Source organism: Electrona antarctica, assembly GCF_951216825.1.
Source record: "Electrona antarctica genome assembly, chromosome: 19".
Lineage (NCBI taxonomy): Eukaryota > Metazoa > Chordata > Actinopteri > Myctophiformes > Myctophidae > Electrona > Electrona antarctica.
The window spans coordinates 12,372,928-12,517,106 of NC_136800.1; the positions used below are offsets into that span (position 1 = coordinate 12,372,928).

Consider the following 144,179-nt stretch of genomic DNA (forward strand, 5'->3'; position numbering starts at 1 on the left):
AGCCAGCCAACAATTTCTGTATAAACGAGCTTGTGTACATTGGCCGTTTTCAAAAACAATTACATTTTGGGGGAAATGCACAAAGAAAATGCACTTTGTAATTTGTCATTTTGAATACTTGAGTATTGACCTTTTCCATCACTAACCAACCAACCAACCAAGCTGACAGACAGTGAGAACCCCCTACAGTTTGAACTACTGCTCTGGCCATATTGACACAAACACAAGACCATGCTGTTAATAATGACTGTGTATGGGAGGGACGTGTGTGTGTGTGTGTGTGTGTGTGTGTGTGTGTGTGTGTGTGTGTGTGTGTGTGTGTGTGTGTGTGTGTGTGTGCGCGCGCGCGCCCTGCTGTGTGCTCCCTGCTGTGTGCCACAGTCCTTATTCATGGGCCGACCAACAATAACATTAATGGATAACTTCAGACAGGCCAGTCTATGCAGCTCCATGCATTGGCAAAGGTTTTCTATAACAATAATGTCACAGAAATGTTTGACTGTAGTCTACTGGAGAAGGTTCGGAATTTTTCTTTTTTTACAGACATATTAAAACATTATGGCAAGAAGATGATACAAGTTCACAATTAAACACCTATAACTGTCAGCATCTGCTAAATCTTTCTATTCTAAATTACCTGCTAAATTGTAATGGATGGCAATAGTACTTGATCCTGATTGTAATTTGACATGTGTTTGTTTTAATGGTGTGTGTGTGTGTGTGTGTGTGTGTGTGTGTGTGTGTGTGTGTGTGTGTGTGTGTGTGTGTGTGTGTGTGTGTGTGTGTGTGTGTGTGTGTGTGTGTGTGTGTGTGTGTGTGTGTGTGTGTGTGGTGCATTCTAGGTTTGTCTTTGTCTGGGTCTGGGACATGTCCATCAAGCAATGGACACAAAGGGAGTCCCTGAAGACTTGGGGAGGGGGAAGGGCCACTGCCTTGTGCGTGCGTGTTGGTGTGTGTGTGTGTGTGTGTGGGGTGGGTATAGTCAATGGGTAGCCCATGCCTGTCTGTGACACACGCGTTGACAAATCACAGGGGCAGGTGTCCCGCATACTAATGAGTTTCCTCATTTGCCTAACAAAAAAAAGCAGCAAATCCAGCGTCACAAGCTCACAGACACACAAGAAGATGTGATCATTACATGCTTATTGCGTCTTATTATTCAGCAAGCTGCCCAACTGCTGATCAATATCTGTACAACACCATCTATCCTTTCACGGCTGCTTTTCTATAATGTCTCATATCGTTGCTGTCGGGTGGAAACCTTGTATGTCGAAAATGGTTACTTTTCAGGAAATGGAAAAAAATAACCTGTGTTCAAATGGATCCAATGTAGAAGTATTATTATGATTATTTATTATTGTGTCAGAAGCTCTTAATACTTTTCATTGGTTAAATATTGATAAAACCTACAATTGATAACAAAACAATTGCACAGATAGAATTTTCACTAGATCGGCTATTTTTATTACTTTTGCGTGACACAGTAGTATGATATGTATGATATGGCATTCATTTATAAAAAAGGAAAAAAAGTTAAACATGGAGATACCAGGTTTCTGCCCGGCCGCAACAAAATATATTCCCTTTTGATCTTTCTAGGACCACAGGGGGAGCTCATGGCAAGAAGGCAGGTTTGAGAACAATTAGATTATATGACTATGTTGGAAAAATCCAATCGCTTACAAGTCTGAGCCGATAAGAAGCCTTTAACAATGTCCAGGTTCAAGGCTTCTTATTGTCACACACAGACAGAGAATAAGTAGAATCATTGCAAGCAGTGCAATTATTGTACCTCCAGCCGCTTCTTCAACAGTGTGTGTGACTATGACAATAAAAACAAGATAAGATCAAATAATAATTTAAGATCAAATAGTAACATACATACAGCGAGAGGCCAATGTGTTTCTGCCGGTACAGTATATAAACACCCCCCACACTACTCCACTGGCTGGAAATGTATTTTTGTTGTTATGTAAACACAGAGCAAATAGCAGAATGGCAAGACAAATAGTCTTACATTTACTGTTTTCAATTTGTTTGTTTTCATTTTGTGAAACTCAGTTTTGAAAATCAACGGGTTCCGACACGTCAGGAAGGCGATATTGATGGCAAGCGACGGGAGCTTGTCGGCAGGAGTCTCCTGCCGACAAGCTCCCCACGCTTTCAAACTGGCCGACTGTGCTGTCTGGAGCTGCCTTTAAAAATGGGTAAGCATAATAAGCTTTGGCTTCAGCCTACACCTTTTCTGTGTTTAGCCATGTAAGTAGTTAGCCATGTAATTGTAAAGCACCAAAATAAATAATTCATTCATTCATTCATTCATTCATTCATTCACCCAAATATCAATTCAAAAACAAAAGGATAATGCTGTTCTGAATGTTACTTGCCAAGTGTTGGACACGTTTTTGAAATGGAACTGCATGATTTTCGCCAGTAGCCTTATTTTCGGAGTGGACCAGATCAGCTTTTATTATTGGAGAGTTCAACATGCACCCTGCTATAAGACAGGGTCTTATAGCAGCATGGCTCCGTGTGGATCTCAGCAGTGCTGGGAAGTTCTTCCATTTCCACCACTGGATCTCAGACTTCATGTCTATGGCGTCAGTCGTCTACGACGTATCTATGATCTATGCCTCCAATTTTAGGCAGAGTTTCAGCCCCCCGTCGACTTCCATTATGAAGTTGAAGTTAAATATTTAATAAGAATATAAATCATGTGAGGGAGAGGGTGGCATGACAAATCTGGTGCTGATCGGTTCAGCCGTTTGCGAGATTAGCCTGGCACACACAAAACGCATGCTCACGCACGCGCACACGTACACGCACACGCACACGCACACGTACACGTACACATCGTACACGCACATGCAAATCCTCCTCTACAGATGTTTGTATTGTGGTTCTGGGAGAGAATCCCCTAGATAAAAACATTCCCCTCCAAAAAACCGCATGCTTCCACACACCCTGTTCTCTACTTTATTTATTAAGGATCTTAATCAGGAGGACATAAAGAACACACGCATTGAGCTGACCTAAAAGATATATTACTATATAATACAGTCACTTATGCCAGATATGATTTCCCTGACATAAAAACACATTTTGAGTAGAAAGTAGTTACTTTCTCTGTACTCACCACTCGTCATGACAACAATCAGGGGAAAGGGGAAAGTTAAATATTTAGGCCTGTATAGACTATACAGAATATCAATCAACTTAGCTCTTCCACCCAAACTCTCGGTCTCTACACTCCTTTCTTTTGCACATAATTGACCATGCTGAAAGGTCAGCTTTACAAGTGTAATCGATTTACGTAAAACTCACCTTCTAACCACTTAAGCCTTATATATACTTTATCGTACGATGATGTTGCGCATTGGAAATAGCCAATCTAAAAGATCACAACAAATCACATTATGATCTCGTAGATCTGATATTTTTTAACCAAAAAGTTGAAAATGTTGGAAATGTTTTGGCATGCTCAAAATAAGTACACCAGATTGAAAAAATAATATTATTTGTATGATGGGGGGGTGGGAGACGAAGACAAAGAGAGAGAGATTCTGCAGCCATGCATGAACGTGTCCTGTGACTGTGAGGTGAGGTTGAATATCTATTCATGTCTCCAGGGGTCAGGCCAGAGGCAGTGTGGGAGGTCATAGTTCAAAGTCTTGATTGCTATTTCGCTGGTTGACGCGTCAAGACAAAACGAGCTCAAATGATGCTCCTCTATAGGATTAAAATGTGTTATTGGTGCTGAAGGTGTGCTTTATGTATTTCATAAAGATTATTTGACAGTCAAGTGGCCAGTGGTCAAATGACCAGCGGTTACAGGATGAACCACATTATCTTATACCATGTTAAATCAGCTGCATTACATGCACTTATTAACCCATTAAGACCTGAGGCGGACAGGTCTACACGTCTTCTAAAACCGTTTTCTGAAACACGTACATGTATGTTGCTATATCAGTGGTTCTCAAATGTATTTGCTGGGCACCCCCCCCACCCCCCCATGCCCATCCCATCTCAAAATATGTTGTTCTAGGGACCCCCCAGAAGCAGTTAAAAATGTTCACTTTAAAAATATAATGTATATATTCAACGATTTGCACACTGTTTCACGACTGTTCATAGGGTGACACGCTATGAGCGTGTAGATCTGCTTTTTTGAATAGCCAAAGTATGCTAAATGCTAAAGTGTGCTATATCTATATCTAGATTCTAAAATGTAATGGGTTTGTAATATGGACTAATATGTACACTGGTGTTGTTTGTCTGTCTGTCTGTCTGTCTCTGTGTTACACTGAGTTTAATGAACACAGAGGGTATCACCATGAGGACCTAATTACTGCATGTGAACATGTTTCCAGATAGAGTCAATAGCTAGGGGGCAGTTAGCGTAGCCATTAGGTGGCATGACAGTAGGCAAAATCCTCAGTGTTAATATAGTTAGATCTTGTGGATTTAATGGTGTCGACCAGTGGTTCCCAAACTGTGGTGCGTGCACCCCTTGTGGTGCGCGAGTGCCTTCTAGGGGGTGCGCGACATGAAAAGTCTAATGTGGTGGTGGTGCTATGGTTTTATTTTAAATAAATTAACATATAAATTAACATTACTTGCCATATATATGGCAAGTAATGCAGCCTATGCTGCACATATTATGCCATATTCAGGTTCATATATGTGCATATAATCCATATATGTGGATAAAAAGGAAATATATGTCTCTATATAGCTTATGCAATTTATATTTCCATGTGGGGGGGTGCATCAGCTAGGTCGGTAGGTAACAAGGGGTGCATGGCCAAAAAGGTTTGGGAACCGCTGGTGTAGACTATAGAGTGTAGACTATATGGTGCAGTGTTTGATGTAAAAGTGTGACATCTCCAATGATTTCTTTCACGACTCATACAGGTACAGTGACATGCAAATGTGATAAGGTCTGTGATACTGTGCAACATAAACATAACGTTAAAGGAGCATTCAGTGATTTGGGTGATTTGGAAAAAAACCCGGTCCACCCCGGTAACAAGATGTGCACATGCACACGCTCTACAGTGGGGGAAGTACAACAGACCAACATCACGTGCACCAAGGCCCGCCCCACTCGATCATGATTGGAGGAAGGCCCCTCTCATCCTGATTGGATGAAGGCTTTGCCACCCAAAGCCCAAACCGAAACTAGGGTTTTTTGACCCCAGGGGCTCACTGGGGACAGGGAGGAACTCCTTATATGGTCAGCACACTTTATAGTAGGGAGGATTATCCAAAAAATAAGAAACAATAAGTGATATTTGAATTAAGTGAAATCACTGAATATACCTTTAACAATAATAAAGCTAATGTAATAACAAGACATATGCCCAATAATTGCTATAGCAGCAATAGCAATATCAACACGATAAAAAGGCGGTAACCATGCATAACGATATCTTGTGTACCTCAGCTGTCTGGCAGAAACCACAATATATACTTTTCAGGAAATTAAAAAACATTTTTAAAACAACACAATACTGCCTCTTCAAAGTTTGTCATGGTCAGATACTTGAATGTGTCCTTATAATATCACTTTCGTGGCCAAGTTAGGAGGTTTTTAATGTGGAGATACTTGTCTTGTCCATCATTGATTAGAATGAATCAGTCAGATGGGGAAAGTTAGGTGGAAAGTTAGGTGGTTTGAGGTGGTGTTCCAAAATATTTCCACGGCCAAATACATCATTATTTTGGGTGGTATTTCGCAAGAAAAAGTTTGAGAATGAGAACCACTGGTGTGGTGTAGACAGCATGCTCATCTCAGGAAACAATCCCTGCTGGCTAGAAAGTAGAAATTATATCTTTCTGCCTGATCCACCAACTGTCTGCTTCCTGTCTCCTCAACTACTAGGTGGTAATACAGGAATGCTCAAAACAACAACAAAAACAGAGGTTTGATGTCATACAAAGCCTTTAGTATTGATGCCAGTGAGTGTGATTGTCAGATAGGTTGAAACATTGGAATTAAGTGATTAAACAGATGTTTACGCTGACATGCACACAGACAAGAAAATGTTCCAGTGTGAACTCAGTCGAAAGTTTGAAAGAGGTATTTATGCTCAGTGAATGTTCAAGTGAAGTGAACTGGTTTGGCTTTGGAAGATAGATATCGTCACATCTAGTATTAAATATTTGATTGAAGGAGAGCAGGAGTAAACACTCTTGAGTTTGTGGAGATGGCTGTGCTTATGTAGGGAAATATGAAACATGGATAATTATGTATGTTTCATTCATGTCTTTCACAAGGAAAGAGTAAGCAGATTACTTCCCACTCCAACAGCTTCATGATCAATAAAGAATGTGGCTTTGAAGAAAAACAAACAAACAAAAACAGCCAGCAGTTTCTTGAAGTAAACTAATGATTGCGACCATAGGTAGCAGATTACTATGAAAACCTGCAAAACCTGTCTGTCTGTCCGTTCGTCCGTCCATCAGCATATATGGCCGTCAGCCCGTTACGCCTTGTGACACGTCACGCCACCATATACAGTATGGTCGACGCTCCATATATGGCCGTCTCCATATATGAAGATCACGACACTGACCTCATCAAACCCTGGATAGCCATACATGGAGAAGACTGGATCATCACCTAGATCTGCAAATTTGGATGCGGCCAGTAACTCTACATCTGACCTCAAACCTTAGATCTCCATATATGGAGCTGACCTGTTCTGACATTCCATATGTTGATCCTTCCCCAACCGTCCTTCCTCTTCGATGTCTACCTTTTGACTGATACCTGTCCATTCAACAGGCCCGAAAATTAAGGCCCAGACCTATCTGGGGCTGGGCCATCAAACTCTGTACACTCAAGACACTGCCCCCACTGCCACCCTTAGATCTCCATATATGGAGCTGACCTGTTCTGACATTCCATATGTTGATCTGACCTCATCAAACCATGTACACTGAAGACACGCTCCATATATGGCCAGACTTCATCAAACCCTGTACACTCAAGACACTGCCGCTGCTGCCACCCTTAGATTTCCATATATGGAGCTGACCTGTTCTGACATTCCATATGTTGATCTGACCTCATCAAACCCTGTACACTCAAGACACGCTCCATACTGTATATGGCCAGTACAGAATTCATTCCATATGTTGATTTGACCCCCATGTCAATGTGCCAGCCCAGCAGTCTGCCGTCACCCAGGCGGATGCGTGCACGTGACCTAGGTCGCTTCTCGCCCTCAGGGCGTCTTACTAGTAATAATACTACCACTACTACTACTAATAATAATAATAATAACGTAATTTCTCATTTGGCTGCAAAGTACAAAGCGAGTAGAGTGCTAGTCTCCACCAGGAGACATGCCCTAATAATAACATTAATAATGGCAATGTTTTCAGTATTATATACAACCAGCATAATAGTGACTTCCTCCCTCACACTCTCATACACATTGTCTACCTCTCTCCATCTTTCTCTGCCCCTGGGGCATGTGATTACAATGTTTTGGGGCGGTGTGCAAGAATGAAAAGGCACAGGGCAAAGGGACAATGGGAGATAATAAATTCATCAATTATGATTCTGCTTACATCATCACCGTATACGAAACGTTGGACAAAAGTAGTGGGGCTTGTTGTCAACGCTATAGGACAAACAAACACACTCTAGCCTAGTGCATTGCTTAATGTATTCGTGAGTCGTGACCCTTCAATTTCAGTAAGACTGCACAATTCTGAACAGAATTCTATCATTCAAATTTCTATGTAATCTGGAATGGAAACAGGCTTTCTTGGGTTTAAATCCTCTTAGTAGACCTTGTATTGAACTGTATACTTTCTGGGCCTTTTTTCAAACTGTTAATAAAAAAGTCAATCAATCAATCAATCAATCAATCAATCAATCAGCCAAATCTGATTGTTAATTCCTTGTGTCAATTATGTTCATAAATCACCTGTCAATCAAAGGTTTTTATACTGCCCATGCTAACTGTGTCTCGTTTGATTCACATGGCATCGGCAGCTTATTTTCCCTGATGAGTTTCACTGGGAGGGCGTAACGTGTGCAGAGCAATATGCTATCCCGCCTAGTTCCACTCCCCACTGTCTATCCTGTATAAAGTCTGCTGCAGTGAGAGAGATCACCCTCCCCTGCCGACCTCCAACCTGCAAACATCGGCTCCACTGCATGTGATGGGCAGGAACTTCACCCCAATGACCCCATGCACCATCCGGATGCAACTCATTTGTTTTCAAAGCTGGATTCTGAAACAGACAGGATTCACTGCTATATGCACTGGCTTTTGCCACTATCTAAAATATAGCCAGGAGCCAGGCAGTGCCTTGAACTCTATCAAAACATACAGGCAGCTAAATAGGGGTAATGTGATCCTGTCTTAGTTCTACCTCCTAAGCATCTCCTTCATGTGTCTTAAGAGAACTAAGAGATGATCTGTCCGGAGAACTTTCACATCGGGCCGGGCAGTCATGTAGTGAGGCCAACAACCAGTAGCCTCTACTGGTGTGGTCAGCATAAAAGTGAAACGCCATGTCAGCGTCTGTGGAAGTGGAAGATCACCTACTTAAGAGAAAGGTCCTGAAATTGAGCCTTGTGGCACCCTATATATGCCCTACTTGACCCGACAGCAGACTGATCTGAGGGGAGATATCCTAAACCTTTTATTTATCAGTCACAAAGTAAACCAATTAAGAGCAGCCCCACTGTCCCAGATGCCAAGAATGCCTCAATTTATCAATCAGCATGTTGTGATCAATGGTACAAAGTGCTAACATTTCATTTGTTAGCGTACATGTACAGTATACATGTCATTTGGGACCATGCAAAGTGCTATATGTTGCGAATGGAAACCAGTTTGAACTCTTCCTTGTAGCCTGGCTGGTATATATACTGTATAGGCTACACTGCCGCTACAGTACACATTCATCATAACCTTTATTTCAACTCGGAGTGCAGTTCAGGGGCAGGCCCTTATTTTCAATGTAGTCGAGATACAATACAATACAATGATAATCAACAGAAATGACGTTCACATACTGTATACATAACAGCAAACCTAATCCACAAATAGGCAATCACATAAATAATTCACTGGCTTCATTTTCCATGTGGAGTAGACCTATGCACAAAAAGGAATGAATGTCATTTGTCATCTGTTCTCCGTTTGTTTGTTTTCATTTGCTATATGGTTTGTAGGGTATAGCTGCATGTTGTTATCCAACAACACCAATGGTACACCACAGTAAGCGAGCTATCAAATTCTGTGACTCCACATCAAGAAGGCTGAGAGGATAACTTCAGTCTTCACCTGAGAAAATGTGGTTGGTGTTTGTTTTTCCCACATTGTCTCGTCACTTTTATTCGAATAGAATTTGTTGAAGAATAGTGATGTTTTCCATGTGTGGATCAGAGTAAAAATTAAAGATTGAAAAAGGAATTTGCATTGCCTAAAGCAGGCTGCAATTCTATTCTGTTATTCAGAACCTATAGCATTTAACAACTTCATCAGTTTACAATACATGCATCATGCATGCATGTATTTAAAATGTCATTAATGGAACAAATGCATAATGCATTTTACATAGAATTAACAGAATGCAAAACAAGAGGTTGAGGTATAGGGACGTCTGCAGGAATTGCACCAATTTCTGTGTAACACACTAGTAATTTTGTTATGATCCATTAGCGCAGCCACTACCGGTCAATATGATATCCCGCTGACGCACAGAAAGCCTGATCTGCGTTGGCCACGCACCAACATAACGCACCCAAGCAAGCGACCCAGTACAGTATGCAGGAATGCACCCCTATAGAGTGTGTGTGTGTGTGTGTGTGTGTGTGTGTGTGTGTGTGTGTGTGTGTGTGTGTGTGTGTGTGTGTGTGTGTGTGTGTAGCCTACTTACGGGATGCTGAGGAGGATGCTACGCCAGGGATGCTCCATGCCAGGAGAACCCAGACCCACGCCGCTCCGAGTCGCTGCATCTTCATCTGGTACATCTCAAAACACAAACACAACAAGCCCATGCAGCCCGCGTTGATATAAAATGCCCAATATGGTCCCCGTTAACAAAAATGCGTCATTGCCGCCCGGCCGGTGCGCCTTGTTATATTCTTCCAATCCGGTAAAAGACAATCCAGCGAGCCGAGCAGCAGACACACACACACACACACACGCTGCTTTGGTTTATGATGAGCAACACAAAGTGCCTCTACCTCCACTTCCCCCAAAGGAAGCAATGGCTCGCCTCTCAGCCTGCCTCTTTGTGGCTGACAGACGGCACTGTTACCTTCCCTTCCGGCACACCATCAGCACTAAGGCGTCTAGAGATCCACGGAAATGTAAAGATCCCCTAAATAAAACATGGCTATTCCCCGCGTTGGATTGGACCTGCAGCACATGCATCCGCATCGGTAGATGCACCCGAGTCTGATTATTATCTGGAGGAGGGAGGAGGAGGACAGTGGAGCCGAGATCGGCTTTCCTCAAGGGGAGGAGAGAGAGAGAGAGAGAGAGAGAGAGAGAGAGAGAGAGAGAGAGAGAGAGAGAGAGAGAGAGAGAGAGAGAGAGAGAGAGAGAGCTGTCCAGGTGCTGAATCGCTGCTTGCTCGGTCTAGCCTAGCCGCACCCCTTTGTTTTGGTACGGTCCGCGTCGGTGAGAAGAATGCACGCGCGCTTGCACTGTGTGTGCGTGTGCGTGTGTGTGTGTGTGTGTGTGTGTGTGTGTGTGTGTGTGTGTGTGTGTGTGTGTGTGTGTGAGAGTGTGAGTGAGAGAAAGAGGGAACAATATCGCATTGAAGATTCTGACTTTCAAATGTACATATGTTTTGTTTTGATTGTATTGCTGTATTGTTGTATTGAATTGTGTCCCCTCTCAATAATATACCAGAGTTTAAGATAATTAAATATACATACAAGTAAAAAGTTTCAATACACAGAATACACGAAACACGAAAATTGTATTTATTTCTTTATTTAATTTTCAGGATGGGATGAAAGACTGAATACACATTTTCTGGTGGTGGCCAGTCTATACTGCCTATACCAGAAGGTGGATTTTAAACCCATTTAAAAGGACTTTATTGTTGCAGTTTTCTTTTTACATATGAGGCGGGCCTATACAAAGACTATCTTTGTCATAACCAGCTTCACAAAACATAATCATATATGATATAAATGTTCATGGTTTTTATGTTTTGGTATAATCTATAGCCTAACAAACAAAAGTTATTATACAAACTTAAAAAAGTTTGTGAATAATAAGTACAACTTTGCATGTGGTTGACGGTTGTACTAGTCTACATTATTCAGTTTTAGAATAAAAATGAGTATTCAGTAGATTGCTTAATTCGAAAAACAGTTTTTGGTTATTTTATCGTATTAAAGTAATCTCCACACATGATAGAGTGCTGTCCCGGTGCTGAATCGCTGTTGTTCAACACACACACACACACACACACACACACACACACACACACACACACACACACACACACACACACACACACACACACACACACACACACACACACACACACACACACACACACACACCTCTCAATTATAGAAACTATAGATTACATGGGTCGCTTCCATCAATCACAAGCGTGGGCCCATGCATGCTCCGCTAATAGAGTTGGTAGCTAGGGCTTCTTGCAATAGGTCAACACCTATGTTGCTGAAACTGGGACAGCTATTTCTTTCTGGGCATGCTGGGTTCTTTTTTTATTTATATTTTTTGCCTGCATCAGCACATATTCCACTTCCAATTAGATGTTGCACATTTATTCATACATGAACCTGGAGAATTTGCAGGCTTCCGTAGCCCTGAGGTGCCGGGGGTTTTGGAAATCAAAGAGAACCAGCATTTTGTTTTTAATTGTATCTTATTTTTAAAGTTATTTTTTTTGCAGAGAGGAGGGAGGAAGACATGGTGGGAGTCAGATTTGAACTCTGGTCCTCCACTCACAAAGAGCATAATGGTCTCATCACTAGGCTGAGCCCCCAGGCACTCTGATTTGACTTTTAATTTCCACTCTTTGGAAAAGTAGTACGCTTAGCAAAATACTCACTAATTAATTTGAGGGTTGAGGAGATCCAAGGTTAATTTAATTGTAAGTGTAAAAATGGTCATGGAAAATGAACACAGAGGATGTTTCTGTGAGTACAACTCGCAGACAATGCATCTATCTAACCCAGGCCTGTCGAACTCAACTTGGGGTGAGGGCCCCATTGGTCAAAAGGTCACTTGATGTGGGCCACAACCAGTTGCGGACGCACGCTCACGCTGTCTCAGTCACTGCTATATGTACTTTGTTTTGTTCTGTTTTGTTTTGTGTGTATATATGGACGTACTGTTGTTATACCGTATGTATTGTATGTACTGTTCATTTGTGTTGAGGACCCCCTCGAAAATGAGATGTGACATCTCAAGGGGTTTATCCTTTCAATAAAGGTATATAATAAATTATACTATATGCTACATATATGTATGTATAGTCCGGCAGCTGACAGGCTTCTTTTGTTTTAAAAAAAACTTTTGTTCAAGAAATTTGGTGTATAGTATTTTTTATTGGCCTAAAATATTGTCTATATAGTATACATACATTCATGAATCCACTTGCTGACCGGCTGTCACCATTGGGCAATTTCTTTTATATGGGTTTTTGTGGCCCTACCATTAACATCCTATGGCAGGCAAAACATGTAAAAAATGTCAAACTTCCCTTATGCTTTAAGTAGCATGTGACATGTCAAACTAGGGGGTTCTCATGATTCTGAATCCATTCCAAGCATTCGTTTTGCACAAAATACACTCCTTGGGCTAAAAACGGCCATAGACGTCATGACAAATTTGATGAGGCCAGCACAAAATGTGATGAGGTCAGCACAAGTGGCTATGGCTGTTTTTAGCCCAAGGAGTGTATTTTGTGCAAAACTAATGCTTGGAATGGATTCAGAATCATGAAAACCCCCTAGTTTCAGTAGTTTGACATGTCACATGTTAATGGTAGGGTCACAAGAAACCCCTATAAAAAAATTGCACAATACTAACAGCCGGTCAGCAAGTGGATTCATGCATATATGTATATAGACAATATTTTAGGCCAATAAAAAAGACTACATACCAAATTTCCCACCCGTCCACCGGACTAGTGTGTGTGTGTATATGTCAATTACAATTTAGTACCAAAAGACAAGACCACCAAAGCCAATGCCCCAGTTCTCATAACTATGAATTATTTAAGTCAATTTCCTCACTACATGTAGGGTTGTGAGTTCAAATTGCAATGTGAACAACCAAATTATGCCCCCTTCTTATTTGTCATATTCTTATAAATAATAGATATATTTTATTTTTCATTGCCACCTTCTTGCTATATTTAGTGTTAATGATTAGTTTTCTGTAATGCAGTCAAAAACAAAGATGTAAAAACAAATGAGTTTTTTCAGAATAGGGGCTCATTCTAAAATAATATTTCTACCCCACCACCTACTCAGGAAGACACCATAGCTGCTCCTGCAAGCTGGCCCTGTTGGATTTATATAAAAACACTGCCCCCTAGTGGAAAACATAAAACATCGCCACCAAACATCTGCAGTTACATTCATTCATTTGCTACCTTCTCAGTGCTCACACATTCCAAGTCACTCTGGATATATTGTTTTTAAATACCTACATTATGATGTGCTGAATTATGACTTCAGAAATAAATACTTTAACACAAGATAATCAAGATTTCATTATAGATCCTGTGTTTATTCCAGCATAGATATGAGCACCCTCTCAACAGTCAGTAACAGTTACTCCAGCATTATTCCATATAGGTTCCCACTGTTAAAATATATGTAGTTTTATAATCTGTATACTCATAAACCAGGAACAAGATTCAGACAAATACAAATAAAATGTAGTACAGACAGAAACAGAAATATTAAATCAGAAAGAAAAGAAAAACAAAGATATGTGACAAAAAAAGATGGACCATGTATGAGAATATTTCATATATACATATAAAACAAGCCACGTGTAAACACATCAATCCAGTTAATTGACATCAGGTGATTCATTGATAATGAAATGTATCATTGCATTAAAAGAAATATACAGAATGAACTGCAGGGAAAGCCACATATTAAGACAAAGCTATTGTTATTGTACCTCTTAAGATAAGACAATTTAGTAATCCATTCAAAATGTAGTGCTACAATGTAAACCTAAATTAATATTATGCCCAAACAGACATGTAGTACCATGATGGGTAGATCTGTAGGCCTATGTACCAATGTTACATGTTAAAATAAAATAAGGAAATCTGTGAATCCAATTGAAATGCATTTGCATTGAAATTAGCAAGAGAATGTATGTATCTTTTCAGTAAAGATCATGTGAAATGCATTTTATATTTAGGGTACACACTAAAATCAATTCAGTTAAAATGCTTTTGCTTTGAAATAAGCAAATTACAATTCCTTTGAATAAATCTCTTCAGTAATAACTAAATCTACCCGTATAGTGTATTTCAATGAACATCATTGAACAGTGTTATTTGTTATCAAGAGCTGCACTTATCCACAATTCGCTATAGAATATTCAAGTCTACCAGAACGTTAAGTCCCTTTAGGATTTCTTAAACTCATTTCATAGATAAACAGCATTTGTTCAACAGCAATTAAGATTAACAGTATTATTAAACAATTGTTCTTATACAGTCAGTGACCAAGATGTGTCCACAGTATTACGACTCACATATTCCACCATGTCGTATGTCTCCACTCTCCAGAGAAAATGATGCATTCACATCACATCACTCACGTCTTGAACACTACTTAGGGACCACAGTGTTTCAATGTACCTGACATTGTCATTGGACAAAAGCACATTAAATGTACTAATAACGGCATGGCTTCCCTATAGATCTCTGACATCAATGCCTTACTCAAATAGGGATCCACAACATAACACAACATAACACAAAAAAGAAAATCCTGAAACATACTGGCCTGTTATAAGATCGATCAAGTGGTATGTGCGATTATCTGTGGGGACACAAACGTGTTACTTTCATCTTGGTGTTCAGATAGATTCAATGGCCCTCATTTATGAAACCCTAAGCTTCAAGCACTAGCTTTCAGCTGTTCACAGCTGAAAGAATTTGTGCAATTGTTATTATTTATTGTATGATTAATGAGACTTAATAATGAGAGTGATAATGAGGATGATGCAACTGTAAGGCTTCATCAGGTTACACCAGGCTACATCAGGTTGTTGAAATGTGTGTACATTGTCTCTGAAATGTCGGTGTTATGATCATCATTTACGATAATGTTAATTACATCATATTTGATCTTACACAAGTTCTTCCAGTTGTTGCTCTAAGCAAACAAGCTGTATCTGCCATCATTCCCACGTGACAATACCAAATGCAGTATATGATCCAAGTAGCCAGAGGGGTTGAAGTGTCAAGCCCTGAAACTCCAACTCCTCTGGAAGGTTTGTAAGGGTTTCTTGAGAGTAAGGAACATGAGTTGTGGTTTGAGTCGTGGAGGTTTGTCAGGCAGGACAGCGGCTTCACTCTCAGCAGTAGGAAATCGCTTCTGGTAGATGTCTGGATAGGACCTCTGGAACTACAGAAAATGGTCCTATTAAGGCTTCACAGTTCAATTATATACCAATATCACAATATTAAATAATGCATAGAGAAAAAAGGGGAACTAACCAGGTGCTCAATGGAGATAGCAAAATGTGATAATGATAAAAAGGTGCTCACACGGATCAAAATAGATCAAGACATAGATAAAAAGAGAAGGATCCGGGCACACAAAGTTAAAAAATGAGGAACGCCTGCCCTTTATTAAATTAAAAAGGCAACTGCCAACATTTCAGTTTCGACCTAACAGGTCTTCATCAGGGCAAGAATGAAGGACAACACCAAACATACCGGTACTCATTATATAGCAACAGGAAACACAGCTTTGCAATGAGATAATTAGCAGTGTCAGACACTGGAGCAGTGGAGGCAACACATGCACTTGAACATGGTTTGTTAAGCCAGGTCTGCTACCTTCCACCTGTTAAAAAGCAGACCTGGCTTAACAAACCATTAGGTATGTTCAAGTGCATTTGTTGCCCCCACTGCCCCAGTGTCTCACAGACTAAATCCTTTATAGATTTCAAAACACAGAAAACCTATAAGATTAACGATTTTATCAATTGCAATACTACTCATATCATATATCGTTTGACATGTACCTGTCCTAACATCTTTTATATTGGCAGGACAAAGTGCCGCCTCAGGGATAGATTGGCTGAACACAAATATGCTATTCTAATATAAATGATCCTATTGCTAGACACTTCAGCCAATGCCATAACAGCAATGACACACTCTTGAGAATTACAGGTATAGAACACATCAAACCTTTTCCAAGAGGTGGCGATCGCCTAAGGAAATTGAATCAACGGGAAACCTTTTGGATTCATTCCTTAGACGCTCTCACCCCTCCTGGCCTTAATGAGGATATTGATTTTATGTGTTTTCTTTAGTTTTTTCGTTTTCTACTTTGTTTACTAGACAGTCCAGACAGTGGACTTGTGGTTAGAGTGTCCGCCCTGTAACTGGGAGGTCGGGGGTTCGATCCCCGGCCGGGTCATACCAAAGACTGTAAAAATGGGACCCAATGCCTCCCTGCTTGGCACTCAGCATCAAGGGTTGGATTGGGGGGGTCAAATCTACTAATCAAATGATTCCCGAGCGCGGCACGGCTGCAGCTCACCACTCCTTGGCTGCGGCTCACCGCTCCAAGATATGGGTCAAATGCGGAGAACAAATTTCACTGCGGTAACGTGTGTGACAAATCGTACGACTTTGACTTTTGACTTGACTACTATAATACAAAGTGTTCTTTTCCTTCTGTTGAATATTTGGTGCTTAGCTTTTGCTTGTGTAATCCTCTGGCTGTCACACACGTGTGGCGTCAGCTGTTGATTGACTGCATAATGGCATGTCCATGTTATTACGGCTGTATTAGTATCACTCACGTGCCTCTGACACTGCTAATTATCTCATTGCAAAGCTGTGTTTCCTGTTGCTTTATAATGAGTATGTTTGGTGTTGTCCTTCATTCTTGCCCTGATGTTGGCAGTTGCCTTTTTAATTTAATAAAGGCGTTCCTCATTTTTTAACTTTGTGTGCCCGGATCCTTCTCTTTTCTCTCTCTTTTTTATTAAATAATGCATTTTCCACTTCCAACGAGATCGTAATGTTGCCTAAATGCTGTTCTTAAACAGATTCTGTCTTTCCCCGTCCCTCTTAGCTGACTCTGCAACCTCCACCTTTCTCTCTATCAACTCGTGGTTTAAATCTTCTCTATCCTTTGTCGTCCAGGCTTTCTGAACCCCTGTGAGCTGAAGGAACAAAGCAGCTAAAAGGAAGTGTCACAAAATAGTCTCAACCAATGCACTCTCACTTTCAGATAACAGTTGTACAGTAACTTGAGAAAAACTAACACATCTGTTTGAGCCTCTTCCTCGTCCTTGGCAGAGAGCTCTTTTTGACATACCTGTTTGAGCCTCTTCCTCTTGTCCTTGGCAGAGAGCTCTTTGTCAGCAATCAGACCCTCCAGAAGCTCCTGCAGAGGCCCCTGCGTGGCCAGGCCCCTCTGCTTCTCAAACTCTGCCCTGCTGATCTGCTCACAGAAGGCTGGAGACGGCGTGGATGGGTCTGCATCTGCACCGGAACCTGAGTACTTTATCTGATGGAGACATATTGTTCGATGCTTTAAAGCTCAAGAGCAGAACTTTCAATTGCTCTACTGACTCCACTAGTTGTGTCAAAATAAGCCAGATTTCCTCTTTCGCCCTGAATACCCTCACCTGCGACTACTGCAGCCAAAGCTAGACAACCCTAACACACAGTTACTACTGGTCATCTTGTGGTGGATAATCCTCTATAGTGGGAACAATGGGTATGCATTTCACAAGGTCTGTGGTTGGCTTTGGAATTAAAAGGTACTACCAGACTTCTGCACATAGTTGGGGAACGACAAACAACCGATAGGTGTGTGCTGACCTGTACCCGTCGGAGATGGGAGAGGTGATCCTCTACGTGGCGGTGGAGGTTGGACGGCACCTGGAGAATGATCTGGTGTTGTTCCAACATGAAGCTCACCAGCTGGGTGGCCAGGAGGTCATCTAGGTCCACCTCCTCAGCAGAGCCCAGGATGCAACGAGAGAATGTCTGCACCATCTGCAAAGAGACGGGCCATAAAGAACACTACCTGACTATCTATTCAAGGTCAAGATACCGTACATTTGATGGACAACAATGGACATATGATGTAGCCGGTGGAAGAAAAGTGTATGTACCAGTGTACGGGTAGCAATAGTGTCGTTAAGTGGAGGCAGAGCCGGGTTCTCGCACACGCGGGCCATGAGACGCAGTAGAAGCTGTAAGCGTCTTCTGTTAGCTGGTGGCAGTAGGAGGCAGCTGACCTGGAGAGCTTCAACTGCTACCTCCTGCTGTGGGAGCAGGCCTGGGGAGAAGAGAGATGATGATTGAAGTATACATACTGTACTAGGGCCGCTTGCTGTCTAGAGCAGTGGTTTTCAACCTTTTTCATATCAAGGCCCATTATTAATTCAGCATTTGAGCCACGGACCACCATTTGATGACATTTAGCCCTGCAGACCAGTCAGTTGGCTAATGCAGATGTTTAACAATAATTTAACTCTTGAGAGCGTAAAATTAAACCAAATGGACCCGTAAGCTCTATAAGGGTTTTCTTGTGTACCCTGTTCTTGGTTTTTGTTATTGTTTTACCTTTCTGTTGTGTTCCTGTGTTTTTGAAGTATTGTATTTTCCTTGTTTCTTAGTTGCTGTTTTGCTTTACACTGTGAACGTTTATTTTGTAGTCTTGTTTTGTGCCTTCCTGTCTGCCCCTGTAGTTCTGTTCCTGTCTTGTCTCACTAGTCCTGTGATTGCCAGTGTTTCCACCTGTGTCCCCTTAGTTCCCCAGCCTATCCCAGTGTTGATTGTCAGTGGTGTTCACCTGTGTGTAGTTCTCCCATGTCTATAAGTATGCCCTTGTGTTTTCAGTTTCTTGTTCGTTCGTAAATTGTTGTCAGTGTTATTTTCTTGCTCCTAGTGTTCCCTAGTTTACTCGTGTTCCTGTCTTTGTTCCTGTTTCCCTGTTTTTGAGTTAATAAACTCCCTTGCATTTGAACCATCCTGCTCTGCTTCACTGTCTGCGCTTGGGTCCTACACCTCTCTGCCCCGCACCGTGACAGTACGAACGAACCAAAATGGACCCAGCGGACAATGCAGAGGTGGACGAGTTTGCCAAACTGCTACTCTCCATGAGTTCCATAATGGAAGACTGCCTTCGTCCGTCCACCAGTGAAGAGAAGAAGATCGAGTCTGTGAAACAGGTTCTCCGCGTGGCCTACTCCAGGCCCGACCTAGCAGGCAAGCTGGATGGGGTTATTAAGGGGTTGTGGGCTGCCATAGGCAATGTGCCTGCTAGCCTTCGGGCTGCTAGCCATGTGCCTGCTAGCCTTCGGGCTGCTAGCCTTCGACCTGCTTCACCACCTGCTCTACAGCCTGCTAGCCCTCAATCTGCTTCCCTGTCTGCTCACCATCCCAGCTTGCCCTTTACCTGGAAGAACTTTGGGGTGACCAGGGTGGTGTTTTTTGAAGACGGTGAGTTCCTTGAGCAACTTGCTCAATATTGGAGGAGGGACCCTGAATTCGCCCAGTATTTGGCGTTTTTTCGGTGGGAGAGTCGTGGTGCACCTCATCCTCAGTGGGCACCTCCTGCCTCTTCTGTTCCTGTGCATGCTCCACGCCCCAATCCTGCCCAGCTTCAGGAGCCTCCGCCGCCCGGCATTCATGAGCCTCCGCCGCCCGGCATCCAGGAGCCTCAGCCTGGCATCCAGGAGCCTCCGTCCGGCATCCAGGAGCCTCCGTCCGGCATCCAGGAGCCTACACACTGCATCCAGGAGCCTCCGCCGCCCGGCATCCAGGAGTCCCAGCTCCCCAGCACTTGTCCGCCTGCAGTCCCGCCTGCAGCCCTGTCGCGTCCATCTGCAGTCCCACCTGCAGCCCTGTCACGTCCATCTGCAGTCCCACCTGCAGCCCTGTCACGTCCATCTGCAGTCCCGCCTGCAGCCCTGTCACGTCCATCTGCAGTCCCGCCTGCAGCCCTGTCACGTCCATCTGCAGTCCCGCCTGCAGCCCTGTCACGTCCATCTGCAGTCCCGCCTGCAGCCCCGTCACGTCCATCTGCAGTCCCGCCTGCAGCCCCGCCACGTCCATCTGCAGTCCCGCCTGCAGCCCCGTCACGTCCATCTGCAGTCCCGCCTGCAGCCCCGTCACGTGATTGCCAGTGTTTCCACCTGTGTCCCCTTAGTTCCCCAGCCTATCCCAGTGTTGATTGTCAGTGGTGTTCACCTGTGTCTAGTTCTCCCATGTCTATAAGTATGCCCTTGTGTTTTCAGTTCCTTGTTCGTTCGTAAATTGTTGTCAGTGTTATTTTCTTGCTCCTAGTGTTCCCTAGTTTACTCGTGTTCCTGTCTTTGTTCCTGTTTCCCTGTTTTTGAGTTAATAAACTCCCTTGCATTTGAACCATCCTGCTCTGCTTCACTATCTGCGCTTGGGTCCTACACCTCTCTGCCCCGCACCGTGACAGGTATTTAGCTGGGGCCCACCTGGAACCCCCTCAAGGACCACTGGTGGTCCACAGGTCTAGAGAAAAACAAAGCTAAATTAAATGTATTATTCATTACGCTCTTGAGCTTGTACATAACAAATTGCACCCACTGGTAATGGGCCATTCAATTCAACGCACAATATTTGCTGCTAGAACCTCAAGTGGTTTGGTGTGACCAGCCTTCTCGATTAAGGGACTTTCTTGTCCTGAATTTACGCTCTCAAGCAGCTCTTACTCCCAGCCTCTGTTTATGTTTATTAAAGGATCCCCATTAGAGACACATGAATGAGCCTCTACTCTTCCTGGGGTCCGGTGTAGCACCTCCCCTAATCAAAATGGTTATGGTTATGTTTAGGTTAGGGATTCATTAAGGTGAGGGTTAGGGCCATGGCTGGCATTAGGGTGTGCAATCATACAGAGTGCGTGTCAACAGTTCAATGACAGCATACAGTAGACTTTTGCATTTTATTTTATACGAGATTAAAGGACCATTTAACTAACAAGATTCTTAGATTAAATGCAATCAATTGTTTGTACGGTCTAGGCTGACTTACTGAGAATGTTGACATACACATCATACAGATGGAATGTCAGTAGTGGTTCCTTGAGTCTCTGAAAGTAATCTGCAACCGTCCTCAGGACGTCCCTCTCAAATCCTGGGTACATGGGTTGCTTGCTTTCACTGCCATTAGGCCCTGACAATGAAGATGAATAAATGTTTTACTGCAGTGCTAACATAATGCTGAAGAAAAGACAGATCTTAACCACATGAACCTAGTGTTCCTATTCTGGATATGTCATGAGTGAACTTTCGGCGAAAATAGACGTAACATTTGGTGAAAATAGTGGATCTACAAGCTCACACCGTGTGTAAATCCGTTATTTCCAACAATGAGATTTGGTGTGGAGGGAAAAGGACGGGGCCAAGTACCGGTTAAAGGGCTTAAGTTGTTAAACTGAAATTCCATTCAGTGAATATAGTACTGTACATGCACGCACATAGACAAATACATACTACCTAGTGTGTATATAACTTGATAACATTACAGCTAGTACCTAATCATTTCACTCTAAACAACTTAGTTTTTTCCACAGATACAGCATATTAGAATTTCAAGGTTGATTAGTACAATTAAACAATACTCACAGTTAGCGAGGCATTTCATGGCTGATAACACCCAATAGGGCATGTCCTCTGTGCAGTAAGCAAAAGGGGAGACAGGTGAGGGAAAAACAAAAACATATCATCCTATCCTAACACCGGGGCTCCACCGGGCGCGTCAGCGTCGCGTCTCCGTCACCGTCAGGGAATGTTCCCTTTTTAATCAATGAAGGGTGGCTCCACTGCCTGTGTTTTTTGACGCACGCGACGGAGACGCAACGCGTCCGGTGGAGCCCTGGCGTAATGAGGGCTGAGCAAAAATGGAAATCTATCTGTTCTGTATCTGTTCACTAATGAAAATCATTATTTGTATATTATATTTTTGGATTGACAGGTTCTCAAACGTTTTAATTTCAAAGACCCCAGTGTACAAATTGAACCAAATGGAGTTGGACCCTTATTTTGTCAATTTCCAAAACGACATGAAAACTATAGGTTTTCCAGGATGTGTGAGATAAAGTTTAAATTGGCTCAAGAACATATTATACCTGCTTTGTTCTTTAATATGACAATTCCACTCTTGTTAACACTGAACACATTTTGAACAAGGTGCTGTGCATTCACATATTTTGGGTCCAGTACTCCGTTCATCGTCTTCAGTTCCAGGACTCTCTGTAAACTAACGGGGAAAAAAATACAAATCAGGAATTTAGTTGATGCTCTTGTGCAAGAGCCCCAAGTGTTACCACAAACTAAGCTTCAGTTCTTCTTAGATCAGCAACATTACAATGACATAATAGTAGGAAATTCAATGACTGAAAATACTGTAAGTAAAAACTAAATAAAACAAATCTGGTTACCTTTAAAAAAAATGAAGACAGGGTAGAGGTGCCAGGAAGGTACTTACTGTGCAATCGTCATGGTCTTCCAAATATGGTCCACTTCCTTGGGGGTAATCTCCTTTCTGCGGACAAGCTTGCACTCCTGCACCTCCCCAATAGCTATGCTGTGCCTCTTATTCCATGACTCTGGGTTCTGAAACAGAGTTAAGTGTATAGAGATTCCTTTCTAGTGTCATCAGATATAAATCTGCTTTTGAACCTATGTTTCACCTCTTGTATTTTGGCAAAGCAAGTATGTTCCATCTAGCCAACACTAATTTCCCAAACTTGTAGAAGTCCCTTGTTGTCCAACATACTATCAAAACAAGGTCCAGAGCCGTACTGTTACTTAGGTCAGCATAATTCTTCATTGCAATGAACACGTGCGTCATACTTTTTTCCTGGAACAACATTATGAAGTGACAGGAATTGCTTTTTCAATCTCCATATCTCGAACATTTGAGGACAAATGTGTGCATTGCCATACCAGGGCTACTGTTAACATTGCCATCTCTTACTAGTGCTAGCCTATTACTAAGTATGGTCATCTCACACAGTCAAATAGCAATGAAATGGCTAATAGTAATATCAAATAGTAATAGCTATTACTAGCATGGTCATCTCTCCGTCGTACCAGTGCTAGTGGCCTCATGGGGACAAAGTTCTCCGGCAGTGGCAGCTCCTCGTAGTCATCCCAGCGGATCAGTCTGGGCATGTCCCCTTCTGTCAGTGGGGGTCTCTGGGGAACAGGCTTCAGAGGAGAAGTGGCTGGGAACCTGGATACACAGTAAACAGAGCATGATGACAGCACCCTATGTACCCAATGATTTTAAGCTGACTTTGAAGAATACTGGGTATGCTTTCCCCCCCCACACTTTTGGTTCCATCAAGGTATAAGTTTGTCAAAATGTGATCAAGTAAAGAGCTTACAGCTACCACTTTAACTAGGAGGCCAAAGTGGGTGGAGCACTAGGCAAGACAGCAGGGTTCCCCTTCCCTCCCTCTCTCCTCCCTTTCTTTTACCATTTTACTTTGACCTTTTGTCTTTCTTTCTTTTCTTTTTGAGGGGCGATAGCCCCTCCTATGTCTAGCTTTTAGTGTATGTGCAAACACAAACTTTGTCCTAACAAACATTAAATGCCATTGACAATGAATGGACAATTTTGAGTGTTCGTGTAAACACAAACATTGCGTAACACAAACATTAAAGACGAAGGTGAGGATGCAAAAAAAGGCCCTTTTTAGAAAACAGGAACAGCAGTGGTGTTTTTACTCAATGTGACTCTAATGTTTGAATAAAGCCTGAATTAATGAATCAGACTGCCAGTGAGTTGTAATTGGAAACTCTCAGAACAGTTGGTGACACTCATGTTCAAACCTGTTGATCAATCATTGTAATTACTGTAAGACCTGAATCTAAATTGCTTTTCCTGTGCAGCGCAGGACGGTATTGTTTTCCTGCATAGTGCAGGACAGGTTTTTACTTCTGCTCTGTATTGTTGATGCTTCTTCTTTTTGCCATGTATAGCTGTACTGTACCTGTAACTCTGTAACCTTAACTGCTGTGTGTGTATCCGTCCGTCCGTCCGTCCTATCTATCTATCTATCTATCTATCTATCTATCTATCTATCTATCTATCTATCTATCTATCTATCTATCTATCTATCTATCTATCTATCTATCTATCTATCTATCTATCTATCTATCTATCTATCTATCTATCTATCTATCTATCTATCTATCTATCTATCTATCTATCTATCTATCTATCTATCTATCTATCTATCTATCTATCTATCTATCTATCTATCTATCATTACCTGTACAGCTGACCATTGTCTTCAAAGTCCTCTTTCCCATGGCGTCCCTTGATGTCCTCGATGACGTGGTTCTTCAGGAACTTTCTGAGCAGCTGCAGTGTCTGGTAGCGGGTCACATTGGGTCCAAAGTACTGGTTCTGCCTCAGCAACAGATGGAGACAATCCACTGCCTCGGATCCGGTGAAGCTATGCTCGTAGCTGCGGAAGTGCAACCAGTGTCTTCTGACCGGCATGCTTCCCCGAAACAGTTTGATGGTTTCATTCCACTGTAGAGTGAATAAAGCGGCACGCACATCCAAAGTTAAAAGGCCAGGTGATGGGCAGAGAGAACAACAAAGTCTGCAGTGCACTGCACACTGATTGCTCCAAAGGTATTTTATTACCACCATGGTTTATGTTTCTTCTCAAAACGTCAACCATGTTCTTGATGGTAATACAATAACCTTCTGAGCATGGATCCAGTGTGCATACTTTGTTGTTCTATTCATTCCACTGTAGGACTGAGGGAGATGGAGATGGGAAAAACAGATGTCCTCAAATCAGCACACCAAACCAACTAGTTTTTCCGTGGAATTCTGAATCAATCAGTAATTGATGAGGCAATTACAATAGGAGTTACAAGACAATATATTCTATAGGGTGATGTTTATTAATGCTTTTAATGTACATGATATCATGGGGAGAACCCGGAGAAGTACAACACTCAGGTGGCACCCATCGTGGCAGCGGTGGCCGAACGGATAGCGGCGCGGTCTAGATACCGGAAGGTTCCCAGTTCGAATCAGCCGTCCGACACGTTAAAATTACCACCGCTGAAATGCCCTTGAACAAGGCATCAACCACTACGATGAAATGTGTTCTATGAGCAGGGCCTGGCTGGAAACAAGTTCTTGAGCTTAGCCCAGATACCCTGGGTAAATATAGATTTCATTTCATTTCATTTCAGGTCGGGGGTACAGTAGTTCTGCCAAAGAGCGCAGAGATCAGACAATAGTTTTACTAGCTGCTTCAAGAACAAGCTGAACCATAACAAGACAGGCTGTATACCAAAACAATAGCTAACAGGCCTAGTGGAGACATCTAGGCTCTTGCAAGCTACCAAATATCATAATGTACCGGTATTCTATAAGTAGGCTACTATAAGCGATGGAAAATGGAAAGGTTAGATAAGCAATCATAACAAGAATATAGTAGCCTATTAACTATACTGCACCCCCAAGAATATTTAAAAAGAGGAAAATTAGGTAGGCCTACATTATGGTCGAAGACTCTTTGTTATTCAGGAATAACAGCCTACTTTCTAGTGTATGAGAGAGATAGTTTAAACTGGGTGTAATTACACTGTAATAACGTTGGTTTAGACTAGATTCTCAATACTAATTAACATTTCCCGTTCCTTCCTGCAGATAACTCTTTAGCGAAACATAATTATTTATTTTAGCATAGACTATATATAGCCCGGCTACAAACTTACCCTTTCTTTATATTTCGTAATCATCTTGTAATAACACACTCGGTCGGTCGGACGGACGCACGCACGCACGCACGAGAGACGAGAATCTTACCAGCTTTGTTGCTCTGTATGGTCCCGGTCCAACTTTTCTCCCGTCCATTTTCGTCTAAAGAAGCATGCATGAAATCATAAATGTGAACGAAATGTCTAAACCTGGTCAGGACCGAGAACAACACTGACTTATCCGTTCATGTTGAAGTTGGTCTGCAGTGATCCCCAGGACACACAGCACAGGTTTCCACAGCAACAACACGGACGCCTCGGCTAATTTATAACAATAAACTTTGAATTCCAGCAGTACGAAGGAGGAGCGCCGTGATTGGACAGAGGACGGACTGATCCCCACGCCGGCGACGTGAGCGCAGCGTTGGCGTCACTCATTTACTCAAGCCACCCACTTCTTGCATGTTGCACTGAAATAGGTGACCTATGTTTTTTGGGACGCAATAGCCTAAGCTTTAGTTAGAGTTTAGAGTGACTCTCGTAGATGTGTTTTATCGATTGTCGGACACCAGCGGAGCGAAGACCTTAGGGCTCCGAACATGTAGTACAAATGCGAAATAGAAGGTGCTTACCCTGAGATGTCCTAAATGTTGGAGAGGCCTGAGGCCTACGGGGTACTTGTGCAATTCATTAGTCCGTAGTTGTCAATAAATAAGTGTTTTCATCCAGTCTGGTCGATTCTGTCGGTAGTGAGGGGCGCGTATCCGGTGAAACCCGGAATTACGCTCAACGTAAACGGGAAGTAAACGAGGGGGAAAATGGCGTTCGGCCACAAACGAGATTAAAACACGTCTTTATTGAAAACTACGGTCTAATACATTGCACAAGAAACCCGTGGGCCTCTCGAACATTTGGGGAATCAGGGTAAGCACTAGCTCCGTTTGACACCTCCATATCTACGCTGCTACGCTTTAGCTCCGAGCTAAAGATATTGACGTTCCAAACAGAGCTGGTAAGTAAGCATTGCATTTGTACATGTAATGTTCGGAACCCTAAGGTCTCTGAAAATGTCAAATTCAACAAATTAGCCTACATCTACGAGAGTACTCTAAATCTTAGGCTAGCCTACGCAGCTACGCCTATATACAGTAAATTAACAATGTTTTTTTTGGGGTGGGCTGTTATACTATAGGCCTGATTGATTTTAATTTTTTATTAACAGATTGCAGAATGGGTACAGTCAGGAAGGTACAGGTCAATACAAAAAACGCTAAGAGGATAGAATTGTTTACATCAGAGTCCTCCATTTTCAATTCAGAAGAAAAACATCAAATAAACATATTAAATGTAGTATGCAATGCATTAGTAATACACACTGGACATATGTTTAAGTCCATAAGCATAAGGCTTGGCTACATAATTTATTTTAATATAAAAGTCATTTTATTTTCATTCACATAACATACAGCAGCAGTGTCATTTCACTTAACTGAAATAGTCAGCCAGTTGTACAAGAAAGCAATGCAATGCCATTTCATCACCAGCTCTTTTAGGAACAGGATTTAGAAGAGCCTCAAAATGTAAAAACAAACAATATAAATAAATTCATCTAAAGTAAATAGTTTAACTCTTTGAGTTATTTGAACAAGCTTGAAATCTGAAGCTTGAAGTTCCACTGTCATGCCAGGGCCTCTTTCTAGATCAGCTTTCAAGCCCAAATTTATTTCAGGAGTTATTCACATTTCCTTCATTATACATTTTGTAGTCCACGAGTCCATTCCCCCCCCGCCCCTCTTTAAAAATAAATAATGCAATACATAAAACACCAACGTTAAAACTAAGTGAGATATTCTGTGAAATGTTTGACATCAACCCATTCAGACCTGGTGTTCTGTAACCTATACGTTGTTTTACCTTTCATGCCGGGAGCTACATCTGTGTCTCATACACCTCATATATAGTAACATACATTATTTTGAAGGTCTTCAGAAAACCTTAGGTTAGATTTTAGAAGGCGTTTTTAGAAGTCGGCCTCGGGTCTAAATGGGTTAAGACACTTTAGATACTGTAGTGTAGTACAGGGCTTTCCTGATAATTTTTGATTAGGAATTATCACAGAGGCAAGAACCATTGTGCCAACTGGAGGAGGTCCATTGTACTGTTTCCTTGACAAACACAACCAGAGAACAGAGGTTTAAAAAGTGAATATTCTGAGGGAAAGGATCAACTGGACACGGTAGGACAGAGGTAGTCAGGTGGCACCGGTCCAGTGAAAGATTTTAGGTAAAACCTTAAAGGGATAGTTTAACTTAAGCTGTATGGAATACTTGCCATTAATATAGTGGTTGCAACTGTATTAATTGATTGTTAATACTTGTTGAGTTCTGCTCTGGTTTTGGTCAATATTAAAGTAGTTCCGGTCATTTTGTGGGAGGCAATGGGGCCACGCAGTAAAAGTAAATTAATTCACAAAAGTTAATGTCATTTGTATTATTGACCCATTTCTAATATATTAGCACAACTTTGACCCCTCCATCACATGGAACTATGTTTTGGGTGTAGTGACAAAAAAACAAAAGTTGCACTAATATTTTAGAAATAGGTCAACAATACAAATGGCGTTAGTTTTGTGGATTCATTTACTTTGAATGCATGGCCCCCTGTGACAAAATTACCGGACTACTTAATATTTCACCAAAACCAGAGCAGAACTCCCACCACAGGACTCGGGCAATCAATGAATACTGTTGCAACCACTATATTAATGGCAAGTATTTCATACAACTTAAGTTAAAAAAAAAATGGAACTATCCCTTTAAGATTAAATCATATTGTAGTATAAAGCAGTGGTTCTCAAAGTGGGGTCTAGGGTCCCTCACGGTTATTTGAGGCCAGGGGTTCCAAATGGACCGTTACAGGTCTGTAATGGACCAAATGGACCTGTTACGGGTTCATTAAGTTCCATGCAAACACTGAGTTATTGGGGTCTTTGCAATTAAAAGGTTTGAAAACCACTGTCATAAAGGAATCCTTGTATGGACAATTTTAATCATCCTTATTAAGAATACGTTGGCTGTGGCTCCTCCCGTTGCTGTGAATGCAGTTGTCATTTTGAAGAGCTTTGCCATTCTGGAGATGCATGGGAAGCCTCTTGCCTCTGACGTATGCATGGAACCAGAAGTTGAGGAAGAGGACCGTGAACAACACAGCATAGAGCCCAATGAGGTACAGGATGATGGGGTACTGGTAGGGACAGCCGTTGAAGAAGATCTGGCCAATGTGGATGCCTGCTATCACAAACTGGACCTGCAGGATAAGGAAGAACGTACTTGTTTTAGAAGAATGTTTTGTTTAAATACATGTTCAAGGGATGGTCGTCTGTAAAACATATCGTTGCTGTCGGGAGGAAACCTCATAACTCCATTTGATGCTACCGAATACCCTTTACATCTGTGTGTTGTTATGAACATATTGAACCAATGGAAAGTATCAAAAAGCACTTCTGAAAGAACCTCTCAACTCCATTTGATCCTCAAACTGTCAGTAGAAACACTTAACTCCACTGCTCTGTGGGGACACTGACTGCAGCTCAGCCTCAGAGCCGCGCGGAAGATAAACAAAAAGAACAACAGTTTCTGTGTGTGTGTCTGTCCATGCGTACATGTGAGTGAGCGAGAGAGAGAGAGAGAGAGACAGATACTAAAAGACGGGGGGTGTGTGTGTGTGCGCGCGACTGTGCGTGCGTGTATGTGTGATAATCAAACTTGGAGATCCAGTGTCAGTGGAGTTAAGAGGTTTTCTGTCATTGATAAGAACTATCTTGACAAAGAAAACCACCTAACTCCACTTGAGCTGTATTCAGGTAAAGTGGTGATAATATAATGACACATGCAAGTATCTGATAATATACAAAGTCACAATACCAACTTTGATGAGGCAGTATTGCTTCGTTTAAAAAAATATATAAGGTTTTATTCAATTTCTGAAAAATGTAAAATTTGTTTTACCATTTCCTGAAAAATGAAGATTTTGGAGTTAAGAGGTTCCTCCCGACAGCAGAGATATTGAGGTTCACTTAAAAATAAACATACTAACAGGAGGCAAAAATTAATGACAATAAAAACAATTAAAAGGGCACCGCCACCTACCAGTTGGATAGTGGTCAGGTACTTCTTCCACCACAGGTACTTCTGGTAGGCAGGCCCCAGGGCAGTCATGCCATAGTACGTGTACATGATGACATGAACACCACAGTTAAGAAGGGCATGGAAGGATCCATGGCCACCGGGGGAAAACTTGACCCCAAACCACCAAGTGAATGGCATGACGGAATGGTGAAAAACATGGAGGAACGACACTTGTTTGGTCTTTTTTCGGAGAACAAAGAAGACCTGATGAAGAGAGAGGGAGAAACGCGTGGTTAATGCAGAATCAAATATCTTGCCAAGTATGTGCCTGTTTGAAGGGAGTGCTTTGCACACCTGCATACTTGATGAGTTATTTTGAGCACAAGAGATGACAAGATCTCAACAATATCTCTTAGTTCAATGGTTCGGGACGACAGGACATACTAAACATGCCAGTGAGTAATGCAGTTATACTAGTAGAGACTAGTGTGTCATAGTGTGCTTACCGTGTCTAGCATTTCAATCATCTTTGAGAACCAGTACAGCCAGCAAGTTGCCGCCATCTGTAGAATGGAACAAAACATTTAAAATCAGATAGAAACTGACTAAGAGATGAGTCTACAGCCCTGCTAGCAGCCCCTAGACTACAGGCCATGCTTCACCTTACACCCAAATTGAAATTTGGCTGAAGGGTGGCGCTAGACGGAAAGGCCATTCACATCAAGTTATTTACTTGCATAGCCACGAGTTACTATCCTGGTTATAGCCTGGTAGGCATACCATTTTGGGTTTATGATCCGGTCGGGAGCAGATGATATCTTAAGTCATGTTATGGTCATGAATAAAAATAAAAGTCAGGTTTGTAGTCAGCAGGGCCGGATTTAGCCAGCCCCACTCAGGTGGGCAGACAGAATTGTAAGGGGGGGGCGACTCCGCCGGCGCGGGTGGGGTGTCAAACCCACATTGGGTGGGCAGGACGCACGTTTGGGTGGGCTATGCCCACCCCTGCCCCCCCCTAGAACCGGCCCTGGTAGTCAGACCCCCAAACCGGAATCAGAATTACCCAAAATAATTCCCTGCATCATAATTTTAGGGCCTACCCAATTTTATAGAAAAAGGCAGATGCACACCAACAGGTTGGTGGCAGATGCATAGGACAAAAGTGCATAATATTAAAAAGGCATCTTTGAAAAACAAGGAAAAGGACCATCTTTGAACAACAAAGAAAGGGCCTACCGAATAAAAGCCTTGATATGGCGTATGAATCAGTCAAGTTTCTTCAAGTACTTCTTGGAATAGTTAAGTTTGGTATATCCGTATTTTATTCCAACTCGTAGTGACTGGTGAGACTAAAAACAAACATGGGGGTGACCATAATTGGGGGGGGGGGGGGGGGGGGGGGGGGGCTGGTTAACCAATAACCAAAGGGGGAGTGGTTAACCTGTTTGGCAAATAACTCTTTATTCGAGTTCACCCAATTGTCTGCCTGTCTGTTTGTCTGCCTGCCTGAACCCCTACTAACTAGAGCTCTGCTGCTGAATTACGGAACTAAAAACAATTGGATATTTGTAAATATATGGTTCTAATTTGTTACTTACCCTGAGTGCCATAGGCGAGTTGGAGTAGTCCACAATCTCACAACGGAACGAGTAGCCTTTTGCCCACCCTGACATGAGAAACTAGGAAACACAATGGGGAAGAGAATACGTGAACCCTAGCTTCCCTATTCAGGGCATGCATGTCATTAGACAAACATTCTGTGAAAATAGCACATCTACAAGCTCACGGCACGTGCAGCGAGTTTCTGGATCAGCTATTTTTGGCAAACGAGAAGTGGGGGCCAAGTATAGACTAACCCTAACCATATAGTATAGGGATTAAGTGGTTAATTGTTAATTACAAGGATCCATGTTATGGGGAAACATAAATAATTCCATGTGTGTACACTAATATCAACATTACATCAATGCCTGTTACTATATCACTGAAAAGATGTTAGATAAATTAAAACATAAATTGATAGTGTACATTGTGCACTTGTTTTCCAATAGAAGACAAGTGGCACAAACCAAATACCAGAATATTAAGTAAATGCAGCAGATTGTACAGAAACATTTTACTTTATATAAAAGTATAGACAAAGTTGTGTCCACAGATGCCTACAGGTATAGTCATCATGATGAGAGAACCTACCTCATATATCATGTATGCAGACAAGCCCACAGCGCTGAAGTTGTAGATGACCATGGCGTTCTTGAGTTCAAAGGCCTTATGGTTTTCCATCAAACGTGGCCCCAGTTTTGTGACAAAGTATATGTATGATAGGACAATGCAGGTCTGAGGCCAGACAGAAGACATGAGAAACCAGTCCTGGGTTCTGGGGTCTGTGCCAAGAAAAAGAGAAAAAACAAAAGCACATTTTACGCAACTGTATACTGTTGTATCGAATTCCATGTTCCCGATCATTTATTTACAACAGGCTACCAAATAAGGTAGCCTGTTGCCATTTACTGTACATATTGTATGATGCACACACACGCTAGGCATCATTTGATAGTGATTTGTAAATATGATAATTGCAACTTACCAGCATTCTTATACCAGCCATCATAAAGCGTCGTCGAGTCATTTTTAGACATTTTTTTTACCTAAAATGTGAAAAGATTTGATCACTTTCTGCCCTACTACTCCTGCATGTTATTTCTATTTTCTATTCAAATATGACATGTATTTTTCAAGAGGAAACTCCCATAGAAATGTTGTTCACCATGAGTTCAGTCAAATTAACAGTTTTCTGCCTGACATGCAATTAACCTGACATTAAAATGTTGTTGGTCACATACAAAATGGCAATGCTATCAAACTCCAGTCCAGAGGCATAGTTTAGGGAAAATTAGGTCAACCTACCTGCCTGTTACAAAACAGGGAATTCCTGTGGCTGGCTTTGTAGTCCTGATCCACTCCTCAAAGCTGAAACTGATTATTACCATTGTGATGCTCTGTCTTTATACATTGGTGAACACTCCCACACTAGTCAAATTACCATATGGGGGTGGAACCGGATGAAACCACCAGCCATGACCAAATTAATGCCAGCCAAGCAACACAATCTTTTATGCATACGGGTAATGATGAAATACATATTTTGTTAATATATATTAAGTTAAAAACAATGGGAAATGGTCAGAGAATTCATGATTGTTAATTCATATTGAATCATTTTATTTATTTTTTCTACACATAAACGATGACATCAGATGCTTAATAACTTCCATCCTCATTCTTGTCAGATGACATTCCAGGGATGCCTTTTCTTGTAGTAGTAGTTGAGAACAACCATTATGAAATTACATGAAAAACACAGTAAGAAAAATACATTCAATTCAAAGCTTCAAAATGTGTAGTCAAATGTATAGATTTGGATGTGGGCCACTTTACATGTGATAAATTCCATGGCCAAGACATATGACACAATGGATATCTACACTGTCTCTGTCACACACAAAATGAAAAGAAACCCTGAGAGTTGCGATGACAAACATGGCAGTTATACTAGTGTAGCTTAACAGGTTGGACAAGGTGTGAAATGTGAATACCATAGGTTATTCCAACCGTGTCGCAGTGCATTGTGAGCTTGTACTGTAAATCTGCTATTTGCTAATCTGCAAAATCTTTAAAAAGCAACCCAGAATTTTGCAAATTAAAAACAAAATGATACACAAAAATGCCTCACAGGGTAGAACACAATCAATCATAATGTCTAATTTCAACACTCCCAGTCAATTTCAAGATGGGGTACATGATGTCCCCACAAGCATTCCTCCATTTCTGTGTGTCTCTTACGATTACAATAATGACAAAACCACAGTGAACAGTTCATTCGTACACACTGACTGACAAAACCAGTTCTCCCAGTTGGGCCATTACTCATCCCGATGAACAAATAAGGCAGTGGTGGTATTCAAAAGTACATGCTTTTGAAAATACTTACTTACTTGAATACCTGTAAGTATTCAAGAGTACAAATTACAAGTACATTTTCTGCATTGCTGTATAGAAATGTAGACATTTTCCCAGTAACATCTATCTATCTAAAAATACATTATTCATGGGCAAAGAGGGGTACTTGGGGATTCCAGGGGGTCCCCAGCTGAATGTATTAATACAGCATCACATTAATTTAACCACTTTATCATTATACATTGGCTATTGAGAAATAGCAGATACAGTACAAGCTCACAGCTTGTACTGTATCACACCCCAGTGGGGTGTGATACAGAACTGAGATGGGGTGGGGTGACCCCACCCCATCTCAGTTCACCTCGTTCACATGAATATGGAACTGTAGTCATCAAGAGCCCTGATACTGAAGTGGCAGTGATTGCTTTAATATTGCTTTGACATGAAAAGAGGTAGGGTGTGGTGAGATTAGCCTGGCTGGCACAAAAAGCCCTCTGCCAAATCTAGTTTTGAAAGATTGTATCATGGGCTAATTTCACATTGGGATTTGGGATACGTTACTGCACGGATATAACATGCAAAAAAATAGGATATTTTGCAGATAACTATATATTTTGCAGATAACTTTTAACCCAAAGTCCACATGGGTGTTATGTATAATGTATACAAAAATGTGTCTAAAAAGTAGTGCCCAAATGAAAAATCACTTTCGTGGTTCACCTACACTTGTCATGTGTGGCTACTGCAAATCCGTCTTTCCCCACTAGATGTAGCAGTTTATTTTACTTTATGATGGGTGAAGATGGCACTGGATTGAGTTTTATTTTTATATGTCTGTTTAATACTTGCCCCTGGGCTAATGTTACAAAAACCTGAATAAAAATATTTTGAAAAGAAAAGAAAGTGTACTGGAATTTTAGACAAAATTATTTTAAATAAACACTGTTTATATGGGTGTTGCCACCAGCATTTGATAAGATTTTCTTTTAGCCTACTGCCTATCAGACCCAAAACGTAGAATATTTTGTTGTTGTTGGATAACATTTGTCCATAATGCCATAATGACAAATCACACCTGTGTGAAGTGAGCGGTGCGACTGTACCGTGTGGGGTTCCCCAGGGGGTCCCCCAACATCCAGCCCAGGGGGCCGGGAGCCTTCCTGCGTCCGAAACGGTTGAGAAATGACAGTTACTGTGTTGCAGCTTTCTGTGCTCGGACACAGATACACAGGGACACACATAGCTGCGTAATGGAGTGGAGGCACCGCTCAAAAATATTCTACATTCTCTAATTTTGTAAACTAAGTCTTGTAAACAATAATGTAACTATTGAGAGCATAACATTAAACCAAATGAACCTGTAACCGTAACGTAAGGGTTCATTTGGTTTCATTTTATATACTCAAGAGTTAAAGATCTAATAAGGGTCCATTTTACCAACTCCATCATTTAGCTGCGCCACCTGGAACCGCCACAGGGGCCACTGGTTGTCCCCGGATCACTGGTTGAGAACCACTGGTCTAGTTAGAGCTGGCTGGAAGCTGTGGACACAGTGGACTTATACCCTTGATACTATATGCTAGATATATATGATATATATATATATATATATATATATATATATATATATATATATATATATATATATATATATATATATATATATCTTCATATATATATATGAAGATATATATTGAATTATTGACATATGACCTATCACAAGATAATGACAACTCTCTCAAAATAATGACTTTAATGCTACATAGAAATAATGAGAAACCTTCTGAAAATAATGACTAAATTATGAAGCTTTCTCATTTGACTTTATGGCTTCTCTAAATGAGCAACTTTATCAAGTTGTAATTTTCTTAAGTTTCTCATTTTGTGATAGCCTACTATAGCCATGATTTTTGTTCTTGCTTAATATAAATCGCGCTGGATTAAGAGCGTCTTCTAAATGCCTAAATTGTAATTGTAATTGTATAGCCATATGTCATTATTTTGAGGCAGGCTACTTACTAGGCCTACTAGATCAGGGGTGTCCAAAGTGTGGCACGGGCGGCCTGGGGACAGATTTTATACGGCCCTCTGCTTCATAGCCTACCTGAATTGAAGTTTTTTTATTAACCTAATAACATGGGCATTTCCCAGAGTATAATTTGTCAGGATTCCTTGTTTCTGAAGGGGTAAAAAGGCTATTTATTACATGTTTTACCTTGCACATCTGGCTACATTTGCTAATGTTAGATTAACTAACTAGAATCTAGTTACTACTTACTAGATCATTTTGAGATTTATAGTTTAACAGTGGTTCTCAAGGTGGGGTCCTTGAGGAGGTTCCAGCCCAGGGGGTCCCCGCCTTGATAGGTATAGGCGCTAGTAGACAGAGTTATAGAACCAAATCTAATTCTAACTCTGAGAGTGCACAAAATACAAATAGAACCTTTTATGCTTCCACAATTGTACACTTTGAGTTGTGGCGTGGCCTAATGCTGGGACAAATTGAGGGTTCTTAACAGTAAGTCATTTAAGTCATTGTAATAGTACGTCGTTTTGTTAGCCCGTGCCGTGGTTTCTTCTAATCAAGGAGACTGTAGGCAGGAGTCACTCCGCCCTCTGAGCCTCATCACAGCCACAGGCCACCCACCCACCGGGGCTTCGCCTGCTGGGATCCTTTGCCTTTTGGTTTTATTCAGCTACCGTACTCAAATGTACGATACAGCCACGTTACTGTCAAGTTCGTAACGAAGCAAAACGTTACGATGCGATGGGGAGCAGTGGACAGACAGAGGCACGATGATAATCATTGTTGTATTTAACCGAGGGGGAACTTTAGTAAAGTTCGCGCAGTGACTCCAGTGGGATCCATGGTGGGAGAATCATGGCGACCACAGCGGCTGATGTTAGTGTGAGCAGCGGCAGCAGCGATACCTCCAGCACCGGGGAAGAGGAGAGGATGAGGCGTCTGTTCCAGACCTGCGACGGAGACGGAGACGGCTTCATCAACAGGTAAACACGGTGTGGTCGCTATCATTTGACACTCGATAGAAAGTTGTTCAGGAGGGGAAACCTTTGTTAGCAACGTGTATCCGAGAGGCAGAGCACACTAGGTAGACTTTTATGACCACGCTCTTTTTAGACATTCCAATGTCAGCTGACCCAGGACAACATTTATGAACAACAAAGTTGCCAAATATCTGCATCTGCATGATAAGTATAACAAGACTAGTGTTCCTGACCTGCATTATTAACCCCACTTCGTTTAAGTTACACCTTTGACTTGCAGCACTGCAGCAGGCAAACGTAAACAACAGGCAGCAACCGTGCAGAAAATGTTTGACAACATAGCAGGTTTTATCGTCGTGTATTAGCTGGCCATCGTTGTGCTGGACAGTGGACACACTGGCCTTGTTGTACATTAGTCTACTCCAGAATGACACTGACTGGTCAGGGTCCGGTGGATACGATTTATCCCCTATTCGTTTAGGTAGCCCCCCCCCCCCCCCCCCCCCCCCAGGTATGCATGTATTTTAATAATTCATAATCTCCATCCATCCATCCGTCTTGGTCGTGGGGGCAACAGCTCCACCAGAGTGCTCCAGACTTCCCTCTCCAGAGCAGCATTAGTGACTTCCTCCTGGGGCTCCCGATACATTCCAAGGCCAGTGAGCTGATGTGTTTCCTCCAACTGCGCCTTAATTGGTCTGCCCCGGGGTCTCCTCTCAGTGGGACGTGCCTCGAGGACCTCCCTAGGGAGACGCCCGAGGGGCATCCTAACCAGATGTCCGAACCACCTAAGCTGGCTCATTTCCAGGCGAAGAAGAAGCAGCGACTCTCTACTCCGAGTCTCTCTCGTGTGACTGAACTTCTCACCCTATCTCTAAGGGAGATGCCAGCCACCCGTTGAAGAAAACTCATTTCGGCCGTTTGTAGTTGTATTCTTTTGGTCATGACCCACACTTCATGACCATAGGTGAGAGTATGAACGAAGATTGCTCGGTAGACAGAGAGCTTTGCCTTCTGGCTCAACTCTCTTTTCGTGCGGTACAGCGACTGCAATACCGCCCCTTCTGCTCCGATTCTCATAATTCATATTTCAGAATCTCTCACAATTATAACAGTGTCCTCCTAACTAAATAATAATACCTAAAGGCATAGTAACTGTGCGCTGTGTTTACTGTTTATGGTAATATATTAATTGTTTTTACCAATCAATTCCCTCTATACCAGCCAAGGGTGGATTAGCACCTCTGAGGGCCCCTGGGCACTGAAGCTCGAAGGGCCCCACTGCACATGCATGTGCAAACATGCGTGCACATGCGTAATTGTGTCTGTTTTGTGCAGGTTTTTGGCATTTTGTGGCAGTTTTATGCCTTTATTTTGGCCTATTCCCGGCCGTCTACCTTGCAACCGGAGTGACAGCTAGGCAGTAACAAACTGTGTGTGTGTGTGTGTGTGTGTGTGTGTGTGTGTGTGTGTGTGTGTGTGTGTGTGTGTGTGTGTGTGTGTGTGTGTGTGTGTGTGTGTGTGTGTGTGTGTGTGTGTGTGTGTGTGTGTGTGTGTGTGTGTGTGGCGTGCGTCTTCTTTTCCCCACATCGCGCGCGCGTCTTCTTTTCCCCACATCGTGCGTGCGTGCGCCATCGTCTTCTTTTCCCCACATCTCTGCTATTATTGCAGCACACACTGTCTTAAATGCACACTGATCAGTCAGTTAAGATTAACCTTTTGCCTTTTTTATGAGCATTCTGTTTCTCAATTCCTCTACAAAGATATCTGACATATGGATATGCAGATTAATTAATTTTGCCACCACTCAATGTGAAGTATACTCTCCTCATGCAATGTTGATTTTCCCTGGAGTTGTCGTTGTCATAGGTGGCACCGTGGCACGTATATCATTGCCCCAAGCATAAACGAATACACATGATGTCAATCCAAAGTCAGCCAAAGTCAAAGTTGTTTATGGATGAAAACATGATCCCTTACTGTATGTTATGAACTTGTGGCCAACGTTACGTTTGGGTGTACTCTCACGCCTTTTTGTTCTTCATTTGTCTTGGTATCAGGAATGACCTCCTTATGGTCTGTCGTCAGCTCAACATGGAGGAATCGGTGGCAGATATTATGAGCCAACTAGGCGGCGATGAGCGTGGGAAGATATCCTATGAGGACTTCAGTCGCTGCCGCATGCGGCTGGTGCAGGAGATCCACAAGGAGGAGGGCAAGCTCTACCGACATGCCCAAGATCCGAACAGTAACCAGAAGCTCCTAGAACATATCATCAACAACCTGGGTCAGTATATGGCTGTAAGCAATAGAAATAACGATGAGATTTGTCACACCAGATGTGCAAATGTTTGTGCAGAGCAAGGTAGAGTGCATTATGCCATGGAGAAGAAAGTATATGGAAGAATTGTGAAGTTTATGGACAGTGTATGAGTAGAGGGACAGCAGGAAAGCTGAGCGGGGGACAATGTGCTGTAGGAGGAGACAGCCAGTAAGAAAACTGAGAGGTTTGAGACATACAGGAGGAAAGCTAAGAAGGAGACCGTGTAGTCAAAGTGGAGACAGTATAAAGTAGAAAGCTGAGGAGAGATTAGATAAAATTTGATTAGATGGGAGAGTGCAGAGAGACTGGAAAGTGAGGGTAGAAAGGCAACACAGGTCTCTGGCCGGAGTCGAACCAGGGACATTGAAGTTGAATGTGGTTGACAGACACTGTCAACTACTGTTGCAGTGCTTTTTTCAAATGTGATTTAAGGGGTAATGCCCACTTTGCTGACTTCTTTTGGCTAACTGTACCACTGACAACAATTAGAGCACGTTGTCAAGTCAATGAATGCTTGCTGATGGATAATTGTCACATTAGTGTCACTGTGATCTTGGCAAACGGCATGCCTAACAACCTGGTTCTAAATCTAAATGCATGTACGTATGTATGTAAAGTGTTAACATCTATATGTGACATTAAAATGACAGAACACGGTAAACAGCTTTAGACCTAATGAACATTTTATTACCTGTCAGCTGTGATCCAAAGGGCACAAATACTGTACATTAAGACATGGTCCAAGTCCGACTACAGCTAAAACTACACACTTAGCAGATAACCCCCACACTCTGGACCACTGATACTGTCTAGACCAGGGGTGCCCACACTTTTATGACGTGAGAGCTACTTTCAAAATCAATCGGCTCAACAAGATCTACCCACCATTGCTGAAAATAGTTTAAATATGTACCGGGGCTTTAGAATAGTGGTGCTGGCATTACATATAGGACAGATGCACTTGGAATGGGAAATAGAGGGGGAGAAATCTAATAGTTAGGGGTTTTTTGTATTTAATTTGTAATGCTACAAACGTTTGTGCACAGCAACACTGTTGAAAACAAAATATTGCATTGTGAGTTTGAGCTTACATACAGGCCCCTTTTGTCAATCAATCAAGTCACCTTTAACTCAAGTGGCAGATTCCAAAAATAGTTTTTTATATATTTAAATTAAATATCCTTTAGGGACACGTCCTGTGCTCTACCTGCACAGCCTTTGTGATCTACTGGTAGATCGCGATCTACCTTTTGGGCACCCCTGGTCTAGACTCTAGAGTAGACTACCGTCGGTCTAATGTATGAAATACATTAGACCATAATTAGACCATAACTAGACCATAATTAGACCATAACTCTTCAATACATCTCCAGTAGTTACAGTCCGGAGCTACATGAGTTGAGGGACGTGTTCCAACTGATGCATTCCTTTTCATGTTGATTTGCATCAGTGGACGCCCTGTCAACATGAAAAGACACGAAGATAAGCCATAACTTCTAAAAGTGTAAATAGTTGAGTGACAGGGTCAGATAAAACAAACAAAAAAGCATGGAAATAAATGACCAATGCTGTCAACGCTGTGACTGCAGAAGGACACAGTCAAGTGAAATGGTTTGACTTAAAATCAGAAAGTAATGAATGTATTGCACAGAACCCACACATTTCCTGATCACAGCTTGTTGGTTGTTTACAGCTGTTCCAGTGACGCAAGTGGCTAAGTGAGTGAGGAAAAGTGATTTGGTTAGACGGCAACAGCAGTGAACTGAGCAGTGATGTTTTCGTCCCTCAAATATAATTTTGCTGTCGGGCAGAAACCTTTCATCTCCATATTTTACCCTTTTTAAATTATTTTTTGTAAATTAATGTGCTACTTGATTATACTACAGTCTCACACAAGCGTTCTACAAGTGTTTTGAACTTGATCTTTGCTACTTGTTACCTTTGAATTTGAATCCTCTCCAGTTTGGGAGATATGAGGTTTCTACCCGATAGAGATAATATCATTTAGCTGTGTCTCTAATTGGCCGAGTTGTGGTCGTGTCTCAAATCCAAACCTAAACACATTTGAGAATTGAGATCAGATCCACATGCTACGTTGAGTACAGCAATTATGATCATTCCAACATGGACAAGGAGAGAGAAACTAATGTGGAAATGGCAAATGGCTCACCCTGTTCATATGCTTTCTCCATGCCTTCAGCCATTTCAGTTTCAATAATTCACAGTTCAACTTTGCAATAGACAAAACAACTTCATGCCACGATGTTCATGGAAACTGTAGTAGTACACATTATTATCAAATCTGATTGTACACATGTTTTGTGAATGAGGCCCAATTGCCTTTTCAGTGCTCAGCCCAGTGTAATCATGAATGTGAGAAAAACATTACAAACTTCACCGGCGCAGTACAGCATTTTGTCTTGACGATACAATTCGTCATGACTCATGTTGGATATCATGACCAATATATTTTGGACACCCCTAGAATAGAAATAATACAAGATCTGAAAAGGTGTCCAAATGGACATGGCCGTAGAAGGCAGCCATTAACTCCTGTGTAAAGACCTTCCATATCCAACAGTCTTTTTTCCCCCCCAAAGTTTAGTCTCAAGGTTCTGTGAGAGTTCAGTGAGGACAAAGATCCTATTCAGAAATAATTCTATTCTGCTTGGGACTTTATCACTGTCACGAACATTTTCCATTTATAGAAGCTAACTCAATCATCCTATTCCTAACTCAACTTCATTGTAGAGATTGGTGTCCGTGATCTAAATGCTATTTTAATAAATGAATACTAGTATGTGTACAAGCTATGTTGTTGTCACATAGCATGTAATACCGAAGATCCAATTATCTTATCCTCCTATTAATTATAAATGGTAAATGGTGCATTTATATAGCGCCTTTATCCAAGGCACTTTACAGAGATTGTGCATTTCATTCACCCATTCATACACCGATGGCAGCGGAAACCATGCAAGGCACCAACCAATTATTTTACCACCCTGTGTTTTCAGGCACCTTGTCAGGAGCCAGAGAGAGTTGGGAGTTTGACTCAGGAGCACGAGACCTCAGGAGTCCTGGTGTCCGGATTCATAGCCAGCAGCCTCAGAAGTCGATACTTCTCCGCAAGTTTCTGGATCACCCTGACGCTGTCCTGGAGCAGAAGGCTGCTCTCCACAAACTCCTGGCCCAGACCAGCGCTTGTGTCACGCCCATTGATAAAAACTACATGGAGCTGTCCAACACGGTGAGTAGGTCTCACAACCAACTGTCCAATATGTCTTTCAACTAATGTTGCTGTCATGCCCGGCTTCACAGCTTGTGCTCTAGTTTTTATAATCTCTGGGTGAAATGTACATTTTTCGTAGAACAAGTTGGTTAACGTATGTACACAACTTAGTAAAGTGTACATTTGTTTATTATTATTGTTTATTAAAAGGACACTTCAGGAGAGAGACGCCAATGCCTGAATATCAGCACGTGGTTGCGGGGATTGCAAGTCATTTTATTGAATCCCCCACACATTTACATCGATGTTAGACAGCGCTGTAGACAGACTCTGTCCATCTTCCGTACGCTCTCTCATCCTCTTTCCTTTCTCTGTAAGGCTACAGGCACCAGTCCCCTCCCCCTCCACTGGCTATGCTTATGTTATTTATACTCTGTTGTATGATGGTGTTGTGCACCAAAATAATACGTTAGTTATAAGTTAGACACATTGTCTAAGGCAGAAAGACGGAGACAAACGTCTCTGCCTTTCTCTCTCTTCTCTCCATCTCTGTTTCTTTGACGTATAAATTAACCTTTTCATATTATCATCAGTAGTGCATAGGATGTACAGTAGGAGACATGCGTGGTCGGAACATAAAGTAAATGCCTAGACATCCTACCTACTGAACTCATACATACAATGTACATTTGAATGAATTCAGCTGATCTTAAAAAAATCACACTTGTGTGAAGTGAGGGGCGCTCTTATCATCATACATCATCATAACCAATCACATTTGGCGTCTTCAGTTTGCTGCCCTCACTTTTGATCCTCAATATATGTACTTTGCTCAGCCAATCAAATCATCGCTATGGGGTGATCAACCAATCAAATCATCGCTATGATTCACACAAACACACCCTCATAAATCATAATAAACTGCCTATAATATACAGTTTGTCTATCTCTCGTCCCCTGCTCTCTTGTCTCTCACATGTGCGTGCACGCATGGGTTGCACACACGCATGTGCACCCCTGTGTGCTAAAAAGTCCTATGTTTTCATGAATACTGAATGAGTCCACAGACACAAGCAACAGGAAGCAACTCATTATTTAAGTGAAGTGGAAAGACATGAAGTGGAGGAGACAGACTATAGTCAAGAATAGAGCATGGAGATGAGAGACAAGAAGGAGCCTCAGTCTAGAAGAAAGACACTGAGTAGTAGTAGTAGTAGGACAATGTAAGACCTTTAGTTAACACCCTCCGCGCCATTGCCGACGATTAAAGTCAATTGAAGCCTAATTTTGATACTGACGCTTAACGCCATTGCCAACGGCCTTCGGCAATTGAGCTTTTATAGCGCGTTCGATTGCTCGAGCCAAAATGCTACTCACGTTAGCTGGTTAGCTAGCTGTGTTGTTAGCACAGCACTGGATCGCCCATCTTAGATCGTCGTCGCCATAAGAATCCATTCTATCCATTTCTTTCAATCGCCTGTATCTCCTATTCCTTGTCCCAGATGGCATTTTGGTCAAAACAGGGTTTCTTTGACGGCACAGATCTGACGATGTAGAGCTCTCCAGAGCTCCGGTCTGGATTCAGATTGTAAACAAGGCCTGCCTAGCTCCGTCTAGATTCCAAGGTTATGACTACTGCTCATGGACCGGAAATGGCGGCTTTTCAAAATAAGAGCTCAAATTAAAAAAATGCTGCATGGCGTGAATTAGATCCTAATTTTTCAATAAATGCTAGTGTTAAGGGGGATCCCCCAAATTCAGGCCCTTGATATTTGTGATATTGTCAATTGGCTAAAATGGTTTCTGAGAAATTATTATGATGGTGAAGTATTTTAGTGGAGCCATAGTAGTATTACAGTACATAAAAAATAAAATTAAGAGGCAGTTGGATGCTTACTATACTAATACTATGTTTATGTTGTCTGAAGCTACTGTTTGTTGCATGTGTGTTTTGGTAATCAATGAAGGAGCAGCATGATCTCTGGGGGCTGCTAGCATTTTACACATGGCACTAAATGTTATCATTGCCAATCTTCAAACAACACAGTTTACGTATTCACACACAAGCACCCATGTTGTTTATAATTACCAAATGTACGTGGTTCATCTGTGTGCTGAAGGCTGTTGTTGGTCTTAAAATTATGTGTGGTTTGTTACATTGCTATCTTATGTACAGTGAGGACAGTCAAAAATCATTTGCACTTAGACCAGCCCCGATCTGGTCTATCCTTAGACCAGCCCCGAGCTGGTCTATCCTTAGACCAGCCCCGAGCTGGTCTATCCTTAGACCAACCCCGAGCTGGTCATTCCTTAGACCAGCCCCGAGCTGGTCATTCCTTAGACCAACCCAGAGCTGGTCATTCCTTAGACCAGCCCAGAGCTGGTCATTCCTTAGACTAACCCCGAGCTGGTCATTCCTTAGACCAGCCCCGAGCTGGTCATTCCTTAGACCAACCCAGAGCTGGTCATTCCTTAGACCAGCCCAGAGCTGGTCATTCCTTAGACCAGCCCAGAGCTGGTCATTCCTTAGACCAACCCCGAGCTGGTCATTCCTTAGACCAGCCCCGAGCTGGTCATTCCTTAGACCAGCCCAGAGCTGGTCATTCCTTAGACCAACCCCGAGCTGGTCATTCCTTAGACCAACCCCGAGCTGGTCATTCCTTAGACCAGCCCCGAGCTGGTCATTCCTTAGACCAGCCCCGAGCTGGTCTTTCCAGCGGAGTAACAGCGCAGATTTTTCCTCACTATTTCAGCTGGTTTCACATTGAAACGACTGCTTTGAACAGTGCCTGAGTACAATTGCCCCTCCCCCACCTGTCAGCTTTCACATTAGTAATGTGAGCACTGAGTAGTAGAGTACACTTGAAGAGAAGTGGGGAGAGGGGGAGGGAGGGAGGAAGGGAGAAAGAGAGAGAGTTGTCAAATAGCTGTGAGCTTCTGTATTTTCAGTATGCTTGTTTTTCCACATTAAGTGTACTCCAGACCACCTTTCCAAGTGGATGGTACGATGTTAATCCATCCCTACACACTACACTAGTGTTCACACTAATCAAAAAACATCTGGCAAGAAGACTGGGTCCGGATCTGAGTCCCTTGTTGGTGTGAAATTGTGTGAATCAATAAACCCTTAGATGTGTGCCTGCTTATTAGGGATCGCAAATTCGCAATGCACACACACTCTGCTTCCAATAAAAATCCATCCTTCCTTATTCAACACAACACTCACGATGACATTTTAGAGGGACTCAGCATTGAGGTTCATACATTAATTAATGATCTGGGCCAGATTATTCAATAATAATAAATCACACACTCTTATCATACATCATCATACATCACATTCTGTGCGCAGGCAATCAAATATCACAAAAGTAATTCCAGCCAATCACTTTTGGCGTCTTCACTTTTCGCCCTCACTTTTATCTTCAATTTGTACTTTGCTCAGTCAATCAAATCATCGCTATGGGGTGATCAGCCAATCACAAGCCAATGTTTGTGTAAAAAAAATAGCTCCTCTACAAGCTCATGCATGCGGGCTGCAGATCGGCTATTTTTGGAGAAGAGATTTGTGCTATTTGTGCAAATATAAAATAGCTGTGATACTTATATGTAAGTGGTTATGGTGAAATAAACCATTAACACTAGTTAAAAAAGGGCAGATCGGTTAAATACTTGCCCAGGTAACTCAAAATATGTCCTCGTCTGGATGGCCCCTTAGAGTTAAATTAACTCTGAGGTTACTGAGAGTCTATGGGATTTGTGACGAGCGAGTAGGATGTAATGGCTGTTGTAAATCACAGATGATTTGTTGATTCTCTGCTTTGGAATCTGGCTGAGCTGCGAGCAGGCCGACTTTTTATGACGTAAGGAGTTTATGACTTATGGTTCTCGCCCCGCCCTACTAGTAGGAAAGAAGTAGTAGGGTGCCCGCGGGGTGGGGCATTCTCACGTTCTAATACAGCCCAAAAAACCCATTCTGGCAGCCAGCTTGGTAGCGTGACTCGTTAGTCATTAGACTACCAATCCTCCTGCTATCAAATCCCGCTGCTGTCACTATTTTTCCAACAACCGGCCGATAAAGTATAGTTTTAGACCGCGACGGAGGGGCGCCGTCTGAAGTGAACTTGTGCCACGAGAGACTCCACCAGGTGTGCTACAGCGTGCGAGTTGCAGGGAAATAATGTCAAATGATTAGTTAATGTTTTTATTTTCAAGGCATTCTTTTCACTGGTCCTGCTGTGTGTGTTCTGGTGGCCCTTATGGTTTAAAAAGTACATCCGGACCACCGGGCCATTTATATTGTCGACCCCTGCTATTGGGGTGAACCACCTTATTTCCATGTGATGTTTCGGTGAGCAAAGAGCTTTTGTTTCCCTCACACTTGTTTACTGGGGCATTTTGATGACTTACTGTATATTATACAGTACTATAATACAATCTATTATACATTTGAGAAGGTGTCCCCAAAGCCCGAACCACGAAAAGAAAGTCACCAGCTACTACGTCACTGACACGCTGCAACACGCTGCAACACACACTGCAACAACACACTAACACGTCACACACTTACCCTCCGCGTCGTTCGTTCCCTATCTCCTAATGTCGCGCCGCTCGGCCACACTCCACACCACCCGCGTAAAAACTGTCATCGCACTGCCACTAAAGCCGGCTCCCGTCCACACTCGCAAACAATATCAATATAAATAATAAACACAAACACGCCACAAGCACCGACACCCCCGCCTAATTTGTTGCCACGTCTATGAAAACAAGCCCAGAAAAAATGCCATTCAACACGCTACTTACAACTCGCTTACAATTCGCGGACCTGGCAACACTGCATCCTGTTTTCCCATTGGCTACGGTTGCTACAACACGCATTTGCACTGCATCTTGGGAGCAACACAGCTTAATGTAGGGGTCACCGATTGCTGTGCTACATCCCCCTCATGTTCTCACCACCCCCTTCGGCTACACCACACACACTAACCAACACAATTCTCCACATGCAACACAGGGCCCTTATTGGCTAGCCCCCTCACATGGCGATCCCCACGCAACAAAACACAGGCCAGCCACACACACACACCCACCCACACACACACAACGCCCACGTTCGGAAATATCGCACTGAGCGCACTGTGCAAACCTGCCGTGGTACAAGCGGGACAAACCGACGCGCATATTTGGACACGAACAACAACAACAACAACACTACACGCACACGCGCGCGCTGCAACAACACACAGCTACGTACAGTGTGTGTGTGTGTGTGTGTGCGTGCGTGCGCGGGGGGGGGGAATTGGATCGCCTCGCGATGCAGTGAAAATGCCACTACACTACACAGGGCTCGACAGTGCGACTAGGTACTCGCATTTGCGCCTTACAACATCACCGTGCGAGCTGTAACATTCACTTTGTACCACCGGTGCGACTACACAATCCGAACTTTAAAGCTACACGTTGCGCAGTTTACATCCAAAAGAATGTGTCACTCTCTCGGTTCTGCACCGCTGCTGGACAAGTACAGCACTGTCGCAGGCAGCGCAACTAATCCCCCCCCCCCCCCCCACACACCCCAGAGACGGAGGAGAGAGAAGAGAGCGAGAGAGACAGAGAGCACACACGTGAGTCCTGCAAATTATATTGACCCAATATTAATTTGTACAACCTAGCAAAGCATAAGATATGATGGTTTGGAGAATAGGCTGGTCTCTCTTTTTACAAGACATAAGCCATTGCATACAGGTTCTCAACCTTTTTAATTTCAAGGACCCCCATAACTCTGAGAGTAAAACCAAATGGACCCATAAGAGTCCCATTTGATTCCATTTGTACAGTATCAGAGTTAAACGTTATAAAAGAGTCCATTTGGTTCCATTTGTACACTCTCAGAGTTACAGACCTGTAGGGTCCACTTGGTTCCATTTGTACACTCTCAGAGTTACAGACCTATAATGGGTCCATTTGGAACCCCCTCAAGGAACCATGAGGGTCCCTGGATCACACCTTTGACAGCCACTGCTTTACATCTATACATAACTAATATAGAGCATATTTGATCCATTTATTGTTATGGATAAGAACATCAACACTACGCGCGCGCGCGCGCGCTGCAACACAAAACAGCTGCATAAAACGCGTGTCACTGTGGACTTCTGTATCTGTGGACTTCTGGATCGCAACGCGGGGCAACGCAACTCTGGGATGAGCGGGCCGAAGGCCCGCTAAATTCTAGTATAATACAATTTAAAAGTTTATACATGTATGAATTACCTTTTTCATGGGCTAAAATGTATGGATAATTGTGATGTTTTACCTCCTTTTGAGGATGATTTATGTTGTACCAAGACCATAATTACAATGTATTATGATGCGTTATTAGTGGCTACAGTTGAGTCAGTACTGCTGTACGGGTCCGAGACATGGACACTCAGTCACAGTACAGCAGGAAAAGGTGCAGGATGGAGTCTTTACAAGAATGCTACAAATAGCACTTGATGTCACATGGGCGGACTACATCAGAAACGTGAACCTATACGGAGGCCTCCCCCGGGTCACAGGCAAGGTCAGAGAGAGATGAGGTTGGCAGGGCACTGTGTCAGGCACCTGGAACTGGATGCCAGGAAACTGAACTGACTCTGTGGGAGCTAATCGAAGGTGCAGCTATTAGTGAAACGAGGCACCGAGGTGCATATCATTTTATTTGCCTTTGGATTACATATTCATTCATATTACATTCAGTTGACTTGATTTATTAGTGAAAAGTGTTTTCCACAGCACATTTCAGTGTTGACAGGTTTGTGCAAACAATGCACATATTTTATCTTTTATATATATATATATATATATATATATGTTTATATGTTTTTGGGGGGCTTGTCTGCCTTATTTTGATGGTACAGTGGTGAGACAGGAAACGGGGAGAGAGTCAGGGAATGACATGCAGCAAAGCCGCCGCCGGGCGTGGGAATCAAACCCGGGACACTGCCAGGGCTAGCTGTTACTGTTAGCATAAATCCCAGCTCCAGGTGCCACCATCAGCGTTCACTTTAAGAGAAGGAGTTTGCCCACCCTCCCCTGCGCCACACACACACACTCAACACACACACTTTGCTATCATTAGCGCAAGCGCACACTGTTTACCTCGTCGTCAGAAACGTTTACATGTCGGGAGCGATGCAGTACAAAGTCACAAATGACATCCGAACTTTGGATGAGCAGAAGATCCACCAAGGACAGCTCTCCAACATTCCGATTTATGGAGGTTTGAAAATCTTGCTTTGAATTGAGGTGAAGTTTTAACGTCCCATATTAGTAGGGGAGCCTATCACTTTCCGTGATTTTGGAATGTTAATTTTTGGAGACAGGTATATCTTGATTCTTGGGGTTACCAGAATGCCAAAAAAACATGTCTCCAATTTTTTATGTCAGGTTTAGCATGTTTAATTAGCATAATTAGCTAATAAATTGTCAAAAACGGAAATGGCAATAACTTTGCTTCTAGGTAACTTATAAAGGTGATCTAAGAGTCTGAGTCCATGTTTGTGATGTCCAGAAATGCATCTGTTACCATTGTGAAGTCATACAAGCTTTCCTAATTAGCATAATTCCCATAAATTATGCAAAAACGAGGTGAACATCAGCAAATTGCTGCATGTTTTACTTTTAGTCAACTTTGAAAGCTTCTCACAGACTCCATGTGTATGTTTACAACTCCAGGAATAATTATCATCCTATGAATAAATCATGCAACCTATTGTCTATGTAATAATTATGTAATAATCACACCAAAACCAGAAATAGCTATATTTCGTTGCTTTAAGTTAATTAATAAATGTGATCTTACAGACAGTAAGTCTGTTTGCATGTCTAGAAAATATTCTCTTTCCATAACTAGGATATGCAACCTTTCCATTATTAGCTTTATATATATATATATATCCCTCATAAAATAAAGAACAATATGAGAAATGGTCACAGAATTATCACATGATTTTTATTCTAATATTTACAGAAAGTTTTGAAAACACATTTAATTGAAGGGTCTTCGTCATCGTCAATCCCCAACAGATGTGCCTTGTTTACATTACCACACACCTCTAATCATCGGCCCTACACATCTCAGAGCAGTTCAAATTTTGAGATCGACAAGAACAATGTGATATGCACTGTGATTTCTTGCAGACACATTTTATCAGTTGGGTAATGGTGGCTGGGCCGTGGGTATCCCGTGTTGTGACTGGCACCAGTTGATCTCCCTCAGCCTCCCATCCATTTTTAGTTTCTGGTGGCATCTGTGGGTTAGGTACGTGGTCCTGATCCCATACCATTGCCTGATAATATGCATGGGTAATGGCTTGATTTAATGCTGCTTGTGTAGGTGGCAGCTTCTCGGCTTCTAATTGTTTCTTTGTGAATAACCTCCACCTGAGCTCATCAACATCCACAGGATTTGTACCGGGCTCGTACAGCTGGCAAACAAATGCTTCAATCTTTTTTGACAGTTGTACCCTTCCAGCTAAGAGTGTAACTGTCATAGATGGAATGGCATTGGTACAGGCAATGGGAAAGCCACCATGGATCAAGACATGTTCCCAGTAAGCTGACCACTCCATAGCCACACTGGACAGGAAGACCAAAGAACATAGTGAGATCCATGTAGTATTTGACCGACGCCAGGGTGGAAAGCCCCGGGCCCCTACCACTTATCATGTGGAAGACAACACACCGATAGGGAAGTGTCAGAAAAACAGTTCTTGTCAGGTATCAGCACCAAAGATGAGCTGACTGTCTTATCTTGCTAAGAAAGCCCTCCAACACTTCCAGGTGAAACCCAATGTTTTTATAATCACGTCAAGGCAGGCTGTCCACTCAAACTCTATCGATGTAAAACATCTCCACAGCGTACAGGAAGAGGCTGACACAAGGATAATCCTGCACAGCCTGGATGCTGTCCGAAGAGGGGCAACACAGCTCTACATTGAGTCCCCTGACACTGATGTCTTTGTTCTTACAATACGACGGTACCATCAGCTGTGCAAGGACATCTATTTCATCACCGGTGTGGGGAACAAAAAACGTATCATCGCTGGAGCCAGTAGTGCAGGCACTGGGTAAAACGAGGACTTCAGCCTTACCAGGGTTCCATGCCGTCTCTGGAGCTGATCAGACAGCTCCAGGGAATTTAACCTGTTGGCCAGGTCTAAACAGGTGTCCTGTGGAGGTGGTATCTGCAGTTGCTACTGTATATACTATGAGCTACAAAAAGGCTCAGTTCTGACGCAGCACGTACCTAACCCACAGATGCCACCAGCAACTGAATATGGATGGGAGGCTGAGGGAGCTCAACTGGTGCCAGTCACAACACGGGATACCCACGGGCCAGCCACCATTACCCAACTGATCAAATGTGTCTGCAAGAAATCACAGTGCATATCACATTGTTCTTGTCGATCTAAAGCATTTGAACTGCTCTGAGATGTGCATGTGTGGGGCAGATGATTAGAGGTGTGTGGTAAGCAAGGCACATCTGTTGGGGATTGACGATGACGACGAAGATGGAGACCCTTCAATTTTCAAAACTTTCTGTAAATATTAGAATAAACAATCTGATAATTCTGTGACCATTTCCCATATTGTTCTTTCTTGCGACTGCAGGTCGCCTTTAGGAAATTATGGACGGGCCTGCCCCAAAGTTATTAGTTCTCAACAGGCCCGAAAATTAAATTAGATCTCTATATGGAGCTGACCTGTTCTGACATTCCATATGTTTATCTGACCTCATCAAACCCTGTACACTCAAGACACGCTCCATATATGGCCAGTTCAGAATACATTCCATATGTTGATCTGACCCCCCATGCCAAAGCACCAGCACTCGCCCAGCAGTCTGTCATGACCCAGGCAGATATGTTGATCTGACCCCCCATTCCAAAGCACCAGCACTCGCCCAGCCCTTTAGTGCGAGGTCGCTTCTAATATTTTCTAGACATGCAAACAGACTTACACTGTCTGTAAGATCATGCGTATTAATTAACTTAAAGCAAAGAAATACAGCTATTTCTGGTTTTGGTGTGATTATTACATAATTATTACATAGACAAAAGGTTGCATGATTTATTCATAGGATGATAATTATTCCTGGAGTTGTAAACATACACTTGAAGTCTGTGAGAAGCTAAAGTAAAACATGCAGCAATTTGCTGATGTTCACCTCGTTTTTGCATAATGTATGGCAATTATGCTAATTAGGAAAGGTTGTATGACTTCACAATGGTAACAGATGAATATCTGGACATCACAAACATGGACTCAGACTCTTAGATCACCTTTATAAGTTACCTAGAAGCAAAGTTATTGCCATTTCCGTTTTTGACAATTTATTAGCTAATTATGCTAATTAAACATGCTAAACCTGACATAAAAAATTGGAGACATGTTTTTTTGGCATTCTGGTAACCCCAACAATCAAGATATACCTGTCTCCAAAAATTAACATTCCAAAATCACGGGCATCAAAATTTGATTGATAGGCTCCCCTACTATATCTGGTGGTGACGGAAGCGTTGCATAGCAACCGGACCAATGTTAAAAGCTGCCGTGGGGCTCAACCATTATATACACGTAAGCAAATGACGTCCCCTAGCGGTGGGGTCCGTATATATATATATATATATATGTATATATATATATATATATATATATATATATATATATATGGACCTGGTGCAAAAACAATTAACCACTTGGCTACCAGTGCCCCATGCACTCGTTTTATTAACTCAAACAATTTCATTTGGTTTTCTAAGTTTTGTTTTGTGCAGATATTCTTTTTTTTTACCGTAGTTAGTAGGTGGTACCTCACATTAGACTGTAGATTATTTTTTAAAGTGGAGTAGACTATTGACAGTGAATGACAGCTGACAATGGTTGTCTGTATGAGTGGCACAAGCTGAAGCCTGATTTATGCTTCGATGACAAACTGTCATGCGGCTTGTGGCTCAACTAAAATGTCTTCAATTAAAAAAGTAATACAAATCACACCCGTGTGAAGTGAGGGGCGCTACTATATTAAAGTCTAACTCATGTTGCTATGATTAGGTGATGTAATGATGATGTAAAACAAACGGTGTCAAAACAAACATTAAATTCTCTTTATTGTTAATGGGATTTAAGGTTTGTGTTAGGGACAAAGCAAACATTTATTTATCTTCATTGTCAATGGTGTTTTTCAACATTGAACAAAATAAAACATTAAACCTGTATATAGGAGCGCCCCTCAAACATAAAGAAAGAAAACAAACCAAAAAAACATAACTGCATGTTTGAAAGTGTTTTCCTTATATAAACATCTTCCAAATGTGACTAGCTGTGTGGACCTGTCATGATTATCTCACTTGGTAATTAGATCCACCTCCTTAATTATGTTCTGGAGTAGATGTCATTACCTATGTTAAGCATTCTTCTGTAATCTTTTTCTTTTTTTATGTTTTACTTGCTGGATTCATACGGCAGGTAACTTCTTTTGAGGGGCTATGTCCAGATCTTATGTAAACTTAAGCAATAAGCCACGAGAGGTCTCAGGTTACCGGGTATTTTACAATGGCTGGGGGCGTAGGCAGACCCGACGCGGAGCGGAGGGTCTTCTACCCCCCAGCCATTGTAAAATACCCGGTAAGCTGGGGCCTCGAGTGGCTTATTGCTTTTCTAAAACGGTTACAAACATATAGCAATATTAACCTAATACAACTATTAAATTCACAAAAGTAGCTACGCTTTGCGCCACCAGAGCGAGCCACATCACTTCCTTGTTTTGCTCGGCAAGTAGGCTATGTGACGGGAGAATAGCGCTTGATGTCTTTACGGGGCTGCCTGGAGCCACACATTCACAGTCATATTAGCCGGGCGGTGGTTAGACGCCCGCACGGCATGGGTTTGTAAGGTAATCAAGCGCTCTCCTTCCCCAGTACAGCTACAGAGATGAGGAATCAGGTGGGAATGATATAAAGTGATTGAAGGTGTGGGTTATCGGTGAAATTTACACCAGTCACGTGACGGTAACCAGCCAATCAGAATCAAGTATTGGGACTAACCGTTTTAGAAACAAACTTTGTACTACATTAAATTCCATTGACAATGAATGGAAAGTTTTGTGTGAACACAAACATTGAAGATGAAGGTGAGGACGCAAATTCTCATTGGCCAGGAATGACATGATGTATTATGATGTATGACGATAAGAGCGCCCCTCACTTTCACATGGGTGTGATTTTTTTAATTTTTTTTAAGAGAATGTATAAAGCGTGTTGTTGCATCTCCACTCAACCGTCACTCTCATTAATGCGTGTCTATTTATTATTCATCAGTGGGCATCTCCCAACTTCATTGTAGATGTCATACTCACCCATATCAGGTTTCATGGGTACATACTCTATAGATTTATATAAATCATTAAGTGGTTTTGCTGTTGTGCTGCTCTGTCATGACAGAGTTCCTCTGTAGATCAGTGCACGCCCCTGGGAGTAGAGAGGTTAAGTGCTATTGGGTGTGAGTAACAGAGAGTGGTGCCAGTAGGGATAAGCTCTATTTCTCCTGACACTGACCATTAACATTACAGTATGTTTCAGTGAAATATGTACGCAGTGCGACACACACATACACGCACGCACGCTTGCGCACATGCGCGCACCACCACATTCGACACCATACACAATTAAGAGCGGCTTCCCCTCAGCTGCTACTTCAGATTTCAGCATCCAGGCTTTGGTTACAGCCTCCTGATAGAACATGTGCTAACAGCCTCTGGAGATTGTGAGCAGCTGCAACAGGATTCCATTTGCATCCATCTTCCACTATACTGTTGGGTCTAAGTTTCTTTGTTTGCAAATAGTGTATAGTGGTGGATGTTGCATGCCTGGCTCCTTGCCAGCCTCCCATTGCTAGTTGAGTTAATAGATACGTGTAATTCATCCAGCTTGTAATATGATGTGTTTTGTCCGTCTGTCACCAGGATAATTTAATGTACAGTCAAACAGTGTAAGGTCATATCACATGTTGCACATTGTTCTCAATATTAGACCTGTGGCTTTTAGAAAAGTGTTTGTTTGCTATGTTTATTACTTCCTGACACTGACAGAGCGACATTGGCGTTTGCAATTTAGAAAACATTTAAGTCCTACAGTATGTTTATGATTTGAAGACCCCTTTCACTGTTTTTATCAGTAGTACTACATATATATATGTACACACAAGGGAATGAAAGCATTCACGGTGCATCGTTTTTCAGAGCATGTTATTGTTAGTAATTGATTGTGTTCCGGCTTGGATCGATAGAACTAACATACTATAATCCTTAACTATTGAGTGTCACAATGAAAACGAACTTCTTTCAAATCTAATTTTTTTTTTTTGCAATTATTTGAGGGTCACTTGAAATGTCCTCAGATTCCAGTGGGCCTCGGCTCATAGGTTGAGATCCAGTGTCATAATGTAGCCTACAGTAAGGCCATGCGTGTTGTTCTCGTACATGGAGGTCACATCTGCTGAGCTGTGCACTGAGCCAAAGAGAGCATGAGGCTCATGCTCCAGCCAGCCTTTACTTTCACCTGTATTTCCCCTTTTCTAAGAACAGTTTGAGAATTGAGAAATTCATTGGCCTTGTTTGAGCTTGGCTACTATATAAGTAGAAGTATTCTAATTTGTTTAACTATATTGATAATTATGAATACAGATTTAATTTAATCAATGGTAGTGGCTAGTTATTGGCTGTTGTGCAGAATGCAGCCAGAGGGAGGCAGTCTTGACTCTGTTCAACTGCCTACAGTACTTTTAATTATGTGAAATTGAAAGCTGCACCATTTTAATGCTTATTGATTGATTGCCATTTATGCATCTAGTGAGGGACATGATGGCACTTGATTTAACGCCACTCTACTAGATGTACTGGTAGTTTCCTATTTACGGTTTTCATTCATTTTTTTTTTTTTTTTTACATTCATTCCATTTTATTCCAAGGGAAGAGATTTATATTAAGTGCAGTCATTGAATCAACGTCAGTCCCTACTAGTTCACCAAATTGAATAATATAACTCGTTTAAAGGGTCAGAGCCATAGCAAAAACACAATATTCCAATGTTCCTTTGATGTTTCAAAGATTGCAATAATGGAAGCGTATTAAATGTACAGTTAAGAATGAGTTTAAGTTAAGAACAAGGTTAAGTAGTTTGTCTAAAGCCCTATTAAGATGGTAGAATAATATAATCGAGCATAATACAGAAAAGTGGCTCAAAATACAAGTCAGGGATTATTCTATAAACAAGTTCCTTGTTTACCCAGGGATAAAGGGACCACGTTAAATCAAATATGGGTCAAATAGAAGTGATCAAAGTGTAAATTCTTTAGAGAGCCAGCATGAACTAATCTGAATATCATATCGCTGTCCTTCATTTGCATTTCCATGGAAAATGGTGTCCAAACTCGTACAAAGCAAAACCTGGCTGGGAATCTTGACAGCATATTGCCTGCCTGGATAACAATTGCTTCTGACATGATGCCTTTGCGTTCTCATTGATTTATATTATGCAAAACACATTCTCTCAGAAGTTTTGGTGTTGGAAAAAAGAATCACCCTAGTCTCTTGTGAAAGTGAATACACACAGATTCTCTGTTTCAGTGCTGCTGTCTTCTCCTGAAGACAGCACCTGAGAGAAATATTGTTGAAACTCAACATCTGCATTCAAGAGAGAGAGAGGAGGTCGGGGGGGGGGGGGGGAGGAGGAGAAGGGACAGAGGAGAGAGAGGCTGTGGCAGGCTGGAATCTGACAGGCAAAGGCAGCAGAACGGCCGAGACACGGATACACAAGGGACCACCTCTCTCTCCTACACGCACACAAACACACACAAACACACACACACACGCACACAAACACACACACACACTTTTTGAGCCTTGTCCAAACACTCCAGCATGACAAGGGGAACGGCAGGCAGGCGGCGGAGCCAGCAGGGAGAGCAGCAAAGCCTCAGACCGACTCGGGGAATGCGTTGCCTGAGGGGCAGCAGGCAGGATCGCTGATGCCTTTCCACACACCGTGGAGGAGCCCGCACCAGCATGCGTGTCCGCTTCAGGGAGACAGAACTGTGTGAACATGTGTGTGGTGTGTTCTCACCGTACGTAGCACTATAAGGGGGGATTTCTCTGAATGGAAATGGCTGGCCAGCGCAGTTGGAGGACACTGGAGGCGTCAGGCAGCTGAAGAGGAGGGAGTTCTTTTTTTTGTTACTTCGTTTCACCTTGTCCTTTTCCATTCCTCCTTTGTCGACTTGTCTTCCGCTCCGCTGCCCGGTGAGGGCTCTGGAATCTTAATCTATTTTGAGAGTTTGAGGAATTATGAACTCTTCTGGGGCGCCTGTGAAATTGGGGAATGACGCACAGAATGGGGCGGGTGAGGTAAGATGGCAACATATTCTACACATACTGTACGACCACAGAAGTGTCATTCACCTTTTGAAGGATTCTGGAAAGGCTGTTAGTTCTTGTTTTCTGAGTGTTGCCTTCTGAATTCAGTGTGTTTGAAATGCGTGAATCTTGCATCTTGCTTGGAAAGCCATTTGCTTAAGGCTGTTAAATAACTGCTGTTGCCATTTCTGCTTGCAACAGTCAGGTAAATTGTCCAAATGGATTGTCTTTTGTTGTCATTTTTGTCCCTAGTAGACACCACTGCGGTCTGTGTGTGTGTGTGTGCATGTCAAAGCTCATGTAACACCAAGTTTGAAGGCAGCCTGTTGTCAGAATATCTTAGTCATCTGGGCAAGTTGTCTCTCCAGTCCCCCGCCACCCCCCCTTCCATTCCCCCGGCCTGCTGCATATTAAAACCAGGTGGAGGGGAAGTTAGGTTGAAGCCAGATATCTCCCACTCAACACAGAGGGAAGGGGGAGGTGAGGTTAGGTAAAATGCTTGGGGGTGTAGTCCTGCTGCATGCTGCACACAGAGAGGCAAAAAAGAAAAAAAAGATTGCTGTCGATTAACAAAGAAGGAACTTTTCTTCCTAACCCTCGTGACCAGCAGCATGTCAAACTACTCAGTTGGACAGACACTTCTTTATTCTGACAGAGAATGCAAATGCCAGTGCATATCATTTTTCAGACATTTATGCTTTATGATTTAAATTCAGTACGACATAGTTCTGTAGACTGGCCAGTATGCACTGATGTATTCCAATAATCATATTATAGATACTTACTGGAATAATACTAACCTCAGTCAAAACCAGGTGAATCCTGTGAGATTTGTCTAGTTTGCTATGCTAGAATCAGTGGAATGATACTGTTTGTCATTGGTATTTGTTGCATGGTATTCAGTTTTTTAACTTAACCTCTGTCAGATCTGAGAAACACATACAATAGATAGTTTGTCTTTTTGTAAATGAATGCCCTACTTTCATCATACGAGAGAATAGACGATCTAAAACCTCACAACGCATCACAAGGCGAGGTGTTTTGAGCTCGTAGATCAGCTATTTTCACTGTTTTAAATCAAAATAAAAACGTTTAAAATGAAAAAGGAACGGTTTTGTACCCCCGACAGCGACGATACAGTGTGCCTATGCATTACAGATGAAGTTTGACTCGCGTTAGCCTTTTCTGATTTAAAGGGGTAAAGAGAGATGTAAAAAGCAGCTGGTACCACCCTTGATTTCCACTGACAAACTGAGTGGACCGTCCTGTTACTGGAAAGTCACAGCTTTCATCCCTTGCCAACAGCCAATTTATTCAGTTCAAATAACCTTGAGTAAGACACTGAACCCCACCTAATCAGTCATTGGAGTTTGCTCCAGTAACATTGAAATGACACTTAGCTGTGCTCTGCAGCTGAAATCCCCAGCAGAGATGGATCAGGACAGGGAAGAAGAGAATTTTATGAAACTGTACTGATACCTGAGGGGAAAATGGGACATTTCAGCACCCTGGCATACAGTATAGATCAGGGGTTCTCAACCCGTGGGTCGTGACCCCTCTGGGGGTCGCCAAATTATTTTAGGGGGTCCCCAAATTATTAAAAAAAAACTTTTTATTTATTTTTTTCACGATTTTTCAAAAATAGGAGACCTACAAGCTCGTAGCGCGCCACTCGGTGGCGCGCTATGAGCTTGTAGATCTGCTATTTTTCAATAGCTAAATTATAACATAATGCTTAAAACACCAAAAGGGGTTCCCGCCCAAAATGGGTTAAGGTTATTGTAGCAGTCAATTTATATTGGGGGTCGGGAGGGGGCGGGGCGGGGGTCCCGAGACATTGCCAAAGCATTTCCGGGGGTCCCCGGCCAAAAACGTTGAGAACCCCTGGTATAGATAATGCTACAACTCAAGGGAAGAAAGATTTGGCTACAGGAGGCAGGAGCTAGAACTACAACCCACCAGGAGAATACAACATCTGAGCAGATATTTCAGATCTGTCCAGTGGAATCAGCATTTATATAATTCACGTAAATTGAATGAATCACAATTTGAAATAATGAATTAAAGAAATAAACCTGGGTGTGCAAACCCTACATGCATCAACATGCATCTCTCGATTAGGACCTTGAACTTTGAACCTTTTGACCCAAAATTCAATCATCTCTTTAGGGCTACTGACCATTAACTGATCATCCCTATTTTGGAAAATAAATTAAAATATGTTGAATGTTTTACAACTTTTTCAATTTTTAAAAAACATTTCCAAAAATAGAAAGAGCAGCCAATCTTCAAGCTCAACACATCACATTGCAATGCGTTATTTTCACTAGATCTTCTATTCCCACTATTTGTTTTAGATCAAATATATTGGAAGTGGTTGAGAGATAAAACAAAATAACAACACTATCAGCATAAATAAAACAATAAAGTGTGCATGCTGCTATTTGATCCCACTGTTTAGTATTACAAGATGGATCAACATTTCGATCACCCTTGGATTCGATGTACCCTGATGATGATCCGGACGTGATTAAAATTGATGATCCATTTCTTGCAATAGACGGTGGGGAGGAAATGGCAGTGTAAGAGCAGCACATTTTATTGTCGTCTTAATCTACTGTTCATTCCTTCCAGGTTTCATGAACATCTGTTAAGTATCTTTCTAACAATCAAACAAGCAAGCAAGCAAACAAACAAACAGGAAGATTGCAATACCCTGCCAGGCACATCTGGCAGAAGGTAATGCATCTACAGATGTGCCGTTTGAGAACTTCACATTGGCAACTCAGTAGATTGTCACTGTCGGTGCATTGTCAGAACATCGTCAGTGAGAAAGGGGGGCGGGGCATTTGCAAAGGTGTTCTATGTTAATTATATTCAGATTCCCTGAATAGATAGAGTTCCTTTGCTGGACACTTCTTTTCGGTAGAAAAGCAGTACAATTAGCAAGGCTAATCAGTGAATATAACCTGCAGGAAAACCTGCATTTTCAGAAAACCTTCAGGAAAAGGTCAAGAAAGCGTGTAAGCATGCAAGAAGAAAAAGGGGGTGTTGGTTAACCTACTACAAAATCAACCTTCTGTGTCGGTTCCAAATGTCTCCTCAGTGGGTTGTCCAATCGATCTGAATTTGCACATGTGCATTGACCGTTGGCAGGAAGTCAAGAATCTGAAGCTGAACACTTTCCCAATGTTAAGCCGTTTTTTTGGGGGGGGGGGGTACAGGCTTTAGTTTAGACATACTATTGGTCCGACCGTAATTAGACTGACGACCTACCTCAAACCCTAACCTAACCTTAACCGCAAGCACAGGAGCAATGCATGTTCGACCGCATGACCAACCTTTGTTTCCGCATGTCTGTCCATTGGTGTGTCTAATCTGCGTGTGCATCCCGTTTATTTTTTTTAGCATTTCTGCTATGGTTCTATGGCTCTATGGGTCCACGCCAGAAAGGCTGGCCAACGTTGAAGCCGCAAGACTTAGTGGTCAGGGCTGGAACTACAGCCTGTACATTTAGCGCGAGGAAACCCCAGAGCGCTCGTTTGCACTGAAGTAGAGCGTTCTTCCGGGTGCTTCAAAACGCCACTGAGCAACTTCCACTGAAAAAAGGGGGCGGGGCTGTCCGCACTCTGTCCTTTATAAGTCTATGGTCCACGCAGGCTATGGGATCTGTAGTCGCGGTCGCAGTCCCATAGTCCGTTCGGATGGTGGATGGAAATGCCGGTATGGACTAAAGTGTATGTTAAAGCACTTAAGGGGAGACTTGCGAGTAAAGAGGAAAACCATGCATAAGAGTGTTGACACGTTTATGCTTTGTATCGTTAGCCTGCAGCTCTGTTTAAGCAATGTGCCTCACACTAGGTGCTTAGCAGCTTCCTCCCACAACCCCCAAACACCTCAAACACAACTCTTGGCATCTTTATACAGCAGAGATTCTCAACCTTTTCAAGGACCCCCTGTTTGAAATATATTAGTCCATGGACTAATATATTTTGACAAGATGTTTTATTTATTTCTGAGGGCCCAAAGTACAGTAAACGCCTCTGTAGTGAAGTCATTTAATTGTGTTAATTCAACTCCATCTAAGCTGCATAACAGTAAGGGTCCATTTGTTTCCTAACTATCAATCATTTAGCTGCGGACCCCCTGGAAGTCCCTCTGGGGGTCCCTGAGTCCCACAGGGTTCTAGACCAGTGTTCCTCGGAGTGTCGGGACTGGGAGCCCCAAAAGTGTTTCCTGTGACGTTCTGATTGGTTTTTACAGAGCCATATTGTTTACAGGGTTTAACCCTTTAAAAATGGGAAAGCATGTATTGTTTACCACTAACCATTATTTTATACATTGGCTATTCAAAAATGGTAGATCTACAAACTCAATTTCGGGGGTCCTTTTGACATTGTTCATGTAAAACTAATTCTAACAATCTTTTCAAAAATAATTTCATGAATACAAATCAAAAAACTAATTTCACTTTTTAAGAAGTAGTGAAAATTGCAGATCTACAACTTGTAGATCTGCTATTTTCACTATAGTCTGGGTCCCAGTGAAACCAAACAAAGACAAATTTCTCCTTTCGGTCTCGAGCTAAAATGTTTGGGAACCACTGGGTTAAACAGCAAATGTCAATGAAAATGTCAGTTTAGAACCACTGGTCTAAGAGGTGGTCTCAAGCAAACTATATTCCTGTTTGCTTTAGTGCTCCGTTTAAGACTCCTACACCAAAAGGAGTCTGCTTCTTTATCAAACAGAGCAAATATAGAGACCAGACTCTCCATCTTCTAATAATGTTTTCTTGGTAATGTTTTTATGTCTGAGACAATGTCCTGGTGGCTTTTACCTCAGATTTATGTAGAGGGAAAGTAGGTTAGGCCATAGAGACGGTTTTAAATGTGTGGGCCATAGAACGAGGTATCGCTCACTCATCATTTATGCCGGTGATATACAGCCCCCTAGCTCCTAGAGATGTAAAGGACATTGGCTGCTGTTCAATCAATGCTACACACACACACACACACACACACACACACACACACACACACACACACACACACACACACAGTGATCTGGGACTGCTGCAATACTCAAACTTACATGCGTCAGCAATCAGGATTCATGACCACCAAAGAGGCTGTGTAATTCATTCAACTGTAAATGACAAAGACATGCTTGACCTATTCTGGTCGTGCACCACACAAATCTATTGTTTCTGACACACACACACACACACACACACATGCACACACGCGTAATAACAAAAGGATTTGTCACAAACATTTAAATTTCCTCCCTTCCTGTTGCTGTTTTTCCTCTCGTGTGTTCTCTTGACAATGATTGTGGGAGAAGGCGTGCAGGTACAGAGTGTAAGCAATGGATGTTTAGTGTTTAGCCTTTCAGGATGAGGTTGGATAGAGAGGAGGACATAATTAATCTTTCACAGTCCATTACGCTGGAGAAGTGAGAGTTCAGCTTTCATTTAACCTTTGCCTCTTGACAATCCCCTTCATTCTCCTCCCCAAAACTGCTATAGGCCTTAATTTATTTATACCACCGTTTTATAAAAGCCACTGGATCCCAACCAGATTTTCCACCTTGGACTTGTATTTTGCTTTGAACATACAGTAAAGCCAGGACACACATTCTTCTATTAGAGTTCTTTATTCATCATGACCCATCTAGTTCCTCACCCTCCTGAACACCAAACACCATATTATTAACCACTTAAACCCATACTAATTAGTGACCAGTGTCCGCCAGGGCAGGGATGCTAAGGTTTCATGTGGTGGACAAGTCTAGCCTGTACTGTATATACAGACATATACAGACATTGTATCTGTGCAGAGTTCTGACTCTTTCACATCCGCCTGTCATGTAAGCATTGGTAAACTGAGAGTGAAGTAGAACACCAGAAAGTAGTATACAGAAATGTTTTACTCTGGTCGCGGTTTATCCTTTTAGAGTAGGTAGAAGATAATATTGTTTGCGCTATGCAGTTGTACATGTACTGCACAGAACTACAGTTAAGCATGTCCCTTGGTGCAGCATCAGTATGTATGGGAGCGTACCAGCGTTCCTATGTTCCCCTAGTTCTATGTTCCCCACCATGCAAAAAAGGTTCTTTGTTCCCCACTTAGAATAAACCTAAACCTAAACCAGAAACCTAACCTAGTAATTCTAGTAAGACTAAAAGTATTTTAGCAACTTAGCCTTAGTGTTACTTTTAGTAGCAAATTCTGATTTAAGCTCAGTCTTTGAACAATCCATTGAACTTTAGGCCTGCCTAGGCTACTTAAACTATCTAGTCTTAGCCAACTAAAAATGAACACTGGCATAAAATAAACTAAAACATTATTGCTCAGACTCTTCAACAACGATGGCAAAAACAAACATTCTTTGTTCTGTACTTATACATACAATTGTATAGTACAAAACACTGAAGTCCTTAAACCTATAACGCTAACCCTAAGGTAAGTGGGGAACATAGAACCTGGGGAACATAAGGATGACCCCGTATGTACTGTATGGAATATGTCATAATGTGTACTCTAGGCTCCCGTGTTGCCCTGTGAGTGAAACAAGCGTCCACCTATGGAAACGAGCCCAAAACAAGCGACCAGTTTTACCACTTGAGCCCCTATTACATCTAAATACCTATAGCAACTAACTACACTTCAGAAACAAGTCCAAACTAGAAAAAGTGCCCTTCTGGGCACAGGTCTCCACCAGGAGGATAGGACTGTGTGAGATGTTTGGCAAAATGTTTAGGAGTAATATAAACATGTTTGCCTTTGATGGCAATTGGATGACTTGAGGCATTTTGTTCCAAAAATGTGTTTTGCAAAAATCAACCTGTTGGTGGCGCTATAACAGGCCAATGTGAAAAGGGTGGGATATATTCCTCAGCCTAGTAAGAAAATGTGTGAAAGATTTCACGTAAATTGCCTGCTGCGTTCATGATTTGAGGCTTTTGTTCAAAACGGGGCAATCTTGCAAACTGTGAAAGCCAATTATAGGCAATTAGGATGGAATATGAAATATCGGACAGATCCGACTTGAGCACATGACCATAGAGATACTGTGTAACGATGTGTGAGATTTTTGGACAGAATCTGGAGGAGTAATATCAAAAAATGTGTTTTACAAAAGTCGGCCTCCTGGTGGCGCTATAAAAGGCAGATGCGGAAAATGCAGGTCAAAGGTTTGTCCTTGGCCTCTAGGGAGTGTGCATGCAACGTTTCACGCAGATCGGTGCAGTTTTAGGTAAAAAATGTGAAAAGCTGCCTCATGGTGGCGCTATAACAGGCCGTTCTGGAAAATGCGGGGCAGAGGTTCATCGTTGGCATCCAGGGAGTGTGTGTGCAAAGTTTGGCATCGACCAGGTTAACCGTGCCGGAGATTAGCTGGTAACGGACGGACGGAAGGACGGACAGACGGACACACACACGGACGGACACACACACACACGGACGGAGTGCAAAACATACTCTCTCCCCATGCCTTCGGCCTGGTGGAGACAACTAAAGGAACCTTAGCTTTACCGGTAATAAGCACTAAGCAGACCTGGCAACACCGGCAGGCCCCTGTGGAGAGAATGTGCAGTCGGCCGACAGTTTGCAGAGTATTGGACTCGAGACTCGATGACTCGACTCGAGTCCGACTCGAGTCATTGATTTGACGACTTGCAACTCGACTTGGACTTGAGGGTAAAAACTTGAGACTCGACTTGACTTGGAAGACAATGACTCCAGACTCGACTCGACTTGAGACAAGCTGACTCGGACAACTTAAGTAACCGGCCTGTCCGGCAGAGTATTGGACTCGAGACTCGATGACTCGACTCGAGTCCGACTCGAGTCATTGATTTGACGACTTGCAACTCGACTTGGACTTGAGGGTAAAAACTTGAGACTCGACTTCACTTGACTTGCCCACAACAGAAAAACTTGAGACTTGCTTGAGACTTGGACCAAATGACTTGCTACTCGACTCGGACTCGGATCGGAGAGACTCGTGCAATTGTCTGACAGTTTGTGTAGAACTTTTTTACTTCAGACTACAACAGACTGCTAGGCAGGGAGGCATTAGTCCCATTTTATGGTCCCAGTCTGAGGGCCGACACTCTAACCACAAGGTGTATGATGTACTGAACTCCAATGGAGCTTCAGTGGGCACTAGGCAGCCATGACCATCAATGTAGAGTAGATGATGCCCTAGAATTTAGTTTGTAAATAATAAATACTGATATGTATTAATGATAATTATCAATGAATATAATCTTTGATGTTTTCAAGACAGTGCATAGACAGAACACAGGTTAGAATGCTCTTTCAGCAGAGGAGATTCTGCGTTTTGGTAAGTTTGGTATCGCAACCTTTGCCTCTCACTTCGCTGCTAATGCATTTACCATACAGTACACACAGATGTCAGATCTACAAGCTCACCAACACCTTGCGCTGAGAGGTGTGGTGAGCTTGTAGATCGGCTGTTTTTTTTGCCACTGTTTGACCAGTTTTTATAGTATAGTTTGTGGATTACTTTTGATGCGGTAATTGTCTTTTCTATTTATTTATTTTAATTAAATTGTCACTTCAATGTCATCTTGGGAGCCCCACCCCCCCAAAAAAAATCATGTGGGTTTGAAGGTTGGTCTTCAATATGGTGTGACGGTGGGGAGCAGAGTGAAGGTTGGTCTTCAATATGGTGTGACGGTGGGGAGCAGAGTGAAGGTTGGTCTTCAATATGGTGTGACGGTGGGGAGCAGAGTAAAGGTTGGTCTTCAATATGGTGTGACGGTGGGGAGCAGAGTCAATATGGTGTGACGGTGGGGAGCAGAGTGAAGGTTGGTCTTCAATATGGTGTGACGGTGGGGAGCAGAGTCAATATGGTGTGACGGTGGGGAGCAGAGTGAAGGTTGGTCTTCAATATGGTGTGACGGTGGGGAGCAGAGTGAAGTCGTTGGGGTTTGAAGGTTGTCTTCAATATGGTGTGACGGTGGGGAGCAGAGTGTGACGGTGGGGAGCAGAGTGTGACGGTGGGGAGCAGAGTGTGACGGTGGGGAGCAGAGTGTGACGGTGGGGAGCAGAGTGTGACGGTGGGGAGCAGAGTGTGACGGTGGGGAGCAGAGTGTGACGGTGGGGAGCAGAGTGTGACGGTGGGGAGCAGAGTGTGACGGTGGGGAGCAGAGTGTGACGGTGGGGAGCAGAGTGTGACGGTGGGGAGCAGAGTGTGACGGTGGGGAGCAGAGTGTGACGGTGCGGAGCAGAGTTTGTCGTTGGGGTTTTACTCGTGTCCCTGATGTTGTCAGACATCACCTGGAGAAGTTGGTGAGAGTCTCGGGGACCAGTTGCCAAATTCCTGTCATGCCTGTCCTGATCTCGGTGTCCATATGGTGTGAGTAACCAAGTTAGGTCCTCTATGATGTGTGGACACAGAGGAACCTGATACTGCTGACCCGCTCATATGGATTTTACATTTACATTACCTGCTAAATGGATTGCTATCAATCACCCACTTAAATGCTAACACAGTTTGTTGCTGGCTTCTATTTTTTGCAGCGAGGCTGAAGGCCAATCCATCTAGAGCAGGGTTTGTCTGTATGTATTTAGGGTATGTACTATGCGCATCTACAAAGAATCGGAATATAGTGTCACATTATCACATATTTCAGATTCAGTCTTGTCTTAATGAGTTGAACTATATATAATAGTGTATACCTGGCGGACTAAGTATAGGGTTTAAGTGGTTAAGGATCCAGTTGATCATCTGTCTATTCAGTCCACATCCATGGCTTCCTTGTCCTAAAAATCATCCACAATCAGCCATCCAGTCGCATCAAACAACAAATGACAGATTAAACAAACAACATTTTGTGTCCTCTGAGAGAGAGAGGGCCAGCCAGCAGTGAGCACCTACCTATTTGTGACGCATTTTTGTCCCTCCCAAGAGCTGAGTAAAAAGGGGTCACCTTCCCACAGTCCTGGTGGAAAAACCGAGTGCTGTCATCGCCTTCCAAGTGTTTACTTCCTGTGCAAAGGCTTCCGATAGGGCTGGCAGCAGGATCTTATCACACAGTATGCATAAAAGCAGTCCCATGACCACTCACTCTTCATCCTGATCTAGGGCTGGGCAATTAACCCCAAATAATTTATATCAAGACCCATATTTAGAACCAACCAATATATAACAGGAGCAATCAGGTGCTCACAGGAGATAAAAAGTGTAAAAAACAACTTAATCTTGCTCATGTAGGTTAATCAAATAATCAAGCATGAAGCATTTCTTCCCTTATATAATATATATCGGTGACGCACAAAAAATATTATATGAATATTAATGTTTTAATGTAATCAACTACATTGATCTGTATTATACTTTATACATTGTACGTACAATGGTGGTGTAGATATAAAAGTGAAAATAGCAAATGTACAAATTCTTGTAGATCCATGTTTCACTCTTGTTTTTTTTTTTTACAACCGTGCATTAATTGTAATCAAAACAAAAGTTGAAATGATCGAAATAAACGTGATATATTGATTTGAAGTCTTGTTATCGCCCAGCCCTCCCTTATGCATGCACGCACACACGCACGCACGCACGCACACACGCACGCACACACGCAGGTTACGCATGTATGCATGCACTCAGTACATTAGAGCTTTGAAATTCAAGTCTACTGTTCAGTGCAAAACAAATCTCTTATCTCTTAATCATTCACCATCTCAACCACATTATCATATAGGGGCAATTAGGCATAAAGACACAGTGAAACAGCAAGGACGATATAAGTTCTAAATAAAATGGGGTTCCTTAAAGTTACCTCTTTGAAGTTTATTCATCAGTTTATTCATCTCCCAGTAGTGCCAGGTGCTTTCAGAACAGCCTCCGAGGGGGGTGTGGGGATGCGGGGGACAATTGTCAGAACTCTTCGTCTCTGACCCGGGGGGTTATTTCCAAGAGGGGCCAGTGCCGAGGGAGGGGGCCTGGGCCCTGTAATTGTCAACGAAATAAATATAAAACAAAGTTCAATTCAATAAAAAATAATAATAACGGCAGCAACCAGGTGCTCACAGGAGATAAAAAGTGTAACAAATATAAAAGGTGCTCACTGCTCACACGGATCAAACAGGATCAAGGCATAGAAAAAAACAACAGACGACCCGGGCACTCAAAGGTAAACACAGGAATGGCCTTTATTTAATTAAAAGGCAACTTAAAGTTTAGCCCTATTTATTTTGTGCATGTCATTATTGTCAGTTGTTTTCAAAGGTTTTCAAACATTTCCAGAAAATTTCAGAAATCGAGGGGCCACAGCTAGAGGCTATAGGGCCATTAGGGGGTCCTTGTCATGGAAAAAACATTTGGGAACCCCCGTCCCTGGGCTAGCAGACGGTTGGTGTCAAGGGCCATCCTTTCACCTTGAACTGCTTAACCTGGACCGCTGCACTAATTTATCTCTGCTGCTACAATAGACAGGCGCACACACACACACACACACACACACACACACACACACACACACACACACACACACACACACACACGCCGTCGCCCCCCACCACCACCACTTCCAGTTCCACATTCCAGACCCCGGCACTGGACGTGTCAAGTTTCAGTGTGAGTTGTCTTTTCCTCAGTGGGGGAGAAACAAACAGGCTTTTCCTTTCTTACACAATTCGTGCTTATTTTATTAGTTTAGTTTATTTTAACCATGATAGTATGCACAAAGGTCTCAAAGTGACTTGAAGATAACAAATGACCCAATAATGTGACAAAACATACCCCGAAGAAGGCCGTGCTGGCTGCTACGAGTGCGTTATCCCACTGTTTTATTATGGATTAATCACATAAATAAAGGCTTTTTAACGTTTTCCCCAGAAGAGGTGCCTTGGTTTCTTTTTCCTTAGTTGCAAGTTTTCAGTCCTTCGCTACATTTTTTTGAGTCGGTCGGACCCACGGTTGTCCGGGTTGCCCAGGCTCTGGACAGGGCCCAAATTAGCCAATTGATCATACCTGAACCTGATCACCCCTAGATCTCCATATATGGGGCTGGTCTGTTCTGACATCACAATGTTGTTCTGGCATCTGCATAGACTCCATATTTGAACTTCATATAGCACTTCATATAACACTTCATATAGAAATGCACTCTGTCGAGCTGCCAACTTGCGCTTTGCACACAAGTAGGCCTACATGTGTGTGATCAGAGCGCACAACTTTTCTCTCACCACTACAATGGGTTCTGAATATTTTAACTTTCCTATATATGTTTGAAACTCAAATTGGTTACGTCATCCACATGTGTGTCCCTCGGAACCACCATTTTTACATAAACATACGAGCGACACCACCAAAAATACACAATCCCTGCTTGGATTGGCCGGGCGACGCCACCAACAATACACAATTCACAATCCCTGATTGGCCGAAGGGACCACCAAAAATTCACAATCCCTGATTGGCTGAGGTAGTCACCGTCACCGACATATGCAGCCAAACAGTACAGTACAAGTAATAACTGGGTGGCACTGGGCATGCATTTCCAACTTGCATCGTTCCAAGTAGGCAAGCGCCCAATGGGCACCGCACTAGTTTCACTTAAAACAAAAGCAGAGAGAAACATAATCACTGAGTCTGTGAGTGGATAGATCGTACATGTTTTATGCCAAGTCTTATCAAGGTAATCTTTGAAAGGAGTGAAAGGCATATCAATATGCAACTGTAGCCTACTTTTGTTCGTCCTAACCAAATGTCTTTGCCAAAAATATCTGATCTATAAGCTCACAACGTGCGAGATTGTAGATCTGCTATTTTTGGCAAAGGTTCCCCCCCCCAGAATAGATTAGGCATGGTGCAGTTCAACTGGTATAATTATAGTAACCCTTAACTCACTGAACAATAAGTACATCATTGATTATTATTAGTCCCAAACATGGGGACCGTTATCTCACTCTGACCAGGCCAAGCCCACATAGCTGAGCCGGAGCCCTGACACAAACAGGGAAACAACCCCCACTGTTGCGACAGGAAGGAAAAGGGCGATGCTCCCAACAAAAGAAAAGGCAACACAGACCCACACTCACAGTCACGCCATCACAACTCAACAAGGATATGGGCTAAAGTCTACAAACAAAAGAGTTTTACAATGTAGCTGTATTTATTATTAAGTATAAGAGTTGTGTCCTTTTTGTGGAGTGGAGAAGGCATTTGGCTCCGTTTGTACAAACATAATGGCCAGCTGGTTGGAGTATGTGAGGCTTGAATGAAGACAAGTGGAGACTGAGAGGACACAGGTAGCCCTGACCTGACAGGACTGAGGGAGCCAAGGTAAGAAGGCAGGTTAGGTCAGCTACAAGAGGGGGAGAATGAGGATTTACTGCTGAAACAGGATAGGAATAATAGAGACAATGTTAGGTATCAGAAAAAGTGAGGGAGTGAACAAATGTGCCAGAGTAAGCGTTGCAGAGGCCAGGATAGGGGATAGAAGACGAGAGAGAACTAATTTTGAAAACATGAGAGTGCTGATAAAAGGGGAGTTTGTTCATGCTGGCAGCTACACATGAGGGTAATCATGGGTAAGGAGTCTGCAGACATATGACCATCATTGTGAGTTGCTTTGCAGATAGTGATACGCCATTGAAGTCCAATCCAAGTCTAATCCAAATATCAATTATATGTGCTTTAAACGAGCTTTCTTTTTTTATTGGAATGTGCAAACATTAAGTAACTATAGGAACATGGACGCAGATTTTTAACCTAGGTAGACAGCAATAAAAAATGTTTTATCATTGTTTAAATGGAGAGTTTGTTTGCCTGTAAACATTTAGGGGAAGTTAGTGGAAGTTCAGTTGCATGCATATCCTAACCTTAAAAAAGGGGAAAAAAAGATCAAAATAAGTACTGTAGCCTGACTCTTGATTTAATGCAAAAGACAGGACTGTCGGCCTTGACTTTGACATTCTATTTTTGTGTGCTTTCTAAGATGACATTTACCTGAATTCCCAAGCACTTCCACTAAAATCAGAAAGATTAATGTTTCTTTTCAATTAAGACTAAGATGGAGAACAGCAACACTGTCTGAACTAGAAAGGTCGCAATTTTAAAAAATTGCAAAGTGTGGTTGCCGCAGTGGCTTACATATGCCCCTCCCACTGATATTGCCAGCCAATTACAATGTCGCTTCACCCCTGCGATCATGCGCAAGTAATTCGTAGGGTATTTATCCCCAAAAAAATCATGTTTTTGCGAGAAATGGTTAAAGTTTTCGCATTTGCGGCGCCCCCTATAGATGAAAATGGAATTGCTTTTGGCTTTTGGTTGATTAAACCACCCCAGACATGTGATTCAAATTTGGGATGGATTGGACATTCCGTTCGTGATTTATGGCATTTTTTGTGATATAGGCCCCTCCTACTAACTTTGGACGACGATTACGGCCGAACGATACGCACTACCAAAATTCTGCCGATGGTGTTTTAATCGGAAAGGTCCAGAGATCATGTGTACCAATTTTTGTGAGATTTGGACAAAATCTGTAGGAGGAGGAGCCAAAAGTGTGTTTTGGAGAAAATTCAAAATGGCGGAAAATCTATCATGACGCAAATGGGCGGGGCCTATATGGGGAGATGCGTCATGACCCAATGAAGTCAGGGAAAAAAATATTTTGATTTTACGACCTACGGTTCAAGAGTTATAAGCCAAAACGTAAAGTGGGCTGTTATAGCGCCACCATGAGGCTGACCGATAACATTATAAGTTGATTAATTTTAGTAATTATTATGAACCTACCCTCCAAGTTTTGTAACTATAGTGCTTACAGTCTCTGAGGAAAAAATACTTGAATGTGACAAAATGCGAAAAATCGCATTTTCCCATTCATGTCAATGGGGAAATTCTATTCACTAATAAATTCATATCAATTAAACTATACAACATTTCTCTTAAAAAAATACAAGCACAACCTTCCCGATGAAGCCGGTCAATTTGAGATATGGCTCAAGTGCGTACAGTCAAAACTGTGGGAGGAGTAGCACATTAAAAAAAAGACTAATCCAGGTAAATAAAGAATAAAGTGTTACAATTACAATAGTCTGGTTGCCCTTTAGGGCAACCACACTAATTAGTAAATTGTGCATTTCTATTGCACCTTTATCTAAAAGCAAGCATTTCCAGTGTACATTACATTTACCCATTCAAACACATCGACACGGTAGCAGAGGGAACCCAACTTGCTCATTGGGGTTTTTAGGACAGTGTCTTGCTCAAGACACTTCGACACTAGGCCTGGGTGGAGCCCGGTGTAGTGCACCGGCACCCACTTGGAAAAAAAATACTTTCTGACAATACAGTGAGATCTCACGTAAAGCACTGCAATGTTGGCGCAGCAGCACTCAGTGGCACCCTGGCTCCATTGCATCAATTATGAAACAAGCTCCATGCTATTGGTACCAAGAGCTGAGCTACTGGCAGCTCGGAAGGGAAGGTACTAAAAAAAGGAACACCATATCCAGTTTTGATCGCACCAAAGCAATTATTTGCACTCACACAAATGCTCCCAATTATATTTTGAGGTTACACATATACATTTTCAGGTGCATGTGTGACCAAAACGCTCATAATTCCGTGCCCTGCACTGTGGCAAATTAGTCTACTTGCCAACCCATAGAGCCCAATTGTGAACCCGGACATTGTTGAGTACACCAAGGCCATAGCCATCATCACAAATGTGATGAACATGGACGCAGATTTTTAACCTAGGTAGACAGCAATAAAAAATGTTTTATCATTGTTTAAATGGAGAGTTTGTTTGCCTGTAAACATTTAGGGGAAGTTAATGGAAGTTCAGTTGCATGCATATCCTAACCTTAAAAAAAGAAGAAAAAGATCTAAATAAGTACTGTAGCCTGACTCTTGATTTAATGCAAAAGACAGAACTGTCGGCCTTGACTTTGACATTCTATTTTTGTGTGCTTTCTAAGATGACATTTACCTGAATTCCCAAGCACTTCCACTAAAATCAGAAAGATTCATGTTTCTTTTCAATTAAGACTAAGATGGAGAACAGCAACACTGTCTGAATTAGTAAATTGTGCATTTCTATTGCACCTTTATCTAAAAGCAAGCATTTCCAGTGTACATTACATTTACCCATTCAAACACATCGACACGGTAGCAGAGGGAACCCAACTTGCTCATTGGGGTTTTTAGGACAGTGTCTTGCTCAAGACACTTCGACACTAGGCCTGGGTGGAGCCCGGTGTAGTGCACCGGCACCCACTTGGAAAATGCTACATTTTGCTACATTTGCTACAAATGCTAAATTTGTGTTTGAATTCTTTGCCTTCTATAGGTTGTTAATGGTATGGTCACATATTATGCCAATTATGACACGTCACATGCTACATTTTGTGACGTGTTTGAATTCTTTGCCTTCTATAGGTTGTTAATGGTATGGTCACATATTATGCCAATTATGAAAATTGCTCAACATAAGTTAGCATCCGGCAGTTTCTACATGCTGGGGACCCATACTCAACATTTATAACATACCTTGGTGTACTCAACATGCCTGGGTGGTTCACATTCTGGCAAGTGGAGTAATTGCCAGTTGGTAGTGGAAAACACCACCTTCCAACACCCACTGACATTTTCAGCCTCATTACACCCATGGGTACAACCAGTACCAAAGGTCCATTCCCTCACCATACCCTTGACTGCACTTCACACTGTTGCACCTCGTTCCCCCAAATAGGTCCCTAAAGAGTTCCCAGGTTGAAGTGCAGTGCGTTTCTGAAGTGCCCTTGAGCAAGGACTGACTCCCTGGCTCCATGGGACTGAATTGTAGAAATGTCTGTCACCCTGCGCAGTAAAACCATTAGTGTTAATTTACCCATTTGCAACTTGGAGTGTACAAATGTAACAAAAATCGGTTACATACATATTATACTGTGTGCTTGGACAACACTGGGACCAGTGTCAAAAAAGAAGAAAAAACTAAACAAAGGAATGGTCGGCACTCAGCAGTGGTACGTCACTGAAGGAGAGTCCCATGTTTTTACAGGATGTGTCAGGAATGTCTGTTGAGACATTGTGTGTGCCATGCCCCCCCCCCCAGCCCAGTGCACTTTCCTAAAATAGATAATTGTAGACATGCTGCCTCATGCGCGCGTCATATCAGCTTTCCTTTTGAGATAAATCTGGGTTGGGGAGTGTAAGTAAAAAGTGAATGATGTCATTTTTCAAGTCATGATGAAGACCGTTTGTTGGCTCATTCATTTAGACTTTTCAGTGAAATTACCAATGTGTCTTTTTGGCCATTGTGTATATAACTCCAGAATTCCAGTGGTAGCCTCACCTTGTTTTTGTCTGAGCATCTTCTCATGAGGACTAATTACAGTTAGGTAATTCTACAGGAATTTATTATTTCCTCTTATCAAGAGCACCAGATGTAGTCATTCTTTGTTAGGCTTAGGTTTTCAAGGTTTTCAAGTTCTCCTTCTCCTTGGAGTAATTGAATTGTAACTTATTTATTGTACATGTCTGGCAACATATGTTATGTTTGTATTCTTGTCTCTGTATTCTTGAAATGAAAACATACGTACATACTCACCAAAGATCAATTCCTCTCTCCTCTCCACACAGCTTCACCTAGCCAACCTGGTCTCATTAAATGGGGATGCGGTGGAGCTCAACAAGCGGCTGGTGCAAACAGAGAAAGACAGAGACCAGTTGGAAAAGAGACTGGCCAAAGCACAGGTAGGCATTCCTCACCGCCAAGTTTGCAGTGCAATCCAAACTAGATAAAGTACCCCTCGGTGCACAGGTCTCCACCAGGGCAGGTCAGGTTGTGGCCTCCTGGTGGCGCTATAATACCCCAAAAGGGTGCAATTTCTTCTTACGCCTTGGATGGCAATTGGATGATTTGTGGCATTTTGTTCCAAAAATGTGTTTTACAAAAATCCACCTGTTGGTGCCACTATAACAGGCCAATGTGAAAAGGGTGGAATATATTCCTCAGCCTAGTAGGAACGTCTGAAAGATTTCACGTAAATTGCACGATGCGTTCATCCGGGTCAATACTGCAAACTTTGAAAGCCAATGTTAGCCAATTAGGATGGATCCACATGACAGATCCACATGACTATAGACTATAGAGATAGTGTGTAACTATTTGCAGGAATTTTGGACAGAATCTGTAAGAGTAATATATAAAAAAATGTTTTTCAAAAGTCGGCCTCCTGGTGGCGCTATAACAGGCCGTTCTGAAAAAAGGTTAATCGTTGGCATCCAGGGAGTGTGTGTGCAAAATTTGGCATCGACCGGGTTAACGGTGCCGGAGATTAGCTGGTAACGGACGGACGGACGGACGGACGGACGGACGTACACATGGACAGAGTGCAAAACATACTCTAGTCTCTCCCCATGCCTTCGGCCTGGTGGAGAAAATGAATTTCACCTACTGATTTACACCTTTAAGCTGTGATGTGACAAATTGATCTCATTCTGATTCTGGAGCATTAATTTAACTCCAAAAGGGACTTATTGGTAAAAGGAACTAAACACATAGGCAGGCATATTTTGTTGTATTATATTATTGTGTTATACTGTCACACAATAATCATTACAATAAATGTTGCAAATTGCAATACTATTGTTGCGAAACATTTATATTGCATCAGATGATAGATGTCTGGTTGGACACTGGGGGGAGTGCATTGTTTTTTATTTTGGGCTTAATGCCTTTATTATGAATAGGACAGTAGTCAGGAAATGAGGGGAGAGAGAGAGAGATGGGAGTGACACGCAGCAAAGGCCGTCGTCATCGGGACTCGAATCCGCGACATGCTGTCAGGCTACATTGTTGACATTTTTGCTTGGATCGCTACGCCAGCGATCCAGGCCAGAGGGCTTAATTTTTATACATTCAGTAAATCACTCATGTGGCAGAGCAGGTTTGATCATGATGTTTTGTAGTGCTGCTGTGACTACAGTGACAAACTATCAAATACAACAGTATGCATTCTTTTGTCCATCACGAAAGGCCTCTTGAGAATGCCTAGAAGCAATGTCGATAAACAAACAAGTGTGGTGTGTTCTCAAAAAGTGTAGCGACTCATTTGTGACTGATAAACCTACCGTTAAATGACTTTACGGTGAATTGAGCTTCCTTAATTGGGATTCTTCCAAGGACGTTAGCAGAATAGCTGACGCAGGCACAGCATTTCACAGATCGGCTAACTGGATATATCCAGACCACCCATATGCTCCCCTCCATATGTGCAACATCACCGCTAGTCAATATTGATATCACCTTATGAAGCATTTACACTGCATCTATTCTACATTAACCCATTTTTGGCGGGAACCCCTTTTGGTGTTAGCATTATGTTATGCTTTAGCTATTGAAAAATAGCTAAAGAAACATAGAAACATAGCTTTTTAAGAAATCTGATCTCAGGTCAAAATGGGTTAAACAAATGTGTACAGTACAAATGACCAAAAACAAAAATGCATTAATACTGTTGTCTATTTTGTACGCACACAGCAAGCAAGTCATTCTGAAACTTCTCGTGTTCAGTGTGGCTAGAGTGCATGCATGCACGCACACGCGCGCATACACGCACGTGCACGCAAAGGGACAATAGAGGTTAATTACAAAATTCACCAGCAGGGTTGATGTCCTATAGTGATATGGGTTTATTACCAAGGACATTCATCAAATGCATGGTGCAGAATATGTTCCACTTGTTCCAGTTAACATTGGATGGAATAATATATACCGGTAGTAAAACCAGTAAGATGCCTAACGGCGAGAAGCGACCTCGCCCTAAAGGAAGGATGGATGGGGTAGGATCAACATATGGAATGTCAGAACATATGGAGATCTAAGGGTTTGAGGTCAGATGTGGAGTTGCTGGCCAATATTGATGACATCAGGGATCTCCATATATGGGCTTAATTGTGACAGCAGATCGACATCAGTATGACATCAGATGTCATAGTGATGTCACGAGACCTGAGTACCATATTTGGGTGCTTTCCCAAGTATGGGGATTTTTTTTTTTTTTTTATGAGATATTTTTTTGCGGCTTGCGCCTTTTATTGGTTTTTGAAGGGACAGACAGTAGGCTGACAGGAAACGGGAGAGAGATGGGGGAAGACATGCAGTAAAGGCCGTGTCGGGCTCGGGAGTCGAACCCGCGGCACACTGCGACTGGATTACCAGTCGGGTGCCCAGACGGTTACGCCAAAGTATGGGGATTTTGAGTGATACACTGACGGGAATTGCACGTTTTCATAGTAAATGAATCAATTAAAGACCTAGTGAAATGAAAAATATGTTTTTCACACTTTTAGACCATATCCGTGGTCATCATATGGGCATACCTAACAATGGATGCCAAAACAATGGGAAATAAAAAATGTTTGTATTTTTATATCAAAAGTCCATACAAATGCAAATTAAATTTGAATGAAAACGTTGTGTGATGATGTGTCGAGTCCTGCATGAATAAAAATGAAGCTTGATTTCATTCACTTGCTGCGCATCCGTCCAAACACAGCTGATGATGATTACAGAACTACTCTGACATCCAGACAGTGAATTGACAATGAAACGTTCTATAATTTCTTGAAATTTCTTCCTTGAAATTGAAAAGAATAACTTATCAATATGTCGGTACAATGAAGTCAATTCTGTATATATAGTGTATATAGCCTTGGGCAATGGGACCTTTTAGATCAGTGGTTCCCAAACTTTTTCTATAGAAAATATTTGCCAGGGACCCCCCCACAAGAGAAGATTTTTACGGCTCTAGCAGTGATTCTCAACCTGTTAAATTAAAGGACCCCTGGTTTGCTAATAAAAGTTCACGCGTGCACATTGTCGGCATGCAGGCGCAGTGACAACGGAATGCAGTCAAGGGTGCGCCCTTTATTACCAAAACAGGAGAGAGATGTGCCATATGCGCACGGTGACCCACTGTATACTTTCTTCTCACCAACCATGGAGAGCACGATATAGTTTCACATGCGGCTATGCACGCACCACAGCACGCATAGACTTGTTGGTGTAGGCTACTGCGCAATGGCATTTGGCCTGGGTCCTTATTGGTAGGTTAATATCCACAGTTTATCTGTAGCGGTCCGCAAATAACCTACAATACAAATTAAATCACCAGTCCGCACTGGACTAGTAGGCTGATATATTTATTATTGGATGCAGCAGAGCAGAGCCTTTGCTCGCTGCAGTTGATGCAACATATGATACGTTTTAAAGTTGTTAACAGTGATATATAAACATGAACAATCGGATTGATATCCATGTCGTTTCTATGCAGGCACAAGCTGCATTTCTCACCTAATTATAGTAAAAATTATATGCGCTAATATGCGGTGACATCATCGTTTCTCAAAAGCTCCGTTTCGCATGACTACACAGCTCCACTGATCCGGATATTTTCGAAAATCTTTACTTATTTATCCGTTTCCAAAAACCTCCGTTTGAGTGGCCGAAAACGCCATTTGCGTGTGGCTGAAAGGCCCAAAGATCCATATACGTGTGGCCTGGGCCTCAGAGTTACAGACCCATAAGGGTCCATTTGGTTCCAAACTATCATTTAGCTGGGGACCCCCTGGAACTCCCTCAAGGATCCCTGGGGGTCCCCGGACCCCACTTTTGGAACCACTGTTTTAGATGTATCATAACAGGATAAACAGTCAGCTGCAGCTAATAAAATAAAAAGAATGAGTAGCTATGTTTGATGTACATTAGGTCAGGGGTACCAGTTATCAGTTATCTGACTCTGGATTAATTTAATTAGCTGAAGCTGTCTGTTACCCTGACACATCTGTGAAAAGGGGTCCATCTGTGTTTCTAATTACTGCCCTTTGTTCCAGTGAATGGAATAATGCTACGGCTACAATGACATTCTAGACAATTGTGTGCTTCCAATTATGTGGCAACAGTGGGAAGGCAGTTTCTTGTTTCATAATTACAATCCCCACCATGAATCCCCCATACAGAAATGGTTTGTTGAGATGAGGGAGGAAGAACTTGAATAGAGCCCGACCGATATATCGGTATGACCGATATATATCAACCATTTTTAGATTTTGTTTTTTTACATCTGTACTATCGGCAGTTATGCAGATTGTTTTGAGGACAAGTAGCAGGTACAATAAAAAAAAAAAAACATTTTATGTTTTTATTTATTTAAATGCTGTCTATGTAACCACCTGGGTATAGAGAGAACAGTGAAACTGATCAAGATGGCCTTTCCTGTGCATTCTCTAGTTGTATTTATGTACTTCTAAATGTAATAATGGTGAATATGAACTATCAATCCCCCTGGAACACCCTAAAGAAGCCCTGGGGGGTCCACAGACCTCACACGGAGAACCACGGATCATTGCTCAACATCCACGGTCCACCAACACTTGCATGTTCTTCATGATTGTGTCTTTGTGCTTTTGGTTGTTGTGTGAGCAGTCCCACCTCATGTTCTTCATGGATGTATGTGTTTGTGTATGTGCTTGTGGTTGTCCACACAGTGTGAGCAGTCCCACCTCATGTTCTTCATGGATGTGTGTGTTTGTGCTTGTGGTTGTCCACACAGTGTGAGCAGTCCCACCTCATGTTCTTCATGGATGTGTGTGTTTGTTTTGTGCTTGTGGTTGTCCACACAGTGTGAGCAGTCCCACCTCATGTTCTTCATGGATGTGTGTGTTTGTTTTGTGCTTGTGGTTGTCCACACAGTGTGAGCAGTCCCACCTCATGTTCTTCATGGATGTGTGTGTATGTGCTTGTGGTTGTCCACACAGTGTGAGCAGTCCCACCTCATGTTCTTCATGGATGTGTGTGTTTGTGCTTGTGGTTGTCCACACAGTGTGAGCAGTCCCACCTCATGTTCTTCATGGATGTGTGTGTTTGTTTTGTGCTTGTGGTTGTCCACACAGTGTGAGCAGTCCCACCTCATGTTCTTCATGGATGTGTGTGTTTGTTTTGTGCTTGTGGTTGTCCACACAGTGTGAGCAGTCCCACCTCATGCGTGAGCACGAGGATGTCCAGGAGCGCACCACTCTGCGCTACGAGGAACGCATCACTGAGCTCCACGGAGTCATCGCCGAGCTCAACAAGAAGATAGAACTGCTGCAGAACAACTCCATCAGGTATAGACACACTTACTCACACTAGTCATATTATCAACTAGCCTGGCGGGGCCAGACTCATATGGTGGATTCACCGACACTTCCTCCTTATGAGGAATCTTCAGTGAATCCTCGCTATGAGGCTGGCCAAGCCAGGCTAATTATCAACCACCACTACAGTGAATCCATGTAGATACAAACTATGTGCAGTTCTATTCAACAATCTCACAGCTTCAATGTCTTGAGAGTCAGCTGGCACGAACGCCATAAATTCTTATGGGCTCTGTTTCTAAACCCGTTTCTGAATGCTCCTGCTCAAAAACACTGTTAACCACTTGAATCCTATCGTTCCTATTCTGGGCTGGAATGGATGGATGGAAACTAGCAGTTAGACATGTACCGGTATGCTTGTAGATAGGCTGTATTCGGGGAGGGGGGAAAAGACCAGTATTAGATATACTAGTGTTTAAGTTGTTAAAAACAACAGCAGTAACATGATACTACTAGTAAATGTTAACCATAATGTTAAAGACAGTGAGGCAAACATTTTCAAAGCAGATGATGTTGCTTGGTTTATTGTGTTATTACTGTGTGGTGTGATGATGTGCTGTGTTGGTGTTACTAGGCTTGAGATAGGCTACTCATTTATCATTGTATTATATTACATGCATGTTACTGCCCTTGACCAAGATGCTGGCCTTAGCTGGAGCTCTATGGTCCCCACTGTACAGCGGCTGCTGTTCAGAGGACACATTTACCCACGCTCGACTTGAACATGTAAAGCAGCTAGTTATGTATTTGTTTAGGTGAAATCTATTGTATACTATGTACATGTATGAATGCCAACTGCTGTCAGCCTGTATTTCGTACTCGGCTATTTTCAAAATGTTTGCCTCTTTCTTATATTATTTGACAATTTAGCCAATGTTTTACCAGTTTTCATAGTATAGTTTGTTGATTACTAGGGGAGGTTTTGCACTTATGAGCTTCAGCCAGTGCTGTAGTAATTGTCAACCAATGTGTCTTACCTGGTACCAAGGTCTAAAGTTCTCAATTTAAGAGTAGGGACACCACCTCCAACCACTGCAGATGGACTAGTTATATTAGATTAACATACTTTTATTCATCAGAATTAGTCCCAGATTACAGCTTGAATGTATGATCCTTTCCCCCTTCTTGGCTGTACCAAATCAGGGAGGAGGATGAGTTTTCGGAGCTGCACTCCGAGCTCAGCCAAAGCCATCAGGAGGCCACTGAAGACGGACGGAGTCTGGACCAAGACAGGACATCACTCTCTCTGCCTGAAAACCCCTCCATAGTGGTCACTACAGACATGGGTACGTTCACTCTCTCTGTGGTCACTGCAGACATGGGTACGTTCACTCTCTCTGCCTGAAAACTCCTCCATAGTGGTCACTGCAGACATGGGTATGTTCACTCTCTCTGCCTGAAAACCCCTCCATAGTGGTCACTACAGACATGGGTACGTTCACTCTCTCTGCCTGAAAACTCCTCCATAGTGGTCACTGCAGACATGGGTACGTTCACTCTCTCTGCCTGAAAACTCCTCCATAGTGGTCACTGCAGACATGGGTACGTTCACTCTCTCCGTCTGAAAACTCCTCGATAGTGGTCACTGCAGGCATGGGTACGTTCACTCTCTCCGTCTGAAAACTCCTCCATAGTGGTCACTGCAGACATGGATACGTTCACTCTCTCTGCCTGAAAACACCTCCATAGTGGTCACTGCAGACATGGGTACGTTCACTCTCTCTGTCTGAAAACACCTCCATAGTGGTCACTGCAGACATGGGTACGTTCACTCTCTCTGCCTGAAAAAACCTCCATAGTGGTCACTGCAGACATGGGTACGTTCACTCTCTCCGTCTGAAAACTCCTCGATAGTGGTCACTGCAGGCATGGGTACGTTCACTCTCTCCGTCTGAAAACTCCTCCATAGTGGTCACTGCAGACATGGATACGTTCACTCTCTCTGCCTGAAAACACCTCCATAGTGGTCACTGCAGACATGGGTACGTTCACTCTCTCTGCCTGAAAACTCCTCCATAGTGGTCACTGCAGACATGGATACGTTCACTATCTCTGCCTGAAAACTCCTCCATAGTGGTCACTGCAGACATGGGTATGTTTGCATTTTTATACAATCCAACAAAAAGATATTATGCATGATGCAGCAAATAAAAAAAAGTGCAAGCAGTGTGAAAAAAGAAAAGTCAAATAAATACAGAACCCATCAGTCACACTGTACTGGGTGTGAGTGTAGACGTAGTTTGTTTTAAGACTTGTCTACTACAGGGTCTTACTATTATCATCATAAAACATGCTACCATATTTGATTGCTGATGAATGATTGCACAATAAAATGTATTTAGCTGACTTATGTAATGGTTTCTGTAAATGACACAGAGAGCTATTGAACACAGACAATGAACACTGAGTTTATGGCTACCCTGCTCTCTTCAGAAGGCACGAAGGAGGGTCATGTTGCTCTGCAGGATGATAATCATAAAATAAAATAAAATACAATGCATGCTATACCAATGCAGTGTGATTTGTAGGTTAGGCACATAAGTCATGCTTCATGCTAAACGGCCAGGGTACTGAAGGAATATGGAGTTCAGTTCAGCTATTGCACTAATACAATAGCACAGCGAAATGACTTCAAGCACTCCTCTGAAGTTAGATTCTTTCCCCCCCCCCTTTTTTGCTCATGACTCAGCTGAAGTGGCAGTGTATGAGTGTGACTAACACTCCCACTGCAGTCATGCCAGTGTGAGTGTGCACAGTGCACACATGGTTATGCTTTCACTGGACAACGCTGATTCAGAGCAGTATGCCAGCTGCTTGTTCCCCCACTTACAGCATGGTTTATAAGCCCTCTATTACCCTGCAGCGCTGCCTGCCATGCCACCCCTGAGAGCCAGGCCTACGGTTACTGTGTGTCACTCCAAACCCTGCTGCTCTGTACACATCCTGTGTGCACACACGTGTGCACACACGTGTGCACACACATATGCACACATGTATGCACACACACACACACACACACACACACACACACACACACACACACACACACACACACACACACACACACACACACACACACACACACACGTATGCACACATTCACAACCACAGCCTTTCAAAAGGAGAGAGATTGATCTTCTGTCAGTTGTCACATGTACTTCCCCTGCAGTAATTACGGACTTCTGCATTGCTGGCAAAAGCTGCCCCGCAGCACGTCTACATAGGTGATACGCTTTTTTCGCCTCATGGCTTTGCCCTGGGTTGGCTCCCATAGGGTCAATTTACTTGCCTCAAGTTCTGGGTGCCTGACGCAGTGCCCTGCCAGCCTCATTCTTCTCTCTCTGACTTTGTCCGTGACGCGTGGTAGGTCCCCATAGAGGTCCACATTTCTGATGCGGTCCGTCCATGTGACACCTAGTGCCATTCGTAGCATAAAGATTTTTTTGTATTCAAAAAAAGTAAATCTCCATCATATATAGACATATGCAGGCTCATCCTTAGCAAGAGTTGGAAGATTCAGTTGGGACAACAACAGTGCTATAAGGTTCCCACTCATCCCCTGATCCTCCCACGCATACAGACACCTGCAGTGATCTGAACTCGGAGCTCCAGCGGGTGCTGACGGGCCTGGAGAGCGTGCTGTGTGGAAGGAAGAAGAGCGCGTGCAGTCTGTCTGTGGCCGAGGTGGACCGCCACATCGAGCAGTTGACCACAGCCAGCGAGCACTGTGACCTGGCCATCAAGGTACTGTAGGCCCATGCCTCTCAAACAACGCATCACTGCAGTATGTCATCATTTTGTCTATGTTCATATTGGTGGTCCAAATCAGAATTTTGGCCTATACAGATTAGAATTGGATTGTTTTTATCAACTCTGAGCAGTGGAAAAACAATGCCTTGAAAATGCAATCATTTTGCAAATCAGATTTTAATCACATTCCTTAGCCTTGTCCCGAATGCATGAAACCAATCCCACTCCAATCTGGATAGGAAAGCAGATTTGGGCTGGCAGTCCGACAAAAATGGCATTATATGTGGGGTGTATAGTGATGGCCAAGTAGTAATAATAAGTATACTTTAGCTCTGACTGGGGAACCTTACAGTGCGTTTTAGCAGCGGGCGACAGCCTGACGTATTTTCTGGAAGTGCGTTATTTGTCTGGCGATAAGTGAAAAGTGGGTGGAGGAATGTCGCCCGAAAACATAAATATTTTTATCTTTGGATGACATCATCCGGAGATAGGCAATCAAATTCATGTGTTGCTTTGTTTACCCTCCATACGAGGACATACAGTAGGCAATAACAGCAGGAACGCACGCCCAGAGTCGCCGTTGTTCTCCCGCTGTTAAAATGCACTGTTCGTGCTTGTTTCCATAACTCATTAAGGTCTGAGGCCGATTCTACAAAAATCTAAAATGACACAGTTGCTTTCCCGGTCTTAATGGGTCAATTCCATGTTGTTGTTCCAGACCGTGGAGGAGATCGAGGGGGCTCTGGGTCGGGACTTCTACCCCAGCCTGGCAGAGGAAAGGTTCCGCTGGGAGAAGGAGTTGGCCAGCCTCAAGGAGGAGAACGAGAGTCTGACTGCCATGCTGTGCAACAAGGAGGAGGACCTGAACCGCACCAAAGCCTCAATGAACGCCGTCAGGGAAGAACGGGATCGACTACGACGACGGGTGCGTGAACTCAAGGGTGTGTTTGTGCCATATGCCCATTAATGTCTGTGATTGGATTGCAATCAATGTTGCCACAGCCAACTTTAACGCTAACTTATGAGTTTCACTGGACATCACTAAATCAGAAGTCTAGATTCTGTAGCTTGTTCCTATTTTAACCGATTACATGCCGCCATCTGGTGGCTAAACTCGGCGGTGGTGCCAGATTCCAGCTCTAAACTACAAACTTGGACAAATGGTAAATGGTGCATTTATATAGCGCCTTTTATCCAAGGCGCTTTACATAGATTGTGCATTACATTCACCCATTCACACACACATTCATGCACCGATTGCGGCGGAAGCCATGCAAGGCACCAACCAGCACATCGGGAGCAATTTGGGGTTCAGTGTCTTGCCCAAGGACACTTCGACATGTAGACAGGAGGAGCCGGGATTCGAACCGCCGACCCATGGTCCACAGCTGTGAACTCTTTCGTTGAACTGGAAGTAGTTGTGTGATGATTCATAGCTTCACTCGGTGAAGTCTTCTCTCAGTGTAAACATTGTTTTTCTACTGGCGCGGTTGGTTTAAAGTATTATTAAGGAGATTTTGGATATTCGATGATGTCACCATGGGAGCTACTGGAGGCTAGCGACGGATGCTAAAAAACAGCTAACAGACGGTAAATAAAATACTATTAATTCTGGATTAAATCACCATTAACTAAAACCGAAATTTATCGTGCTGACAAAGGCGGTTGCGAGCACAAATCCCCTGATTTTGGGTGTGTGGCAAATATTGTGTTAATACATCGTATTAAGTTAACACGTTTTTCTGGGCACAGAAAACATTCTGTGGAAATGGAAGATCTACAAGCTGTGAGGTTGAAGATCTACTTTTGATGAGAAGGTTTGGTGTAGAGGGGACCAAGTACACACCCCTTGGGAACCCGGTTTACAAAGTATATACAGTAGGGCACATTAAGTGGTAAATTACCTGCTCAGGCAATCAAAAAATTTGTTAATTTCGGATTAAGGGAGGGTCTCAGAAGGCACTCTGCTTCGCCTACAGACAGTATAGCCAAAAGATCATGTTCCACCCTATACAGTGATATACCGTTTGCACAGCTTGCATAATGTGTTGTTTCTGTGCATCTCCGGACAGTCTATGCAGTCCCATTTTCCCATGACCTCATTTGACAGTGTTGAAGGAGGCTGAGAGGTTCCACCTGTGTCACTTTGTTCCAACTCTGATACCAGTATCGTCATGGGAGCGAGGCTCTGCAGCACTCTGCCAGACAAACACTATTTCTGATTTCGTAGGAAAATTATTCACGCAATCTACTACTCTTCCATAGTTTGCAAACGGACAAATGCATATATCTACACGGCTAAGAATGAAGCCATTGAATTTGAACATTTGGTAATCAACTTCTATTGTTGGAACCCAGACAAGTGGGCCCGGCTAAATCAATACGTTGAGAGCGCTGTTAGGCACATAATCAAATCTTACCATCTCCCAGGGTCCACGGAAGCCTGTTAGGCCTCTAATGTGATTATGTCCGTGGATGCATTGGGTCAAATAGTTGGGTGTGTCCCCGAAGCCAGCCTAGCTATGAATGAGAGGTTAACGTAAAATGTCAAGGGGCGATGGAAAATGTGATCCGATCTGAGAAATGTGGGTTTCATGGCACAATTTAATTTGGGCTATTTTAGAGCTTCATATGATTTCATTACAAAACTCTGGGCTTTTCACTCTGTAACCCTGACAGCTTAGAAATGGACGGACGCTTGCAACTACTACATACATTCAGAGTTAAATTAACAGGATTTTACTGTAGATGTATTAATTTAAATAAATAGGTTTAATGTTAACAGTGCAAATGCTGAGGCTTTCTAGAACACTTTGGGGACAGTCGAAATCCTTTAATGAAACCATTCCTTTAATTGAGAAAACGCATACAATTCCATCTCAATGGGAGGATTTTCTTTGATTTGTGTCTCGACACCTCGTTAATCTTGTTAATCCCTTGAAATGCAGAGTTTCTCTGTTAACAACAGGGATTTGGTCTATTTTACCGTAGTTGCACAGTTGGGTGGTTTCTCCTGCACAATCAGCAGTTTGTTAACAGCACAAACGGGACCAACCGTAGTGATTAAGGGCTACAATTCTTATGTCCTGACACAAACTGCCTTCATATTGTCCAATCATCCTCAGGGCTCAGTACCGGTACATGTACCGGTATCTCACCTTTGGCACTATTTTTTAGCAGTCTGTGATATTGTATGGGCTTTATTTATTTTGTATTATTATCTTTTTTTATTATTATTTTTTTTTATGGGCATTATATGTTATATGGTACCAGAGGTAGTCTCATCACAACCCTGTGTGTTTGTCCAGGACTGTCAACATAAATGCCATAAGAGTGAAGACGGTGTCATGAGAAGTGAGAATGGATCTATGTGTTTGGCAAAGACTGATCTCCCCCCTAAAGCAGGTGCACAAGCAAGTCAAAACACACCTCATCCATATTTTCAGTAACACTGGCACAGTCCCAGTTTGTGTCTTTGAAATCGGGAAATTACAAGGAAGTCCCAGGTTACATAATTACTGAGCCTATATATCCCACGCCTAAGCACAAACCTATCATTTTCATTTCTCCGGCTGTTTTTCCGAAAGCGTTTGGTGAGCTTGGGCACAGGACAGGCCAGTACACAGGCCAGCAGCAGTTTTTTTTGTTTTCAGAGGTGGGGCTCTGCATACATTTGGCAGGAGAGCACAGGGAAATCAGTGCCTCCTTCAAAGGACCTCTTCATGGCCGCATTCGCTCCCTCTCTTTTACATTTTTGGATCGGTCTCCCTCCATCTCTGCTGTCCGTCAGACTAAATCGCGTCCCCTGTGCCCTAAGTCCTCTCTTCGCCGTTACCTCTCATCTCCTCTCCTTCCTTTCCCAATAACACGCTCCTTCTCGTCTTTCCACTCGTGCAACAAAATGTAGCGGTAGGAGCAGGGAGGTTGCATGCACAGACTGTCCTCTGTCAGGCTGCCAATGGTAGACACAGTCTTGGCTCCATCTAAGGACAGGATTTAACACACAGTAAAAAACGGGACCACAGGACCTAAATAAATGTCTCGATAGAAGTGCAGGGAGACCACCTCCAAGCACTGTATTGCCTAAGTTCTAATGTATTAACATACGCTATACCATACAGATTGTTAAAATAACGATTCATTCGTGAACAATTGTGGATTTCAGCATAAACTCTGAAAGTGTACAAAGTTATGTGACACGTTGAAATGTATGTAAGCAATCCAGTCCAATCCCCCCCCCCCCCCTCCCCTCCCGCGCCATACATCTGTGGAGGAGCTCTTAGTTTGTGTACCCAGCCTATGCATATTTTTATTTTCCCCCCACTGAGAAGGTATGTGGTCTGGGCATCACTCGGTGATGCCCAGACTGGCTTTGCTAAAGTTAAGAAAAACATGTATATTTACAAGAGCATTAGCGCATGCTGCCTACAGCACAGCAGTGCTGGAAAATGTTCCCCTCTAGCAGATCATTAGCATAGCATTCACATTCAGACGTTATGGATGATTAGTTTAAGACGTGATCACTATCTTAATACTTTATCTCATCTCCCTCCTCCAGGCCTCCTCTCACTCCAGTGTACTCTTTTCTCTTCAGTTTACCCCTGAAGTAAACCAACTACTTTATATCCCTATATAGCTGGAGAGAAAACATGGAAAATCTATTTATTTGTGGGCACATGGAAAGGAAGATATTGGAAAGTGGGTTATTTAGGTGCATATAAAAAGAAGCATATACACAGAAAGCACTCGGTAGAGCACAGGCCTCTCCCAAGGCAAATTGATATCCTGTTTGCATTCCTACTAACTAGAGATGTATTTAGTTAGTTTACTTCAGAAGTTAAATGCATTTGTTTTTATTCTTCAAAAAATGTGTTTATTGCAGTATTACTTCAAGACTTCACTTCACTTTAAACCAGTTAACTAGACTTGTGAGCTTGTAGATTGTCTATCTTTTTGCCAAATTTTCACCTATTATGACATAATGGTTGAAGTGGTTGAAGGTTAATATCAGTAGAGAACAGACCTATGCCAAGGAAACACACGTTTGCTGACTGTAAAGTCATACAAAATTTCAGTTGAATGATTACGTGTAGGTTTTAGTTTTTGTCCTTGAGGTTTGGGTCTTTTGTTTTGAATACACCACCTCAGTCCCGTGCTTCAACAAAAAGCAAACCATGTAATGATTTATGTGTATCAGAGTAGTTGACAGGTGGGTCGTATAGAACTGTCTCAGCCCATGTACAGTGTACAGTGTGCAAGCCGAACGCATAGCTGAAGTTCTGCAAGTTACAGCAGAACTTTTTTACACCAGAAGACTTGTGAGTCAGTATTTCTAGCACTGTCTACATGTAAACGTCAAACCAGAAAATCTGTGTGTGTGTGTGTGTGTGTGACTGTGTGTGTGTGTCTTGTTGTCTTATAGGTGCGTGAGCTGCAGACTCGCCTCCAGACATCTCAGGTGGGAGGACCGTCCAGCCCGGGTCGTTTGACAGGTCTCTCCCGCCCCATCAACCCGAGTACTGGAGAGCTAAGTACCAGCAGTAGCAGCAATGACGTGCCTGTAGCCAAGGTAAAAACATAAAGACATATGCACCACTGGCATTTTACTGTAAATTAAGTTGTATGCATGGATTAAAGTTCTCAGTCGCCACGGCTGATTTCAGGCATTTGGATTCCACTAGAATGTCTTCCAGCATGTCTTCTATGGTAGCGAGTTGTGCAGCAAAAATAGACAATCTACTGCCGCTCAATGCCTCTGCTGGAACAATTTTACTAAAACATCTTTTACAAATTGTGTTAATTGTTTTAGGGAACCGCGCTAGTGTGGGGGCTCCTTTCACACACACATTAGGACTTAGTCATACAAATACTTACGATACGTGAGATTGTCTTTTCCTTTAATCCCTTATGTATGCAACACACACACACACACACACACACACACACACACACACACACACACACACACACACAGACACATGCATTGCAGCTCTCAATTTTGGGTGAGGCAATATATAAAATGATTCAAGTTGATACATACTATAATAACATCTTTCTTAGGATATACAGTAAAATGTGGCCGTCATGCACTGGTGAATATTGTCCAATTATGGGGTAGTAGTAGTAGAGCGAAGCTGATAAGAATGCCAGGATACAATTCTAAGTGGTGTTCTAGCTGTTTGCTGTCCTCACCCTGGTCTTTCTTTCTCTCCTCATCTACAGTGTGTCCAGCGCTATATTTGCCGCAGTGTTGTTTTGGAGAGATGTGTTATGTGATTGGTTGTGTTGTGCTCACCAGGTGGCAGAGAGAGTTAAGCTGTCTAAAACACGTAGTGAGTCTTCATCCACGGAGAGGCCTGTGCTGGGCTCGGAGATCAGCAGTATAGGGGTAAGGCTTCTCTGTCTGTGCGTGTGTGTGTGTGTGTGTGTGTGTGTGTGTGTGTGTGTGTGCGCGCACGTGTTTATATTTGCATGTGTGTTTGCATGACATAATCTGGAAAGGTCATTTGAACAATCAAGTTCCATGGTCAATGAGATGCAGCATCTCGTTTTACATGGGGGTCCTATATAATACACATAAGTTAAACATTACATACAGTACAAATTCACAATACACACACATACAGGTACAGTTAGCTTGCTCACCATCTCCCACCCAAACCCCGGCCCTCCATTTGGAACCCCCTATAGGAATCATTAAAGGGAATTGCTAAGGAATCGTACCCAATCGTTACAATCATGAAGGAACCCAGCCCTAGTCAGGACTCAGGACACCATTTCAGCGAGGTGCGGAATAGTGTGCACCTCGGCATGGGTTGCGTCCTCCCGGTGAAGCTCTTCTCTGTAGGGTGAAAAAGATGCAGCTTTGACGACTCGTGCATTGGAGGAGACGCCTTATGTTTTGTGCTCTCCCCAGGACAGTTTAGGCAGTCAGCAGTGAGAAGAGCTGGGAATGCACAGGGAATTGGGAATGGGCGTAACGACTAAATGGGGAGGAAAATGGGGAAAAGGGACTGTCTGTGGCACTTTAATGGCACGCGCTACAGTATATATTGTCAATGCACTGCCTTAATTGACCGGATAATTGGCGTGCAGCAAAATGCACATGTTTGCATTCGTCGTGGAAGCCAGAGAGATTGACACTCTTCCCGTGGCAGTCGGTGGTGCAGACGGTTGCTGCAGCTCTCCTGCAGACAGAGAATCACTCATCTAGTCACACATACAGTACTGAGAGGCTTCCCATAGCATGTGAAGCAATACAGACTGTGTGAGCATAACTCCCCCAGAGTAGTGCAGGGTCTCCGTAAATGCAATCACACTGAAAGAAAGCAGCATTCACAGATAGCTTTTATTGCATCCGATAAGCCAAAGGTAGCGTGGTCTACACTCACGCGTAGCGTAAGTACAGCCATCATCATCAGTGTTTGGTTGCCTCCTTCCTGTATGGTTGCCCTTCACGTCGTCCCCTGTAAGCCGAGAGGAGCTACATGAGCATCAAAGTTGTAATATCACTGTTCACAAGCCATTCCTCTAAACTCTCTCTGTGTGTGTGTGTGTGTGTGTGTGTGTGTGTGTGTGTGTGTGTGTGTGTGTGTGTGTGTGTGTGTGTGTGTGTGTGTGTGTGTGTGTGTGTGTGTGTGTGTGTGTGTGTGTGTGTGTGTGTGTGTGTGTGTGTGTGTGTGTGTGTGTGTGTGTGTGTGTGTGTGTGTGTGTGTGTGTGTGTGTGTGTGTGTGTGTGTGTGTGTGTCCGTCCCCATGTGCGCGGGACATCTCAGAATGTCTTGCTGACCATCATTCTGGAAAAGTTGACTAATTTTGAAAATTCAACACAAATTTACTTATATTATATTTACTTATATTATATTTTCAAATAGGGATCCACACACATGAAAATCTTTGAGAACCACTGACAGTACCACTGCCAGTACTACAGTACTATATTCTGTTGAAATACCCTGAAATAGCTTTTCTTTGTAGAACTTTTTGATGTGTGTGTGTGTGTGCATGCATGCGTGCATGACTGTGCGTGTGCACATGGGTGTTTGTGATGGAAAATCAATCCTAATGTTTTCCGGGGGCTCTTATTTCTTGGCTGTTCCGGGAAGCTCCATCCAACAAAACTACGTGTCAGTCCTTCAGTAGAAACCACGGTTCCTAAAATAGATTACAGAAACGAGAGAGAGAGAGAGAGAGAGAGAGAGAGGAAAAGAACGAAGACAAGAGGGGGAAAGGTAAAGAGGAGAGGGATGTGAGGAGGGCAGACTAGGACAGTGACCGAGAGGAGGTGGCAGAGAAGGACAGCGGAGCGATAGGAGGAGAGTGGTAGAGAAGAGGACATTCCTGTCCTGTGAGAGGACAGAGGAGGCTTAAGCCTAACTTATGATCCGTTGCATGGCGCCAAGAACGTCCGAGAACAACAGACCTACAAGCTCACGAGGCGTCGCCTTGTGAGCTTGTAGGTCTGTTCTTCTCGGCTATTCTAGCCGCGCGACACCGTCACTCGCCGAGGTATGCATCGCGCTTCAGGCGCGATGGAATGCAGCAGCAGCAGATAAGCTTCTCGTCTCGCCGAGCCCAGCACCGTTCCACTTCCCTCTAGATGAAGTCCTTGCTAAGTCACTGTGTTGTAAAGCAGTGCACTGCTGCTTTATGGCACGCTGCAATGAAGACAGACAGGACAGAGCCCCAGCGAATGACATGCTACACATCAAGATAAGACTTGATTTGTTATCCCAGACGGCATCAGAATTATTGCGTAGATATTAGATTCACAACACAAGGATTGATATGAAGTTAGACTCGATATGAAATTGAAACTTCAACCGATTTAAAAAGGCATCCCTATTTTGGTATTCTAGGCGATCGTTTTCAGATATACAAGAGCTTGTATGTAGATCGGCTATTTTCGTGCAACTCTGTTGTATATCTATTTAATTAAGTATTAAATGGGGCTAAAATACATATTCTTTAAATAAACAGTTAAACGAGCACGCACGCATGCACACACGCGCAGTCGCGCGCGCGCGCGCACACACACACACACACACACACACACACATACACACACAGTGTTTGGACGGGTGACCACTGTTGCATGCATAGCAGCCTTCTCCCTCGCTCTGTTTCTCTCTCAACCCTGTCTTTTCTGTCTCTGCACTGTACCGTATCCCACCCTATCCCTTCCCCCACTTACATACTCACTCACATAACAACATACACACATGCTCACCCATTGCCCCCCCTTACCCCAACCAGGATAATCCGCTCACATACATCCACACAATTGACCAGTTAATGCTGTTCAACGCAAAGCATGTAGATGAAAAACTCGTACTAATGTATTTGTTAGCCTCCTGTATCAGTTTGTGTTGTAAATAACTCGTGTTTTGTCTTCAAATGCAAATGCGTTAAATGGAAATTAAAACATTTTGGTCCACAGACCTTCATCAGATTATTTTACAAGAGACTGAAGAGAGAGATAGAGGCCATTTTATATAGGCTGCCCACTTATGTGGAACAATCAGGTCACACATATATAGCAACATAAGTGTTTCTAAAAAAAAAGAAGAAAAAGGTTAGGTTTTTAGAATTGGTCTCAGGTCTAAATGGGTTAACATATCTGGTTCACAGCTGGCTCAGAGAACCCACAAAAAATACTTTTTTGTTCACATATACATTGCTTACGTTTTTTGGTGGTTTTGCCAACATACGAGCTACTGTAATTAAGGCCGTAGTGTTGCATTGTGCGTAGTTGCCATTAAGTTCCGTTGGCATATGTCATGTATGATCAGTGTGGACCAGTTGGTCTCTCCTGTTTATTAATGAAAAGAGGATTTAAAAACATGGGACTAGTTCAAAGTACAACAAATCACACCCGTGTGAAGTGAGGGGCGCTAATATATTAAAGTCTAACTCATGTTGATTAGGTGCTGTAATGGTGATGTAAAACAAACGGTGCCAACACAAACATTAAAGGTATATTCAGTGATTTCACTTCATTCAAATACCACTTATTTTTCCTTTTTTTTTGGGGATAATCCTCCCTACTATAGAGTGTGCTGACCATATAAGGAGTTCCTCCCGGTCCCCAGTGAGCCCCTGGGGTCAAAAAACCCTAGTTTCAGTTTTGGTGGCGGGTGGCAAAGCCTTCATCCAATCAGGATGAGAGGGGCCTTCCTCCAATCATGATCGAGCCTTGGTGCACATGCTGTTGGCCTGTTGCACTTCCCCCCACTGTAGAGCGTGCATGTGCACATTTTGTTACCGGGGCGGACTGGGTGGTTTTCCAAATCTCTGAATGCTCCTTTAAACGCCATTAACAATAAAGAGACAATATGACATAATGAGGCAAATTTGACGTACATTTTCCTTTCATTGTCAATGGCGTTTACAAAACAAACATTGAACTAAAGACAAACATTAAACCTGTATATAGGAGGGGCTAGCGCCCCTCAAAATGTGACTTGACATCGATAGTAGTGATTTTCCTATGAAAATGTCTAAATAAGTGAAACTAACTAGAAGTGTTGTGCTGTGGCTGTGTGCAGGTGTCCAGTAACGTAGCGGAGCACCTGGCCCATTCCCTGCAGGACTGCTCCAACATCCAGGAGATCTTCCAGACCCTGTACTCCCATGGCTCGGCCATCTCCGAGAGCAAGATCCGGGAGTTTGAGGTGGAGACGGAGAGGCTCAACAGGTGACCACTATACCAAGTTTTTGCTTTTCAATATTATTTTACACGGCCCACTTGATAAAACATTGGCCATGTTTACAGGCAAAATCCTCAGTTCACGCTACTCGATAAAAGTGCATGTTAACACCATATCATGTCTAACATACACACCTGATACACATATGCCATTTTACTGGCTATGACAACCCTGATATACCTGGTAAAGTTTCAAAATGATCAATAGGGGGGTGTAGTATTTTTCTGGTCCCCAGGCGAGGGGAAATAGTTTTTACAACTTGACCCAGATGATGGCTACTCAGGTGGCTTTGATTAGTGGCTAGTGGTTAAGTGTCTTGCCTTCCACTCGGCTATGGCCGCCCCTCCAAAAAATCACTACTTATAGTCGAGAGGCCACAGGCCCAAAAGCTCAAGGAATAGACTTTAACCTGTGATGTCATGCCGTACTTTTTATTTGTGTTTTTTCTATTAATTGGGTCATTAAGGTCCACAGAATGAGAGGTCTGCTCTGCCAGAAACGCTGCGAAGAAAAGTAATGGTCATTTTTGTATACAACACCAGAGACAACCTATATAAGGCAACATTTTCCAAATTTCATTATGCTTTAAGTAGCATGTGACATGTCAAACTAGGGGGTTTTCATGATTCTGAATCCATTCCAAGCATTAGTTTTGCACGAAAAACACTCCTTGGCCTAAATTCGGCCATAGACAGTTACCCAAATGTGCTGACCTCATCACATTTGTGCTGACCTCATCACATTTGTGATGACGGCTATGGCCCAAGGAGTGTTTTTTGTGCAAAAAACGAATGCCTGGAATGGATTCAGAATCATTAAAACCCCCTAGTTTGACATGTCACATACTACTTGAAGCATAATGAAATTTGGAAAATGTTGCCATATGTTTTCTATGTCCATAACTTTTTTTCGCAATGTTTCCGGCAGAGCAGGCCTCTTATTCTGTGGAACTTAAAGCTGCTATAAGCAATAATGTCAAAATATTAATGACCTTTTTATTTTATTTTTCTTTGGTATTCAGACAGCCAACAATGGGTGGAACGCTCCCAAAAAAATGTAGTCTCTGTGACACATCTAGGGGCCGCAATCTGCATTCAAAGATGTTCCTAGAAGCTTTGTCATTGGTCGAAAAAAACCCGGTCGCAGTGACTAACCAATCAGGAAGCATACAGGCGAATTGACCAATGACAAAGCTTCTAGGAAAATCTTTGAATGCAGATTGTGGCCCCTAGATGTGTCACAGAGACTAATTTCTTTTGGGAGCGTTCTACCCATTGCTGGCTGTCTGAATACCAAAAAATAAAAAGGTCATTAAAATTTTGACATATTATTGCTTATAGCAGCTTTAATGACCAGATGAATAGAAAAAAACACACCCGTGTGAACTGAGTGGTGTAAGGTTTTATATAGCATGATCAGCTGTGGTCTGACGTAATGTCTGACGTCCGATGTGAGGTATTATATAAGGTAAGGTATTATATAGCCTGATCAGCTCTGATCTGACGTAATGAAATCACACCCGGATGTGATTTCACAACTGGCTTTTTTTGTGCAGAAAAAATGACCATGGTTGCTACGGTCATCCAGTTCACCCGGGTGTGATTTAATTACGTCAGAAATTATTTTGCACATAGCAACCATGCTCATTTTTTTCTGCACACAAAAGCCAGTTGTAGGAGTGGTTTACACCACTCAAAAAACACGGCAGATATACAAGAGACTGAGAGCTTGTGTGTAGATCGGCTAAAGGCCAAAGTACGGCATAACATCACAGGTCCTCTCACATTTTGTGTGACTGGCTCCCCGGCTATTACCACCGCTATTACCACCAAAATCTTGTTGATGTGACTGCCTTACTGCTCTAGCAAGCGTTTCAAAGTTCTCTAGAAAAAACTGTTAATTCATAAAGGCTCATAGAAAGAAGGATATTGGAATCAAACCAGCAAAGGCAACTCTGTTTAGAACAAGACAATGGCTGGGATAAGAGTGTATTCTGGGTGCACTGTATGCATGTGAACATGGCCATTGTCATTGATCTTGGACCATGTAAGAGTATTGCCTTGGTTGCCTTGGTACGCTAGGGGTGAAGAAGGTGCAATTTGGGTTTTGTGGACCATGATTGCCTCTGAATTACTGTAAGCTTCTATACTGTTTTAAAGTGTTTCACGGGGTAGCTACAGTGACGAATGCAGCTTGCAAGCAGCAACTGATATACTAGCATTAGCTTGTTTTAATGGCCCAATCAGTGATACATACAGTACAGTATGTAAATAAATGGGCATTGAAGCCATGTTTTAATCATCTGGGACCTAGATGATAAACAAATCCCCTAGATTCTAGCTGATTGCCTCTGTGCTAGATGTCTTTTTTTCAGGAGGTTTATTTTCCTTGGTAATGTACTGTAAACATTGGAATAAAACTGACCTATATTTTGCAGTGCAAAAGTTCTAAATGTGCTGCTATTTTCTATCTACAATTCAATCCCTTTAAGAATGTACCGTTTGTGAATATATCCCCATTTATATACTGTAACGATCGACTTAAACCCTATATACAGTACTTAGTTAACTGGATTCCCCAGGGCTCTGTACTAGTCCCCTCCTTTTTCCCTCTGCACTAAATATCTTCCCCGAAAATAGCTGATCTACTCAAGTAGATCTGCTATTTCCGCCAAATGCTCGCCCCCAGGATGGGGACGCTAGCGCTCATGTGGTACAGAGGTAAATAAATATTGTTGTCGTTTACACTGGACTGTTGACATCCCATGGTCCAGGTTCCACACAATGTTATTGGCATCATAATATACTTAAAGTACTAAAGGTAAATGTACTCAGAATGACCCAGAACGTTTTAAAGATCTTTTGAAAATAGCAAATCGACAAGCTCACAACAGATCAACTATTTTCAAAAAGCTGAAGTATATAAAATGCTGAGTTGAGTGGTTAAATGGTGGTTAAAAATAAAGTAAATAACTAGTAACTAAAGTTTTCAAGTAATTGCAGTAGAGTAAAAGTACACTATTTTGTTTCTGAGATGTATTGGAGTAGAGTATTGAAAATCGGAAATACTCCAGTAAAAGAATATCTCAAAATTGTACAGTACTAAATGTACTTTCCACCACTGGTGGTAACCACCACTGACAAGTGCCAGCTTTCCACCACTCAACTGCATGAATGGGTCTTTTTTTAGGGTGCAGTAGTCTCTGCTGAGCACCATGAATACCTTCATTCAGTCATGACACTGTTGGTGTTAGTAATGCACAGGTTTTAAGGTTATCAGCGCTGTCATCAGTGCTAAAACAGAAAACCGACGAGTCTATTTGAAAAAATGATGCTTCACACTTTTCTCTTTTTATCAGTGCAAAGGAACTGAATTAGGTTCATAATTCTATTCATGAGAGAAGAAGTGTTATTCTGGCTGACTGCAGCGAGCACGAGGAGGGCTGAGGTTTCTAAAATGATAAAGGCGAGAGAGGCATTGGAAGGCCATTGGTTTTAAATGAACTATATATCATTGCTGTTGAGTGGAAACCTTGCGTGTCCAAAAACGGTACTTGGTTCAATATTTACAAAAACCCACAAACACTACTGTAACCACTTTCACTTTACATATTTTTCTAAATTAGAGGATCTACAAGCTTGCGATGCAACACGTTTTTGCTACTTTTGTGGGACACTGTTAGTATGACGAAGTGGAGCATTCATTTGCAAGGTTTCTGCCCTACAGCAACGATATGTAACTGTGTGCGCGTGCGTGCTTGTGTGTGTGTCCTCTAGCCGCATTGAACACCTGAAGTCTCAGAACGACCTGCTGACCATCACTCTGGAGGAGTGTAAGGGCAACGCTGAGAGGATGAGCATGCTGGTGGGCAAATATGAGTCCAACGCTACCGCTCTCAGACTGGCACTGCAGTACAGGTACAGAATAGTACCACACACACACACACACACACACACACACACACACACACACACACACACACACACACACACACACACACACACACACACACACACACAGTGCCGGATTTATAGGAGTTGAGGCCCCTGAGCTAGAGTAATTAAAAGAGTAAAACTAAATATACAATAACTAAACACAAATCTGTCAGGGGCCCCAGGGCTGCAGCCCACCCATCCCAGTGGTAAACCCGTCCCTACACGTACGTGTGTGCGTGCGTGCGTGCGTGCGTGCGCGCGCGCGCGCACACACACACACACACACACACAGGATGTCGGGGAAGAAGTCACATGAATTTCATAAGGTCGCTGTCAGGTGGAAACCTTGTATGTCCATATTTTGTTATTGTTTTTTATAGCACCCTTTACTTCAGTCTGCAGGTTTTACAAGTATTTAACCAATGAAAAGTATCAAGAGCTTGTGACTAAAATCCTCATGATTCCATTGAATCAAATGGAGCCCTGTTTCATTTTGGGACATACAAGGTTTCTCCCTGACGGCAACAGGGGAACCCATCTTGCTGCAAGGAGCAGCAAGAAAGGGAAAAAGAAAGGAAAAAAGAGTTAGCTGATGGGCAGAAATATCTTTAACCCATTAAGAAGACCTGAGGCCGATTCTACACATGTCTTCTAAATTCAGTTTTCTGAGAAGTTAGATGCTATACCTGTTTTGAATTGTTTAAAGCACACATACAGTTAAATCCATACCCCAGGCCTATTCAATTTCTTCTTCTTACCTTGTATGGTTGAACCCTCATTAGCATGTCATTAGCATTTCATCTAAGCCAGTGTGCTTGCCACGGGCCTCTGCCTTTGCATGTGATGTGGTACCTGATGAGGTATGTCCCTAACCAAGCCTACAGGCAGCATTTTAACCCATTTTGGGCGGGAACCCCTTTTGGTGTTAGCATTATGTTATGCTTTAGCTATTGAAAAATAGCATGTCTGCTATTTTTGAAACGACTGACATAGAAACATAGCTTTTTCAGAAAACTGTCAGGATGTAGAAGACATTTTTAGAATCTGATCTCAGGTCAAAATGGGTTAATTAGATTAACAGAGCCAGTCTGTGTAAAGTGAATCTACCTGTCTGTCTAATGTGTGTGTGTGTGTGTGTGTGTGTGTGTGTGTGTGTGTGTGTGTGTGTGTGTGTGTGTGTGTGTGTGTGTGTGTGTGTGTGTGTGTGTGTGTGTGTGTGTGTGTGTGTGTGTGTGTGTGTGTGTGTGTGTGTGTGTGTGTGTGTGTGTGTGTGTGTGTGTGTGTGTGTGTGTGTACATTTATTAGCCCTTTCAGATATTGGTATGGATGAGTTTTGTGCTGCCATGGGAGAGTGGTGCATGCAGCTTTACTTGTAGGCACGAGAATCTGCAAAGCACTGCAAATACTGTCTGTCTATGAAAGATGCCGTCTGAACCATTTCTGTTCTGTGTTGTGTGTTTATCTGACGTGCGTGTGTGTGTGTGTGCGTGCATACGTGTGTGTGTCCTCCAGTGAGCAGTGCATCGAGGCTTATGAACTGCTGTTGACTTTGGCAGAGAGTGAGCAGAACCTGGTCCTGGGACAGTTCAGAGCAGCTGGAGTCGGCTCCGTAGGTAAAGAAACACTTTGTTCTTATGTTCGGGGCGGCAGTGGCTCAGGGGTAGAGTGGCCGGATGGGGAAAAAATCGATCCCAGGCTCCCCCAGAGTTGGTGTCGAAGTGCCCTTGAGCAAGACTCTGAACCTCTAATTGCTCCCGATGTGCAGGTTGGTTTCCTCCGCTATCGGTATATGAGGATAAAAGCGCTATATAAATGCACCATTTACCAAATGCACGATTTATGTATCCTATATTAAACTTGCCTAGGACAAGGGAAGAACCGACGGTGGACGATGTCACAAACATAACATGTGGACTTGTGAAGCGCCACGTTTCTCTGATCCGCAACCCAAATTGACACAGACCATGTTCAGGGGTCTGCCATGGGAATAGGCAGGCACACCAGCTCTGCCAGGGCCCCCCAGCGGGCCACAGGCGCACTGTTGCCCGATCCGCACCAAACCTGGCACCAAACACTGTTCAGGGGCCTGGCATGAGAATAGTCCCACCGGAGAAACAAAAACAAATTGCAAGACACTACTGCAGTGTCACAGCAGGGTTAAACACTTCAAATGGCCATAACTGGGTGATCATTGTTCTGATCAGCACAATATAAGTCTAGATTTTAAGGCCGCCTGAAAATCTAGTACACATAACCACCACGTTTCAGTTAACGCTTTTAGCTAAGTTATACTTCATTGATTCCAGTGGAAACGTTTGTCCTCTGCAGTTGCCCCATCCTAACTAGTACAGTAGGTGAAGTGGGCAGCCGTGAAGCAGTGCTCGGGGACCACACAGCTCTAGCCCCGAGGCAGGAGCATGTCCCTGATAATGTATCTTCGTGTGGTAGGAAACCCACACTAACATGGAACATGCAAAGACCCCACAGAAAGACCCCAATTGGGGGCCAAACTCGGGGCCTTCTTTCTGTGAGGCAACAGTGCTAACTAGGGCTGAGATAAAATCAAATGTCACAATATATTCGGATAAATACATCAGTATCAGTATGTGTATATATCTTTTTATTGGCACAATAACATTGTATTGTGACTTTAAAGGGATATTCAGTGATTTCACTTAATTCAAATATCACTTATTTCTTCTTGTTTTTTGGATAATCCTCCCTACTATAGAGTGTGCTGACCATATAAGGAGTTCCTCCCTGTCCCCAGTGAGCCCCTGGGGTCAAAAAACCCTAGTTTCGGTTTGGGCTTTGGGTGGCAAAGCCTTCATCCAATCAGGATGAGAGGGGCCTTCCTCCAATCATGATCGAGTGGGGCGGGCCTTGGTGCATGTGCTGTTGGTCTGTTGTACTTCCCCCACTGTAGAGCGTGTGCATGTGCACATCTTGTTACCGGGTGGACCAGGGTTTTTTCCAAATCACTGAATGCTCCTTTAATATAATGAAAACTAAAATATGATATATTATTACCAGTGTTATATTGGCTGTGTGGAGACTAAGGTGGAGCAATACAGTTCTATACAGTGGCACTGGCAAGGTGGATAGCACATCAACCGAGACATTACAGAGACAAAGAAATGCTAAGAAACATACAGTAGGAGAGCTGGTGGAAAAGTGATAGAAATATGTCGTCTTTCCTTGTCTCGGGGACAAGGTCACAGCTTCCACTGTGACCTTGTCTCGGGGACAAGGTCACAGCTTCCACTGTTGTGAAGGAGAGCCAGAGGTTCAGCTGTGATGCTCTATCTCTCTTCAGAGACACTCACTCGGCCATGCTTTTATCATTGGGTCTTTCTATATTGGCCTCCAACCACAATATCTTTTCTGTTGTTAATTGAATCAATGAAATGAGTCTCTGAGATGTTTCAATAATGGAGAAAAGGACAGAAATTGAACAAATGGTGCTATAGTATAGACCTCCTTGGAAGTGAATGGAGTGCGTTCACAACAACATTCTTGCTTGAGCTGGGCATGAATGGATCAGCTCAATACTGCCGCTAATGAGAACAATTCTGAACACAGCTGTCAGCTAGGTGATTGTGTGGCAGGGGAAGCAGCTATTCTTTAGACTAGAGGCTGTGGGGGTTATTCAAAAAACACAATGGCAACTGCATTCCACTGAGCAAAAGATATTTTCTGGTAATGAGAACTGACTGAGTCAGGTTGCCACTGCCCTGTGCTCTGCAGATGGCTGCAAATAATGATAGCGTTGCTATCCTTGTATCTCCATATTTCTACTATTTATATTTTCAGAAATCAATGCCCTACTTCGTCATGATACTGCAGCGTCACACAAAAGTTGCAAAAATAGCCGATCTACAAGCACACAATGCATTGCAATGCAACGCGCTGAGAGCTTATAGACCTGCTATTTTTGGAATAATAAATAAATAAGTGAAAGCGAAAGTGTGTCTGTGGGTTTTATAAATATCACACCAACGAAAACAAGAGCTTATGACAATGAAATAATAACTACATTGGATCAAATTCCATTTCCTGAAGAGTAACGGTTTTGGACATATGAGATTTCCACCGGACAGCAACGATATGCTGAAAGACATTCAGAGTATTATGGTGTCTGAGAAAGACCAGACCAAAGGATGTGAGACGCTTGGAACCCACCCAAACAAAGAGTCGGCAGGTTTGTGCACAACTGTTCTAGTCAATCCTGGCCAGTGGAGCTTCCGTGCGTGGCCAGTGAGTGTCTGCATTCATTTCCATGGAGCATAAGATAAATCGGCTCATGCTAGTGCGACCGGTAGGTTTCAAGCGCAAGGCCGCTTCAGACGGGAAGCGAGCGACGCAGGCGTTCTCGCTTGGATCAGTTCATGAGGGGTGTGGCTGTGCGGCGTGAAGAGAAATCTCACCACAATCCAGGTCTAGTCGCCCGTGGGCGTGTGTGCAAACAAGGACGCGCGCGACAATTTCACGGGACCACGCTTGCCTGTGGCAACGCCCCATAACTTCTTGCCTGTGTTGACGCCCCATAACTTCTTGCCTGTGTTGACGCCCCATAACTTCTTGCCTGTGTTGACGCCCCATAACTTCTTGCCTGTGTCAACGCCCCATAACTTCTCCGTGCTTCCAAAATAATCGCCCGCCTCTCATTGAAAATTAGAAATTACCAAGGCACGTTAGTCAACTTCCCGTCTCGATCTTCATGACTTATTTCATTTCATTTGGGTTCCACAGAGGCCAGCATGTCTTTCTTATGGTGTGTGACTTTAACACACTCAAAACAAGCTACAGTATATAGAACGGCCCATAATTAAAGAACCTACGATCGTGTTTACAAAATGTATTGTCCGCCCCTCCAGATAGCCTTTGTTAACATCCTGGACACATCGTGTGCCCTGTGGGTCGACAAAATAAGGTAAAAGCCTTTGTTAACATCCTGGACACATCGCGTGCCCTGTGGGTCGTCAAAATAAGGTAAAAAAAAACTGCCAGTAACCATTGAAAACCGTGTATAATCATGCCTATAATAATGATCCCAAAGTAGGGGCACCAGATTGAAAAGAGTTAAGTGTGTGTGCGTGTGTGTGTGTGTGTGCATGTGCGTGCGTAGGAGATCAGTGTGGTGAGGAGAGCACCAGCCAGATCCTCAAGAGGGCCCAGGACAGCCGGAAGACGGCAGAGAACGCAGCCAAGGAGCTGCTGACGCGTCTGGACGGGAGCTGCGGTGGAGCGGCCTACACCGTCAGCGGCTGCACCGTCCAGCCCTGGGAGAGTCTGTCCTCCAACAGCCACACCAGGTGAGACTGGAGTCAGGACAGGAATACAGTTAAACTCTGGGCTTTTGGAGTACAGTCAGATGCCCTTTGTTTTCTTCCCTCAATGGCAATGATTAATGGGATTTTCAGTTTCTGTCTGTTCTGTTCTGAAAATATGTGATGTTATGATTATGAGAATTTGTTACCATGGTGCTTTTGAAAAACGGTTCACTTGATGTTTTACTCCCTCGCCGTGCAGCGTGCGTGTGTATAAGCACCCAGGGCATGCTGTACCTCAGTGTGCATGGATCGATATCAGGATCTCTTCTTTCATGATCTCAGTGTGACTCACTGTATGATGGGAAAAATACCAGGAAAAAGAAATGCATCACTAAGCTCAAATTTAACTTGTGTACTTTTTAATCAGCTTGCAGAGCTGGTCAATGATCAGACTTTCTATTCTAGTCACATGGTCTAGTGGCCAGATGTGCTTGATTGGCTGGCCTCTAAGCCAATGGCCACTAGCCCTATGCGGCCAATAGGACACTTCCCCCACCGCACCATGACTAGACTACTACAAAGTAAACGCAACTACAGAAATCCCCACTAAGGTACAATATGCAAGAGAATGGAATGCAAGCTGATATATAATTATATATGACTTGAGTCATTTATCTAGTACTTGCGCAAGCAGAGCGCGCAAGTACTGTAATCGGCTGCGTATGTCGGTCGTATGTCAGTGTTGTCTGTTGGCCAATCGGGGATTGGCTGAACGTAACTAAGGTGCGTGTGCGTGTGCGTGTGTGCGTGCGTGTGCGTGTGCGTGTGCGTGTGCGTGTGTGTGTGTGTGTGTGTGAGAATGGTGGTCCCTTATTGGCTGTTGATGGTGACGTAACTAAGGTACGTTTCAAGGTTGGTATAAGGTCAATAACAGATCTAAAGGATTTAGAACAGCAGTTATAATAGACAACATTAGTTAGTACGGTAGCAGTATTTGTGCGCTCTGCTTCTGCTTGCGCACACATTTTTACTCTTTACTTACTATTATTACTTTCCACTTTTTGTCTGACATTGTGCAGATTGTATTTTTCATTGTGGTGTCCTCGCTCTTGTCTTCGTTGAACATTGTGCACTTGATTTTCAGCAATGCAAACACAGAACATCCTTCCTCAATTTGATCAGATATAACCCTAAGTGGTGCAGCAATGTTCCCCACCACAATACATGTCAGATATTGAGTTTGAGATCTAATAGTTGATGTTTCATGGCCTTGTGTTGTGATTTGATGATACAGTAAGTGCAGTGTATTGAGTCATTGTTGAGGACAGAGTGACATACACACTCACGTGCGTGTGCGCGTGCGTGCACACACACACACACACACCGCTCTGCGACGACTTTGTAAACCAACTTCTCTTCTCGTTCACTTGTCTTTATATTTAAGGGGGTGGCCCTGTTCAAATATGATTATTTTGGGAGGGTCACGGCCTGAGAGAGGTTGAGAACCAACTGATCTGTTTGACGTGCTTCTTCTCTTCCTCTCCCTGCACCACCATCTATTTTAGGGGTGTGCAACTTTAATGGTGGACGGGGCCACTATATTTCCACACACTCCAGAGTGCCGAAACCTCTTATCTCCGTATTTTAACTTTTTTCTAATGCCCTACTTCTATGCTAGCAAAAATAGCTGATCTACAAGCGCAAAAGGCATCGCACAGCGACGCGTTTTGAGCTTGTAGATCGGCTATTTTTGCTGTTTTTTTTTTTATTGCAATCAAATGCATTTAGTTATATTTATCTTAATTAATTTAGCGCCATCTGGTGGAGGGCTCCGAGCGCCATCCATTCATTTTAAAGGAGAATTCCATACTAGAAGGCTTTCTTCCCTTTATTTGTAGTTGTTACGTCCCCACCAAAGAGGTCCAGGTGTTATTTTGTGCAAAAGCGCATTATTGGCTATTTCCCCTACCATAAGCCCTCAATGAATTGCATTGAATTGAATGGGGCTATGGGGTGTTGTGCTAATTCGCTTATTTCCATCGCTCAAAAATATTATTTTTTGGTATATATCCTCTCTTCATATTGTAAATAGTATCCCAAGCGGCACACTTTACTACTTATTTCAATGGGAATAAGCGAATTAACACAAAAACCCAACCCCCATTGAGGGCTTATGGTAGGGGAAATAGTCAATAATGCACTTTTGCACAAAATAACACCTGGACCTCTTTGGTGGGGACGTAACAACTACAAATACAGGTAAGAAAGCCTTCTAGTATGGAATTCTCCTTTAAATGGCGAGCACTTATAGTTTGAAAGCCAATTTGGCCAGAAACTGCGAGTCAGGAAGTAAAAATCTGCTATGTAACATGTCTCGCGATTGTCATTTAATCCACCCAAAACGTACTTTTTTATAAACGAGTATCATATCATTTAGAGAAATGAGCCGCAAATCAATCTTGTTTTGAGCCAAAAAGAAGATATTACCCGAATTTTCATTTCCGTTTATTTTTTCACCGCACCGGAACCAGAGTGTTATGAGAGCATACAGGACACAGTTGATCACCGTAATCATTTCAATTGATATTAAAAAAGGCGTGAAAAGGTGTCATCGACTAGGAGGTACGTATACGAAAATAGGCGTCAAAAGGCGCCGGAGTCAACCTCATGAACTTAAATAGAAATACTTTGGACAAAAAAAAGACAATACAATTTAAATAGTAGTCATTAAGCTACTAATATAATAGACGTAAGTAATTAAAGTGGGTCCTGTTTGCATGTTTGTAAACGGATGAAATCAATAATATATCAGTATTCCGATATTAACCTCCAGGCCGCATTAAGTGATGGTGTGGTCCCCGAGCACTGCTTCACGGCTGCCCACTTCACCTACTGTACTAGTTAGTTGCCCATGTATGCTCTATTTGACGTGATTCTTCTCTTCCTCTTCCCAGCACCACCATCTATTTGACGTGGTCCTTGTCTTCCTCTTCCCAGCACCACCATCTATTTGACGTGGTCCTTGTCTTCCTCTTCCCAGCACCACCATCTATTTGACGTGGTCCTTGTCTTCCTCTTCCCAGCACCACCATCTATTTGACGTGGTCCTTGTCTTCCTCTTCCCAGCACCACCATCTATTTGACGTGGTCCTTGTCTTCCTCTTCCCAGCACCACCATCTATTTGACGTGGTCCTTGTCTTCCTCTCCCATGCAGCACCACCATCTATTTGACGTGGTCCTTGTCTTCCTCTTCCCAGCACCACCATCTATTTGACGTGGTCCTTGTCTTCCTCTCCCATGCAGCACCACCATCTATTTGACGTGGTCCTTCTCTTCCTCTTCCCAGCACCACCATCTATTTGACGTGGTCCTTGTCTTCCTCTCCCATGCAGCACCATCTATTTGACGTGGTCCTTCTCTTCCTCTTCCCAGCACCACCATCTATTTGACGTGGTCCTTGTCTTCCTCTCCCATGCAGCACCACCATCTATTTGACGTGGTCCTTGTCTTCCTCTTCCCAGCACCACCATCTATTTGACGTGGTCCTTGTCTTCCTCTTCCCAGCACCACCATCTATTTGACGTGGTCCTTGTCTTCCTCTTCCCAGCACCACCATCTATTTGACGTGGTCCTTGTCTTCCTCTCCCATGCAGCACCACCAGCTCCACGGCCAGCTCGTGCGACACGGACTTCTCCAAGGAGGACGAGCAGCGGCTGAAGGACTACGTGCAGCAGCTGAAGAACGACCGCGCGGCCGTCAAGCTCACCATGCTGGACCTGGAGAGCGTGCACGTGGACCCGCTCAGCCTGGAGGTGAAGCCCCGCGGAGAGACGCACCGCCTGGACCTGGAGAACGCTGTCCTCATGCAGGAGCTGATGGCTATGAAGGTACCATTGGAGGAATATCGGGGGGGGGGGGGACATTACACATTTATGTAGCCAGCTATTAATTCTTTATTGTAGCCTCTGCCGTACCTTCCAATGGGGCGGCGGTGGCTCAGGGGTAGAGTGGCTGGATGGTAACCACAAGGTTGCCAGTTCAAACCCGGGCTCCCCCAGAGTTGGTGTCGGAGTGTCCTTGAGCAAGACTCTGAACCCCTAATTGCTCCTGATGTGCTGGTTGGTGCCTTGCATGGTTTCCGCCGCCATCGGTGTATGAATGTGTGTGTGAATGGGTGAATGTAATGCACAATCTATGTAAAGCGGATTTGCTTGAGGAAAAAAAATATCTAAGTCATCCGAAACATAAACCTTGCAACCGCGACTAGCGACGGGGCCAAAATATAATAGATATAAGCATCTCAAAAAGGTAAACAGACAAAGAGTCATCGGGCACGGCCATTTTGATTATCGAGTCATGAATCGTATACATCGTATACATCGTGCATGACACCACTGCATCCTCTCCTCTCCTCTCCTCTCCTCTCCTCTCCTCTCCTCTCCTCTCCTCTCCTCTCCAGGAGGAGATGGCAGAGCTGAAGGCCCAGCTGTACCTCCTGGAGAAGGAGAAGAAGGCAGTGGAGTTGCGTCTGAGCACGAGGGAGGCTCAGGAGCAGGCCTACCTGGTGCACATCGAGCACCTGAAGGCGGAGCTGGAGGAGCAGCAGGAGCAGCGGAGGCGTTCGCTAGGCTCCACAGGGAGCAGCAGCAAGGACAAGTCCTCCTCCGGAGGAGCCAAGGTGAGCCTTCTTTATGCACTCAAAAAACAAAACGGTCTAGTTTAAAACCTCCCCATCCTGTAAACTAGTGCTAAGCAATTAACAAAAAATATATATAACCGATCAATAATCAAGAAGCAAGTTTTTGTTTTTAGGAAGAAGAAAATCATATGAACAAATTGACAGGAAAACATTCAAATATTCTTACTATAATTTACTAAATCGATTAGTGTGATTAACCACTTAGGTCTGCATTACACATTGTTGTACAATGGTGGTGTACAAAAATAGTCAAAGTAGCAAGCTTGCAGATTGGCTATTTTCACCACATGATATGTGTTGTCAATCCATCACGCCACGTGATGGATTGACAACCATATTTCTATACTGTATGTGACCGAATACAGTGGTTACAGACACAAGGGGGCCATGGTAATTTTTCTGTTTTTTACATATTATGAAACTACAGAATGTAAGCTTTCATATGATGTATTGTTCATTGAAATTGGAAGATATTTGAAGAAGATATAACTCTTTGAAACAAAATAACCCAAAGTAGAGAAAATGCCTTGACAAGATTTCAAAGTTTTAGCACCTCTGAGCTGAGAGGAATGGGTGTGACAATAGCTACTTGTCTCCACCCCTAATCGCTCGCATAATCACTCCCCCACCCCTAACCACTCCCCCACATAGTTGAGTGAGAAATGTCTTGCATTCAATCATAATGTGTCATTTACGTCATATTGTCTCTTTATTGTTAATGGCGTTTAATGTTTGGCCCATTGAAGCCCATTGAAATCTACCAGCTCATAGTGCCTGCACGGGTACGGTTTCCCTCTCGATGTGGCCAGCGTAGGCGGGTCGCACGAGAGTGACGGCGCTCCCAGAGTCGATCAGAGCGTGTGTATCTTGGCCTTCCACTTTGACAGGTAGGGTGGAACACTTCCGTGGCCTATCTCTCCCGTACAGACAGGGCTTTACACCGTCCGAGGGAGCGGCTGAGGCCATACTAATGTCTTGCTCCCGCTGGGGGCAGCTCCAGGACAGGTGGTCCAAGTTTCCACAGACGTAGCAGTGCCGGCGGGTGTTGGACCGGCGGCTCCTTCCGGCTCCTTCCTATGGAGGCGTGGGTGACTAACGGACGGAATCGTGATATTGATTGGAAGTCTTATCGCCCAGCCCTTTATGTAACCATCTAATAGGAGCCTGGGGAATGCAGATGTCATAACTTTACATTTTGAAATAATACAATCTTTATTTAGAGCATCTTTCAAAACAAACAGAGCGCTCCACAGTTGCCAGAACAACGGTACAGAACAACTCTCAGCGGATAATCGACAAAAGAATAATAAAACAAGGGAGTAAAAAAAATGCCTAAAGGAAGTTTATAGAATTGTGTTTTTTCGAAGACAGACAAAAGAACAGAAGACAGTGATCTGGCTAGCATAATCTCTTCAGGCAGGTTGTTCCAAACCCTTGAGACCCCAATGGCAAAGGTGAGGTCACGTTTATTCTTAAGTCTAGACTGCCAGATGGGTCCTGCCTGAGGATTTAACGCTGCAGTCTGCCGCATTGGAGAGCTGCCTTCTGGAACAAAGACAAGCATTCACATGTTGGTGAAGTTCTAATGGCCCATATTAGAATGTTGCAGATCGCTAAACCAATTATTTGATTAATCTTCTGTCATTCAATGATTTGATTAATTGAATTCTTATCGCATTGCTTCAGTGAGGCTATACTGTATGTCATTGCAATTTGATGAGATATTCCAGTGAATGTTTGAGCTAGTTGTCAGAGCTCAATTAAAAATGTAATTAAAATGTGAAGTCTAGCTTATAGAAGTGCACAGTGAACCAAACATCTTTTCATTTGAGATCATGCTGCAAGTTATATTGGCAAGAGGAAGAAGATTCTGTAGAAGATTCAAACGGGTATCGAATTGATCAAGAAGAAGTAGAATTCAACTACTATCATAATAATGGTAGTATAGCATATAAAGTGACAGGTGTGTAACACCTCCACTTCTGCAAATGGCTTCATTGGGTATAATGCACCAGTCAGTTTATACTCAAATCTCCCCATTCTGCAGGGTCTTCCTATTCTCGTGAGGACATTCAGTCCTCTTAAGGACATACGTGTGACAACACACAGCACATGTGACATCATTCCATTCTGTCACATCCTATGATCAGAGCAATTCATCACAGGACCCATGTGCACATACATATACGCACAGACTCAAACACATATTAGACACCTTTATGCAACCGTCCACGCCAAGCAAAGGCACTTAGCCAAAGTGTCACTGTCACTATAAAATCAACCATCATCAGCAATCCACTCCCTTTACCTCATTCCATCCATTCTTCTTATACCCGGCTCGTATTCCCCACTTGGCATATAGCAAGCCATCCATCAACAAGCCCTCAAATGGGACATCCTTTGATCTCAGTCACTTAATATGACCTTTTCACCATCTATATATGGAATGGCTGCAAGAAGAGAAGGAAAAGAAAACGGGGCGAGCCAATCACACATGGATATATAAATATTGAAAACCATTCATGTTATTTAGTACAGTATGTTCAAAATGTTCATGTTGCTGTGTGACTAAGTGTTAAGTTTATGGGTATGCCTGCTAGCATTAGATCTTTCACATACACTGCTGCCCTCTTGTGGACAACGTCGGCTTGTGCATGTTTCTTGTGGAAACTGAATGTGATTTTGCCCATTGCATAGCTGCTGCTTAGGAAAAAAACAGTCTACAATGTTAGTGTCTGTCAACACATTTGCGTCATAAGACGTTAGAATGTCCATGTGGAAATGTAGGAATCAACAAGTAACAAACATTTTTCACCTGACAGACATATTGTTTTATGTTTATTTTTGTATGTCGTCTAGGATGGAGGAGAGTCTCCAGCCATCAGCTTGTCAGACTTCAGAACCATAAATGACAGCGACCTTGCTGCAGAACTGACTAATGCAATCAAGCGGTAAGGCTAATTTATTAGTTGTTGTTGTACGATGTGTTGTTTGTCTAAGATGATTGTCTTTCATTTCAAGCTAAACATTACAGGCATGTGCCTTGAACCCTGCTGCCTGACATCACACCAGTCCCTGCCTCCCTAGGCTGCCAGTCAGTTTCAGAATTGACTTTTGAAATGTTATTGTTTCTTTTTAATTGGTGCACTAAAATGTCTGAACAGTTTATATTTACATCAATATGTCTGGGTCCCCACCCACTCACTCACGTGTCACACCTGTAGTGATGGGAGGGGCACCAAAATGTGGTGTTCTGATTGGTTAATGGGGGCACTCCCTGAGTATAAAAGTACAAACTTTTGTGTATGTTCACATGACCTGATGAAGATCAAATAGATCGAAACGTTGTCAGAACTTTCAATAAAGAACGTATTTCTTATACCCATGGTGTGCGGGCTCCATCCAATACCTACGATTGTTTCTTTTTAACCCATGTTTTGTGCCAAGCTAAGGGATGTCCAAAAGAGAAGATTTGTGTTCACATTTTTTGAAAAGTTATTCAACATTTTAAACATTTTGAAAAATGTAAAAAAATAGCAGATGTACAAGCTTGCAGCGTGGCACAAAGTGAGGTGCCGTGAGCTTGTAGATCTGCTATTGTTTGAGAACCACTGTTATAAATTCTAAGTTGCTATAGCAAAAAATGTAAATGACACGGATGCTTTCTTGGTCTTAATGGGTTGAGCCCAAAACGGGCTTGCCCCTCCATACAGTATCTATCTGAGCTCATTCAGCTATACATCCCAGCCAGACCGTTGAGGTCGGCTGACCAGTTGCTGACCAGTGGCCCAGTTGTGCCAGAACCTCATATAAGACTAGAGGGACTGAGCCGTTGCGGTGGCCAGGCCCAGATTGTGGAACACCCTGCCTTTTCACATTCGCTCTGCTCAGTCTCAGTCCTCTGTGTTTGTTTTTTTTCATCTTAACACTTACAGCGCTAGTTTACGATTGTCAAAACTTAATTGCGGGGTTTTTTCACTAACCTTTGTAGGATCACCCCGTCGTGATTGTAGCTCCATTTCACGAAAATCTGCCTTAACCCCCATTTTAGGCGGGAACCCCTTTTGGTGTTAGCATTATGTTATGCTTTAGCTATTGAAAAATAGCAGATCTACAAGCTCATAGCGCGCCACCGAGTGGTGCGCTACGAACTTGTAGGTCTGCTATTTTTGAAAAATCGAAGAACGACTGACATAGAAACATAGCTTTTTCAGAAAACTGTCAGGATGTAGAAGACATTTTTAGAATCTGATCTCAGAAGCTGCCGTACAAGGTTGTACGGCAGCCTTGTATGTCTTAAAATGTCTTAAAATGTATCAAAACCCGTTACTCGTGTAACTCGTGTTTTGGAGGGAAAGAGGTCTTTATCAATTAACTTGGTTAACTAGTGAATGGGGGTCAAAGTGTTAAAGACCCATTATTTTCTCCCAGGTCTTTAATGCTGCTTGACCATGTGTAGTACACATGGTCACAGCAAGTCTACACATGTGTAGTTGTACACTTGCTGTGTATACATTGATGCTGCTTTAATATGCTGTTGTGTTCTGTTTAACTTGTTTTGTTTTAGCTTTCATTTGTTTTTCTTCTGCTCGGTGTGTCTTTTTGAGTGGTGCAACCACTCCATTACACAGCTATGTGTGTCCCTGGAACTTCTTGTTCAGCACTTCTGTTTGACCTTTGTTGCTATAAATGTGCTATATATAAATAAAGGTTGAGTTGTGAAGAGAGAGCAAATAAAGTCTCTGTGTGCTGATCACCTGTCCCTGGATCTGCCTGTGTATGTAGTCATCATGGAAATGCTTCACATTCAGTGTTGTAGGAATTCCTCTCTCTCTACTGTAAAATAAAGATGGGCGTAGAAATATCAGAAAAGAACAAGGTCATTTACTCACACAAAGCTATACGAATTCGGTATTCCAAATGACATGATATTCCAGCATAGAATGCCGATGTGTCACATACAGTGCAGATCTCTGGTGAATAAGGTAGATTTAGTATTCATTATTAATATATTATGTATGAAATTATTGATTTATGTTGTTTTATTGTGTTTTTGCGTTTGTCAGGGAGAAGAAACTAAAATGCCGCGTGCAGGAACTGGTGGCAGCGCTGGAGAGGCTGACCAAAAGCAGTGAAGTCCGACATCAGCAGAGTGCAGAGTTTGTCAACGACCTCAAGCGGGCCAACAGGTAACCATGGTCCATGGACAATCTGATTCGGCATCCATTCTGCATTAGTTTCTGTTGATTGAAATGAGCACCCTGTCTCTTTTGGAATGAGACATCCTAACACATTTTAAATTTTTAACCTATAGTTTGTCATTTATGGTAGGTAACATAACCACTGTGTATTTCATGCTAACAAGCCTCTCATACAGCAGATGTATTTAATTTTGAAATGACCTTATGTAAGATTTGCTGGCCTCAACACACAGAATTATAGGATATAGTAACTACTAACTAAAGAACCACTTGTTGGTTCCTTTACAATTCACCAAAATGAGAAATTCCCATCCTGTAATCATATTTCCCAAACTACCTAGCTAGGAAACGTCCTTGCAAATGAGACAGAGCACATGTTGAAAATTTTATTTTTTTCCTGTCTGGGTTTGATGGTGCTGCAGCAACCTGGTAGCAGCCTATGAGAAGGCCAAGAAGAAACACCAGAGCAAACTAAAGAAGATGGAGGGCCAGATGATGGGCATGGTGGAGCGCCACGACACCCAGGTGCGAATGCTCAAACAGCGCATCGCCCTGTTGGAGGAGGAGAACACACGACCTCACACCAACGAGACGTCACTATAGGACACGCGAGGAGAGACAGACACACGTCGTCAAGCCCCCGCGGAGAGGAGGAAAACAAAGTCTGCCCGCAAAGACAGCAGAATGGAACTTGTGATGGACCTGCAGTTGTTTGACATCCTCGAGGCGTTGAGAGTTGTTGAAGTCGGGATATGGTGCTGAGCCAAGACTGTATGTTAATGCATTTACGAGTAAATATCCCAGCGCATTAGATGGGGCGAGGAACACACAGAGAGGCTTTCCAAAGTATTCGCTCCCCCAGTGGGTTCACAGAGTCTCTTGTGCTGAAAAGTCTTGCGGAAAGCACGAAAGAAACAAAACTATCCACTTCATTACTGTCCTCATGTTCTTACCTCTGGTAGGGTTTACGACTCCAGAGCCATTCCCATGGTAGCCTTGGAGACCATAGGCGTTTTGTTTAAAAAATACTCTGAGTAATGATGGCAATGTTCCCTTGTGTGCACAGACTGGCAGACACAGGGGTGCCAGTGTGTTATGGTTTTCTTCTGTCTAAGTAGAACAACCAGGGACTTGACTTTAAACCTCTGACACATGGAACTGTAATGCCATGAACTGTGAGAGATCACAGCTCTCGGTGTGCAGTACGGAGGAGTCCCACAGTGAGGCGGTCTGTCTGTCTGTGTGTGTGTGATTGAATACAAGGTCTTCCCCTCCTTCCTGTGGTCCTACTGCGTGGATGATGGACACGGTGTGAATGCACTGTGCAATGATGCAAGCTGATGTGAAGTGAGGACAAGAGAAGGATGGCATTTTCAACAGACTAATACCATACAATACTGAACTACAAATACAAATTGTGTTATTTCTATATTTTTAAGAGCACTATTATACCATTTGGTATCCTCTTCTACGGGCTATTTTACCAGAGTCTAACACGGTTTATGCTACAGCGTCACTAATTTAGCTTTGATATGCCTTTATTGTCTTAAGGTTGGACAACTTATTATTTTATATCAGTGTAATTTTACTGCCTGTTGATTGAAGTTACATTCACTCTTTAGGCTGACCATCATGATTGCCAATCCCAGAAGCATCCTAGATAAATGGAATTTGAGAAAACAGCTTGGTCATGTTCTGGCCTATTTTGTAGGGTTGCGCAATTTGTTAAAATAATATATTGACACACACACACACACACACACACACACACACACACACACACACACACACAATTTCACTACACTGTACGTACATTGCCTGGATTGTATCTTAATGTTTTACTGTAAAAGTAATGCCAGCAGTAGTCTCCTCCTATGAGGGGGATGAGAAAATGGTGCCAGACTAATATTTACCTGTAACATCTGGGTAATGATCCTGTTAATTTAACCACTTAAACCCCACCTCAGTGTTCTGGGGGAAACATTAGCAAAATAGAAGATCTACAAGCTCACAACGCGTTGTAATGCAAGATATTTAATGTAGAGTGAAAAAGTAATTCGTATAGAGCCCTGAGGGACTCCGGTCAACCAAACATAGGGTTTAAGTGGTTAACTCTGAGAGTGTACAAATGTAACCATTAATTTGGTTAAAATGTTTCACTCATATTTACAAATGCATAAGTGAGAGGATTTTACTGTGTAATACGCAGTGTTGGGTGTGAGGATATTAACCTTGTTTTCTTTTAACCAAAGACAGGTTTCATTTGTATTATTGAATGACTTGCATATAATGTACATTGTGTTTTTTTTTTATATAAATATAAATGTGAACATTGAATGATTACAGCAACAAAGTGTCCTGGTCCAGTCATACCGGTAGATATGTTATACAATAGCTTTACTCTTGAGGGTATAAACATATACTGTACCTATTTAACAGCGGGCGAGCATCGGGTGACACATCGCATAATTGCCCACTATCAGGTGAAAAGATTAATTATTTGTATCTTTCGGGCGACGTTCCTCCGCCCACTTTTCGACTATAGGTAGTCGCCGGGTCCCATAGACAAATAATGCACTTCCGGAAAATTCGTCTGGCTGTCGCCTGCTGTTAAAACGCACTGTAAGAGTCCATCTTTACACTTAGAGTGTGTAACACTAAGCATTTAACAGTGAGTTCACCGAGTTATGAAAGATACAAATGGCATATTTTTATCCTATATCCATATCCTTTTGGCAACATCAAAGTATGGAGTACTGCCTTGCATGCGTGTGTGTGTGTGTGTGTGTGTGTGCGCGCACACACACGTACACACGTACACACACATACATACATACATACATACATACATGCTTGTCATCAATGTCGATAATGACGTTGCTCCAAATATAATTTATGTGTTGATTATTGTGGTTGTGTCTGTCGCCTGTGCATAGCCAGGTGGCTGCTCAGACCCATGTGTGATCCACAGACTTCCCCTCCTGCAGTGGTGGTCGGAGGCCCTTTGGCACGTTGGTGCCTCTGTGCAGGCTGCTGCACTCCTCTCTGTGCAGGCTGCTGCACTCTCCTCTCTGTGAACGTCTCCTGAAGACCAGTGATTCTGTGAACGTCTCCTGAAGACGAGTGATTCCCTGGTGTCCAGGTGTGCCGATCAACAGCCAGGGACTCTAGTGCTGGTGGTTTGATGTCACACTTGTTCAGGAGGAAGATGCCATCACCTGCTGTGCATGTGTTAAAGATGATTTAAATTATGCATGCTGTATTGAGGCAAAGGTTCACTGGTGGAGGTACGGTAGGAGGAAAACGGAGAGGAGGGGTATCACACATACACACACACAAAGTTACACTTGTGGTTCTCAAACCTTTTGTTTTAAGGATGCCCCAGCATTAGGCCATGGACCCCAATAACTTGAGAGTGTAGGCCTACACATGGACCCTTATGGTTCCATTTGTACACTCAGAGTTATAGGCTTTGTACACACTCTGAGTTTCAGACTAGATTGACTGTCAATCATTTAGCTGATTGATGAAGTTACGTAATTGGTCAGCCGGTTGGCCTAACAATGATTATTAGCCAATCACAGAGCAATCATCACTCCAGGCTACCGGATGTAGTCTATCCCAATAACCAACCTTTTGTTATCATTTGCAGGGCTTTACAGTTTGAGTATAATTTTAAAGTACTCTTTAGCCATCAAGGAACGCACCATTAAGGACGTAGTAAAGTGGACGTCATCTGACTCGATGGACAACCATAAGCATAAGTAAGTGCGTGACAACGATAATACATGTAGGCACTTAATGATGGAGTGCTGTGATGATCTGTTATCCCCCTCGCCCCCCCCAAGGTACTGTGATTTTACTAGGTTTTTCAAAAAGAGTGTACAGAAAGTGTTAAAATTATGTTTTTATGTGGCCACACCCACCAGTAATTATACCTGGTTTTCACATTAGCACCACCCACCTGAATTTAAGCCTGGCCCACAGCTGGCTTTGGGGAGGCGATGGTTTTATGATGTCACTATAAAGTTGTGTATTTCGATTGGCCCTTTTGACTCAAAGGCTTTCAGCTTTCATAAAGAAATGGTTGTCTTGTGTGGCTCTTTCATACTGGTGGATACAGATCCTGTACATAGACTGCAAAATCCTGTAGCAAGTTTTATGCCCATATAATTTGATAGGATTGGATTAACTCGCACAGCACCAGTCTGGGCCTCTGCTGTGTTCAGCAGCAGTCAAATAGCAGCATGGTGGCTGGTGCTTGGCCACGGTCAAGTACATAATATATCTCCAACCCTTGGTTCCAGTCAGCCTGGATGATCTGTTAAAACTACCATGACCAAAACCCTTTATGGGGATAGGTTGAAGACATGAACACACCATTGAAGTGACCAAAACCCTTTATGGGGATAGGTTGAAGACATGAACACACCATTGAAGTGACCCTGGATGATCTGTTAAAACTACCATGACCAAAACCCTTTATGGGGATAGCTTGAAGACATGAACACACCATTGAAGTGACCCTGGACGAGTGAGTGGCACTGAGTGCTGCCTCTTCTTTTACACATCATTTAAAATCAATAGATGTCCAGCTTTTCATGCAGCCATGTACTACGTTTTTACCTAGTCTATTCTCTTCCTTTATAATTCCACCCTAGAAATAGTATTAGCTTGCATGTCTGATTATTTTCAGGTGGTCTATACCACAACTTTGTCACCGGTAGCCAGGATTGATTGATTTATATAAAAATAATACTACTGTACATGACCTTTTCCAAAACTATTTTCACTACTTTTGTGTGACAGTCTTGTATGATAAAGTATGCCATTAATTTATTTATATGCCTATATTTAAAAAAACACACCCGTGTGAAGTGAGGGTCGCTAATATATTAAAGTCTAACTCATGTTGATTAGGTGATGTAATGGTGATGTAAAACAAACATTAAATTCTCTTTATTGTTAATGGCATTTAATGTTTGTGTTAGGGAAGATGACGTAATTTTTGCCTTCATTGTCAATGGCGTTTTTAAAACAAACATTAAACCTATATATACGAGGGGCTAGTGCCCCTCAAAATATATTGTGGTAGTGCGGTGTGATTTATGTGGGCTCTGGGTGGGGATGGGTGGCTCATGGGAGCAGTGCCAGGGTTTATTGAGTGGCTGTGTGTCGTTATTCAGGATTGTCTCTTATTTAGTAGAGTGCTGGACCAGGGATCGAGGCTTCCCACACAGAGAGAGACACCTGAAAAGACACTGAAGAGAGCTGGGAGTGAAACTGAACTTCTGAACCAAATTCCATGTGGCAGGTAATATTCCCAGCACAGCTGGGCTGACTTTATTTTAGCACTGACAGTATTTATGTACATTTTCATCTGAGCCTATGGGCGGTAGAAACCAAAAAGAGAATTTAACCTAGATCAAGCGGTCTGTCTATCTAATTCTGACAGGAACCCTTATAGCACCAGGCTGTACAAACGTTGAGATATGGAGATTTCTGCCCAACAGAAAAGATAGATTTTTTTGAGGATTTCACTTTGGGTGGCCCAAGTTTGATAGCATAGAAATACAGTAAATAGCTTCACCAAAGGCTGTTGTTTCCCATTGTAAACACTAGATGGCAGAATGCTCCTTCTTACACAAAGATAATACTTATTTTGAAATACTGTTCAGAATCTAAGGGCGGTGGTATGGAATGCTTACGTAGTTGATGCATTGCATTATGGATTATGGAATAATAGAAATGATCAAATGAAACAAACTAGAACACATAAGCATAGTAATAACTACACCGACTTGCATATAGCTAAATATCTGCTCCACTGCCTGGATAAAGGTTTGTTTTGTAGGCTGCACTGTACTGTCAGCTGTCCTGGCAGGGAGGGGTTGGGAGGTCAAACTGAGCAAAGCTGTGGCGGTCTCCCGTGCAGGGTGAACCTGCAAGGTCAAACTTCACCATTATACAAGTGGCAATCCCCCCAGACCGTGCCTAACACTCACCTCCGCATCTATCACCACCAGGCAGGGGTGGAAAATAGTCAGCAACACCTAGAGCATGAATGAACATTTTCATTTGCTTGCATGTTGGAAGATGCCATATAAAAACCCATGAAGCATTGAGCACCGTAAAAGCCTTCCCTCCTGGTCTTCCTCTCTCCTCTCTCTCTTACCATTCACCTTCAACATCATTCAGACATAATTCCCTTTCTATTCCCCTCATACATGGGTCTGTCACCACACCAGGTGTCCATCCATTTGTCAAGCCAACTTTACGCCAACCTTTCAAAATAATAAAATCACACCAGTGTGAAGTGAGCGGTGCAACTATTGTTATAGTTACTGTACTGTACTGTAGTCTGTATACTGTATTGTAGTGACCCCCGAAAATGTACACTACAGTAGAGTCTACTGTAGTGTACTCTGTGCCACTTTACTCTGTGCTGTACTCTACTGGCCACTTTAGGTGGTGCAGCTTTCCGTGCTTGGACATACATACAGACACAGGGACAGACATACAGACACACATGGCTCCGCAATGGAGCGGAGGCACCGCTCAAAAAGGTATACTGCAGAAGTTGTGTTTCCAAATAGACTGCCAGAACATCTTGTAGCCATTAGAAACCCACAAAGAATCCTAAACGGATAAAAAGTGAGTGCTGGACTGCTGGTAGACTATTTCTACTAGAACTGTGCACCCGATATTCTCTTATTAAACTACTCAACTGAGTGCTTGCTTCTCCTCTCTTCAAGCCATTCGAAAACATGAGATTTATGAGAACAATTACAGTAGTACATTTTCAGCTGAAAGTTCAGTAGGTTATTATTAATTAAACTAATCAATTTTCATTATTATTAATTTATCCTTTTTTCTCTCTTCTAAGAATTACTTCATACAGGGGAGGAAATAAAACACTTACACATCAAGAAAGCACAAAAACACATTTTCTATGATATTGTGGAAATCAAAATTGGCCATACATTTTTCTAATGGGATACATACAAAATGTGTATAAAATATACATTTGCCTTGCCTGTGAAAAAATGAGTGGATGGCGGCTTATAGCTTATTTCATCTACCTTTGCCTGCAAACTCCTCAGCTTCCATCTCAGTATAATCTCACTTCCATGCTCACTCTTGTCTCTACTTATTCAATTCCTCTTTCTATATCTCTCTCTTCCTGCTTGATCCCTCCGCCTGGCACCCCCTATAATTCCCACCCTGTCTTGTCACCTTGCTTTACCTCAAATCCCCATTATCGCCCTCCCAAAGACAGCCTACTGTAGCTTCACATTATCGCCCTCCCAAAGACAGCCTACTGTAGCTTCACATTATCGCCCTCCCAAAGACAGCCTACTGTAGCTTCATTATCGCCCTCCCAAAGACAGTCTACTGTAGCTTCATTATCGCCCTCCCAAAGACAGTCTACTGTAGCTTCATTATCGCCCTCCCAAAGACAGCCTACTGTAGCTTCATTATCGCCCTCCCAAAGACAGCCTACTGTAGCTTCATTATCGCCCTCCCAAAGACAGCCTACTGTAGCTTCATTATCGCCCTCCCAAAGACAGCCTATACTGTAGCTTCATTATCGCCCTCCCAAAGACAGCCTTCTGTAGCTTCATTATCACCCTCCCAAAGACAGCCTACTGTAGCTTCATTATCGCCCTCCCAAAGACAGCCTATACTGTAGCTACATTATCGCCCTCCCAAAGACAGCCTACTGTAGCTTCATTATCGCCCTCCCAAAGACAGCCTACTGTAGCTTCACACTTGTGAAACCAAATGCATGTTCTGTCGTATGATGGTGTTGTGCACCAAGAATCTCACAAGCTCCTAAGAGTTGCTTGTGAGCTTGCAGATCGCCTCTTGTCACCCATATCTTGCCACATTCTGTGCTTCTCTCTCCTTTATGTAATTTGTATTAAGATGCTTTCAGATCTTATATTTTATGTACATAAAATGCATGGTCATTTTATTCTTAAATACACTAGAAAAAAAATGTCACTTCTACTATGCCCTATGATTGGCTTACCGACCCTCAGAACAAATAATGAGAGGTACATTACTGCATAACCCATAAATGGTCAGACAAGCCTAATATTTGTGATGCTATGTGTCATTGTGTCAGTATCCTGGTGTCAGTATGCATGGTCCTGGTGTCAGTTTCCTGGTCAGTATGCTGGTGTCAGTATCCTGGTGTCAGTATCTGTACTGTATGTATGTATGTATGTGCCCCAAAAGTAGACCAATCACAGCTCATGGCGTGTATGTGCATTACATCACAGTTAAGAAAGCTTGTCTATGTGCATTAGTGTGGTGTTGCCAGTTGCCACTGATATGAACACCATTGTGATTTGTGCTGCTTCATTCACAAAATGAATTGGACAGGGAGGTCCTGGCCTCTATCCTTCTTGGAACCCATCTGCAGTTGCCTGCATGTCTTCCTTGACATAAGCTTGGCTACATGGCAGTGTTGTTGTGTACCAAAAATAGTCGATCTATATCCATTAGATCAGATATTTTCAGTGTGTGACACCTGCATAACTAAGTATATAATTCAGGTTTTATGCCCCTCCTCCCTCTGTTTTTCCTCTTCTCCTACCGTACCTCCACCAGTGAACCTTTGCCTCAATACAGCATGCGGCCTGCATAATTTAAATCATCTTTAACACATGCACAGCAGGTGATTGTGGGTTTCATGTGTGTAAGCATGCGCACACACACATAAAAACCTGCACACTGACTGAACAATACATGGTGGTGTGATGCATTTTTTATACAGAGGTTCTTCCTGTTCCATTATTCACTACTCCGGATGAGACGGGGTCAACCTTTGAACTGCCTCTTGTTTTACAGCTTCCTTTGGCATTTATTGGGCTATAACTGGTTCACGTCGAGGTACATTACCTGCGGTATCTTATGCTAGATGTGGTGGTTCATTATGTGTGACTATTTGTGCGTTTTATGCAACAAGGTGTGCATGTAACCAATTGTACTTCATGTCGGGGCCGCCTGTGTATAGTGGCGACATCATATCTTCTTCCTCCAGGCTCCGGCTGTCCCTACCCAGCAGGTATGAGTGCTGCTCCTCTGCCGTTGTGAGGCTGGTGTTCCTCCTCAGCTGGCCTGATCTAATGTAGGTTCTTCTCCCCCACAAAGCAGTTCCCTCTTGAGTGAGGGTGCAGACCAATCGTCCCCTAGTGAGGGTGCAGACCAATCGTCCCCTAGTAAGGGTGCAGACCAATCGTCCCCTAGTGAGGGTGCAGACCAATCGTCCCCTAGTGAGGGTGCAGACCAATCGTCCCCTAGTGAGGGTGCAGACCAATCGTCCCCTAGTGAGGGTGCAGACCAATCGTCCCCTAGTGAGGGTGCAGACCAATTGTCCCCTAGTGAGGGTGCAGACCAATCGTCCCCTAGTAAGGGTGCAGGGGACAGTGTTAGGGTACATCAGAGCCATAGAGTGAGACAGAGTTAGGACATTGAGGGGTCAGAAAACCGAGCTCTGTTCATGCAGCCTGGATGGAGAGGGACAAGCTGGAGTTGGAAATAACATTGTTTTCAACGAGGGGCGGCGCAAATAAGAGCTATTTTAGGTCATGTGTGCAACATGACAACTGTTTTAAAGTATTGCACAGTGACAACTAAAGTCTCTGTAATGTTTATGTTGTGCTATTACTACAAAACAATCTAAAATAAAGGGATTTAAGATCATTTAAAGCTGGGCTGTTGGCCTGAGTCCAATGAATTCTGCCAACTTCTGGTCCAGGACTTGAGTGACACAGGCAGAGTGACACAGGCAGAGTGACACAGACAGAGTGACACAGGCAGAGTGACACAGGCAGAGTGACACAGGCAGAGTGACACAGACAGAGTGACACAGGCAGAGTGACACAGGCAGAGTGACACAGGCAGAGTGACACAGGCAGAGTGACACAGGCAGAGTGACACAGACAGAGTGACACAGGCAGAGTGACACAGACAGAGTGACACAGGCAGAGTGACACAGGCAGGGCAGAGTGACACGGGCAGAGTGACACAGACAGAGTGACACAGGCAGAGTGACACAGGCAGAGTGCCACAGGCAGAGTGACACAGGCAGAGTGACACAGGCAGAGTGACACACAGAGTGTCACAGACAGAGTGACACAGGCAGAGTGACACACAGACAGAGTGACACAGACGGAGTGACACTGAGTTTACTGAGTCATACTGGGTCTGTTGTCTTCATATCTATAGTTTATGAGCCATACTGGGTCTGTTGTCTTCATATCTATAGTTTAGTAGTGTGTTCCTCCTCAGCTGGCCTGATCTAAATGTAGGTTCTTCTCCCCCACAAAGCAGTTCCCTCTTGGACTCCCAGTCCACGGTATAGTCAGGCAGGCTCAGGCAGTCAGACACCAGAGTCCAGAAAACCTTGATGTTGTCTGATATTCTCAGCATGTTGTCGTAAAGGTTAATGTTACGTAAAAGGTCCTGCCATGAATGTCAAGGGCCAATGCGCAGCTTGCCGATATAGCAGCCGCCTGGTGACTATCCGCCTGGCCTTGGTCGGAAGTATCCACATCGCTGAGCCGTACAGTAGGACAGACTCAATTAAGAGAAACAGCAGTGATTTTTAGAAGATGATCGTATGCAGCCCATATATTATTTTAATAAGGCATGTTTGTAATCATATTTCACATGCATTAGCACGTTATCTAATATTGGCTGCCTCAGCTATAGTGCTACTGTAGGCATGTGCTTTTCTCAACTAATGTTGCGAAAGTATGCCATTTAGGCTGATTTTGTCATGTGTTGTCCAGTTCAGGTTAAAACACCTACAGCAGAGTAAAAACAGGGCACGCTGCATATGACTGACTTTATTGTGTCACAAGTATTGTTGGCTATACCGATATGCTTGATGGCTCTGGGTACATGTAAATCTTGCACACCAATTATTTATGAAATCACATGCATCAGTGTTGCTTAGGCTACTACTCTCCCATAATGTTTATACCCTGCTGTAGTTTTTAACCTGAACTGGAAAACAAACGGGGAATACTATTAGAATAGGGATCTCAGACAGTGAATTGTTGTGAGATTGTAGATCTGCTATTATGACATGCCCAGAATAGGAACACTAGGGTTTAAGTGGTTCACCTCTTATTATGTGTCCCTACTTTGAGGCTATGAGTAAACATTTTCATACTATTTACCAAAAAAAAAAGAAATGTATGAAAAAATAAATAAATATATATATATATATATATATATATATATATATATATATATATATATATATATATATATATATGCAAATGTTACGCTCATAGTCCTTGGGGAGAACTCATTTAGCTTTACATTCACAGCATGTGACAGTGTTATCAGGATGACTCGAGTCTATTCTACCGTACAGATTCCTTGCTTCAGAGGACACCAGCTGATTAGAAAACCCTCACCTCTGTCTTTGCTATAGAAGACCAACAGGTCACATGAGCACTTATTGCCATGGTGACAGACAAATAATTCCGTCTTAATGACAGTAATGTCACAGGGGCTCGTTAACCAATGGGTGTGTCGGGATATGTCTCGTTAGCCAATCAGAGGATTCAATTAGTCATTCTCGCTCAGCGGTAATAAATGAACTTGCTTTTGGGCACATGGCTCTTTATAGTTCATTATCATATCCCATTCTGGCACGCACAGCCTGAGCAGTTAATCCATTGAGACCTGGAACGCATCCATGTCACGTTAGCGTTTAACCACATTAACCATTAACCCATTTTGGGGCGGGAACCCCTTTTGGTGTTTTAAACATTGTTATAATTTAGCTATTGAAAAATAGCAGATCTACAAGCTCTAGGTCTGCTATTTTTGAAAAATCGTTAAAATGTGCCTCAAATCTTTCCGAAAATTGTCATGATTTAGAAAACTTTTTTTTTTAAATTTCGACGTCAGGCCTGAATGGGTTAATAAGATTGACGGTGCTAAAGCTCATCTCCATTTAGACCAAGAAATGAGGACGCGAGAGCAGGTCCGTGATAAGGGTTCCAGAGATGGCAGCATGTTAGTCACTGGTGCCTTCATGACAAATGACAAAAGCTTGTCAGTATCTCAAGACTGTACATTCCAATGTCATGTACAGAATAATAATAATAATAAAAAAGAAGAAAACAGCAGGAGTTGTGTTTCTGATTTTCCTCTGTGGCCAAATGTTGAAGACGCAAAGCCCACAACCATTGGCCAAAAGGCTGAAAATGCAAACTTTTAAAGGACCACTTCACCACTTCACCACTTTTCAACATCTCTTCATATAATTGGTCCTCACTAATGTTCATGATAAAACACCACCATTTTTTCCTACTCAGTCTGTGTCTCATAGGAGGGCTTTGGGCAGTTCGGACACCCGTCCACCAGTGACATCATCATTAGGTAGATTATTTTTAAACAAGATTTGTTTTAAAATATATTTAGATTTTTATTATCGTGAGAACGATGGCTTCAACTTTTGCATTGCAACTTTTCAGGAAAAGAATGCCTGCCGTTTCTATTAGCTTGGATTCACCATCGATGATGTCACTGGTGGACGGGTTTCTGAACTGCCCATAGCCTTCCTATGAGACACAGACTGAGTAGGAAAAAATGGTGGTATTTTATCATGAACATTAGTTAGGACCAATTATAGGAAGAGATGTTGAAAAGTGGTGAAGTGGTCCTTTAACAGGCATAGCTCATGAACCGTTTGAACATTCAGTAGATATGTAGATCTGCTATTTTATTACAGTATGTAAGATTTAAGTGGTTAAGTCTCACATTTAGTCTTATCGTGTTTGGAGTGGAATTTGAAATTATGGTGTGGCCTACCAGGAAATGAATGAAAGGGATGGATTGAGAAAGAGAAAAATAGCAGGCATGCAGGCCACAGGCAGCAGAGATGAGGATGAATGGAGGAAGATTGAATTAGAGGATGAAATGAACCAGTCATCAGTGAAGTTGGACAATCCAATATCTTCTCCACAGCCATCCATCACAGTGCCAAAAAAAGAATGTGAAAGGAGCACGCAAACATGTGTGTACACATGTGTGCACATACTGTATGAACACATGCACGCACGCACGCACATACTTCCAGTTCATTTAGACGGTTTCCAATGTAAATTGCTTACACATACTCAAGAGTGTATGTATATTTAAATGGGTTCCAGAGAGAGTTGCCTACAGTTGAAATCTGAAGAATCAGACATGCCTAATTAGCCTCATCCTGGAAAATACCTCCACGCACGCACGCACGCACGCACGCACGCGCACACACACACACAGCATCAGAGGGGCCTTATGGTCTAATTGAAAAAAGATTATATGGCTGCAAAAGAGACAATGTTCTATGCATTTGTAATTAGCACTGATGCAGTGCATCAGTGCACATGTCTCGTGTGGGCTTTTGTGGACAGTACTGTATGTACAGTACTGTACGGTATGCTGCATTATTCAAAAGTGGGTTCAGATAATATTAAATAAGTATTTTTGTATTATTTATATACAGTATTAGTATTGGAAATAACCCATAAATAACTCATGGGGCGAGGTGTGTGTGTGTGTGTGTGTGTGTGTGTGTGTGTGTGTGTGTGTGTGTGTGTGTGTGTGTGTGTGTGTGTGTGTGTGTGTGTGTGTGTGTGTGTGTGTGTGTGTGTGCGTGGTCAGGCGCTAGTGTCATGATCTCACATCTTCATATTTGGGCAAAGTTTCAACCCAAACATTATGTGAAACATATTAAAATCAAGGACAAATCTTGTTTCTTTTCACACTGTATAGTTTTTTAACATTTTGAAATGTTACAATGGATAAGTAAATCAATAGAATCTTATGAAAATACATCATCTGACTGCATGGCATCCAGTGGTGTAAAGTAACTAAGTACATGTACAATTTTGAGATATTTGTTCTTTACTTCCAATTTCCTATACTTTTACTTCTATTGCACTCTCGGATCCAAATATTGTGCTTTTACTCCACTACATTTATTTTTGAACACTTTAGTTACTAGTTACTTAAAGATTTGTATTATTATTACAAAACATACATTAAACTTCAGCCCTATACATTTCGACCATTTGAAAATAGACAAACTCACAAAAGATTTTTATACATTTGAAAACATTCTGCATAACGAGTAGAGTAGGCCTACATTTTGATGTCAATACTTTTACTTTTAGGTACATTTTGAATTCTGGACTTTTACTTGTAACAGAGTTCCACACTGCAGTATAGGTGCTTTTACTTAAGTAAAAGATGTGAGTACTTTTCCCCACCACTGATGACATAACAGGCTGGCCACATGAAGTTGGACATCTACATTGGAGGCACGCTGTTCCCACGTGGATCCCAAGATCCACACGATTCGATGCAGGTTCAGATGCAAATTAGGTGAATTGTTTATCGGCAGTATAGGAACAGTATGACCTTGCAATTAGTCCTCATGGGAGCCATATATCTCCCGCTTGTTTTCACACGTACGTCTGGGATACATACCAACCCTCCAAACAGCATCTATAGAGCTATCGTACGCCTGTAGGGAAATCACTGTTGTCCCCTTTAAAAGCCTGGTATGTTCTCATTAAGCCAATCTCCATAAACATGGATAGACTTTTAAAGCTACAATGGAGATAAGTGGATGACTGGTCTGCTTTTTGGTCCAATCCAGTCTCCAGTCATAATGACTAGATACACATTCAAAGTTTAGTTTAGAATTTGTACTTCACACTGGATTTTTGCTTTATAGAAATGTGTGTATTTGTGATGTGATGTAACTTGTGCTATAACATGTTAACGCCTCCATCTCAAGCTGAAGAAAGTCACCACATTTAACAACTTATTAAAGCATGGCATTTGTTTTTATCTCCACCAGTCAGAACGCCCTGGGGATTATGGCCTTGGCTCCCTTGAGACTGTCTGTCTCTTCGTCCGTCCATCTGTCTGTCTGAGAGCAGCTTGGGCACTGCTGGGCCCATCGGTGTGAGACTTTGCACACACACTCCCAGTAGGCCAAGGAAGAACCTGCACCTAATATAAATTCATGCTCAATAGACTTTGGTTTTTCATTTCAATAAAGAGGTGAAAGCAATAAACATACTATAGCCTTATGCTGCATTCCTTTGCATATTAATGTTGTTATTCATTAATATGCAATTCAGAATATACATTATTTATGTATAGTCAAAATATTGCTCATAAAATTACACTTACCTTTCTAAGGACATTATTACATATTCATGGCTAGGGGTCCTGCAAAGGAAAACTTTAAATTATTAAGTAATTAAGAGGGGAAGTGCTTACCATGAATCAGACTCGAAATGGGTGCAGAATGGCAGTGTTACGGCAAACACACAAAGCATTTGTTATTATTATTTTTTAATCTATTCAGGTTTTATTCAAATATTTATTTTTGCAATTCCTATGCAAGCCTCAATGTAGATTCTATTCCTACCCCTTTGCAAACCACATGCTGAGATTTTAAAATTGAGGGCCAAATGCTAGACAGAGGCCATGGTACTTTGCTTTAGTCATAGCAACATGTGGAGGATGGGGTGGAAATTTCTGGTGCTCAAATAATTAACAGTAAATAGCCTGTACTATAAGGCAGTAGTTCTCAAAACCTTTCATGTCAAGGACCCCCCAAATAATATGTATTTGGCTGCGGACCCAGATCTGGAAAGGAGCCAGCTTAGGTGTTTTGGGCATCTGGTAAGGATGCCTCTCGAAGGAGGTCCTCGATGCAACAAATGAATAAATAAATAAATAAATAAATGAAAGAATGAATGAATGAATGAATGAATGCATGAATGAATGCATGAATGAATGAATGAATGAATGAACGAACAAATGGTGTAGGAAAAAAGACCCCATAACACTGGATTGCTAATGAGATCTGTTATATTCCCTTAGCTTGGTACAGTTCCATCTCTGTAACCAATTGATTCCTCTAATATGATTGCTTTGAAGTTCCTTATTCTTGGCGGACCATGAGAAATCTATAGGATGTCCTTGATTTTGATGGAGGAGGTAGACGTGCAAGTCATGCATGCACACATCAAACAAAGAAAACAAAAACCCAAGGGGATGGTTATGCCAAATAAATAAATAAATTGTGCATTCTCTCTTTGAAGACAGTTGAAATAACTTGTTTTGAAGCTCAATGGAGGCACACTCATCCTCCTCATTTGTTTTTGTTTGTGTATTTTGTCGTTTTTCATACTTGTGTAGAGCTAGTTTCAATTTGTATGTCCCTATATTATTTTGCCGAAACAAAATGCCTCTCTGAGTCTTTGCATTGTATACTCATAAAATGGACGACAAAAACAGCCATATCTATAAATAAATAAAATATTAATAGAATCTTTGAAATGTTTCATAGTTTTAGAAATATAGTGCTTTCAAATTTGAGACATTTATAATGGGGCTCAATGGCAGCTCTATGGCATGTCAAAAAGTCACTTTCACCTAGAAACTCCATTCACACTTTTTATAATTCAGCTTTCTGTGGAGACACATGCTGGAACCTTTTACTTTGAAATGTTTTGTAGTTTCTGTGTTATTTAACTTAAACGCCCAATGCATTCCCAATGGCAATAGCACAAACTTCGGCATGCTACTAGTCCTACATACTTACACCTAGAAACCCCATTCAAACCTATTTAGGTTAATCTTACGGTGGACATGTTTGCCTGAAAAGGAATCTTTGAAATGTTTAATCGTTTTAGAAATATAGTGCTTTCAAATTTGAGACATTTACAATGGGGCTCAATGGCAGATATTGGCACGTCAAAAAAGCACTTTCACCTAGAAACTCCATTCACACTTTTTATAATTCAGCTTTCTGTGGAGACACATGCTGGAACTCTTTACTTTGAAATGTTTTTTAGTTTCTGAGTTATTTAACTTAAACGCCCAATGCATTCCCAATGGCAATAGCACAAACTTTGGCATGCTACTAGTCCTACATACTTACACCTAGAAACCCCATTCAAACCTATTTAGGTTCATCTTACGGTGGACATGTTTGCCTGAAAAGGAATCTTTGAAATGTTTCATAGTTTTAGAAATATAGTGCTTTTAAATTTGAGAAATTCAGAATGGGGGTCAATGGCAGATTTTGGCAAGTAAAGATTTGAGTGGGGTTTGAACCCACAATCTCCAGATCATGCAGCCAGTGTGCTAAGTCACTGATCTACTTGCTACCTGCCACAATGCAGTCTGCTGTTCCCTTTGAGTACAACATTGATACAAAAATAAAAATAAAATAAAATAAAATAACAGGAGATTTGTCTATTGTTTCTTTTGCTGTTGTTTATCTCTAGACTTTTGAATGTTTATGAACCACAATGGAAACAAGTCTCTGGCTCTTCTGTCATTATCTATTCGGCCTTTTAAGAACAGCATGCACAGTGGCTCACTGAGTACAGAGCCTGCCTGGGTGAGTGTCCCAAAATCATGAAAATATGACATAATATATTATGCCGTCCCAAACCATGGTATGTCGTTTCTTCATGATTTTCATCTTTTTTTCAAATCCTCCAAAATCATGAAAAACGACATGCCCTCCGAGACCATGGACTATAGCCTTTATCTTTCTGTGATTTTCACCATTTTTCAAATCCTCTGAAATCGTGAAAAACGACATACTATAGCATGCCCTCCGAGACCATGGACTATAGCCTTTCGCTTTCCGTGATTTTCACCATTTTTTTAAATCCTCTGAAATCGTGAAAAACGACATACTATAGCATGCCCTCCGAGACCATGGACTATAGCCTTTCGCTTTCCGTGATTTTCACCATTTTTTAAAATCCTCTGAAATCGTGAAAAACGACATACTATAGCATGCCCTCCGAGACCATGGACTATAGCCTTTCGCTTTCCGTGATTTTCACCATTTTTTTAAATCCTCTGAAATCGTGAAAAACGACATACTATAGCATGCCCTCCGAGACCATGGACTATAGCCTTTATCTTTCCGTGATTTTCACCATTTTTCAAATCCTCTGAAATCGTGAAAAATGACATACTATAGCATGCCCTCCGAGACCATGGACTATAGCCTTTCGCTTTCCATGATATTCACCATTTTTTCAAATCCTCTGAAATCGTGAAAAACGACATACTATAGCATGCCCTCCGAGACCATGGACTATAGCCTTTCGCTTTCCATGATTTTCACAATTTTTTAAAATCCTCTGAAATCGTGAAAAACGACATACTATAGCATGCCCTCCGAGACCATGGACTATAGCCTTTCGCTTTCCGTGATTTTCACCATTTTTCAAATCCTCTGAAATCGTGAAAAATGACATACTATAGCATGCCCTCCGAGACCATGGACTATAGCCTTTCGCTTTCCGTGATTTTCACCATTTTTCTAATCCTCTGAAATCGTGAAAAACGACATACTATAGCATGCCCTCCGAGACCATGGACTATAGCCTTTCGCTTTCCGTGATTTTCACCATTTTTCAAATCCTCTGAAATCGTGAAAAACGACATACTATAGCATGCCCTCCGAGACCATGGACTATAGCCTTTCGCTTTCCGTGATTTTCACCATTTTTTCAAATCCTCTGAAATCGTGAAAAACGACATACTATAGCATGCCCTCCGAGACCATGGACTATAGCCTTTCGCTTTCCGTGATTTTCACCATTTTTCAAATCCTCTGAAATCGTGAAAAACGACATACTATAGCATGCCCTCCGAGACCATGGACTATAGCCTTTCCCTTTCCGTGATTTTCACCATTTTTTCAAATCCTCTGAAATCGTGAAAAACGACATACTATAGCATGCCCTCCGAGACCATGGACTATAGCCTTTCGCTTTCCGTGATTTTCACCATTTTTTCAAATCCTCTGAAATCGTGAAAAACGACATACTATAGCATGCCCTCCGAGACCATGGACTATAGCCTTTCGCTTTCCGTGATTTTCACCATTTTTTCAAATCCTCTGAAATCGTGAAAAACGACATACTATAGCATGCCCTCCGAGACCATGGACTATAGCCTTTCGCTTTCCGTGATTTTCACCATTTTTCAAATCCTCTGAAATCGTGAAAAACGACATACTATAGCATGCCCTCCGAGACCATGGACTATAGCCTTTCGCTTTCCGTGATTTTCACCATTTTTTCAAATCCTCTGAAATCGTGAAAAACGACATACTATAGCATGCCCTCCGAGACCATGGACTATAGCCTTTCGCTTTCCGTGATTTTCACCATTTTTTCAAATCCTCTGAAATCGTGAAAAACAACATACTATAGCATGCCCTCCGAGACCATGGACTATAGCCTTTCGCTTTCCGTGATTTTCACCATTTTTCAAATCCTCTGAAATCGTGAAAAACGACATACTATAGCATGCCCTCCGAGACCATGGACTATAGCCTTTCGCTTTCCGTGATTTTCACCATTTTTTCAAATCCTCTGAAATCGTGAAAAACGACATACTATAGCATGTCCTCCGAGACCATGGACTATAGCCTTTCGCTTTCCGTGATTTTCACCATTTTTCAAATCCTCTGAAATCGTGAAAAACGACATACTATAGCATGCCCTCCGAGACCATGGACTATAGACTTTCCCTTTCCGTGATTTTCACCATTTTTTAAAGTCCTCTGAAATCGTGAAAAACGACATACTATAGCATGCCCTCTGAGACCATGGACTATAGCCTTTCGCTTTCCGTGATTTTCACCATTTTTTAAAATCCTCTGAAATCGTGAAAAACGACATACTATAGCATTCCCTCTGAGACCATGGACTATAGCCTTTCGCTTTCCGTGATTTTCACCATTTTTTCAAATCCTCTGAAATCGTGAAAAACGACATACTATAGCATGCCCTCCGAGACCATGGACTATAGCCTTTCGCTTTCCGTGATTTTCACCATTTTTTCAATTCCTCTGAAATCGTGAAAAACGACATACTATAGCATGCCCTCCGAGACCATGGACTATAGCCTTTCGATTTCCGTTATTTTCACATTTTTTTCAAATCCTCTGAAATCGTGAAAAACGACATACTATAGCATGCCCTCCGAGACCATGGACTATAGCCTTTCGCTTTCCGTGATTTTCACCATTTTTTCAAATCCTCTGAAATCGTGAAAAACGACATACTATAGCATGCCCTCCGAGACCATGGACTATAGCCTTTCGCTTTCCGTGATTTTCACCATTTTTTCAAATCCTCTGAAATCGTGAAAAACGACATACTATAGCATGCCCTCCGAGACCATGGACTATAGCCTTTCGCTTTCCGTGATTTTCACAATTTTTCAAATCCTCTGAAATCGTGAAAAACGACATACTAACTATAGCATGCCCTCCGAGACCATGGACTATAGTCTTTCGCTTTCCGTGATTTTCACCATTTTTTCAAATCCTCTGAAATCGTGAAAAACGACATACTATAGCATGCCCTCCGAGACCATGGAATATAGCCTTTCGCTTTCAGTGATTTTCACCATTTTTTCAAATCCTCTGAAATCGTGAAAAACGACATACTATAGCATGCCCTCCGAGACCATGGACTATAGCCTTTCGCTTTCCGTGATTTTCACCATTTTTTCAAATCCTCTGAAATCGTGAAAAACGACATACTATAGCATGCCCTCCGAGACCATGGAATATAGCTTTTCGCTTTCAGTGATTTTCACCATTTTTTCAAATCTACTGAAATCGTGAAAAACGACATACTATAGCATGCCCTCCGAGACCATGGACTATAGCCTTTCGCTTTCCGTGATTTTTACCATTTTTTCAAATCCTCTGAAATCGTGAAAAACGACATACTATAGCATGCCCTCCGAGACCATGGACTATAGCCTTTCGCTTTCCGTGATTTTCACCATTTTTCAAATCCTCTGAAATCGTGAAAAACGACATACTATAGCATGCCCTCCGAGACCATGGACTATAGCCTTTCGCTTTCCGTGATTTTCACCATTTTTTCAAATCCTCTGAAATCGTGAAAAACGACATACTATAGCATGCCCTCCGAGACCATGGACTATAGCCTTTCGCTTTCCGTGATTTTCACCATTTTTTCAATTCCTCTGAAATCGTGAAAAACGACATACTATAGCATGCCCTCCGAGACCATGGACTATAGCCTTTCGATTTCCGTTATTTTCACATTTTTTTCAAATCCTCTGAAATCGTGAAAAACGACATACTATAGCATGCCCTCCGAGACCATGGACTATAGCCTTTCGCTTTCCGTGATTTTCACCATTTTTTCAAATCCTCTGAAATCGTGAAAAACGACATACTATAGCATGCCCTCCGAGACCATGGACTATAGCCTTTCGCTTTCCGTGATTTTCACCATTTTTTCAAATCCTCTGAAATCGTGAAAAACGACATACTATAGCATGCCCTCCGAGACCATGGACTATAGCCTTTCGCTTTCCGTGATTTTCACAATTTTTCAAATCCTCTGAAATCGTGAAAAACGACATACTAACTATAGCATGCCCTCCGAGACCATGGACTATAGTCTTTCGCTTTCCGTGATTTTCACCATTTTTTCAAATCCTCTGAAATCGTGAAAAACGACATACTATAGCATGCCCTCCGAGACCATGGAATATAGCCTTTCGCTTTCAGTGATTTTCACCATTTTTTCAAATCCTCTGAAATCGTGAAAAACGACATACTATAGCATGCCCTCCGAGACCATGGACTATAGCCTTTCGCTTTCCGTGATTTTCACCATTTTTTCAAATCCTCTGAAATCGTGAAAAACGACATACTATAGCATGCCCTCCGAGACCATGGAATATAGCTTTTCGCTTTCAGTGATTTTCACCATTTTTTCAAATCTACTGAAATCGTGAAAAACGACATACTATAGCATGCCCTCCGAGACCATGGACTATAGCCTTTCGCTTTCCGTGATTTTTACCATTTTTTCAAATCCTCTGAAATCGTGAAAAACGACATACTATAGCATGCCCTCCGAGACCATGGACTATAGCCTTTCGCTTTCCGTGATTTTCACCATTTTTCAAATCCTCTGAAATCGTGAAAAACGACATACTATAGCATGCCCTCCGAGACCATGGACTATAGCCTTTCGCTTTCCGTGATTTTCACAATTTTTTCAAATCCTCTGAAATCGTGAAAAACGACATACTATAGCATGCCCTCCGAGACCATGGACTATAGTCTTTCGCTTTCCGTGATTTTCACCATTTTTTCAAATCCTCTGAAATCGTGAAAAACGACATACTATAGCATGCCCTCCGAGACCATGGAATATAGCCTTTCGCTTTCAGTGATTTTCACCATTTTTTCAAATCCTCTGAAATCGTGAAAAACGACATACTATAGCATGCCCTCCTAGACCATGGACTATAGCCTTTCGCTTTCCGTGATTTTCACCATTTTTTCAAATCCTCTGAAATCGTGAAAAACGACATACTATAGCATGCCCTCCGAGACCATGGACTATAGCCTTTCGCTTTCCGTGATTTTCACCATTTTTTCAAATCCTCTGAAATCGTGAAAAACGACATACTATAGCATGCCCTCCGAGACCATGGACTATAGCCTTTCGCTTTCCGTGATTTTCACCATTTTTTCAAATCCTCTGAAATCGTGAAAAACGACATACTATAGCATGCCCTCCGAGACCATGGACTATAGCTTTTATCTTTCCGTGATTTTCACCATTTTTTCAAAACCTCTGAAATCGTGAAAAACAACATACTAGCATGCCCTCCGAGACCATGGACTATAGCCTTTCGCTTTCCGTGATTTTTACCATTTTTTCAAATCCTCTGAAATCGTGAAAAACGACATACTATAGCATGCCCTCCGAGACCATGGACTATAGCCTTTCGCTTTCCGTGATTTTCACCATTTTTCAAATCCTCTGAAATCGTGAAAAACAACATACTATAGCATGCCCTCCGAGACCATGGACTATAGCCTTTCACTTTCCGTGATTTTCACCATTTTTTCAAATCCTCTGAAATCGTGAAAAACGACATACTATAGCATGCCCTCCGAGACCATGGACTATAGCCTTTCGCTTTCCGTGATTTTCACCATTTTTTTTAAATCCTCTGAAATCGTGAAAAACAACATACTATAGCATGCCCTCCGAGACCATGGACTATAGCCTTTCGCTTTCCATGATTTTCACCATTTTTTGAAATCCTCTGAAATCGTGAAAAACGACATACTATAGCACGCCCTCCGAGACCATGGACTATAGCCTTTCGCTTTCCGTGATTTTCACCATTTTTTGAAATCCTCTGAAATCGTGAAAAACGACATACTATAGCATGCCCTCCGAGACCATGGACTATAGCCTTTCGCTTTCCGTGATTTTCACCATTTTTCAAATCCTCTGAAATCGTGAAAAACGACATACTATAGCATGCCCTCCGATACCATGGACTATAGCCTTTCGCTTTCCGTGATTTTCACCATTTTTTTAAATCCTCTGAAATCGTGAAAAACTACATACTATAGCATGCCCTCCGAGACCATGGACTATAGCCTTTCGCTTTCCGTGATTTTCACCATTTTTTCAAATCCTCTGAAATCGTGAAAAACGACATACTATAGCATGCCCTCCGAGACCATGGACTATAGCCTTTATCTTTCCGTGATTTTCACCATTTTTTCAAATCCTCTGAAATCGTGAAAAACAACATACTATAGCATGCCCTCCGAGACCATTGACTATAGCCTTTCGCTTTCCATGATTTTCACCATTTTTTAAAATCCTCTGAAATCGTGAAAAACGACATACTAGAGCATGCCCTCCGAGACCATGGACTATAGTCTTTCGCTTTCCGTGATTTTCACCATTTTTTCAAATCCTCTGAAATCGTGAAAAACGAAATACTATAGCATGCCCTCCGAGACCATGGACTATAGCCTTTCGCTTTCCGTGATTTTCACCATTTTTTCAAATCCTCTGAAATCGTGAAAAACGACATACTATAGCATGCCCTCCGAGACCATGGACTATAGCCTTTCGCTTTCCGTGATTTTCACCATTTTTCAAATCCTCTGAAATCGTGAAAAACGACATACTATAGCATGCCCTCCGAGACCATGGACTATAGCCTTTATCTTTCCGTGATTTTCACCATTTTTTCAAATCCTCTGAAATCGTGAAAAACGACATACTATAGCATGCCCTCCGAGACCATGGACTATAGCCTTTCGCTTTCCGTGATTTTCACCATTTTTTCAAATCTACTGAAATCGTGAAAAACGACATACTATAGCATGCCCTCCGAGACCATGGACTATAGCCTTTCGCTTTCCGTGATTTTCACCATTTTTTCAAATCCTCTGAAATCGTGAAAAACGACATACTATAGCATGCCCTCCGAGACCATGGACTATAGCCTTTATCTTTCCGTGATTTTCACCATTTTTTCAAATCCTCTGAAATCGTGAAAAACAACATACTATAGCATGCCCTCCGAGACCATTGACTATAGCCTTTCGCTTTCCATGATTTTCACCATTTTTTAAAATCCTCTGAAATCGTGAAAAACGACATACTATAGCATGCCCTCCGAGACCATGGACTATAGCCTTTCGCTTTCCATGATTTTCACCATTTTTTCAAATCCTCTGAAATCGTGAAAAACGACATACTATAGCATGCCCTCCGAGACCATGGACTATAGCCTTTATCTTTCCGTGATTTTCACCATTTTTTCAAATCCTCTGAAATCGTGAAAAACGACATACTATAGCATGCCCTCCGAGACCATGGACTATAGCCTTTCGCTTTCCGTGATTTTCACCATTTTTCAAATCCTCTGAAATCGTGAAAAACGACATACTATAGCATGCCCTCCGAGAACATGGACTATAGCCTTTCGCTTTCCGTGATTTTCACCATTTTTTCAAATCCTCTGAAATCGTGAAAAACGACATACTATAGCATGCCCTCCGAGACCATGGACTATAGCCTTTCGCTTTCCGTGATTTTCACCATTTTTTCAAATCTACTGAAATCGTGAAAAACGACATACTATAGCATGCCCTCCGAGACCATGGACTATAGCCTTTCGCTTTCCGTGATTTTTACCATTTTTTCAAATCCTCTGAAATCGTGAAAAACGACATACTATAGCATGCCCTCCGAGACCATGGACTATAGCCTTTCGCTTTCCGTGATTTTCACCATTTTTCAAATCCTCTGAAATCGTGAAAAACGACATACTATAGCATGCCCTCCGAGACCATGGACTATAGCCTTTCGCTTTGCATGATTTTCACCATTTTTTAAAATCCTCTGCAATCGTGAAAAACGACATACTATAGCATGCCCTCCGAGACCATGGACTATAGCCCTTCGCTTTCCATGATTTTCACCATTTTTTCAAATCCTCTGAAATCGTGAAAAACGACATACTATAGCATGCCCTCCGAGACCATGGACTATAGCCTTTATCTTTCCGTGATTTTCACCATTTTTTCAAATCCTCTGAAATCGTGAAAAACGACATACTATAGCATGCCCTCCGAGACCATGGACTATAGCCTTTCGCTTTCCGTGATTTTCACCATTTTTCAAATCCTCTGAAATCGTGAAAAACGACATACTATAGCATGCCCTCCGAGACCATGGACTATAGCCTTTCGCTTTCCGTGATTTTCACCATTTTTTCAAATCCTCTGAAATCGTGAAAAACGACATACTATAGCATGCCCTCCGAGACCATGGACTATAGCCTTTCGCTTTCCGTGATTTTCACCATTTTTTCAAATCTACTGAAATCGTGAAAAACGACATACTATAGCATGCCCTCCGAGACCAAGGACTATAGCCTTTCGCTTTCCGTGATTTTTACCATTTTTTCAAATCCTCTGAAATCGTGAAAAACGACATACTATAGCATGCCCTCCGAGACCATGGACTATAGCCTTTCGCTTTCCGTGATTTTCACCATTTTTCAAATCCTCTGAAATCGTGAAAAACGACATACTATAGCATGCCCTCCGAGACCATGGACTATAGCCTTTCGCTTTCCGTGATTTTCACCATTTTTTCAAATCCTCTGAAATCGTGAAAAACGACATACTATAGCATGCCCTCCGAGACCATGGACTATAGTCTTTCGCTTTCCGTGATTTTCACCATTTTTTCAAATCCTCTGAAATCGTGAAAAACGACATACTATAGCATGCCCTCCGAGACCATGGACTATAGCCTTTCGCTTTCCGTGATTTTCACCATTTTTTCAAATCCTCTGAAATCGTGAAAAACAACATACTATAGCATGCCCTCCGAGACCATGGACTATAGCCTTTCGCTTTCCGTGATTTTCACCATTTTTCAAATCCTCTGAAATCGTGAAAAACGACATACTATAGCATGCCCTCCGAGACCATGGACTATAGCCTTTCGCTTTCCGTGATTTTCACCATTTTTTCAAATCCTCTGAAATCGTGAAAAACGACATACTATAGCATGCCCTCCGAGACCATGGACTATAGCCTTTCGCTTTCCGTGATTTTCACCATTTTTCAAATCCTCTGAAATCGTGAAAAACGACATACTATAGCATGCCCTCCGAGACCATGGACTATAGCCTTTCGCTTTCCGTGATTTTCACCATTTTTTTAAATCCTCTGAAATCGTGAAAAACGACATACTATAGCATGCCCTCCGAGACCATGGACTATAGCCTTTCGCTTTCCATGATTTTCACCATTTTTTCAAATCCTCTAAAATCGTGAAAAACGACATACTATAGCATGCCCTCCGAGACCATGGACTATAGCCTTTCGCTTTCCGTGATTTTCACCATTTTTTCAAATCTACTGAAATCGTGAAAAACGACATACTATAGCATGCCCTCCGAGACCATGGACTATAGCCTTTCACTTTCCGTGATATTTACCATTTTTTCAAATCCTCTGAAATCGTGAAAAACGACATACTATAGCATGCCCTCCGAGACCATGGACTATAGCCTTTCGCTTTCCGTGATTTTCACCATTTTTTCAAATCCTCTGAAATCGTGAAAAACGACGTACTATAGCATGCCCTCCGAGACCATGGACTATAGCCTTTCGCTTTCCGTGATTTTTACCATTTTTTCCAAATCCTCTGAAATCGTGAAAAACGACATGCTATAGCATGCCCTCCGAGACCATGGACTATAGCCTTTCGCTTTCCGTGATTTTCACCATTTTTTCAAATCCTCTGAAATCGTGAAAAACGACATACTATAGCATGCCCTCCGAGACCATGGACTATAGCCTTTATCTTTCCGTGATTTTCACCATTTTTTCAAATCCTCTGAAATCGTGAAAAACAACATACTATAGCATGCCTTCCGAGACCATGGACTATAGCCTTTCGCTTTCCATGATTTTCACCATTTTTTCAAATCCTCTGAAATCGTGAAAAACGACATACTATAGCACGCCCTCCGAGACCATGGACTATAGCCTTTCGCTTTCCGTGATTTTCACAATTTTTTCAAATCCTCTGAAATCGTGAAAAACGACATACTATAGCATGCCCTCCGAGACCATGGACTATAGCCTTTCGCTTTCCGTGATTTTCACCATTTTTCAAATCCTCTGAAATCGTGAAAAACGACATACTATAGCATGCCCTCCGAGACCATGGACTATAGCCTTTCGCTTTCCGTGATTTTCACCATTTTTCAAATCCTCTGAAATCGTGAAAAACGACATACTATAGCATGCCCTCCGAGACCATGGACTATAGCCTTTCGCTTTCCGTGATTTTCACCATTTTTTTAAATCCTCTGAAATCGTGAAAAACGACATACTATAGCATGCCCTCCGAGACCATGGACTATAGCCTTTCGCTTTCCGTGATTTTCACCATTTTTTCAAATCCTCTGAAATCGTGAAAAACGACATACTATAGCATGCCCTCCGAGACCATGGACTATAGCCTTTCGCTTTCCGTGATTTTCACCATTTTTTTAAATCCTCTGAAATCGTGAAAAACAACATACTATAGCATGCCCTCCGAGACCATGGACTATAGCCTTTCGCTTTCCATGATTTTCACCATTTTTTGAAATCCTCTGAAATCGTGAAAAACGACATACTATAGCATGCCCTCCGAGACCATGGACTATAGCCTTTCGCTTTCCGTGATTTTCACCATTTTTCAAATCCTCTGAAATCGTGAAAAACGACATACTATAGCATGCCCTCCGAGACCATGGACTATACCCTTTCGCTTTCCGTGATTTTCACCATTTTTTTAAATCCTCTGAAATCGTGAAAAACGACATACTATAGCATGCCCTCCGAGACCATGGACTATAGCCTTTCGCTTTCCATGATTTTCACAATTTTTTCAAATCCTCTGAAATCGTGAATAACGACATACTATAGCATGCCCTCCGAGACCATGGACTATAGCCTTTCGCTTTCCGTGATTTTCACCATTTTTTCAAATCCTCTGAAATCGTGAAAAACAACATACTATAGCATGCCCTCCGAGACCATTGACTATAGCCTTTCGCTTTCCATGATTTTCACCATTTTTTAAAATCCTCTGAAATCGTGAAAAACGACATACTATAGCATGCCCTCCGAGACCATGGACTATAGCCTTTCGCTTTCCATGATTTTCACCATTTTTTCAAATCCTCTGAAATCGTGAAAAACGACATACTATAGCATGCCCTCCGAGACCATGGACTATAGTCTTTATCTTTCCGTGATTTTCACCATTTTTTCAAATCCTCTGAAATCGTGAAAAACGACATACTATAGCATGCCCTCCGAGACCATGGACTATAGCCTTTCGCTTTCCGTGATTTTCACCATTTTTCAAATCCTCTGAAATCGTGAAAAACGACATACTATAGCATGCCTTCCGAGACCATGGACTATAGCCTTTCGCTTTCCGTGATTTTCACAATTTTTTCAAATCCTCTGAAATCGTGAAAAACGACATACTATAGCATGCCCTCCGAGACCATGGACTATAGCCTTTCGCTTTCCGTGATTTTCACCATTTTTTCAAATCTACTGAAATCGTGAAAAACGACATACTATAGCATGCCCTCCGAGACCATGGACTATAGCCTTTCGCTTTCCGTGATTTTTACCATTTTTTCAAATCCTCTGAAATCGTGAAAAACGACATACTATAGCATGCCCTCCGAGACCATGGACTATAGCCTTTCGCTTTCCGTGATTTTCACCATTTTTCAAATCCTCTGAAATCGTGAAAAACGACATACTATAGCATGCCCTCCGAGACCATGGACTATAGCCTTTCGCTTTCCGTGATTTTCACCATTTTTTCAAATCC

The 144,179-nt window shown here is 42.5% G+C and overlaps 4 protein-coding genes across 5 annotated transcripts in view; 1 reads left to right on the plus strand and 3 right to left on the minus strand.

Annotated features, from left to right (window-relative positions):
- The window catches only part of LOC306943845 (contactin-associated protein-like 2), a gene marked incomplete at its 5' end in the record, with an annotated part of 54,749 nt that extends 44,743 nt beyond the window's left edge, over window positions 1-10,006 (minus strand). The window contains one exon of the mRNA XM_079530366.1: window positions 9,913-10,006. Coding sequence (XP_079386492.1) covers window positions 9,913-10,006 — 94 coding nt within the window. The remainder of the gene's footprint in view (window positions 1-9,912) is intronic.
- Window positions 10,007-13,770: 3,764 nt separating this feature from the next.
- LOC306943576 (DEP domain-containing protein 1B-like) lies at window positions 13,771-26,227 on the minus strand. The gene is made up of 11 exons (XM_079529994.1): window positions 26,086-26,227; window positions 24,521-24,786; window positions 23,334-23,475; window positions 22,726-22,853; window positions 22,367-22,497; window positions 21,864-21,911; window positions 21,271-21,411; window positions 18,375-18,541; window positions 18,079-18,255; window positions 17,570-17,761; window positions 13,771-15,634 (listed from the first exon to the last, which is right to left on the minus strand). Exons 1-11 carry the CDS (start codon window positions 26,131-26,133, stop codon window positions 15,470-15,472), a joined length of 1,605 nt encoding a protein of 534 aa, XP_079386120.1. The 5' UTR covers window positions 26,134-26,227; the 3' UTR covers window positions 13,771-15,469.
- A 1,079-nt stretch (window positions 26,228-27,306) lies between these two features.
- LOC306942988 (very long chain fatty acid elongase 7-like) lies at window positions 27,307-33,095 on the minus strand. 2 transcript variants are annotated; one of them, XM_079529194.1, is made up of 7 exons: window positions 33,011-33,095; window positions 32,691-32,751; window positions 32,297-32,487; window positions 31,702-31,782; window positions 30,610-30,666; window positions 30,125-30,367; window positions 27,307-29,282 (listed from the first exon to the last, which is right to left on the minus strand). In XM_079529194.1, the coding sequence occupies exons 2-7, from the start codon at window positions 32,740-32,742 to the stop codon at window positions 29,022-29,024; spliced, it is 885 nt and encodes a 294-aa protein (XP_079385320.1). In that variant the 5' UTR covers window positions 32,743-32,751; window positions 33,011-33,095; the 3' UTR covers window positions 27,307-29,021. The 2 variants fall into 2 exon arrangements, with proteins under 2 accessions (XP_079385320.1, XP_079385319.1); XM_079529193.1 differs by lacking the exon at window positions 33,011-33,095 and adding an exon at window positions 32,871-32,993.
- A 3,052-nt stretch (window positions 33,096-36,147) lies between these two features.
- On the plus strand, window positions 36,148-117,186 carry mcc (MCC regulator of WNT signaling pathway). Its single transcript, XM_079488957.1, has 19 exons — window positions 36,148-37,072; window positions 39,130-39,356; window positions 42,410-42,642; window positions 75,722-75,835; window positions 81,108-81,250; window positions 82,424-82,566; window positions 84,861-85,024; window positions 85,749-85,955; window positions 90,453-90,599; window positions 91,329-91,418; window positions 95,578-95,726; window positions 99,516-99,656; window positions 101,187-101,287; window positions 104,803-104,989; window positions 108,602-108,836; window positions 109,409-109,627; window positions 112,508-112,599; window positions 114,715-114,837; window positions 115,272-117,186. The coding sequence occupies exons 1-19, from the start codon at window positions 36,945-36,947 to the stop codon at window positions 115,450-115,452; spliced, it is 3,024 nt and encodes a 1,007-aa protein (XP_079345083.1). The 5' UTR covers window positions 36,148-36,944; the 3' UTR covers window positions 115,453-117,186.
- The last annotated feature ends 26,993 nt before the right edge of the window (window positions 117,187-144,179 follow it).

Bases quoted from the DNA above. Each gene is read 5' to 3' on its own strand.
- mcc (XM_079488957.1), top strand. From the start codon at position 36,945: ATGGCGACCACAGCGGCTGATGTTAGTGTGAGCAGCGGCAGCAGCGAT. The intron at 101,288-104,802 runs GTAAAGAAACAC...GTGCGTGCGTAG, and splicing joins AGCTGGAGTCGGCTCCGTAG to GAGATCAGTGTGGTGAGGAG. The intron at 112,600-114,714 runs GTAAGGCTAATT...TGCGTTTGTCAG, and splicing joins CTGACTAATGCAATCAAGCG to GGAGAAGAAACTAAAATGCC.
- LOC306942988 (XM_079529193.1), bottom strand. The intron at 32,488-32,690 runs GTAAGTTGCAAT...TTCTTGGCACAG, and splicing joins TGGCTGGTATAAGAATGCTG to ACCCCAGAACCCAGGACTGG. The intron at 31,783-32,296 runs GTAGGTTCTCTC...TGTGTTTCCTAG, and splicing joins CTGCATACATGATATATGAG to TTTCTCATGTCAGGGTGGGC.
- LOC306943576 (XM_079529994.1), bottom strand. From the start codon at position 26,133: ATGGACGGGAGAAAAGTTGGACCGGGACCATACAGAGCAACAAAGCTG. The intron at 22,854-23,333 runs GTACGACGGAGA...ACTCTGTTTCAG, and splicing joins CCATGAGGCCACTAGCACTG to AACCCAGAGTCATGGAATAA. The intron at 17,762-18,078 runs GTCAGCACACAC...TGTCTCCATCAG, and splicing joins CCCATCTCCGACGGGTACAG to ATAAAGTACTCAGGTTCCGG.